The 121896-nt window shown below is 36.1% G+C and overlaps 1 protein-coding gene across 1 annotated transcript; it reads right to left on the bottom strand.

The window, feature by feature from the left end:
* Nucleotides 1-298: 298 nt before the first annotated feature.
* LOC134744084 (chitotriosidase-1) lies at nucleotides 299-69236 on the bottom strand. Its single transcript, XM_063677758.1, has 17 exons — nucleotides 69028-69236; nucleotides 65345-65582; nucleotides 58740-58919; nucleotides 26389-26512; nucleotides 25005-25186; nucleotides 22586-22713; nucleotides 20177-20301; nucleotides 18693-18806; nucleotides 17197-17393; nucleotides 11984-12201; nucleotides 10396-10550; nucleotides 9994-10165; nucleotides 8892-9008; nucleotides 6258-6393; nucleotides 3616-3788; nucleotides 2006-2207; nucleotides 299-825 (listed from the first exon to the last, which is right to left on the bottom strand). Exons 3-17 carry the CDS (start codon nucleotides 58882-58884, stop codon nucleotides 611-613), a joined length of 2403 nt encoding a protein of 800 aa, XP_063533828.1. The 5' UTR covers nucleotides 58885-58919; nucleotides 65345-65582; nucleotides 69028-69236; the 3' UTR covers nucleotides 299-610.
* Nucleotides 69237-121896: the final 52660 nt, after the last annotated feature.

The raw sequence follows: 121896 nt of genomic DNA, 5'->3' as shown, positions 1-121896 counted from the left end.
GAGTAAGATATAATTATTATCCTTAAAAATATAATTTACTAATAGATAGGGTACTTTACGTACAATATTACCAATAATGTTAATTTACAATATATCACACGAATCTCCATTCGATTTTCAATGACAACCGATAAGTAAATCTCTTTTTTAATTGGTGGATGATAGTTCAAGATCATAACAATGTAGAAAAGTAAAAAAATACAAATAATATAGTTTGGCCAACCATGAAGATAATAGAAAGTAGCTACAGGACATTTCGTTTCCTTTTGTAACTATTGTTCCAAAGTTATCAGTGTGCTCGTTTCTTAGCACGGACGGCTGGCCAGGCTATAAATAGGAAATCACCACAATGGGATTAAAATCTTTTTTTTTGTTCACTGCAGAGGGCGCCACTGGCCAAGAAGGTTGCGGATAACAGGCGTTTGTTTGTGTGCAATTTGCGCTTTTGTTTCTGCCACTCGTAAATTTCGGTGGTGGATGGACTTGATAAAAGGGCCCTCTGAAGTTTCTAGCTGTTAACCCCATTATAACCATAACGATCTGCAAGCATTTATAAAATAACGGACTGCAAAATTAACTAAAATTTTGCCAACATAACAGAACAGTTTTTTTATCGCTTAGCAGCCGGCGCTTGGGTGTGGTGGTGGCATCCCTCTACGTTCTCTGGCCAATCGCAGACGTTCTGATCAGGGTTGAACACTAGATTAGACGGGCACGGCATGTGGTGCTTTCTCTCTCCCTCACACATGTAGTAGTGCGTGCAGTCAGCCCTGTCTTTGTGGTAGGAAATGTGGCCGTCTTCTTCTTCACAGATGACTTCGTTGGCTGAAAAAGTAATTTATTTGTAAATAACTTAAAAATATACGTGTAATATGAAGCCCGATTTTGATTTAAAATTTGTTTTGGTTTTGATCAAGTTATGATACGACCTTGACGATCGCTCGCACTGATTGATGCGCGCGAAATGCTCTGGAAGTCGTGTGATTATCTCGCTCGCACTTACGTAAATAAATCAAAACCTTAACAAATTGTTAAATCAAAATCAGCCTCCTGGCCAACCATTTGAGTTTAAAAGAAAAAAAAAAACGTAACGGAAAATAAATAAAACCTGAATTAGGTACTAGTTTACCTAACGATGAAAACCCCGCTTACCTATCGCAGATATATAAATCATTTGATGACATGCCAAATAAATAATTGCATGTCACTACCGGCTGGGTTTAGTAGTTTCGGAAAATATGGCACGTATTAAATTAAGCATAGAATGTGAAATTTGGCAAATATGAACATGTAAGTAAACTTAAAATACGACATATACGTAGGTATTTTAGGTAAGACCTGTTTCTCTGAAATTCACGATCGTGGAATACTAATAAATTTTCGTCAGTAACAGTATATCAAAATTTAATATACGAGTAACAAAAAATATTAGGCTATGAGCTTGCTTATCCAGACTTATTAGAATAAAAAAAAGAATAAAAAAAAAAGTCTGCCTACACTTTGTGAATTTTAGCGATCGAATAAAAGGCCAAGAATGATTAGAAAGGTAACATTCAGGTTTGGAATATCAGATATCAGAACTATCGGAGTTTTCACTAAAATCAGAATTTTTGTCAAGATTTTAACCATTATCGATTTAACAGTAAATTTTAGAGGTCGAATGAAGGCCAAGAATGTTTAGAAAGGTAACATTCAGGTTTGGCATATCAGATATCAGAACTATCAGAGTTTTCACTAAAATCTGAATTTGTCTCAAGATTTTAGACTCCATTATCGATTAAACAGACCCATCGGTTGCTTAAGACCTTGCTGATCAGATCGTCAGACTGAGATGGTATTCAACTATTCACATTAGATGCGGAATAGCACGCCGCTTCATTGTGCGAACGGGATATCGCTTTATATCTTGTATATAGCGCTGTTCGTTCACACCCCTAAGTAGACCACGGATCCGCGTCAGTATTATAACCGCATGTGCAAAAAAGGGTATAAGCAAGATACTCACGATCCTTAGTAGTATATTGTCCGTTCGGGTTCGACGACTCATAAGGCCCGTCATATTCCAGCTTGACCTTGTACCCGGACAGCTCCTGCTTCATTGCGGTGATGAGGGGGTACTTCCCGGTGCCGCAGGAGCCTCGGAAGTCATCCATGTCGATGGACCAGACCATGATGCCGCCGAAACCTTCTTCCTTGAGCCATGCCATCTGAAATTGAAGTGTTGCTGTTAATTCTAGTCATGCGGTATTTGAAGGCAGGGACCGGACAACCCTTTCCGCGATAAAACCCTTTCAATGGGCGACACTTAAACACGGCTAACACATTGAAAGACTTTCCCTTTTGAACTGCAAGCCCATTCATACCCTTACCTTTGACTAACCCTTACCGAAAAGCTAACCAAAAATAAGGCTAGCTCTTAATAAGGGTTACCCTTATCTTTAAGCGCTTTTTATAAAGGTTTCCCTTTGCGTGAAAGAGACAGGATTAGTATATATCTACGGTAGTGTATGTAAAGGAAAGAAAATACGTGCCTAGTCAAAGAACGCCGCCGTCGCCGCCGACGATCGCTCGGATTCGAAGTAATGTGTGCTTTATGAACAAGGTAGACGACTTAAATTAGCACGCTTATATGCTAAAAGGGAAGCCCTTTATAAGGCTAACCCTTATAAGCAATATGCAAGGTGTTGGTGAGCGGATGATAAGGGTTTTGTAAGGGTATTTGGGCTACCGATTACTCAAATGTGGTAGCTTTATATAAGGGTTTTTAAAACCAAAACAAAGGGTTTCGTCTGGCAAAGGGTATGGTGAGTTAAGCCTTATGCAATACCCTTATAAAACCCCGATAAGGGATAGCGGGCCGGTCCCTGTTTGAAGGGTAATATTATATTAAGCGAGGTTTAGACTAGCAAGAACTTGCATGCAATTTTCAATACATTGCGGTATCTGATAAACATTTTGAATGCAGTTTACCTTAGTAGTCAGCAATGTAACGTAAATTGCATGCAAGTTCTTGCTAGTCTAAACCTCGCTTTACACTAAGTATTACTAATATATAATATATGGTCTAAACTCTCGACGTTTGATGTTTACTGGGAAGCTTAATCTTACGTTTGATAAAAATTTTACCATATTATTAAAACATGTCTATCTATAAAAACAAAAAAATACAGAATGGAAAGGTATGGGTGAAGACAAACATTGAAAGTTGGAGAGGAGAAGAGGGGATATGCGACGGGGGTAAAGGTCAGCGATCTTTCGCGGTACGCGAATGGCACCATGTGCTCTTTGTCCCACACGAGGGTCGTGTTGTCCTCGTCTCGTCGCGTCGGTGTCTTACCTTGGTCTTTAGCGATCGTTCGTCAATTCGTCATCGAAGCCAACCCACTGGTTGTCGCGGTCAGCGAAGGGCACCATCTTCTCGTTGTTCTACACGAGGGTGGTGTTAATACGGACGAACTCGCAGACCTTAGACCATTCCCTTTGGTTTCTTACCTTGGTCTTCAGCGATCGTTCATCGTCGAAGCCAACCCACTGGTCGTCGCGGTACGCAAACGGCACCATCTGCTCGTTGTCCCACACGAGGGTCGTGTTGTCCTCGCCTAGTCGGTGTCTTACCTTGGTCTTTAGCGATCGTTCGTCATCGAAGCCAACCCACTGGTCGTCGCGGTACGCAAACGGCACCATCTGTTCGTTGTCCCACACGAGGGTCGTGTTGTCCTCGCGAAGGAACTCGCAGATCTCGTAGTACGACATGAATCCGGCCTCGTTGGTGTAGCGGCCGGCTGAGCCTGGTTGACAACATTTTTTTTTAATTATAAAATCATGATTTACTCATACAAAAGGAAAGGAAAGTGGGTATTTTATCCTAATAATGCTGATTTTAATTGCTGACAACAGTGAGAGACTTAAAAGGGGCGTTGCGCAAATAACTTTGGTCTCGTTTGGCAGGCACACACTACTTTTTACCGCAGCAGCGAGAACACATAGGCCACTAACAAGAATACATTTTAGCCAAGGTTATTCTCAGAAAATGTAATGCAATGGACTGATACGGGCTTTAAGAGAACAGAGTAGTATGTGCGATTACCAAAAACTGCGAAAACTCAATACATTTTTACTATATACCTACCTAGTATCGTCGCACACGTCTTGCCCTTTAAATTATTATTCCTAAATATACAATATGGCACAATTTGCGTAACAAACCACAAAATCGTTTGTCCAATCACCCATATAAAATCGGACCGTACACGTTTCTAACATATTCGAGAACGTGACCGCTGGCCTCAAAACTTACAACAATATTCCTGAAATAAAACTATGAAAACGGATTATATCGCGTATATTGAATTTATAATACATCCCGACGTTTCGAACTCTTTACAGCGTTCGTGGTCAACGGGTGACTGAGGAAAAATTACAAAATGCAAAAATACCCACATACTAAAATAATGAACAATCATAGACTACAAACTTTAAGGCTGGTTGTACATGCAAAATCGGTTCATAAGGCTAGTTATACACTATAATTATTTTTCAAGTAAAGATATATATATATATACGCGATAAAAAACTATGCCGGCTCCAACCCTACACCACGGACCCGAGAAGATTTAATTCCCTCCTAAATTGTAGGAGGGTATCCCAATATGGGACCGGCAACAAACTCGGCGGGACACATCTTTTCAAAACATCAGAATGTCCAGCATCATCCAACACTACGGTCTCACAGTCTATGTCTCGCTTGCTCCTTTATCAGGTGGACTACAGGATCCCAAGCTGGTGGTAGAGAAATTCAATATACGCGATATAATCCGTTTTCATAGTTTTATTTCATGAGTAACTATCGCGGTAACCGAAGACAATATAACAATATTCCTGTTAAACAAATCAATATAGGAATAGTTATTTGTTATACAAGGGTGCAAAGTTGTATTTTACCCGCGAGTGTTTCAACACACGAGAAGTAAAATACATTTGCGCCCGTGTGTAACACAAAACTTTTCACCTCACTATAGCGAGGAAAGTGCAACATCCACAGGCGTTAGATCGTCTTCATCGCTGAAATCACTCATTTCTTTACGATATTATAACAGAAAACTCTGGAAGTTGTGTATTTTTACGCGAGTCGGTGAGAAAAGGTTTTAAGTAAAAGAATTGTTGACAATGTTGACATTTCTGATGTATGAAATGTCAACGATGCGTTTTGAAATTGCATCGACTCAAATTGTTCGTTCAGAATTATATTTAACATCATTATAAAAAAACAAACGTTTCTTATGGAATTTTAAGGTTTATGACTTAAAATCATTAAATAAAGCTAAATTTGGTATTTTTTATTAGATTCTCAAACCATTTATTTAATGATAATTAATATCGAACGAACCATTGTCATGAGCGTTTTACGTTTTGTTATCTGTCAAGCTACTTAAACACGCTCCATCCAAGGTCAAATTACTTTCCCCACTAGAGGATAAAACGCGTTTTTCCCCGCTTGTATTGAAGGATAAACGACAACTTTCCGAGCTAGTGAGGGGAAAAATGATTTGCAGGAGGGCAGGTGACGACGTTATGCTTACAATTTAATTTAGACTTTATTGTGTACAAGCAAGGTGTTTATTTGCAGGTTACATTATTATTTTCAAGCTCAGAGAGAGATTTGTTTATTATAATAATAATAAGTCGTTTGTTTATTCTAGATTCAAAAAGGTCATATAAGAGCGAGGCGGCTTAAAAATATTGTGTTTTGTATCAAAACGTTTAAGTTTACAAAGGGATTTACCTTTCAACAAGTACCTATATTGCACGTACATATTGTATTTTATTACCAACTGACTGCGTAAACGACACATCAAACCTTAATTAAACAGTCAGGACAGGGAAGGGTGAGATTTGATTGATGCCTTAAAGGAACGCGTTTGATTAGGGTGAATATTCCATCTCACCGAACAGGTTTCATGTCCAATTCTTTCTCCATTCAGGTAGCTCGCCTTTGGAATAGTCTCCCTGTTAAAATTGGACAGTGTCCGAATAGATTTACATTTAAAAATCCTTACGTGGGTACTTTGCTAGCAGAATCATGAATTCTTAGTGTTTCTGTTTTGTAAGTTTCATCTGATATCATATGTATTTGTATGTACTTTGGCGGTCAAATGGTTAAAACACAGGTGAAACTCCTAGAGTAAAACACGTCTATAAGCTACGGCTACGGTAACCACATCATTCGGCGGACCACCATCTTAGTATACAAAACTTACCGCCACCAGAAGCAGGCGCGCCGATATCGAACTGCGTCTCGTTGATCAGACTGAAGGAACGCCCGTAGGTCGGCATGCCAATCATCAGCTTCTCCTTGGGTGCCCCCTGCCGCACCCACTCGCGGGCTGAGTAGTCCTGGAAACGAAGGTAAGGTTCCAAGTGAAGAATACTTGTTATATTTCTTACTAGCTTTTGCCTGCGACTTCGTCTGTGCGGACTTAGGGCCAGTTGCACCAACAACAATTAACAGACTGATCAACGTCAAGCAGTAGAGAACTATGAAACTTCCTATACAATAAAAATTTGCGAACGCTAAAACGGTGACAGACGGTTTGGTGCAACCCGACCTTAGTATAGCGCCTGGAAAAATTCTCATGGCAATCATTCAATTTGAGAATATTATGCACACAAATTAACAGGCACTTCATAAATTATCTCAATTCCATCCCGCTTTTCACTTTCTTAAGGGATGACTTTTGAGATAAAAACTATCCTATGTCCTTCTCCGGGACTCAAACTATATCTATGCCAAATTTCATCTAAATCGGTTTAGCGTTTTAAGCGTGAAGAGGTAACACTCAGACAGACAGACAGACTTTCGCATTTATAATATTAGTATGGATTTAATGTATACATGTGTATGTATGTGTGTGTGTTGTATGTATGTGTGTATTTCTTATTTGATGTGTAGTTCTCTTTTGTTTTGTGGCAATAAATGTTTTCTTATTCTTATATACTGTGCACTAACTATGTCTCGTGATCAACAGTAAACGAACGCTATGCGGAACATAATCCCTAGTTCCCTACTAATATTATAAATTCCAAAGTAACTTCTTTGTCTGTCTGTTACCTCTTGACGCTTAAACCGCTGAACCAATTTAGATGAGGTATAGAAATGATTTTGGAGCCCGGGGAAGGAATTAGGATTGTTTTTTCAATCATCATCATCGCCCCATGCAGAAGAAGTCGCGGGTAGAAGCTAGTAATTCATAATTATGTTTTAATCGATGATATACGTATAAAACAGACTTTTGAATTACTTCGCAAGTGAATGCAGGTTTCCTCATGATGTTTTCATTCGCCGAGAAGCAACTTGTCATTATGAAATGATTTTTTGTATTTTGTAAATAATTTTAATAGACATATTAAGATAACATGTTAGAATTTCACTCGCAATGTGTTTCTTTATAAGTTTTATAACATAGCATAGGTATTCCATTCATATCCATTAATAAATCGGTTAAAAGCGATCGTATTATCGATCGAATAGCGATAGATATAAAAGCAATTGTATATCAGACAAGAGGTTGATTGAAAACCATCGAGGTAGGATATTTCTAAATTGTTATGAAAAGGCAGCGTAAAAACCTGCTGAAGTGAACAAGGGTCGGGTCTTAATATTGTGTTATTATTACCCTTTCTTTGATTTTTCGATCATATTTTTCGGAATGCCTAATGAAGCAGTGTCATGGAAAAACGTGGCTCCTTTTACAATCTTAATTTTCCGTGATTAATGATTATCTGCTATGTTAGTTTAGTAAGGTGAATATTTCAGGCTGTTTTCTGGAAAATATTGAATAATATAAAAGACAGAGCCGGCTTAGGAGCAGCATTAGTTGCAAAAGTGATTAAAGCACAAGGTAGGGGTACTTCATCCTCATAGTAGTCAATTACAATAAAGATAATACCTTTTAAATCCGACAAAATCGTAGATTTTCTTACAAATGTATTACCTATCGAATAAATCAGTACCTACAACATACTAAGGTTATTCTATCCAAAACAATATCTTATTCGCATTTAAAGGACTCAATGAACATCAAGCGACCTTAACTAATTATTATAATATTGTATACATATTTACGTTGTATAATATAATATTGTTGGCATTGCTGTAATAAGTTTGTTTGTAGTTAGGGACAGAAAATCACACTACCAATTTGAAGGATTTCAAGGGTTTAAAGATAATGCTAGAATCCCTTGAAGATTATTAAATCAAATATCAAACCTAAAGTCACCCTCCTTTTCTTTGATTTATTGGTACTTACACTACTTACTAAGCAATTTTCAGGTCACAGATCATATTTATTAGGCTGATATTCAGATTTAAGCTCTAGGTTTTGGAATTTCAGGATTTATAGGCCCTGGGTACGATTGACAAAGGGATTCTTCCTTTAACCCTTCTCAAAGCAGAGGTGATTAAGCGACCACACGCGGCATTTTATATGTTCGTCAGATATTAAATGAGTAGAACCGTTGTTATTCAATTGTCATTTTCGAACTGTCAGTCTGGACCTCTGGGTCTGGGTCTGGGTCTGGGTCTGTTAATTTTGAAGGGTATAGTGCAAGTACTTTTTATAAAAGAAACTAACACGTAGAACACATGTAGTAGAAGTTAGTAACAACTGACCCGGCAATATACTTTGGTGTAGAAAAAAAAAAGAAATGGGCAGTTTTGACTTGAACTCTCAATTTTCAGTTGTCCCAAATTATAGCTTCCTACGTCAAACGGTTTCTAATAAAAAAGCCTGTAACCGATTCACAATACAAAACTGACCCCATACGTGATCTATAAACACAGTTTTGTATGGAACACTTTAAATGGTCAATGAATGGTTTTAAATGATACATACCACAGTGAGTTTCTTCTGGTAGCTGGTGGCGCTCTCCAGCGGGAACAGAGGGCTGTTGTGGCCGACCTGCCTCTCCCATTGTCCGTGGAAGTCGTAAGTCATGACGTTGATGAAGTCCTGGAGTAAAAGTTTTCAATTTATTTATATATAATAATGAAACGTTCAATCAATACGCGTAACTATGAGACTAGCAGTATCCAAATTCGAAATACCATGGACTAACTTATACTAGAGCGGTACTGTTATAGTAAATTTTGTAACCCCAGTAAATTCACTGCCATCTGTCGACACACTTTAAAACTAAAAATAAATATTTATAAAAATACGATAAAATGTATTTAAATATGGATAAATGATTTTTTTATTTGCATTAATTACCTATATTTTTACGATTTTGACCCATGTTCTTTCACTGATATGCGTTAAAATTGTTAAATAACAGACGAAACCGTCAACGCCATCTATACGACAGTAGGCCAAAGCTAGTAGCGCCCTCTGAACGAGAATCAAATTTTCTTGATTTTCGAGGCACGTTTTTTCCTTAGACTGTACTGTATCCATCTATTACGGAGTTATATCTATCTTTGGAAATACTCAAATCGGAATTCAAATCAAATATCATATCTAGAATTGTATTAAGGAAACGATGTATAATTTTTAGATAGGCTGACCTAACTAGAACCAATAACCAGAAAAATTGGAAAATCGATTAGGATGAAAAACAATCATCTGGAAAGAACAGCACATACTTAGACTGTTATTTGTTATACCAACTCCTGTCGTAATACAGACATTCGAATTTCAAGGAAAGAACATTAACTATTTAGGATTTGCTTATGAGCTACTTAGAGCTTTAGGAGACTCCAAGTTCAAGATAAAAAGACTTTCGATTACAGTGTATTCATAATCATATTTATTGTGACTATAGGTATACAAAAAAGGTGTTACAGGCACTAAAACCATAGCCTACCATCTTAATATTTGTTACTTAAAGCTAAAAATAATATTCAAATCATATTTGTATTTATGCCTGTTTGGATTTGTGGATGATTAAAGAATAAGGCGGCTTAAACATTTGATGTAGTAAATCGCGATAGCTTACCAAGTATTTCGAGATCTCCGGCACATCGTATCCAGCGGCGATAGCTTCGAACGAGGCGGGTACAGCAGCGGTGAGCAGGAGACGTGGCTGGCCAGAGGTCTTGGCTTCTCCTTCGAAGGCCAAGCGCAGTTCTTTCAGGAGGGAGACGAAGGCAGCACGGTCATCGGCTCCTCTGCGAAGTACGGACTTCAGTATTTTCGAAAAATTTAACATCAAACCTTTTGCTAATTTAAGTAAAAAAAAAAAAACTTAAGTAAGCTAATATAATACGTACTAGTGGTTCTGTGTGAAATAATACGTAATAGTAGTGGATATACTGTTAAGTATATTGACTTAGAGACACAGCTTGATGCCTGTCTCTGGAGACCCAAAGTTTGCCCTTTTATTTTCTACACAACTTACCTGGGGTACTCCCAATCCACGTCAAGACCGTTGAACTGGTAGTCCCTGAGGAATTCGATGGCTTCATACACGAACTGATTCATTCGGAAGACGTTAGAGGTCAGCTCTTTGAAGGGAGTGGAGCCGAAAGCCCAGCCGCCGATGGCGAGCAAGATCTGAAAGCAATACATTGAAGAGAAATTTTAAACCTAAGACGGAAACGTTTCTGGAATTTGTCCGGTTCCATCATTACGATATTTTTCTTTTAAGACAAAGTCGTGCTTTGAATTTGAAATATAGATGACGCAATACGGCTCCGTAATTTGTGCTATAACTTTGGTCGTCAAAAGTTCAAATTTGCCAATCCAGTGACCACAAAACATGACGCCACAGTATCGCCAAATATTTCAACTGTCAAACTAGGTATAGGTACTTACCTACGGTTTTTTTTAATTCCCCTCTTTTCTACTATCAAGAAGTTCAATTATTATTTACAACGACGGGACTTAATCGCGTAAAATAAGTATTAAATTTACCTCCGACGTTTCGAGGACGGCGTTGTCCCCGTGGTCTCGGAGAAGACTGGCTAAAGTTGACATCAACATCTTCTAGGCGCGCGAGTTTTTATCGCGATTAAGTCCCGTCGTTGTAAATAATAATGAGTAAAAATCGTGAAAGTTTAAATAAGAAGTTCAATATTTAACTAACAATAACGAAAATTTCTTTGTTACGAGTCAGATTTAGTTATTGATCTTATTAGAGAGAAAGCAATCGGGACCGAAGGATAATGTGAACAGGTTAATTTAATTACATCAGCAATTTGTATAATAGTAATGAAACCCAAACTAACAAGCGTAATTGGCAGTTAATTCTAAATGAGCATGTATTTGATATTCACACATTGTGTGTGTTAATTTAATGATAAATTAGTTTGTAACATTAAATATTCAGCTCGCTCATACTTCATTCATTTCATTGATATATTATTATAATATTATCATAAACAACATAATTAAACGGTGAAAAATAAAAGTGTAAAACAATATAACTATGTAACAGTATAACTGATAAATTTATTTGGAGCAGTTAATCATAATTATTAAGTAATGAAAATTTTAACACCTTAAATTTTTAACATAGATACTATTTAGGCAATACGGCATCCTTACGTATACGAAACCCTAAACCCAATTAGGTCGATCTTAATTTAACTATTAATGGTTTTGAACTAATTTTGATAAGACCTTGACGATCGTCTTGGAGACGGCACGCATATCATAAACAACTTTCACTTCATTTCGCATACATCAACCAAATTGGTTCTGTATGTCTCATGTTTTACTTAAGTTTAAGCGTTTCTTATATTGTCGTGTCCCGTCCCGCACTATGCTGTCCCGCACACTCCGCTGGCTCCACAGAAAACCAGCGCCGTTGACCACGCTAGTCGTGCCTGCTGCATTGCTGAGTGGAGACCATTTCGGTTTCACATCTCTATTTCTACTGTTTATGTTTTGTTTATCTTTGTCTTGTATTTGCTATATAGGTATGTGTTGTCTGAATAAATGATTTCTATTCTATTCTATTTTATATTCTATAGTAAAGTACTGACCTTCAAGTTAGGATTCTTCTCCCTCAACGCTACGACCTTCTCATACATATCCGCATCTTTTTCATCGCCTTCCGCTAACTTGTGGTCCTTAAGAGTGGCGAACGCAAAGATGACGTGCGTGCAGAGGTTGGGGTCCACGTTTTCGGCAGTGAAGCGGCCGGCGCTGGGGCGCTTGGACGACCAGGAGGTCAGGTAGCAGAGGACTTGGGGTTCACGCTCTGAAAAAATATTGTGTTTATTACTAACACTTCAAATTCCGCTTACACGTCTAAGGGCCACTTACGCCATCCAGGGTTAGCCACTAACTCGGGGTCAACCGGCTAAACCCGGAGTTACCAGTACAATGACGACCGGTCTGGCCTAGTGGGTAGTGACCCTGCCTATGAAGCCGATGGTCCCGGGTTCAAATCCTGGTAAGGGCATTTATTTGTGTAATGAACACAGATATTTGTTCCTGAGTCATGGGTGTTTTCTATACATGGTGGCTAAAAAACAAGTAGATTTCCGTTGCCAGGGAGGTTTTGGGATTATACTGAGCAACGTTTACTATGGGACCAACCACGAAATCACGAAAAAAAATTTGGCTGTTTCATACGTTTTGGCTGGTCCGTTTTTTCCGCGATTTTGTGGTTGGTCCCATAGTAAAAGTTGCTCAGTATAATCCTAAAACCTTCCTGGCAACGGGAATGCACTTATGTTTTAGCCACATGAGTATGTATTTATCTATATACATATGTATATCGTCGCCGTATCCATAGTACAAGCTCTGCTTAGTTTGGGCCTAGGATGATGCACGTGGCCGTGAGGGTCGGTTGCATCACTTGCACCAAACTGTCTGTCACTGACACATTTGCTCTAACTGAACACGTTGGTGTTGTGGTACCTACTGATATTTGTATGGAGTACCTAAATTTCATGAACAAAAGTTCCGAAAACAATGATCCAAGCCAGCTTGTTTTCGATTCTCAAAACGAGATGAAAGATGAAAAATTACATTGAATTGTAAATAGTTATACAATTGCGATAAACATTGATTTGCAAAATGCACAAATTCATATCGAAGCATGAGAATAAACATTAAAACAATTACAATGAATTAACAAAGCGGCAGTTAATAATGAACGAACAAACATTCGCAACTACGTAAACAGTAAACACTTGATTAACTTCCGTATTTATTGATTGAACACAATCAAATTTATAACAATAAACGAGCAAAAATGTATTGCCGGAACTAGCCAAATTATTAAAATGTTTCGTACAAAATAAAACAGTACATTTTCGTATTATTAGATATTGTTTATCCATTTGAAACTAATTTATGTACAACGAAACAATTATTAAGCGTACGAGTAAAAGAGATGTAAATTAAACGTTTAAATAAATCGTAACTACACTGTATAATTATGCTGGTTAAACACACAATTGTGTTGTGTGTGAGTGTGTGTGTGTGTGCTGGTTATTGTGTTGGTTATTATGGTTGTTTGGTGACAGGGCAAAATGGTAGGGCTTTTAAATTTAGTACCTTACATCTTATATTTCTAGGAAAAGTTAGTTCTCTGTGTAATGTTTAATATCCCATTTCGATAAAGTATCCTTTAATTTCGCTGAATATAATTTCGTCATTTATCAATTTGAAAGCTTGAAGGAATCTAATTGTGAGACTTTCCTTATTTAAACTCAAATGGTATTTTTATTAAGCGTCAATCATCCGACGCTAATATCAAAAAATATTTCAAAGCATTTTTTAACATGAAATTAAAAACGAGCGATTTTTGGAATGCAATTTCTGGATTTTAATATGTAGGCACAGTTAGTAAGAATACTCACAAAAAAAAAATAGCCACAACCGAATACAGAACCTCCTCCTTCTATGAAATTGAAGTCGGTTAAAAAGAGGTAATAAGACACCCACTACCAAAGGTACCTACACTGACATTTGTAGGTACATAATAATATGTGGGTGTTGTTTAAGAATAATACATTTCATACATGATACCTACTATTATTGAATAACCTTCATATTTACAAGAAAAACGCCCAAATATCGACGCATTTTGCCTTAACGCCATTATGTATACTTGTAGGTCTCTAATGTTCTCATCATCCTTTTTATGATGGTATTTCTAACTTCAACGCGTCGCACTCCATACAAGGCACAACTTTTGCATAACTTACGTCAAGACTTTGTCACGCCGTAAAAACTCCCAAAGAATACTTTAACTTCCGCAGTATTCCTTAACATTCAAAATATGTTACGTACTTACTTGGAGGAAACTTGGGAGGTACTTGAAAAGATTGTCGCGTCATAACTGAGGGCTCTTAAATCACCGCGTTCCTTAATGTACGTATTTTTGGTAAGCCAAAAGAATTTAGTTTGTGTGAAATATTAAACAAGTTGCCGTGATTTATGATTGCGTCGGAATGTTTTGGCAGTTACTGTGCATTCGTCTGTGGTTTGTAAATCGTGTTTTAAGGTAACGAACTATCTTGGCATAGCAACGGGATGGCCAAACTATTTCTCTACTTGTTCAAATTACGGAGAATTTTGGCGTAGGAAAACAACATAAAAACAATAATGGTAACTTTACAAGTAAATTGCAAATGCATCATATTGTTCATTTGCCCCATCAGCAATTAGTTTGTGTATAAGTTTCGTAATAAGTCAATAAGTACCTACTTATTCACCAATAACAAATTAAATTAAATTACAGAGAAATAGCATTTGCAAATAATCTGGCCGCGGAAAAAGTATATGAGGTTTGTGGCATAGAATTACCACAACAAATGCTTGTTATTACCTGCCTTTACAGAACTCCGTCATCTAACCCAAAAATATTTTTAGATAAACTAGATTTATTGCTTCATGAGTTACAAAATACATATAAGACAAATATGCCTATCGTAATAACTTTCGACTTTAATATAAACACGCGCTATAAAGCGCTACGGTAATAGAATTACAAGAACTCACAAAAAAAATATAATTTGACCTTATACATTAATGTACCTTCTCGCAAGTCCTCATGCATAGACCACTTTCTTATAATGTCCCTAATGCCAAGGCAACAATCCGTCTGATCATGATATGGCACAACTGTTGAGCTTTCCTATTAACATGGCAGTACCGAAGCCCACACCTTTTATATCTATAAGAAAGACTACAGCGTAGACAACAAAATTTAAATACTGTTTGCAGAAGCTTTCTTGGTCAGAGATCTACGAAGAAACCAATTGAAACAAAGCATTTAATAACTTTCACGAATTATTTTGTCTTTTCTACAAGCTTTGTTTACCTAAGATACGAATAATTGTAAATAATATCAATAAAAACAAACAAAACTGGATAGCTAAGGGTTTAAAAGTGAGCTGCAACACCAAACGTCAAATAAGATACAAGTATTATAGGGATAAAAAGGAAGTACATACAACTATGTACACAAAATATTCGAATTTACTAAAACGATGTACAACTCTAAAAAATGCGAACATAAAATTCATTAAAAAAGCTCTAATAAATCTAGAGCATCATGGTAAGTAATAAAGAACCAAAAAATATCTAATAACATTTAGGGTTAAAGATGAAACCTACCACCTATCTCATTAACACCTATGTACCTGGTAATGTTTATCGTAAATAAAAGATCCTTATTCTTAATTATTCACGTTCGCTAATCAACATATAAGTGCGCACACCTATCGAAATAAATCAAGTTTATCTTAAGAAATAAACAATCAAGTATTAAGTAAATGTTAGGAAATAGCAAGTAGGTAGTAGCTTTAATACTAACAGTATTTGAAACTGGTCCAAACTGAGGTAGACTTTAACTTGAGAAACAATGTAAACACATTTCGACTCTCAAGCGTACCTAACCTATATCTGCGTTTATGAGTCTGTCACAGCCAACGATATGGCAACTACATTTCACCGCTGAAAGCAGTCGATACTTCAAAGTTTCAACCACGCGACCCATTCGCGTCTTGGCAGGAGAAACAAAGGGACCAGGAGTGACCCTTGAGGCACTCCCGTGAGAGATTTGTTGCTTTCCGTGCCAAACGCATTGTTATAATGGTTTGTCTGTTGAAATAGGTTTGAAGTATTGTTTTGAAGATTTGTAATTGTGTTGAACTTTGAAAGATGTTAGGCTGAGTAAACTTATTTAAATAGTTCTTAAGTGTTAAGTCATTACATAAGCCGACGTAAAGGAATTTGAAAAGATAGACCTAGGTCTATAATTTATTCCTAGGCTTGCGAATAAAAGATTTATGGAATCGCTTTTAAAGAGCACCGTGAATAGCAATTATGCAAACAGAGTCTTAATTGCAATAGAAATGACAGTGATTTTTAGTCATAAAAGTACCTATTTTCGTATTATATCATTTAAAAAAATCGTACCAATGCAGGGCAAGCACATTAATATGAAAGTGTAATTTACCGTGCCAACTTAACTAGAAGTGGTGGTGAAATATGAAACAAACATCATCTCAAACTCACTGAACATTAATTGTTAAGCAGCCGCAAATGCAAATGTTGCTGTTGACCGCAAATATAACTTTGTGACTCCAAAAGTGTCATTTACCATAACATAACTAGAGCCTCATCAAAAATATTAAAAACTCTTTAGAAAGTCAAATAGGTTAATAAAAAAATCGAAAGTGAACACGAGGAAATTACTAGTTAAATGAAAACAGAGCCAATTGGGTAGTAAAGAGAGAAAGTGATCGTAATAAATTACGACAAGTTATGGTAGGTAGTTCATTTAGATATAAAAAAAATAAACTATGTTCCTCTTTATGAGCAAGATTGGCGCCATGGCGACAATGCTTGAGGCGTAAGAAATTTTGGCTTCGATTCGAAATAGAGTAAAAATTTGACGTAGGTATTAGTAGATTTTAACCGTATTGATTCGTTCGCAGCCAAATAATTGTGCCCAATTAATAGGGTTGGCCGGTCGAAGTATTTTACAGATGGCGTTAGTATAGGTTTACATAAAGAAGAGAATTGTGACAAATTCTTTTTTTTTTTAAATTATATGCCCTCGATGATAACCACGCCCTATAAACCAAATTACATAGAAAAAAACTAGAGACAGAGCCATATGCTCGCGCCATTTATTCAAACTATTGACATATGAGTTGACAGTTGCCCTGAATACGATTCATATCTAACATTTCATAAATACCGTTACTTTCGTGTATCTTCGAAAACTTACTGTTCTTATCGAGCTCAGCATTCTTGTTCTTGAAAATGATGGTCTTAGTAGGTTTCTTGACCCTGCCGAGGACATCTGACAAGCTGATCTTGATTGGTTCTGGTTTCTCGGTGACTTCTAGAACAACTGAGTTTGCTACTGAAGCCCAGTCGACGTCTTTAGCGTCCTTGCCACGAGAGATACCGCGAAGTTCCTCTCTGAAAGAATTTGTAGGTTTAAGTATACTGTATTAACGGTCATATCTTTACTAAAAATGACTATAGAAAAAAATAGGAAATGACTATACCGAAATGAGACAAAACTAGTTTGCAACAATACTTGTATTGTAATCAGATATCTGTAGATTTTAATTTAAAAGTGGTAATGTAGGCTCAAGATACTCCTTAAAACGTAATATATGTAATGGAAGTGACGGGAGACTTATTTGAATTATACCTAATTTATAAACATCAAGACAACTAATAGAGCAATCATAGCTTGACAACAAAAAACACAATCGCCTTAAACCAACAATTGTTGGTAAATTGCATTGATGTAATTTGTAAGTGAAAGTGTCAGGTGCCTGCAGGTACATACTGATGATAAGTAGGTAAGTAGATAAGTAGATAAGTATGATAAGTAGATAAGTAGGTACTTATCATCAGTATGTACCTGCAGGCACCTGACACTTTCACTTACAAATTACATCAATGCAATCGTCAATGCACTGTTTAGGTAAACAGTGTTTGGAATGTGTAACGTATTTTTGCAAACTTCGCCAATTGATTTTGAGCCTTAACCTTAAAGGCCCACCATAAAAAAACTTATATTTACTTGAGCCTTGTTGTATAACAAATTAAGATCCGTGACCGGTCTGGCCTAGTGGGTAGTGACCCTGCCTGTGAAGCCGATGGTACTGGGTTCGAATCCCGGTAAGAGCATTTATTTGTGTGATGAACACAAATATTTGTTCCTGTCATGGGTGTTTTCGATGTATATAAGTATGTATTTATCTATATAAGTATGTTTATATATCGTAACCTAGCAGCCATAGTACAAGGTTTGCTTAGTTCGGGGCCAGGTTGATCTGTGTAAGACGTTCCGTGAAATTTATTTATATTTATAAGATGAATGTCGATTGTTTAAGAAAGCAATGAACCAAAAATAATACTACTTTATTTGGTTTATGAACGGTTGTAATTATATTGAAACGGAGTGTAGATTGTAATGCACATTGGACCTTACGAGGATAGAATACCTAAAAAGTGCGTACTGGCAACCGTATAGTAAAGCAATATTCACTGTCTGATAGTTTCCACACATTATAATATCTCTTTTACTGGATTATAGTAAGACTGAAAGAGATGAAGTCATATATTCTGCACGTTTTAGCTTATATCGACTAAGGCATAGCAAAAGGAGATAATTATGATTTTGACCGGTATTTAGGTATTTGACAGGCCAGTATAATAAAACTGAGTTTCTATGCTTTAGTATTCTTAGTTTTGAGTCTTTACCTCATAGCTCCAATGAGGGGGTATTTCACGTCTCCACCGCACACGTCGCCACTGAAGTCGTCCATGTCTACGGTCCAGATCATAGCGCCTCCGAATCCGTTGTCCTTCACCCATCTGTGGATCAAAATGAGTATATCTGTAGTGTTGTTTTTGTTACCTGTCTGGATTGTTTCACTTGATGGTTTCATCGAAAGATCAGCGCTGGAAGTCCAGCGAGATGTGACCATTTCGTGACACTCCGAGCGATTATTTCCGAAAATATTATAATTATCTAAAAATTATATTGTCTTCGGTTACCGCGATAGTTACTCATGAAATAAAACTATGAAAAAAAGATCTTCTCGAAAAAAAAAAACGAAAAAAAAAAAAAATCCTCGGGTCCGTGGTGTTGGGTTGGAGCCGGCGTAGTTTTTATCGCGTATCTTTACTTGAAAATTATTGTAGTGTATAACTAGCTTTATGAACCGATTTTGCATGTACAACCAGCCTTAAAGTTTGTAGTCTATGATTGCTCATTATTTTAGTATGTGGGTATTTTTGCACTTTGTAATTTTTCCTCAGTCACCCGTTGACCACGAACGCTGTAAAGGGTTCGAAACGTCGGGATGTATTATAAATTCAATATACGCGATATAATCCGTTTTCATAGTTTTATTTCATATCTAAAAATGGTTTATGACGACCCCTATTCATTTTGAAAGACCTATCCAACGACACCGCACACCATAGGGTGGGAGCGAAAAAAAAATTCATCCCCACTTTAGGTGTAGTGTAGGGGAGAAAAAAAAATGTTCGCACTTAAACTATCGTGAGACATATTTCAAAATATTTATCAGGACGGTTTTTACTCACTATTATTTTAGTCGCTTTTTGCGACATGTGTGCTTTTTGTTTTTGTTTGTTTTGTGCTTTTAGCGACTAAAAATAATAGTGAGTAAAAACCGTACTGATAAATAGTTTAAAAAAAAATGTTTTTAGGCTTTTCTTGTACCACTGTCGCATTTACTGATTTACATATCAATCAATATCATTTATTTGCAAGAATACTTAATTTTAGTTACAGGATGTTATTGTAGGATAATGAACAGTATTCTATAGTATCCATGCAAAATTTCAGCGTTCTAGCACTAACGACCACGGAGGAAAGCCTCGGATAAACAGAAAGACAGACAGACGGACATGGCGAAACTATAAGGGTTCCTAGTTGACTACGGAACCCTAAAAAGGGAAGGATCAAAGATAGCTCCTGTAATGATTTTTTTCAAAAGTATAAGCATTATATAGTTCCTTTGGCGAAAAAGCTATATATTAAGTGGTTAGGTGAATGTACCGTCACTAGCTGAGTAGCTAATTTTTAACCGCCTTAAAAAAGGAGGTTAAATAAGACATGGATCACATGAACAGAGGTTGTTTTCAAGTACCCTTCACGTACAGAGGTCCGACTTAATGCCTTAAGTTAAGGCAATACTGATATTGTTACAAACCTCATCTTGTGCCTGATGGATTTCTCATCGTCGAAGCCAACCCACTGATCGCCCAGGATGCAGTAGGGCACCTTCATCTCATCGTCCCAAACGTAGGTGGCGCCGTTTCGTAGCATTTCACAAACCTAATGGGATAGCATCAATTAATGTAAAGTAATATTTCACCGTCATTTAAATTTGTGTAAAATCTAAAATTAACTGAAATTTTGTTATGCGCCTCCCTAAGCGTAAACAAAAAAGGAAGGAATGGAAAGATTCGTACGCTTCTTCTCGTAAGATTCCGTAGCTGAGTTGGCGTAGCGGACCGGTGTTACGAAAGGTCACAAGTTCGAGTCTTGCCTGAAGCGGTAAATTTTTCAATATATATGTCGGAGCGTGACTCCAGAAGGACACATTGCAGCGTTACATATCAGTTTTACACGCCTGTATACAATCGATTAGCAAAGTGTTGCTATGTATTACTTAGTTGATAATGTAATTTATCGAGTTATGTAGAGAGTAACGCCATCTATTGGCATTCTTGTTGAAATAAGATTAGGTACAGGCTTCGGAACGTCAAGTGGTTTAGCTTGCGTGAAGTTAGGTACGAGTTGGCAGTTTTGTTGGTAACTGGTCAAGTAAGTTGGCCTACATTCATTTTGGTGGGAGCGATTACGCTCCGCCGCTCCGCGGCATTCATTCGAGGATTCTCGATCGCACCGTGCTAGATATCGGACGTTAGCCAACCTCGTGCCTAAACTCACTACGTTCCTGAAGGCTTATACCTGAAGGATTATTCTGAAAGCTTATAGATTCCAACGTTCTTTAATTATTTAGTGTTTTATCCCGAGTGTTAATTTGATTTACTATTGTAAAAATTAGAAAATAAGTGTTGTTTTGAAAAGATGTGTCCCGCCGAGTTTGTTGCCGGTCCCATATAGGGTTAAATCTTCTTGGGTCAAGAGGTGTACGGTTGGAACCGGAATAGCTTTGTTTGACGTTCATAATCGCATTGTAATATGCCTACCTACTTGAATAAAGATTTGAACGTTACAAGTGATTTTGTTTTTTCAAATTAAATTGTCTTTCATTGCAAGCGTGACTAGTTATTTTTATTATTTAGTACGAAAGTATAGTAGGCACTAGGTTGATGAGTCCGTAGTATTATTTCATACACTGGTAGCAGTGGTAGCATACTATTTAGCTGTGTAGGCATACATCGATGTACTGCGCCCACTACCGCCACCGCTATAGGCCACCACACGCCCCCATGTCCACGAAATATATATGTTTAAGGTAAAATACAAATTTTTTTGAGTTTGAGTTTTTTCATAAATTTTTATGTTTACGGTGACACGCCTGCAATTCATAATTTCAAATTCTGTGCACAGTTAGCATGGTCCAATTCTATTGTGTTGTAGTATTTATAGTGGTTTTTGCAGAGTAGTTGCCTTTACACTTTTTTTCCACGAATCCTTTATTAGGGATAATCCAGACTGAGGATGGTATCCTCTACTACATAAATTCCTTTATTGTGTTAGACCCAAAACAAATGAGTCCAATTGTTCACTCAAATCTTTCATTCATTCTGGCAATTACCTCGTAAATGGTATCATAGTAATCTGGTTAGATGATAAAGTCATAAAGCTTCAGACTATTTACTTATACCAAACGGTTTCAAAAGACAAAAACTTATCTTTCGCTATGGGAATCACCCGTAAAAAGGAAGTATAATTCGGATAGCGATTGCGGCAGCGAATCTTTTATAATATGAACTTTCCTTGATTAATAAAATTGTTTTGATGTTGTTATCGCATTATTGTAGAGATTAAAAACTTCAATCCGTCACTTGTTTTATTAAGGCTGCTGCAAAAGTAGAGTCAGACCAAACTAAGTCAGCAGCTATTTTCATAGTCCAGACTCCAGACTTTAAGTAAACGTCATAATTTCATAGAAGTTTGACGTTTAAAATAACACTTGCACCATCTGGGCTATCAAAATCGCTGCCAACTTAGCTTGGTCTGACTAGTAACGTTGCGGTTCCAATACAAATGTTACCTTTACGTCAGACTATCAAAAGTACAGACTGTCAAAACTAATTAAAACGCCCGACCGCTTCTTCTTATCACTGCGTTTATTTGAATTTGAAATCGATAATCTGCCGCTTGACACTCTATACTCTTTCATAGAGGTTTTCACTTCACACTTAAATATAATACGCCTGTAAAACACATAACATGACATGTATATTGTTTTTCTTTAAAGTTAACTCGTAGTGGGCGAAGGAGCCCGCTCTACTTAAAAAAAATAGGCGCTAAAAGATCTGTTCAGATCTCACTATATTATTACATTTTCACTTAATAGTCTTAAATATAATACGCTGTAAAACACATAAAATGATACATAATACCCGTTTTTCATTAAAGTTACCTCGTAGTAGGCGAGGAAGCCGCTCTCCTTTGTATACTCGCCCGCCTTGCCGCCGCCGCTCGCAGGGGAATTTACTTTGAAGTTATTCGGATTGGACAGAGTGAACGTCCGGCCGTATGTCGGCATACCTGGAGAAAGACTCGATATTAGTTATATTAAAGATTAATTGTACGAGGATCTAGCTTTTCGGTGAAGAAAGTGGAGGAAATCTGCATACATCCGCGAAGAAATCAAGGGCATGTGAAGTCTCCAAACTGCAATGGGCCAGCGTGGTGACTATAGCCCTTTCGCGCATGAGAGGAAGCAGTGGGAAGTATATAGGCTGAATAAGTATTGAAGGAATAACAGGAATTGCTAGTAGAACTTTTCTAGATATGTCCTCAACATCCACTTTCTAGTCAGTAAAGTACAACTTTCAATTGTCGCCAGGCTCACAGTTTAGAAACAGTCCGCAAAGTTGAAAAGTAAAAAAAAATAACAGTATGCGTTTAATTCGGATAGACGAACCCTTTTTTCATACGGCTACTAAAGGAAACGTGACAAAGGAAGTTATCTACATAAAATAATCATGCTATTTTTTTACTGGAATTATAATTTTTAGACTAGTTTTGGTTTTATCATGTCAAATTACCACACCAATTGGCCAGCCGACGTTTTCACTTATATCTAGCAATAAGAAACTTTAACCAAATAAACATTAGTTAATTTTCTAAACCTGATCACATTAAATAATCCTTAGAATTGCACATACCTTAATTAAGGTATTAGGCCACCTTATAATATGTAAACGTGTGGAATTTGTAATTCTGCTTCATAATGTTAAACTCATAATGTCACGATTTAACCTTCCGAAGACAACATTCGCTGTTAATTTACCCCTTTTGTTCACAAAACACATAAATTGTCAACATTATGATTAAATTCAGAATTTGAGTCAAAGTTGACGAATTAAAACGGTTTTCTTGATTTACACTTTACAGCCCATTCTTATGATTCTTAAGATTTATTGATAGTATAAGATGGCAAAAAAATAAATCTTTCTTCGAATTTCTTTTGGCGATTTACGACTCCGTAGATTATGCGGTAGATTTGACTGTCAAAATTAAGTACTTATTAACGTTTGACAATCCCTTGACCACAAAAGATAATTATGGTACACTTCAGCGTTATCTAGTTCAGCGCGCTGTAGCAGCGGTCAGACTAAGCATCACTTTTTACTTACATCCGATTTATTCTTAAATTTTATATGTCTTCTACAATATTAACTCTCCAAGAAAGGTTTGAACAAGTATATCAAAATGTTGCTACGTACTCAATCAACCTTAGTGAAATCGCCTATATAGTTTCATTTACAACCTTCGAATGTCATTTTTAATTTACGCCCAGGGATGACCTTGTGTCGTAAACTAACCCCGGACCCACGTTTTATTTATTTACCCCTACGTCAGGGGTCGCAATTTATGTTCCGTGACAAATTGAAAATTTGCAGTTAGAATTTTCATTAGGTATCGCGACTTGGGAATAGCGCGTAAACTTTGTTTTTCTTATTTGATATTGTGATTCAGTGTGATTTCATATTTCATACTTTGTAGTCTTTGTACGGTAAACTGATTTGGCATAATAAATAATGTCGAGAGAGAGTGGTGGACCGTACTACAACTACTACAAGGAACTATTTTTGGGCCATAATGACAATTGTAAAGAAACGAAGCTAAATATTTTGTCACTCATTTCCTCAGATTCGTATACAGGTATAAAAGTATAGCATATAAGTCTAGCCAGTGATCCAGTATACCACAAGCTGGTAACTTACCGATGATAAGCAGCGACGGAATATTTATAGGCAAAGCAGACTTCTATACAGTTATTCTGGTTTATTGATGATAATGTTTCTCCTTGGGCGCTCTTAGTTTGGACCACAGTAGTTGTGTAGTCCACAGGTAACTGATACGTTTTGGCACTCTTCATCTCAAAGTCGACCCAAGCCCAACCTTAGATGGCCAAGTGGGCGCGGCGGGTCTTTAAGAGTCCCCGGCAAGCTCGGCCGAATTTCACCTTCTCATACAAACGTAATTCCGCTCTCATTTTAATACTACGTGTTGTGTAAACTTTGCACATACAATGACATGAGGTATATCTAGGTCTAAAATTAGTTTATATAGCTCCAGTTTATAAAACAAACGAAATAGAGCACAAACAAGTTTTGTATGAAAAACTTAAGTACGCTGTATTTTTTTAACTATGGTATCTGAAGCTACATAAACTAATTACAGACATAGATATACCTTATTCTATTGTAAGTACAAAGTTTCAGAGCAATCTAGCTGGTCATTTTAAAATGAGAGCGGAACTACGTTTGTATGGAGAACCGAGGTTGCCGGAGACACTTAATGAAAAACGAATGTCACTGACAACTTACCAATAATAAGCTTCTCCTTAGGCGCTCCCAGCTTGACCCACAGATGAGCAGCATGGTCCACAGACAGCTGTTTTCTCCATTCCGAGTCTGATGATGGTGCGTACAGAGGTGCATTGTGTCCAGTCTCGCGCTCCCATTTGCCGTGGAAATCGTAAGCCATGAGGTTGATGAAGTCGAGGTAACTGTTATAGAAAATAAGTAAAAGTTATGGTATTTTAAATGGGAATAACAGGGTGTCAAATAGATTGAAAATATATTGCACACAAACGCAAAGGTGCGCTGCGTAACTCCTTAAGTTTGGTATGCAAAAAAGCGCTGGCTTATACTTATAAAAATGTCAAGTGAGGTATCAAATTGAATAAACATGAATTTGTATTTGTCAATTCGAGCTTAAATTATTCGATCTGTTTCCGATACGATACTACTGTCAGTGCCAAAAGTGACGCTTTTGGTTGAAGAAATGTTACTGACATTGACAGATCTGTATCATATTGGAAATAGATCGAATAACTAAAACTCGATTTGGCCTGCTGATACAAAGAAAAGTTTCATCCGATAACAATTTAAATGTATTTAAAATTAATCACGAAAAGGCAACCGCCATTAAAATTCTACGCACGTGTCAAGAGCTCCACATTTAAGTGCCTCACCCTAAAGTTTCGCAACCCCATTAAACAAATGCCAATCAGAATAATAGCCCCGTCGAAACGATAACGTGTTCATGTTTGCATCGAGATCGCCTACCCTTTGATAAAAGTTCGACGCGTCCTGAAAAGCCGCCGGGCACCACCATGTCTAACATGACAGTCGACAGATGTGTCAAGTATTTGAATGAAGCTAAACATCAACTTTCATAATACCCAACAAAAACCTAGCACGATCGTATGCTACATGATATAAGGATGATATTCGCACAAAAAGTGGTTACGCGTGTGAATTCGCATGGTAGCTTTTCCGCACATTGTTTTAGAGTATGGGAAATGCGTAAACAATGTATATGGAATATGAATGAGGGAATTTCGCAATACGTCCATGTGACAATGTATTTTTTAGTGTAGTTAAGTTTATTTAGGTCGCCTTGCACTAACCCTGGATTTACTGGAAATTTGAAGCTAATTAGTCCGCGAATTTGGAGTAATTGTTTGTATATGGTGTGCATTAATATTGTATTGTTTTATCAAGGCTGCAGCCTTTAAAAGTGAAGGCATTAGATTTGGCTGTGATTTAGACAAACGGCATTGCAACGAGTATTATGAATTTATTAGGAAATGTTTTTGTTTAAATGTACCTACGTGAAATCTCAAATATTATAGAAAGCGCGGGTTTTTCATCTATGGGTCTCCGGCCTCATACAGTTCTGACAGTTCTGGAGTGAGAGACTTACCTAGCTACAGCAGGGACATCGTATCCTCCCTTGATGTTGTCAGGACCTACTGGGACAGCGGCAGTGAGGAGCAGGCGGGGTTTCTTGACTTCTTGGGCCTCGGCCTCGAAGGCCTCTCGCAGTTCTGAAATAAAGAACATCAGTTAGATTTGGAGCACTTTGGAGTTGTTTGGCATGATTATTTTTGCCGCATAGAATATGAATAGGTATAAATTCTATATTTATATGTGTATAGGGTGGAATTTTTAAATGGAGAATTTTGGAATGGATCTAAGGACAGCTACCTAAACCCGTGCTGTAACGCAAAAAATAGATGGTCTTAGACGACATTCCCTAACTTTTTAATTGATGACGATGGGTATTTACAGATTCTATATATGAGGAAACAGTCAGGGATGAAATCGTCATTTTTTATCAGGATCAAAAGCTTCTTAAAGACCCAACCTAGGTTTGGCCGCTTAATATTACAGTAGTAAGCCACTCAACCCTTAATTAAATTCCTCAAGGGTTCAGTTGGAAACAATCGCTCTTAAGACCAATAGAACAACAGACCATAAGTTTAAGTACCTACATCTTTAAGCCAAGCCCGCCACAATAGCAAACCTCAAACACGGACCTTAGACGTTGTTTGAGACCTTATTCATTAACAGTGTGTTACTGTGTGTAAAGAAAAGCCGAAACTACGGTCCGTAATGCGCCAAGTTGATGTGTTGATAGTTGATAAAATAAAAGCTGTGCTCTGATTGCATTTATGAAACTGGGTTTTCTTGTAAACTCCTTGGTTCTAGCGAACTACCGACTAGCATTTTCCTTCAGTTATTTTAAGTTTTCCACGATTGACTCATACTCGTGGGTCGCAGTGGGGCTTCGTCGGCCACGCGCGCTAGCGTGTACCTACGTGGCCCCAGCTTCGAAGGCCTACCGCGAACACCGAAGATCGGCAATTGCGGGCATCATTCTCTGTCACTCTAATTACGCCTTAATTGGAGTAAAAGATTAAGATGCCCGCAATTTGCGAAATTAAACATTTTCGTCGAATTCGAAAAAACAGACATTTAAAAAACCGGCAAAGTGCGAGTCCGAATCGCGCACGAAGGGTTCCGTACCTACGCAAAAACGGCAAAAAAATCACGTTTGTTGTATGGGATTATAATGTTTTAACGGAAGACCAACGGCGCAGGTTTTATTCGGCTGAGTTGGGTCTGTTGTCTGTACATGTTTGTACGTGTATTGTGATGGTTACGTAGTAGGGCCTCGATAATCCGTACTTCAAAAAAAAACGGCCAAGTGCGAGTTGGACTCGCGCACGAAGGGTTACGTACCATTACGCAAAAAACGGCAAAAAAAAACACTTTTGTTGTATGGGAGCCCCAGTAAAATATTTATTTTATTCTGTTTTTAGTACTTGTTCTTATAGCGGCAACAGAAATACATAATCTGTGAAAGTTTCAACTGTCTAGCTTTCACGGTTCATGAGATACAGCCTGGTGACGGACACAGACAGACAGACAGACAGACAGACGGACAGACAGACAGACGGACAGTGGAGTCTTAGTAATGGGGTCCCGTTTTTACCCCTTGGGTACGGAATACACTTTACTACCCGTGCGAAGCCGCGGGGCGGGCCGCTAGTACATTATAACATTGATACGTTATGATGTGTTTCATTAATAACAATAGTTAATGCGAACATAATTAACCACTACCGGTGTTTACAGGTCTTGAATAAGAATTTGAAAGGAACCTCTCTTCCTATAGCAAGGACGAATGTTAACAAATAGTCTGTTAATCTAGGAGGCCGATTCTAGTTCAAAGATAGAAATAGAAATAAATAAAATTGATATAATTTATTCGTAAGCACAATCACAGAACAGAAAATTATACAAAACAGGAAAATATTGGAAGGAGAAAGTGCCACGAAATGGTCTCAGCTTGATACTGGCGATTTCCAGCGCTGATCTTCCGATGAGACCGTCCGTTGAAACAATCACAGTAAAAAAAAAAAAACCGGCCAAGTGCGAATTGGACTCGCGCACGAAGGGTTCCGTAACATTACGCAAAAAACCGGCCTAGTGCGAGTCAGACTCGCGTTCCAAGGGTTCCGTACTTACATTACACAATTTAAGCAATGTATTTTTTATGTGAAACGTGCGTGAAATGTCTTAAAAAAACCCGTAGGGGTCGGATCAAAAACATTCAAAAGCACTTTTCTAATAGGTTTTCCTGTAATCTATAGGTAAAGATCTATTTTGTGTTTTTTTTTCAAAATTTTAGACCCAGTAGTTTCGGAGATAAAGGGGGGGAACGGTCATTTTTTGCCTATTTTCTTGAATAACTTCTAAATTGTTTATCCTAAAATTATAAAAAATATATAATAATATTTGAGATTCACACAATGAGCTCTTTCATTTGATATGTAACACGATATAGTTTGAAAAACTTTATTTTTTAATTTTCACATTTACCCCCCAAAAGTCGCCCCCATGTTTAAAATTCATTTGTTTACGTTACATGTTCGTCTTTGGGTAACAAACTTACATATGTATACCAAATTTCAACTTAATTAATCCAGTAGTTTCGGAGAAAATAGGCTGTGACACAGACGGACAGACAGACAGACAGACGCACGAGTAATCCTATAAGGGTTCCGTTTTTCCCATTTGAGGTACGGAACCCTAAAAATGGCAAAAGAAATGCAATATGAGAAGGTGAAATTCGGCCGAGCTTGCCCGGACCTTATAAAAATTTAAAACAGAATTCATCTCTAGCAAGTGTTATATGAGGAACTGGCAAATTGACTGATTATACAAATTGTTTGTTTGTGAGACGTTGCTTTAAGGAAGGGTTAGCTCATTTGGCAGTCGATTGTATGGAAAATAACATTCGAGAGGGTCTCGCTTATAATGTAGCAATTCATTTGTACAGTCGGCGTCAAATAGATATTGTTGCCCGCTTTGATCGTCATTATCTATTTGACGTAAACCGTTTAAGTACAGTTCTCAAATTTTTTAAGGTTCCTATAACGACATTGGTTTAATTATAGGTGAAGTCTGTTTTTTTAGTCCGTAGACTAAAATGACGTTTCATGTGTAAGACATGACATTTCTTAGTACCACATGAAATTTCATTTTAGTCTACGGAATAAAAAAACAGAATATAGGTATTTCTAAAATCTTACGTTGCGTGGCTGCGTCTTACGTAAGCGAACAACTCGTGAACGCGAAGCGGCGCGGCGCGGCGGGCCCACGGCGTTCGCGTTCGCAACGAATCGCCCACGTAGGACACTGTGACTTCTATAGGTATCAAAGGATTGATTCACCCCGCGCCGAAGCTTCGCTTCGCTTAACTGTTTAGCTATCACGGTTCATGAGTTACAGCCTGATGACAGACAGTATAAAAATAAAATTATTATGTTTTCTGTATCAGTTTTAACAGCTTAATAAAACTGATAATTGATTTAACCCTAGCAATTTACAGTTGATACTACAAATACTAAATAGTTACATGGTTCAATATACAAAATTAATCTCGAAAAAACAAATATTTAATATACCTAAATTCGCCTTGGTATACTTCGCCTTAAAACATATTAATGTCATATTATATTATGATATGACAATTTACAAAGTAGGTAGCTATGTAGGTACTCTCGATTAAACAGAAACCTTCTTTCAACACAATTTTAACGTTGATTAAACGATAATTTAAAACAGACACACATCAACGATGATTAAATTTCATACTTTGGTACATTTCATAAACACGGTGGCTATATAATAAGTGCATTCCCGTTGCCTCCCGGGCAAATAAAAAATTTGGCTGTTTCATACATTTTGGCTGGTCCATTTTCTATGGGAGGGTAATTTTTTACTCGCGATTTCGTGGTTGGTCTCATAGTAAAAGTTGCTCTAATCCCAAAACCTCCCTGGTAACGGGAATGCACTTATTTTTTTGCATATCCTCGTTTCGCCAATTTGAATAGTCGTGGTGGCGATGTTGTTGCAATTGATGTTATTTGAAATTTTATACTACGTGTTATCTTGAGTTCATAGCTTGAGCGTCATAAAATTTAACTACATGACACACGTGACATCTTCGGATCAAAATTGCATTTTTAACATAGTACGATATTGGATCATATTGAATTGAACGGTAGAATATAGTAAAGGTAACATCTGGATGAGCAAGTTCATACAGTTTATTGCACTATGCTGAGAGATAATAAATATTTTAGTATGACGACCTGACCTGAATTTAGTCGTGAATTTAAATAAGAAATTATTACCTTACATTATATTACAGTAGTTTTTTTATTAATATCAATTAACTTCCTGCTCTAAATACATAGATCATTTGTACCATGATCGAATTACCTTATAATATACTTACATAAGATACCCTTTTTGATTACACTAGTCATTCACTCAAGTTTAATATATCGTATTACCCCACAGAAGAATACTGTATGACATGTCAGAATGAAAGTAGCCACAATAAAATGAACCTAACAAAACCTCTTTATAAGTGAGATGAATACAGTCTAGAACACCATAGGTACCTATACCTAGCCTATTTTATAATTCCAACTTGAATATATAATATATTATGTTAAGTGAAGTAACTATGTTTAGAAACACCATTTGTAAGCGCACTCAAGGTATTTTCCCATTTCAAGTCTTACCCTAATGGAATCTTGCCAATTTGCCGTTTTGATATTCAAAGGAGATTAAGTAGGTATAAATAGGATACAGTTAGCTTAGAAAGTTTCTGTTATTGATACAGAACCAGAATGGCGTATGAAATAAGAGTTTTATATACAGAAATACGGCATTTAGCCACAGATTTAGCATTTAGTTAGGGAGGCAGCGCAAGTGTAGTTTCTTAGAAAGTCGAGCGAATCAAAATAAATGCAAGCACGGGGTTTTCCCGTGATTAAATTATGCTTTACATGCTTGTAGGCATAAGATAATAGAATTAGAAGTAAGTACCAGTATGTAATTGGATATTTAATTTCAATCCGGACAAAATGACAGTGGAAATAGGTTTGTCAAAGCCATAAGACTGAACTTATATCTATCTGTGCCAATGTTAGTAAATATCGATGAAGTTAACGTATGCGCGTATGACATGTTTGGATATGAGTTATGACAAACCAGGATCAAAAGGTTAAGCTCAGAATTAATTCATTCAGAAAAAACTAAGTAACGTAGCAATGAAATGGTTTATTTTGGACTAGACTAACCCTTTTAAAGGGTTCATAAACTGACCTTGAAGGTTGAGAAAAGAAGATTTACATTAAATATGACATTATAGTGATGACACTGATGACAATGCCACACTTTATCAATGGCAAATGCTAATATGCAGTATTTTTATACCACATCGGTGGCAAACAAGCATACGACCCGCCTGATGGCAAGCAGTCACCGTAGCCTATGGACGCCTGCAACTCCAGAGGTGTTACATGCACGTTGCCGACTTTTTAAAACCCTGTCGGTACACTCCTTTTTTGAAGAACGCCATACTGTAGACCCTCGGGAAAACCTCGGAAGGGAGCTCATTCCACAGCCGGAGCGTCCGCGGGAGGAAATTCCTCTTAAACCGCACAGTACGCGACCATTTAGGTTCTAGGGTGTGAGGATGAACACCCTGCCGACAGCGAGCGGTGCGGTGATAGAAAGCGACCGTTGCCATCATGTCAAACAATTCCATAACCTAAGCTTCGTCCGACTCTAATTAATTTCTCTACCAATATTTTTCTGAATGATTTAACCTTTCTGCTCCAGTTATTGCTAACGTCACTAGATGACTAGCTATACGTGTACCGACAGCAAAAACGGTGAGATACTTATGCTGACCCTACACGTATATGTATGTTGGTCATGGCCGGGATAGTATACACCATGGGTTCGAGTAACCTATGAACGCTTTCAATATCAGCGGCCCCAACAGCAGTATCTTGACTCAGGTATAGTAAACAATGATTCACAGAAATAAATTAAGGGACAAATACATGCTTCTCACAGCTACATAGTCTATTCTCGCTTATTCTATTATTAGGCTTTATGTGTGAAAATATATTTATTACAACACGACTGTGGTCTGAATGGTTGGTCGTTTAGCCGTATGTCACGGAGACGTGCTCTATTGATGAGCTTTTTGCACTTTTGACAATAAATACAGTGGACTATCAGTCATTTTGAAATCATGTTCAAGTCAGACTCCACAACATTTCTTTGTTGTTCGTGTAGTTGTGTGTGACGTCACAATTTTTACGAAACGGTTTCATAAAAGCATTTAACTCGCACTATACGCACTTACGATTTTTGAGTGTATTTATACATATACCTATCATAATTATCTTAGTTACCTTTTATCTTATGATTTAAGCTAACGCTGCATGGCATTTACAATAATAAAGTATGAAAATGTCATCATTATTGTCAAATTTCTATGAAAATATGACATTTGTAATGTCACTCCTCTACATTGTTTTGTCAAGTCGGTGCAAAGTTCACTCTAGTGCCAGTTATTATAAGTGAAGTTATTAGAAGTGGAAAAAATGAATAAATTAAGTCCACTTCAGTTAATGCACTGCAATACTAAACATAGTTTCATAATGAAATTGGTTATTTTGCATTTTGCCAGCAAAGTTTGAGCCAAAATCTTAATTTACCTCGTATTAATTGCCTGCGAAATAAATTAAGCTTTCGGCTCCATCTGACGGCAATCCATTCGTTAGCTCTAAAATGGGAACCTAACGAATATCTCAGATATTTGGCAGTATAATTAATTCAGTTTGCAATCAGTGGGAGAGCCTTGTTTGTTGGTCCTCAGTGGCAGCGGAAATCGATTAGACTAATCAAGAGAAGATAAATATAAAGATAAAAGACCGAAGAGCTGGCGGCTTCCTCGCACAACGTATCAGCATTGCGATACAGCGAGGAAATGCCGCCAGCATCCTTGATACAATGCCTAAGGGGCCTATTTTAGATTTAAGCTAGTTATTAATTTCGTTTACGTAGTACCACTGTATATATCTTGTATGTAAATAAAGCGTATTAAACACTTAAAAAAAAGATAAAATACATTTTATTAGTGACAATCACAAACATGTAAGAACATTTACAGGCAAAAATGGAGAGAAACAAAGCATTAGTGCGCACTTCGAGATTGACTCAACTTATAATGCTAGTTATTAAACCAGCGCTGGTCTTCCAAATACAGGAATACATAAAACAGTACAAAAATAAATAACCAAGAAATAAACGAAATAATAGGTAATAAAGAACCACACAAAGGCACACGAAAAAACAAATACAAAACAATATTTAGTTTTCCATGGATGCGATTATACACGGTGTTTCATGACCCACTGAAAACCTAAAAACAGTTTGTTCAGAATCGATGGGAGAATCGATTGCGCTATATTTTAATGGGGGTAATTTTTTTATTATTTTTTATTATTTTAACATGCCCAGTCTACAAGTTTGTAATGCAATATCAATAACTAGAATTTGACACGTTATTTGTCAATGAGCAACACCCTTAACTTGCCATTGGTAAACCTTATCTCGTTGCAGTAAGGGTATGCAAATGGTCAGTTAACAGTGTTTACGATGGTAACTAGCAATTGTTTGATGTCACTAAAACGACGAAGTATCGTGTAGAATTACCAGTCAAATAGAATTGTTAAGAAAACTAAACAACTAATATTTTTTTAAATATTCATCGGATTAAAGAATAAATGCTCAAGATGAGTTTAAAATTAAAAAAAACTGTTGGGGTGTCTCAGTGGCTCAAGTAACACCGTGTATAATATAATATCACCTGTTAGGTGGTACATATATTATATCAATGAGGATATAATAAGATAGAGCGGTACTGTCATAGTAAATTTTGTAACCACTTTAAATTCACTGCCATCTATCGACATACTTTAAAACTAAAAATGAAGATTTATAAAAATACGTTAAAATGTATTTAAACATGGATAAATGGTTTTTTTATTTGCATTAATTATTTTTATATGATTTTGACCCATGGTCTTTCACTGGTATGCGTTAAAATTATAAATAACAAACGAAACAGTCAACGCTCTCTATACGAGAGTAGGCCAAAACTAGTAGCGCCATCTGATAGAGAATCAAATCTTCGTGATTTTCGAGGCACGTTTTTTCTTTAGACTGTATCCATCTATATCCAGTTATATCTATCTTTGGTTTAAAATAAAAAAAAACTGTTAGGGTGTCTCAGGTTTTCAGTGGCTCAAGTAACACCGTGTATAATATAATATCACCTGTTAGGTGGTACATATATTATATTATATGATCGCTGGTAGGCTGTCGTATAGGTTTATGTTTATACTTGAAATCTGGCACGGATTTCTCTTATAAATCAACTTTTACTCGCCTGATATAAAACAACAGTTTTTTTATTTATTAATGTAGGTACTAGTTTTACGTGGCAATACTTATTAAGTATACTCAATTCTTGTAGAAACTAAGTTAGCTCTTTCAAAACCTCGTTTTTTACTACGATTACAAATTATCGCTACGGGGTGCGACTTCTAAATCATAGGTTGTAATTACGCAGTCCGGTGTTTACCAACAGTTTTAGAAGTGTCATAATAAAAATGTTAATTACTGGTTGATTTCAGCCGAAGGAAAACTTCTTGATTCGTCCACGATACGCGAATCCTGTATAATAATTACATCCGCTAATATATTTAAAGGCCTGTATTTACTTACAAAAACTATGTACACGTATATTTTCTACATACTATATTCATATTTACATGTATGAGGACCGCCAAAACATACACTAAAGATGTACGAATATTGTACCCTTATTGACCTTTACAAAAATTCCACAAGCCTTTAAAATAAAAGGGACGTTACAAAATAAGGTTTTAAAAGGAAGTTGCATCCTTTATAATGTAATCATACCCTCGCACCCACGGTCGGGGTCCGGTCCGGGCACAGACTACCTTCTACAAGATCTTGCATTATAAGGCTCACAATGTAGTAAGATAAAGCTAGCCGAAGTGACAATCATCGATAGAAAATGCAAATCGAAACTCAAATAGTGTATTGAAATAGTCACGTGACTTTTCTTAGCAGCATCTGTAATCCCGATACATTTTTATTTTCGTTTGGCGTTTGTTGATGTGCGATTATCATCTTGGTCCCTTGGTGGTAATCTTGTTTAGGCCCCTTCAAAAGCTTTAGTTGTAGTGGACCGAAATAACAAGTGTGATAGAGAGGCAACACATCAAACTTGGTTCGCGGTAGGCCCACAGACTTCTATAAATCTATAGTTTTTCTAGTTTGTCGGTTGTTTTTACCTTAAAATAGGTAATCTACTGTAGTAATTCTAGTGTGGTCGCAGTCTACGAGGAGGACCCCGGGATTTTTCACTGATGCTACACACGCAATGCTACAGTTGCACATACGCGATTTCAAGTCAAAAACCAGTCAGTTTAGTTTGTTAATCTACGATCAAAATGGAGTTCCTATAAAATATGTTTATTATTAAAGTACGTTATAGCAAACAGATGCCCGTCACCCCAGCCAAGCGCGCCGATGAGTTTCGAGCTCATGTCCTTTCAAATGCTTTATCTTGATAGAGGTAATCAATGAGGGTTCGGGTCAGCACGATCCTTAAATAAAAATAGGCTACTCAATGCCTACAAGTGTTGTTTATAGACGATTTAATAATACATTAATCATAACCCCACAACAAAGAGATAGAAGTAATACCTACATTTCAATCCCTTTATTGGTATCAGATTTATTCTGGCTATCAGATCTTTTTTAGTAAACGAAAAATGATTGGACTGAGGTAGGTTATATTTAATTATAATAACTAGCAACCGTTAAAGTAAAGTTCCGATTGTTTCAGCATTCCATCGCAGTGTCGCTAAGACTGTATTACTGCAAGAACTGTCAAATAAAAGCACTCCGCTGTAATGCTATACTGCCCGCCAAACGATTTGGACGCTTATCACTGAGATCGTACCGCCGATTTGATGTATGTACCGCTTCGTATCAAGTATCAAGTCACAGTGGCAATTACATGAGATCTCTACATCTCTAGCGGCTTCCATATGTTGATAAGGTACGAAATAGCACAGAAATCAAATACTTCGTCTGTTCAGTCAGCATGAAATAGATTGACAGCCAAAGTACCCAAATATACACATCTTTCTATGGTAATAAAGTGTAAAATCTTCGCTGGTCTCAGTTTTTGTTCGGGTGTTAAATAAATAGTGAACTGTATAATTAAACTGGTTTACTTTCCAAAAAGATAACAAATACAAAAAGGTAGCAAAGTGAATAGTCGTTGGGAATCGAGATGACAACGGTAAGTTTTTGAAAGCTTCGAATACAACATTTCCATACTTAAATTGAAGCATAGAGATTTAAATTATGAACGAATTTAAACATTTCATTGCATACTTTAATTAAAAAATAAACAATTTGAATGACATTAATTATACGATTATTTTGTTACATGAAATTAAAATTATTTAGAAAATGTATGAAGCGCGTTTTGATTGCAAACATTAAAAACGAAACCTACCGAATGCAGGATCAAAAATGGGTCCATTTTTGAACGATTCGTAACACAAAAGTACGATATATTTGACTTGACACTGATATCACTAGCAATACGTACAGACCGCTGCCCCTGGCGCTCCACAGACGTCTGTCTATTTGAATACAATACCGGAGTGCTCTCCTGATTACATTCGCATACGATCGCTACTATGCGCTAACTAACATGAAGCTCAACATTGTTGTAATCGTAGTTTCGGAAGTTCAATTCAATTTAGAACCAGATACGTTTTGGGTTAGAACATTGACGATAGTAATCTTGTGAGTCAATGCGTTTAGATCCTAGGAGGATATAACCAACGGAGACGCCTTGTCTTTAATTTGCTGTACAAAAAAGTCTGCCAATTTTTGCGGAGGAGGGGAACGTCAAATGTTTACGTAACGTCAAAATAGCCATGTCAGATAAACGTGTCCATACATTGTGTATGACCATTGGCCACCTATTTTCGACAGAGGGGAACGCCTGCTAATGGCTACTCAGTTTGGTTATATCCTTCTAGTTTAGATCGCATTAATTGTAAGTGAGCCTTCATTAACCTCATCCTTCATAAACATTTTAAAGGAAACATTAGGGTTCTGACAAATGTTACCAACTACGCATGTAGACTATATAAAGGAGCCAAATCTCTATGTATGAAAAGTGTCCATCAAAAAACAGTAATTAGGCGGCGCCACCATACACCGAAATACAAAAACAACCTACGTAATTTGGTCGGGTTATTTGTTGCATGAACCATATATCATGTTATACTCATGTCCCAGAGCCTAACTAGCGCCACCGAAGAGATTAGGAACTATTATTTAAAGCAGAAAGCGGTCACTTTTGCAACAATTCTGCCATAAGAGATTGGCATCCTTTCTATACCATCCATACAACTACGTATAAGTACATACCTGTTCGAAAAAAAATCCTCTGTAGTTATTTTGTTAATAAAGTCACTTTAGATACAAGCTTACATCGCCTACTGAACTTTTCTTTCAAGATGCATGTTGGGCTTATAAAGACATTTGTGCCATTTTCAACCAAAAGGGTACTTATTGTCGCTTGTCAGTAAGGCGCTATTTCCATATAGCTTCAATTAGAAATCAACCTTATCGACAAGCGACAATGTGGTACCTTTCGGTTGAAAACGTCACATTTATGGACACCTGAACCGCTCCGATATATCTGATATCGACTGGACTACGACTGATGGCGACTGCTCGACTAAAATACACTACACTTCGTGCAGGAACATGCGATATTTTGTTGATTTGTAAATTCTTAAAGTCTGAGGTTAAAGAGTTCACGACGCACCAATAAAGTCAACTTTTTGACCTTAAGCGAAATGCCAAGGGCAAAATGCATTTCGGATGACACAATACTTCCTTTACTGCAACTTGTGTCTGAGTCATAACAACTTTTTAAAGAGCGGAAAGGAAAAATACTAGGAATGTTGTTGCTGTATTTTGTTTGAAAAGTTGGTTTGGATAGAAAAACAACAGGCTTATTATGGTAAAAAACATTAAAACGATAATATCTAGAGGACAAATTAATTTTTTTTATTGAGTTTGACATTTGTTTCCTGATATTTTATATTTAATGGTATTCAAATTACAATTAGATAATTAGGTAAGTATAGAGAGTTTCCAAAGTGCTTACAGCTATTTTAACATGCCTCCTTACTTATGGCGGTGGCATAAGAGTGCATGTTTAGATATTTTTGATGGCGAATATTAAAAGCGTTAGGCGACATAAATAACGTAGAAAAAAAGGTAGCCATATAATTAAATAAATAGAATATACATTTTTGAAAATTACAAACAGCCCCCATCCCCATCCTCATCTTCCTCGTGTTGTCCCGGCATTTTTGACACGGCTCATGGGAGCCTGGGGTCCGATTGGCAACTAATCCCAAGAATTGGCGTAGGCACTAGTTTTTACGAACGCGACTGCCATCTGACCTTCCAACCCATAGGGAAAACTAGCAGGCCAATGAGGGCTATCGTTTTTTTGCTCACCAGTTGGCGCCTCTGTTGATGGTGGTCCAAAAGACTAAAGAACAGCTGTCAGTCATTGAAGTGACAAGTGACATTTGACATTTCGAACTTTGCGAAGACCACCATCCACACTAGCGCCCCTAGCGGCGAATTCATCAACGATGTTTTCCTTCACCGAAAAGCGACTGGTAAATATCAAATGATATTTCGTGTCCCCATAATAAATAAATTTTTAACCTTAGCTGAAATAGTAACACGTGAAAGTTGCCTCCAAAATCAGGCGAACAAAATTGACAAGTCAATGGGCACAAATGATACCACAGATTGCCATGATGAGGCCAGTGCTGTTCATATCGATATTTTCAAAAAAGTTTGAATTAGAGAATATCGCGGGAATTCACCGCTAGGGGCGCTACTATTGCGCGGTCAGTTCGAATATAACTTTAAGTAATTTTGTTAATTTATTTTACAAATTTTCCTTGGTATTTCGAAAATTGTGCAATTTTATAGTAATAGAGACAAGGATATTGGATAAATATATTGTAATTAAATATATATTTTATTTTAATTGTTAGGAAAACTTACAGCTACAGTAACAAATTAGGTATTTTAGGTAATAACATAGAAACAGTGATTTTGGCTCAAAATACAAATAAGGCCAACCCCGACGTTGAAATATTTAGTACAATCTGATTAATTTCTCATTTTTCATTGTGTGGTGTGGACGTGATTCCTATTGCTTCGATTTAAGAGGCCGGTGTCGATTTTAGTCGCAAAAATGTAAAATTGATAGATTTAGTCGGTGAAATTGTACACCTTTTGTTACCTAATTGAAATTACAAGTACTGGTTTCTATTAGCACGTATTCTTATCTTACCTTTTATCAGATCAATTTTTTGAAAACAGACTCACTAAATTAGTAATGTTGGCTTTTCTGATGGACGCTTAGGTAAACGCGCGTAAAGCACTGATTTTGTCACTCTTATTTGTAAATTTCGTAAAGTTTGGACGGCTAAACTTGGTAATTTTGTATTACACATATCCGGTACTTGACGTTTATCAGACTACATTTTTATTATTATGACTTTGAAGTAGTGTAAATGAAAGTTAGACGAAATCAATTTTCTCCAGAAATTACTTCAAAACAAGTGACAATTTCTCTGAAAATGGACTTAATTTCAACGTAATTTTGGTACTTAAACAATCTACAACATTTGCTGAAACTATTCTTATACATCAATTTGTATAATTTACCACCATAAATTTTTGATGAATTTTTAAAAACTGCCCCTTCTTTTCATATATTATCGGTGACGCACGCTCGTGACCTCATTATTAAAAGGCAAGATGAGAAGACGTGCTAATAGAAACCAATACTTGTTATTTAGATATTACGTAACAAAATGTGTATAATTTCAACGACTAAATCTATCAATTTTTAATTTTTGCTCCAAAATCGACTACGGCCTCTTAAAGACCAGTCCCCAAACTGGACATTCAAGTTAACAATTAGGTCAGAATTTAAATATAGATCAATCCCATCTACCGGGCACATGTACAAAATTAAATCACCAATTTTAGATTCATGATGACAATCGAGCGCTCGAAATTAAACATTTGCCTCCAAACCTGCATACTAACATCGAAATTTGTCAATTTCGCGTCCGCACCTACTGATTTGATCAACCACGTTTCTCGTCACATTCATATAAATCGAAATCGTGACCCCTTTATAATTATCACATGGGTAGTAATTGCAATATCTTACTAATTATATTTATTTGTAAGAATGTATCAATTACACGACAAGTAAATATTATTAAATAACTTATACACTAAAACTAAATCTAAATACTAAATATAAAATTCGATTATAAAATTAGAGTTTTGAATGATTCACGGTTAGTATCACTAGACTTATATTGACCGGGATATATCGTCGAAATATCGGGAGCTCACAAATAATACAAAAGGTAATCACGGTCTATATCCCGGTCAATATAAGTCTACTAAATATAAAATACCTCTCCAAAGCTACCCGCTTCTGGAATGATCTTATCGATATCATTTTATCGACATATACTTTTGACTATTTTTTCTTTGCTATTCCTGGTATCATTTTATCTGTCAATCTCATGTCAATTTAGTTCGCTCAATTTTTGAGGCGAGGGTTTGCAGCTTGAATGATATCACATAAGTTTTATAGATTACTAGCTTCTGCCCGCGCCTTCGCATGCAGAATGATAATGATGATTATTATCTGTGAACTGAGAAAACTCTGGCGACAACTCGCAAACTCTCGGTTCTGGAGTGGCGTCCGCGTACCGGAAGACGAACTTCCGGTAGGCCTCCAACGAGATGGAGCGACGACCTGGTGAAGGTCGCGGGAATTCGGTGGATGCGAGCGGCACAGGATCGGTCGGAGTGGCGAGCCTTGGGGGAGGCCTATGTCCAGCAGTGGACTCCTATCGGCTGACATGATGATGATGATGATGATGATGAGAAAACTCTGTCGCCGATATGTTTTTTGGCTTATAAGATTTTTATTGTACATATGTTAGTTTGTAAGGTATCTATGGGCCTTAAATAGTTGCCTGAAAATAAATGATAATATTTAATTTAATTATGTCTTTCCCATGACCTCAAACAATTTCCATACCAAATTTCATCAAAATCGGTTTAGTGGTTGAAGCGTGAAGAGGCAACAGACAGAGAGAGTTACATTCGTATAATAATAACTATTACGTAGTATTAGGGATATGCCTTTAACTTATACATTTTCCAAAGCTCTAGCAACTCAATCATCACCATTTTAATATATCCTATTACATATCCTTAATTTTTAATGTACCTATGCCACCAAGAATCCATTATCACGTTATTAACCACATAGTGGAAAACCGGGTCACTAAATAAGTGAAATTAAAAAATAATTCATGTTACCATGTTAGCGGCGCAATAAAGGATTTGCGGGGGCGAGGTGGTCTGTTAATAGCTCTCAAACTCTGCGCTAGGGCGGACAGAGGCGGACTTTTAGTAGGAAGTTTGTAAGGGTTCTTTCTATAAGGTCAATGTGGCGAATACCGTCTGTCGGGTAAGACCGTCTACGAGCTCTTTTGTCGCTTCTAACTCATGCGTTTGTACATATACTCCACTTATAAAGAAGGTTGGTAGTAGAGAAGGAGCGAAGCTCTTTCTTTCTGACTGTGTCCGAGCGAAGTAGGCATACAAATACGAGAGTTATTGCCCTATGGCGGTATGCCCACCAAACATGTTATATGGTCTTTACATTACAAAATGTTTAACACTAGAGTCATAAGGAGAAAAAGGCCCATTCGACTGTTCAGCGTTATGTTAACCAATTATACAACCTACTTACTTCAATAAAAGTGGCCAACCTCAAAATGGTTAACTTTAGATTTCGAAAGCATTTATCGTTGGTAGTTGCTCCCGAAGAATTGTAGACTGACGTTTCATTTATAAGAACACTTTATTTAAAATGATTTCTTTGAGGAACAAGGGTATTGGTATCGTAATATAACTTAAGTAATGCCTTCTACATGATGACTGCATTCGACGCAAGGAAGACAAATGGGCATATCCCATATCCTAGGGAAGTAGGCAGAAAAAATCATAGACCTCTACGAAGATGGGAAGACGACTTTAAAGCTATTGCTGGTGCCACTTGGCGGAGGAAACCCCATGATCAGGAACTTTGAAGGAACTTGGGGGAGGCCTATGCTGGAAAGCAAGACAATCTTGACTCCGATGTCTGACAGTTACCGAAGGCAAGAGAGAAATAAGATGTTTCTATTATATTTTGTAAAACTAGTTGATAAGATTGTTAAATAAAGGCTTATTGAACTGAACATGATGACTCTTCTAAAAATCTAGAAAAAAATATGTTTTTAACACTGTATTCGGATTTGTGATACAAATAAATGCCTTAACTTTATCATTACTTTATCATTATCTACTACTACTTACTCATTATCTCTTTTTAATGATGTTTGTAATTAATTTATGTATACATATAATATGGACTACTTGTCTGAAATAAATGATACAATACAATACAATTACCATTACTCGTCAAAATAGCTCATTCTGATATATAAGCAGGGGTTTCCCGAGGGGCTACAGTATGGGGTTCTTCAAAAAAGGAGTGTACAGGTTTTTAAAGGGTCGGCAACGCGCGTGTAATATCTCTGGTGTTGCAGGCGTCTATAGGCTACGGTAACTGCTTACCATCAGGCGGGCCGTATGCTTGATTGCCACCGACGTGGTATAAAAAAAGGGTCGGTTGAACCAAACTGTTTGTCATCGTTAAAGAGTTCGCAAAATTGTATTGCATGGAAAGTTTCATATTAGTAAACCGCCGCGGCGCGGCGGGTGACGTTGATGAGCCTGTCAAGTGCGGATGGTGCAACTGCCACTACTAAGACTGCTTTTTATGGATGGTATAGAAAGGATGCCAATCTCTTATGCCAGAATTGTTGCAAAAGTGACCGCTTTCAGCTTTAAATAATAGTTCCTAATCTCTCCGGTGGCGCTAGTTAGGCTCTGGGACATGAGTATAACATGAACCATATAAGGCAACAAATAACCCGACCAAATTACGTAGGTTGTTTTTGGTAGTATTTCGGTGTATGGTGGCGCCGCTTAATTACTGTTTTTTGATCGACACTTTTCATACATAGAGATTTGGCTCCTTTATATAGTCTCCATGCTGCTTTTGTTAAGGTTATATATAAGTGATTACGCATAAATCTGCCAACAATAAGCGAAAACGAAAACCACATTGTTTCCTTTTTGTAACTCATAAAAGAAAATACAACAAAAAGGTTACCTAAATTAAACTTCAAATAATGTAACAGCTTTGTTTCTCCATCCGGCGTCGCGTCGCAATAAAGAATGCAAGTGGCAATAAACCGCAATAGCTCTTAGACTAGACTCTCGGACTATGCGATATTGCCAATTAAACTGGGAAATATTGCGGCGTTGAAGACTTCGTTTTATTGACTGTGAGAAATGTTGCTGTTTGTGGTGTTAAAGGAGGAATTTTCTTTGTGTTTTCAAGTCGGGACAAATCTTCTTATTGACAAGGGTTGTAGCAAAGGCAGATATAACTCCGTAATAGATGGATACAGTCTAAGGAAAAAACGTGCCTCGAAAATCAAGAAAATTTGATTCTCGTTCAGAGGGCGCTACTAGCTTTGGCCTACTGTCGTATAGATGGCGTTGACGGTTTCGTTTGTTATTTAACAATTTTAACGCATATCAGTGAAAGAACATGGGTCAAAATCATAAAAATAATTAATGCAAATAAAAAAATCATTTTTCCATATTTAAATACATTTTGTCGTATTTTTATAAATCTTCATTTTTAGTTTTAAAGTGTGTCGACAGATGGCAGTGAATTTACTGGGGTTACAAAATTTACTATGACAGTACCGTTCTAGTATAAGTTACTCTATGGTTGTAGTATATTAACCTAAGAGATCCATTTATGGGTGCTTTTCGTTTTCAAGATCTGATTAGGCATTCATGTCTATGATGTGTATGTTTGTGAACAAAGACGAATAACAGATCGTAAGTGCGTATGTTTTGCCTTTTACATACTTGAGCTCTACAATGTGTTATTTTGCCCCCGGAAATTTTGCTATGTGAATAAGTATAATTATAGGTCATACCAAACAACTTTTACTATGGGTCCAACACCGGTTTTTGACCTAGTGGTACAAGTCTCGGGCAGCGCTGATGTAAAAGGGTGTAAGTTCCACTTCCACGTAACACTGCCCTTTTACATCTAAGCTGTGCGAGTCTTGTATCCTTTATCACTAGGTCTCCAGGATTGTAACTAATGCTATTCATGAAATGAGGTAAGCATGTTTGCAGTCGATATACTTATAAAATTCTCTAACTAAACTTTCTAGCTATTAATCTATCGGTCTCCATATTGTGTAGCGTCGAGGACTAGATCTCATTAAGGCGTCAGCGGCAGTTGTTTGCACCACGCACACGGCGTTTAATTACGAGGAAGAGAACACCCAGTACATTCGGTACCTGCGGTAAACAGTACAAAGATTGTGCGTTTGCGGCTCGATACGCGTACAACAATAAATGTACAATACACCCCGACGTTTCGAATTCTTTACGTAGCGTTCGAGGTCAACGGGAGACTGAGGAAAAATATATACTCCCAAGCCCCAGTTATTTTTGTAATTTTGATTTTGGAACCTTGGTTTGGCCATTTTCTATCCTATTGAAATATCTTGTCATCTTGTTTAGGGCCTCTAAATGACAAAAAAAATCACGTGTAGGTAATGTCACGTGAACATTTTCATGCATTTAGCTCTGCACTCGTTTAAAATTTCGTAAAAAAACTGTTAGTGTTGGCACGAAACTATCGATGTTAGGTCACGATAAAGCGCGAATCGTTAAATAGAGATGGGTAGCTCAGGGGATATAGATATAAAGGATATATATCTTTCTCTTTTCATGAATCACTCTTCTTGTCTTTACGAATCCGAATATATCAGTATATCCCAATATATCCGTACACTCGCACCGTCGCACCCGCGGCAAGGATTTACTAAAGTGAATAGATAGATAAGATAAGCGATGTCTATTGTCTCTTTGTCTCGGCCGCGCGTCGACGCCGTCGGTCAACCGAAGTACAATGCAATGATGTGATGAGTCAAATTGAGTTCTATTGCTCAAAGTTTTAAAGCTTAGTTGTTTGGACCTAGCATGATTATTTTCGTTGTTATTATACACTAGCTGCGTTTTGTTCCTACAAAGTTAGAATTGAACTATGCATATGCAAACTAATTTAGGTCATATTTTGGTAAGTTTAAGGATTTACACAAAACGTATTTGCGATTTCCAAAATTTTGCAAATCGTTCGCTTTGCTTTGACCTCGTTCGTTTCGACGGGACTTGAGTGTATTCCTTTAGGTATTTAATAAAATGTAAACAAACCGCAATATGGTATTTTATTACGCAAAAATATTAAAATTCAATAACGTCAATCATTTTTAAATGCAAGGTCAAGGTTATAGATAGCGCAATTCACGACGCGCAGATTTGTCAAACCTAAAGTAATAGCATGAGCATGACAATACGAACCAAAGCAAGCGCCTTCGTGAATGAATCGATCTATATCCATCATGATACAATCATCCAATATACAAAATGAAAGAAACAATCTCGCCACGGTATAATAACTACTCTAGTGTCCTCTCTCTCACTCATAACAGTCATAACATGACGTAAAGTGAGCAAGTGCCGATACAGTTGCGAGCGGGAGCAGTGACGCATACGGATATAAAGATATAAAAGAGTGATATATATCCCAGTGAGAGAAAGATATATATCACTCTTTTCTTTTTACTGACACATTTCGCCCATCTCTATCGTTAAATCTAAGTAAATAATGGAAACAAATTACGTTTTCATGTCTAATATAGCTCACGAAGCTCATCCAGGATTATCTGTCCATCACGGTTTATTACGAAATGGCTGTCAAGCTTTATTAAGGTAAGATATTTTATACTTTGTTTTTTTTTTTTATTCAGTAAGGAGCAACCAATATCTTTTAGCAGTAATTGATCGGTATGAAAAAGCATGAAAGTAATGCGATTTTGGATGGGCTTGCTGAAAGGCGCTTTAATTTATTATTTTTATATGATTTGAATATGACCTAATGTGACTACTTATTAAGATTGTACTCAAAAAGCAAGTTATTTTTTATAATAAACGAACCAGTGGATATATGTTTTTAATTACATATACTTATGTATTCCTATATATAGTTTTTTTATATAGACATTTAAAATAATATCTGGTGTGTAGTCGTTGTTTTATCAACAAATGTTGCCAAAATAATAATCATTTATAAACAAACGCGATTCGAAAAGTATACTCGTAAATGTATCGGGATGAGAGTTGCGACTAAAAGTTACGTGAATATATTCGCAAAATTATTTGAATTTCGATTGGCGTTTCTATTAACATTTGTTACTTAGCTACTAAGCTATGAAACAAAATATCCTATCATATTAATCTCTTGTCTGTGTATAAGGATACTGACCGAATCTTTCTTAATCTTTTTGCATTTTTTTCGACAACGTTTTTTTTACTCTATACAGCACAACCACGATTTTTGACCACCACACACATAATGGAAGGTTAATTATTGAAATTAATCGGATAAAGTCGCCAGGCAACCAGGAATTCGCTATTTGCTATACTTTGGTGAAGTAATGAAACCGCTGAAGAACAAACAGTTTTTAAAAAGTTTATACATAAATTAGCTTGGCCACGCTATATTATTTTAACTTTCATACTTTGTAACGAACTATTGTTTTTACAGGAATACATAAATGAGTTTTTTATGAAAAAATAAGTTAGCGGACTTCAATTAGGTTTTTCTTTTACTAGTCAAAATTGAAATTAAACCTTTATGGACTTTATTAGACTTCCTAACACGTTTCTAACTTAAAAGGAGGATCGCAAACCATTGTATACAACTTTTTTTTCCAAGGTGAGATACAGACAGATTTGTAGTGCTTTCGATTCAATTTTTCTGTCAAAAAATATTTATTATTATAAAATGTACTAGTATAACAAAATGATGTAAAATTAACTGTTAAAAATTCACTTACAATTTTTTTATTTTCTAAATAAATTCTAAAGACATGCCCAAGGCTTTTTAATATAATTTAGCGACACTAGGTCACAAGCATGAGCCACGACAAAGCGTGTCATCCTAGCATGCGCCGACGTGCGCAACGGGCCAGTGATGCGCAACATGATTTATCGATATCGATTAAATCACCAATTACTTTAATGGCCGCCATAAGTTTCAGGGGAAACGGTAACGAGTTTTAGTTTGTCACGATTCCGCTTTGTTTGGTTTATGTTGAGTAAAATCAAGCAAGCAATAAGTATAATCAGCATTAAATATATGATGACAAACCTTTGTTATAGTAATATGTATGTGTTTCGATATATTTGACCAAACGGAATAATGTATTTTATATATAATATACACATGTTTACATAAATATCGTTCTTAAATAAAGATGAAGTTAAACTTTGGTTTACAAGAATAAGGGCCAGTTGCACCAACCACATTTGACAGACTGATCAACGTCACTCAGCAGTGAACTATGAAACTTCCCATACAATAAAATTTAACGAACGTCTTAACGGTGACAGGCGGTTTGGTGCAACTGGCCCAGTTTAGTCACAATAATTATATAGGTTAAAAAACGGTAAATTTTTTGCCTTTTATATGTTAGCATAAACTCATTTTGAGCTATCAAATAAACTTGATTGCTAGATTCAAACAAATAGGACAGTAATACATGATCAAACGAACTTCAAAGTGAAGTTCGATCAGTATTATATGAGTAAGCTTCATTCGAAGATATAAAAACCAGGTAGTCCTTTAACCTACTAGGCAACTCATCGCATGTTTAAAGTGGGTAGCAAAAACTTTAACTCAAACAGGTCTATCCCTACTTTTCCCCCTAGTCTTCATGGGGCGCGCGGCTTGCCGCCATTGCTCATTATTTTTAGAGACTTTACTTTCTAAAGCAAAACTTTCTTTCCGGGTATAGGGGAGGGAGGGTAGTTATATCTTCGAATGAAGCTTACTCATATAATACTGATCGAACTTCACTTTGAAGTTCGTTTGATCATGTATTATATTTCTCAAGCTTCATTCTTCAGATATAAAAACCAGGTAGATGTTAAGAGTTGAAAGTTTTGCTGCATTCTTTCCCATTATCAATATTATCATAGCATATTTATTTCTGAAAACATATTTGTATGAATAATTATCTACCATGTACATATGTGTATGTTATACACAAGTTTACTGTTCCAATTGAGTTATAAGGCATTGTTAAGAAGCACGGGAAAGTTTAGCAATGCAGGTTCAAAAAGGTATACATATATTAGGTATAGCCAGGTTGTATATATATATATATATACTTTTACGTATTAGGATATTTAAACAAAATCTAATTTGTTCTTCATAAAACCTAGTTGACTAAGATTCCATACAATTAGTGGTCAACTTTGCATTAAGTTTAATTCGATTTGAAAAAGTTTAATACGAGTAAACTCATAAGACATATGTCCTTTTGTGAAATGTATTAAAATTCACTGGCAGTGCTTGTCCGCGATACGGAATTTTTGAACGCTTAGAACAGTACACTATTGATGACAAGATTCAGGCTCGTCTAAGTGTAATTATCTACGAAGATAAGAAGTAATTTAGGCTAACGATACAACCCAGCGTTACCTCCAGACAGGGTGGGAACGCTGTGGCTGTGATGTCTTTCCCCGCGTCTTGACGCTTATGACGCGTAGGCCGTGTGATGTCTGTCTCACGCCGACTCATCCTGTTTACGATGATCTCTGAGCAGACGACGACAATGAGAAAATTCAGTTATTAGGCGCGTGCACGCGCAAATCGGCTTACAGCAGCTCCTGATCAACGAATAGTGACCCGGCGTGCAATGGACAAAGACTCACGCGGCCTAGCGCGTTTTCGAGAGCTTCAACTTAACAAAAAAACATGTATTTGCTCGAAACATGTCTAACGTCGTTTATATTTTGATTTTTATCAAATTAAAAAATCCACCACGTTCCTGAAATCTAAAAAATATATGAACGTGCATAAATTATGCTTTCTGTTCAGTTATTAAGCATAAAGCATGTCATATGTGTGGCATCACCAAAGGTATTCTAAACAAAAATAATTTATAAGACTAGCAGTCTACTCAGCTTTCGAAGTAATCTTTCAAATAAGATTGTAATTTACTCAAACTCAAATGTTTATTATTGCGCTCATATTACATATAATGAATGGTCCAAGGTCCATTAATGGTAACAGAATATTTATTTATCATTTAATTATATGTACGTACCTAATGTACATATATTCGAGCTATTAAAATGCATAATAATATCCAGTTAAACCTGAGTAGGTAAAATCAGCGTTTAACAAACATCATTAGGAATTAATTTAGCATATATTTATAAATAGCTGCATGTGACGAGTACCTTTAAATAGAATATATAAATGATATGAACCTTTTATTTTATTTAAATTACTATTATTGACCGCAAGGCGCGATTGACCATATATTCACAAATAATGGTGTAGCGGCTTCTATTCTCGCAACGCGAACGGGACAAGCACAGCAATCAACCACGCAATCAATGAAATGAAATGAATATCAATCCACAGAAATTCAGATATTAAGCATCAAATCTAAAAACGTATGCCCTCCATTCAAGTATTCGCTCTGCAAGGAACGAAAGACTGTGCGACGTAATGTTGTATATTTTTAAAATGTAAACATTAAAGCCGGAATAATAATCAAAATTGCCTTTGCTGTATTGCTACTATGGTTGTATTGTTGAGTTCAGAAAACAAATATTATATTAAGTGGATTCATCTTAATATTTTAATCCATGACTTATGTCATGAATGTGCTATATTAATGACATAGCGGTATTGCAAGTGGTGGGTCCCCACCAACTACAGTTACTAAACTTATAATATCAAGGCACATATATTTTAAACTTGGCAAAAACGTATTGCATGGTAACATCGTATTGATGATAGCTGAAAGAGTATCGCGACCGACACATGAGAGTTGAACCATAGGTGCATTAGTCATTTATTGATTTTTTACGGTTTCTATTAGCTTCTTAATTATGTATTTATATTTTTATGTGCATAATCTGAGGGTGATCAATACAATGCAATACAATCATTTATTAATAAAATTAAAATCCTTTAAAAGATAATCGGAAGGTAATCGTTTTGTAGTTTTGATACAGGTTAATAGGTATTTACCTAGTTACCCATTATTTACGACCATAAAAATAAATATTAAATATCTGTGAGAGATGCGAACAAATATATACGTGTGTATTTAGCCAAATTGTACCGAAACCGCTTTATCATTAACTCAGTTAGATGGTACTCTAATGGTCATTTTGTCAGGCTTCGGCATGAACTTGTATTTATGAAGAAATAAGCGTAAAACGTGTTTGCGTTTGTTTCTTAGCTTTCGTTGTAAGTTTAGTTTTTTGCATGCCAGATGCTGGTGAAATATGTGTTACTTATGTATAATATTGTCTGACCACCTTTTGTACCATATTTCATGCAAAATAAAGTTATTTTCTTTCTTTCTTTCTTTCATATTCAGTACTCACAAATTGTTTCATTGGGTTTATTAGATAGATAATGATGAATAAACCCATTTTCCTGTAATTCAATTCAGTTAGGTGTCTTTGTTACAATTGGATGATTCAAATTATTTAATTATTCAATATCACTTAAAAAAGTAAAATCATATTTTTAAACAGACACAAGGTACTTAGATACTGACATCGCCTATGCCTTTAAGCGATCACGGTATTATAAATATATTTATATTTTTATATATCCCATAACAATATTAGCGTACGTATCCCAATAATTTGTATGGTTATATGCATATATAAACATTCGAAAATCGTCACCAAAATATATGCATTGTGCAGGGTATTACCACTTAGTTTATTCCATTTCATTTGTGGTAAAAGAGATTTTATCCAGCTTAAGTTTAGGAATTTCGATCAGATTCACATCACGTGACGTGATGTAGGTACACCTATTTAGCAATTCCCAATTTTAGAGACAAGTTATACTTATGTGGGTAATATAAAAACAATATAGGTACTATTGTATTGTTTCAATTATAAATTTACGAGGTAGTCTCGTGTTTATTCAAATTCAACCTCTGGGCGGATAAAAGTACCGTACTATGGGTTAGGTGTGAGTAAAATTTATTGTCACATATAATTGGATATTAAAAATCCAAATATATTTTATATGTAAGGATTTATTTTAAAAGGCAATGTAGTCTTGTGCCGAACGTTTCGGCAGCTAGACCGACGTGTCTCTGACACGCACAAATCAAAAATGAACCGCGGAGCGCTGGTGAAAAAATTTAAAAGAAATATTTTTAATTCGAGGGTAGACTTCGAATGTTTTTCAAAATAAAACCCGTAAGGTTTTAGATTACATAGATTACCTATACGTGAATAAAGTATATTTGAACTTGAACTTAAAAGATAATTCTTTATTGCACATAGAAAAACTTGAACTTGGTGTTTTAAAATGTGCGTGGTTTTGATCGAGAACCGCTATAGATTTATTAAATTGTGTTATGCATTGCTATCGTGTTGACTCACGGCCGACCCCAAGCAAGTTCTATCTTCGTGACGACTCTAGGCCGCCCCCCAGGTTTATAGTTACCAGTCGTGGACTCACGGCCCGCGCGGTACTAAGTAAGTGCAAGGTATTTGATCACAAAGTGTAAGTTTTTTACAAAAATAGTTAAAATAGTTACACTTAAGTAAGTATCTGATTTTTCTTCAGGATCTGAAGAATCTATTATCACTCGGCAATTTTGCTTGAGTTTCTTCTGTTGGGCCATCTAAAACCAAATAAAAAGAAAGCCTCCCTCGTCTCTTTAACACAACACAATATGATTATTTAGGGCCCTTTGTTTCGTTGCGCGCTGTCCGATCTAAATTAAACCTTTGGTTGGTTCACGACCAAACCCCGGGCGCAATCGGTGTTCGAAGTACGAACAGACTTTCCATCGTGTTGGTTCACGACCAACCCCCAAGATAATTTTTTCCTTCGTGTTGGTTCACGACCAACCCCCAGGATGATTTATTCCTTCGTGTTGATTCTCGACCAACCCCCAGGATGATTTATTCCTTCGTGTTAGTTCTCGACTAACCTCCAGGATGATGAACAATTTTAATAACAAATATATTGCACAACGAATACGAAACGAATAATCCCACAGCTTACGTGTCGTATTCTCGTATAAATCGTATAACGACTGCACTAACTTTGAAACAAAATTATGATTTTACGTGCGTTCGTTGCCTCGCAAGAATAAAGAATGAGCAATGGCGGCAAGCCGCGCGCCCCATGAAGACTAGGGGGAAAAGTAGGGATAGACCTGTTTGAGTTAAAGTTTTTGCTACCCACTTTAAACATGCGATGAGTTGCCTAGTAGGTTAAAGGACTACCTGGTTTTTATATCTGAAGAATGAAGCTTGAGAAATATAATAAAACTTAAAGCAATAAAACGTCCTTCATCAACGAATGAATTCTAAAATACTTCCAAAGCCACCACAATAAAATCTTAATTACAGCACACATTGCGAAATCCTCCTACCATAATAAAACATTTACATTGAACAAGTATTGCACACCAATAAAATTTTATATCGGTTAATCGATGGCAATTAAAATTACCGATTGGTTACAACACTAAAATGGTAGCGACAGGTGCACTGAAGCACAGGAATATCGATAAAGTTAGGTATATAGATTGCGGTCACTTCCCTAGTGGACGGCAGTGACCTTATGGTAACAAATGTTGTTAGTACGTTCAGGAGCTCTATTCAGATAGTAATTTTAGTGTTCCATACAAAAAATATATTTTACAGAGTACTCATGGGATCATTTCGGTCTTGCAAATCGGTTATATGCTTTTTACTTTTTACTCAGAAACCATAGCAACTACTTACTACCGCTAACACTGTAAATGTGTTAAAATTGCTTATTTATTATTTTAGGGGGAAATTTGGGGGTTGAGAGGAGTACGCTGAATTTGTTTTGCAAACAGGTATCAACAGTATCGATTCTGGTTAAAAAGACACTGCTGACTGTTGACAGATCATATCGACCGTTTGATAACAAGAAATTACTATTTGAATATATCTCCTTATCTTTTGACCGATTTCGGTGAGGTCAACAAGATAATATATTAAATTTTTACTCGCTGTCTGTTTCCTATAGTCATAAAAATAATTATAATATCCTATCGAACCTGTTTCAGTATAAAATTACTCTTTGCATCCGAAATTGGTAAACTGGTTTTAATGAAATGGCTCAGAATTTGGCATTTTGTTAAGATTTGTAATCACGGTCTAGTGACATTTTGACTGTTTTAATTACATTACCGACGGGATTGCAAAACATATGTATTTGTTAACTGACTTGAAACAATAATGATAATGGTATGAGAAAATAAGATATCATAAATAAAACTATGGCGAAAAACAGGCAGCTTTAGTAGACAGTATTTTTATCAACTGTTTACAGACACATACTACAGAATCTAAAAGAAGTTCGAAAGTGTTAAACCTTTCTATGTACTACTATAAAATCGTGAGTTCAATCCTCGATCATGTCGTAAAGATCAGAAAAAAAAACTTAAAAAAAACACAAAAAGGTGATTAAAAAATGTGTGGTGATCAGGATCCCTATCAAACAGACGAAAGGATAACATGAGACATGAGTGCCAAAATCAATGAATAAAGACCTTTATAAGTTTATGACAATTATGACAAACGTACATAAGTAAACTTTTTTTTAACATTTATGGCCTACAAATAAACCTAGTACGAAGGGTATTCAAAAATTTATATAAATAGGTACCTACGACAAAGGTTTTAGTACCAAAGGTTACATCATTACATTGCGCTGTACAAAAAGTTATTCGTTGTTACTGTAAAACTACTACTTATAGAAGATTTCCTTAGCCTCTGACTGCACCTCTAAAAAACTATTGAACAAAACGATTTCAGATACAGCGTCCTAGCGGAGGCGTCTCCAAAAACAAATACCGAGTATCTATTCCACCCACAAGCTGCAAGTTCCTTTAAAAAGCAAAGACTTAAAGACCATTGCTATTACCATCTATTTTAAACAATCGTCGTAGATAAACCAGTAAAAAGAACCTTAGGAATCCGTTATACTGAAGGTCCTCCTTATAATAGTCAACTAGACTAAGCTATAGTAATAACAGATTGTTATTACAACCATGCACAGAGAGTAAGCGAGTCCAAAGCTCAGTTAATCGATCCAATATAAACGCGCTGAAAGACTACGTATAGTTTACAGATCATTCATACATTGGCCGGCCAGAGCGTTTGACTCTGTAAGCGAATGCAGTACGTAGCTTGATGTTCTTGAAGACATAAGCCGTTTTGGGACTAAACCGGCGTTGCACCTGGGATGTCCGATGTCGCCGATATTTAGCCGCGTCGGGAGCAGATATTGCGCTCCCCGATACGGTTAAAGTGAAGTTTAGTGGACAGAGAGGGTTTGAGAGAGGTTTAGCTGTAGGTAATAAAAGAGCTTTGGATTTTTCAACACATTCATTGTCAGCGTGAACTACGCACTACGAGCGTAGCCGATAACATATATTTTCCGCTTTGTAGCGAAAAGAGCCTACGAACTGAGAACCCACCTAGAGGGTCGCTGGTAGTGAATGCGATAATCAGTATGCATATTCTAAGGGTATTGACGCAAGATAAAGCGCCCTACTACTCTTCCTATTGAACTATTTAAGGAAGCAAAAGAAATTAGAGTTGACCACACCTGAGACATGTGTCAGTAAAACAGAGGGCGGATTATTTGATTGTAATGATATACAAATCAACTATCATAACTATCATTAGTACAGTGGTACTAAGCTCTCAGAACTGTGACCAACAAACGTACGGTTATCTGAAGGTACTCTACTGAATGAGGTCACATTAGAATAGAATGGAAAACAAATTATTCAGCTACAACACAAAACGTTGATGATTAATAAAACATGTATAAAAAAGAATTGTTCATTCTGAGTTATAATATATGCACTAAAAAGGCGGACCAGGCTTAGAAAATGCGACACAACAGAAAAATGTACTGCCGAAATAATTTTTAGCTTTTAAGATTTTTATTATTGTATGTATGTCAGTTTGTAAGGTATGTATCTTAGGTATGTGCCTTAGTTGCCTGATAATAAATTATATTTAATTTAATTTATTTCTAGACTACTACTCGTGAACGCTCTTGTCGATTTTCGCTAATAAAATCGTTACAAGACGAATGTAAGATACGAGAAACGATTTTAAAGTGCTGTGTGTTTTGGCTAAGTATTTAAAATAAAAATATTTTTGTTCTAGTGCATTTTAAGGTAAAATCTGTATTTATTATCCAAGGCATGATTTACTTATTTTCTGCAAATTTGGCAATATTTACTCCTAGTTTGGAAATAAATAATGTTTTTAAGTAAGCGCTTTTTTATTTCAGTCTGACTACTGTACTGTCTGACTAGTGACTACTGTACGCTGTCTGGTGTGAGTCAGGGCAGTACTACAGGGCCCACTCTTTTTCTCCTCATGATAAACGACTTGCCCGACACAATCAGTGCTGCTAAGTGTCTTCTTTTCGCCGATGACCTGAAGCTGTTCCTAGGTATTCGTAGTATTAGCGACAGTGCAGCGATGCAAGCTGATATTGATGCTGCTGCCAAGTGGAGTGAGAGAAATCGACTTCCCTTTAACGTGAAAAAGTGTAAGGCGATAACTTTCTCGCGTAAGCGTTCTGATCTCCAAACTGGGTACAGTTAGGCGGGTTCCTCGTTGGAAAAAGTTAGTGAAATCCGAGACCTAGGTTTAATATTAGACAAAAAATTCGACTTCCATTCGCATATCACTCGTATTAGCAAGCAGGCCAGTAAAACCTTAGGATTTGTAAAGAGAATATCCAAGCAGTTTCACGTTGGAGTGGCTAAGATTCTCTTTAACGCATACGTGCGCAGCAAGTTGGAGTATGGTGCGGTTGTCTGGGATCCGTATAAGGCGAAGTATTCCCCAATGCTTGAAAGAATACAACGAAAATTTGCACGCTGGTTGTATAAAAAAGCCTATGGATATTACCCGTACCTCTACCCTTCCATCTTTGTCTCGGGGATGGTTGGGCTAGACACGCTCGAATTAAGGCGGAAGTTGTTGCTCCTGGTGCACTATCTCTCAATCGTTCATCACCAAGTTGTTAGCCCAGAGGTGTTAGAGAGGATAGGGTTGTTAGTGCCTAGGAGGGTACCGCGGGATGTAGACGGGGCGGTCGCACCGCGTCGCCGGCCGTGTGTGTTGCTGCGGCCGGCCGCTCGCACGTGTTACGCGAGGCACGCACCTACCACGCGTGCTTTATCATTGCTCCATTTAATGCTCACTCAGTATGTAGACGCTGACATGTTCGCCGATCGTTTAGCACATTTGTGCAGAACTGCTAGGAAATTTTTGAATTTTTATAATTTTAATTGACTGTCATGACATTTTATTTTGTATGTTGTATATTTTATTGACATTGTTTAATATTATACCCGATTTTTTTTTGTTTCCTAGCGTGTAAGTAAATTTGAAATTAGAATTTGTTTTGACATTTTTATGCGCATGTTTTTATAAGTATTTATGTTGAGGTTAGTTTTAATTAGTTTCCATGTTCATACTCATATCTGTACTCCTAGCATGTAAGTGAATTAGTTTTAAGCTGTAAACTTACATTGTTTCCAATAAATAAATAATAATGTACTGTAATTTTTTATTTGTCTGCTTTGGTTTTAGACTTTGTTGCTGTTGTACGAGTAGATTTGTTTTGATTAAACATAGCAGATTAATGTTTACGTTTAACTCAGAAACCGATTTAGAAGCACCAATCAACTTTAATCACATAATGTATGTAAATATGTTGTTTTTGTTTAGCTCATTTTAGAATAAAATCACGTGTGACGAATTCGATTCTTAATTATTTATTTATTTATTAAGTGTTTTTCTAGCTAAGAAAACCTTTTCGTTAATTATAATCTAGGCTTGTAGTCGGCCGAATATCTAAGAAAAATTGGCTTTGTTTTGTTCCGTAGGTACATTTATTTTTACTTCGGTTTCAGTTCTCATTGCCAACTTTCATTAATTTCTAGTAAATTTAAATAATTATGACGTTATATATTCATAAAAGCGCAACAAGCCTTAATTAGTTTGTCTTCATCTGTCATTTTGACATATATTTGTAAGAAAAGGATAAATTAACTAATTACAATACATACAAAGTTTAATGAATCCTTATTCATATCCAGTAAATCTTTTAGCATATAAGGTATCTACTTATTACCTTTATTGATCTTTGTTCAAGAACAGCATATGACAATATTTTATAACTATTTATAATATATGATATTTACATATGAAAACTGAAGATTGCTGGCAGCTATCAAAGACAGGTACCTAAAAGGTTAAGTTCAGTCAACAGCAGAAACTAGCTAAGTGAATGCGGCCATAAAAACGGTCTGCACATATTTTTTTGTTGCTTAACAAAATTGGTTAGGTAAATAAGGATACTTATGACAACACAGTCCGTTTATCACAGGCGTTTTCTAACCTACCATAAATCATTCTACGGCAGCCTGAAGTTATTCTTATCATCTCAGGTAGGGTATGGTAGAATATAAGGTCTGACGGGCGCGGCGAAAGGCAGACATCTTCTTAAACTATTGGACACCAAAGAACCAGCCATCTGGTGTATGCCTGTCCGTCTACCACAGGCGTCTAACTTAACTTTCAACAGCAGCACGAAGTTTTTCTTGTATTCCACTCCCTTGGGGTACTCCCAGTCTACGTCTAAACCAGTCTAAGGCTAGTGAAACTAACCGTGCTCTTACGTCCAAACCGTCTAAGTTGCGGTTCCTCAGGTAGAGTATAACGAAGTAGAACGTCTGACGGGCGTAGCAGTAGGCAAAAATCTTCTTAAGCTTCTGGTCACTGAAGGACTAGCCACCTGGTGTTTGTCTGTTCGTCTATAACAGGCATTCTCCAACCTACCTTTCAACAGCAGCACGAAGTTCTTCTTATCATCTCCTCCCTTGGGGTACTCCCAGTCCACGTCCAAACCGTCGAAGTTGCGGTCCCTTAGGTAGGGTATGGCGGAGTAGATGAAGGTCTGGCGAGCGTAGCGGGAGGCAGACATCTCCTTGAACTTCTGGGTGCCGAAGGACCAGCCACCTGGAAAAAATAATTGATTTTAATTTGATCCGAATCATCATTATGAGATAATTAAGCATAATCTATTATTGAAGTTTGCACTTAGATCTATATAAATTAAGCTCAAGAGGTTTGTACAATACAGAGACCTCACAGCGCCTGTTGTGACACAATGCATTGTAATATTTATAATAATAAGGAAGTTATGACGAAATTGATGATGACAAATAGCACTATTTATTTTCTGCGCCCTTGCGGTAGGTATGGAATGGTATGGAAAACACAATATTTTTTTAACCTAAAACATTTACTGTGCTTAGTAATTTGTCCAGGTTTTTCAGCAGTCTTTAGGGATAGCTGCAATTTTTTTTTACAATTTAGCCAAAAATTTACCTAATTGTATTTATTTGATAGTGTACCTACTGGACAACTGCATCATCAGCTACATAACCTCCAACGAAAAATGTTTAACGTTCAATCAATATCACGTCAAGAAAAAATAGGGAATTTACGCCATTTTCTGATACAAATGATACTAAAAGGTCAATTTAATTTACATTCACATTGTAACACATTGCGATAACAATCACGTACAAATTATATATACATTTATATTGAACACAAATAAATATTATAGGACAATCCTACACAAATCAAAATAGTCCCACGGTAAGCTCAATAAGGCTTGTGTTGTGGATACATAAATAAATACTTGTTATAATTATGAAGAAAAAATTCTTAACTCAGCAACAAATATTCCTGATAGACACATATTTATTTGTTACGGGGGATTCGAACCCAGGACCTCCAGTCCAATAAAAACAATATGTGCATGACTTTATTGCCCATACATTAAGGTATCGGTTCTCAGCTCAACGAGGGAGAGGAGTGTTAGGGTCGGCAACGCGCGTGTAATATCTCCGGTGTTGCAGGCGTCCATAGGCTACGGTAACTGCTAACCATCAGGCGGGCCGTATGCTTGATTGCCACCGACGTGGTATAAAAAAAAAGGTAGTGTGTACATATTTTTGGCACTTTTCTTTGCCGATATTTAACACCTTGACTATGGGTACTAAGATTAAAAAACCACTTAAAAGATAAACAATTTATACATCGAATACTATTTGAAACCAATACCTTTCAACACGTCCAATAGAATCTTTCTTAACGCCCAAGGTAACCAAACATACCAATCGTTTTCTCCACAAAGCAAACAATTATAAAGTGATGTGAAACAAAAAATATCGATGTCGACACTCGCAACAGATTTCGCAAAGCGAATAATTGGCGGTTACGCCACGGCTCTAGTTAGGGAAACGGGTGTGGTTTTTATCCACATTCCCGTGAAAATAGGTGAAAATGTCGACGATTGTGCCTTGCGTGGGAAAAGCTTGGTGGCTTGGTCGCATAATATGAGATAGTGGTGTATTATGATCTATCGATATCGTTGGTTTCACGAACAACGTACGAATAAAAATTTGCTTAATTATTGTGGGTATTATATTAGTATCAATACTAAGTAGAAATAATAGAGAAACGCAATGTAATCAATATGTTGCATCAGACTACAGTTCGTTTGTGGGCCATTTTATTTGAAGTTGTGCTAGAAGCTGCAAAATTTCATGGACACATTATGAATGGAACTCATAAAGTGGCTATGCATTTTTGCGGCTGGGCATACGCTACACTTTTTTCAATGAGGAATGTTTTTTTTCTACTCATAAACTCACGAGCCCTTTCGATCCTACTAAGAGAAAAAAGTTGTGCCTTATATGCTATGCGGAAGTATTTATTTATATATTAGCCGAAGTAAAGTCCTTTGTATTGCATATAACTTCGTTTATGATGTAATACGCACAAAAAACAACTAAGTAGCAGAAAATATATAAAAAAGTAGCAATAAAATGAAATTATGTACGTTACGTCACAGTTCTTAGATAATGATTTAAAATCATCGGAACTTTAATTGGTTGTTTTTACATTATTATAGTTAATTGGTCAAATCGCACGCAAACGGAAGAAATATTACTTAACAACGGAACTAACGTCCATACGATTTAATTTTTAAATACAATGAATAATAAAATTATCAGTGTTTTCAATTGATTATCATTGATTTAATCAATTGCATGACTACATGCGTGTTTCTCTAGCTCGACTTTGCGGGTTTTTTAAGTTACAGTTACGTTAATACTCCTTTGTAACTTAACCGAACAATCTCTTTGGTGGAACTCATAATCCGATCACTACAATGCATAATAGTTTTTTATTGATATTTTGTATCTCTATATAACCGCGTGCTAACGGTTTAAGTAACATATCTAACTGTTTTACTCGTTACTTAATCAGCAATATGAAAAACTAGCTTCTGCGGCTTCGTCTGCATGGAAGGATAATGATGATGATTGATAAAAATTAATATTATATATGGGCTATATGGCCTTCCCCGGTACTCAAACTATCTCCGTGTCAATTTTCATCTGAATCGGTTCAGCGGTTTAAGTATAAATAGGTTACAGACAGACAGACAGAGTTACTTTCGCATTTTTAATATAGCATTGTATATATTTATAGATTTTACTAGGAGCTTTATCGGCCAAAGCAAAAACAAAGTATTGTCATTAAATTTCAACACATAAATTGTTACTGCAAAAACATAACCTAGAATTTTTACCTTTTAATTTTTATCGACACTTCCAAAAATATCGATAGATGGGTAAATTTTTTTCCAAACTCTTATATTTATTTTTCCAAGAGCGTCGCTGGTTGTCCGTAGCTATTGGCTTACTTAACAGCATTATGCAAAGTTTGAGAATGGGACGGGTTAGCATAGATTACCTAGGAACTAGGTTAGTATATGGATAAAAAAAAACATAATGACAAACTAGGTAGTACGACGTTAAGAATACCTAGTAACTGTCCGCGCGCCAATTCCGTGCATTCGGAGGTCGAGGAAGTGGGAGGGTGTGCGCCGCGCCCGTACGTACAAAATGACACCACTCTGTCATGACGCCCAACATTCCTAACATTCCCCAGCCGTGCACGGAATTCGCGCGCGGACAGTATATAAGCGCACTGGTGATGCACAAATAAAGGCGATTGCGGCGTGACATTGCTGCCGCAAATGTCAAAAATTCAGACGTCAACATTAATTTTGACATTTCCGGCAGCAATGTCGCGGCGCAATACTGCAGCAGTAGGTACCTAACGCTGGTACAGTCTGAATCCAAACAGTACCTTAATAATAAATATAGAATGTATTAGATAGGTAGGTAGGTGAGGTATATTTGTGAAAATTTCAAGCAAAAATGAATATTTACGAACATATTTGTTTTGAATATTCCTTTGAATTCCTATTCTCGAATTCAAATGTGAGAATATGATATGCTAAAAAAGCAAGTCGAAAACAAGGTCGGATTCACCGGATTTGCATATAAAGCGGATCTTTGTATGGAACCCTTAGCACGATCTTCACACACTTGACCAACTGGCGTAACGAGAAACCGCCCCGGGCTAGCATGGTACACAGATATACACGGTGGCTAAAAAATAAGTGCATTCCCGCTGCCAGGGAGGTTTTAAGATTATACTGAGCCACTTTTACTATGGACCAACCCCCAAATCGCAAAAAAAAATTGGCTGTTTCATACATTTTGGCTGATCCATTTTCTATGGGAGGGTAATTTTATTTTTCATTTCGTGGTTGGTCCCATAGTAAAAGTTGCTCAGTATAATCCCATAACCTACTTAGCAACAAGAATGGACTTATTTTTTAGCCACCCCTTATACATTTCTAATACTATATACTGATGCTTAATAGCCCATAAGTTCCAATTTGGTAACGACCAATTGTTTTAAGTAACCCGTAGATAATGCTCTTGACTCATAATGCAACACGCATCTTCTGTAACACACTGTTATTAATGTTGTATGGTTGGTTGTTATCTATAAAATATAATAAAAAATGAAGCCTTCTCCAAGATGTTTAAAATATTCTGGAACAGCGTAGTAATTTGTGTTAATAAATTTATTTATTTGGGGCATCAACAGCAATACAAAAAGTAATACATAGCATAGTGAATGGAAAACATAGCCTATAACAGATTTCCACAAAAGTAAAACCAAAGATAGATATAACTCCGTAATAGATGGATACAGTCTAAGGAAAAAACGTGCCTCGAAAATCACGAAAATTTGATTCTCGATCAGAGGGCGCCACTAGTTTTGGCCTAGTCTCGTATAGAGGACGTTGACGGTTTCGTTTGTTATTTATAATTTTAACGCATATCAATGAAAGAACATGGGTCAAAATCATATAAAAATAATTAATGCAAATAAAAAAATCATTTATCCATATTTAAATACATTTTAACGTATTTTTATAAATCTTCATTTTTAGTTTTAAAGTATGTCGATAGATGGCAGTGAATTTACAGCGGTTACAAAATTTACTATGACAGTACCGCTCTATCTAATTATGTCCTTATTGGTACAACTAACATGCAATAACAGTGGAAACAAAAGATTGCAAAAAAAGAAGGGAGTAAAATAGTAGATTGTTAACCAAGGGACGAAAGGCACTCATTTCTGCCGAGGTATTTTGGCGCTCGAATGCAGTGAGAGCGCCAATAGTCCGAGGCAGAAATGATGCCTTTCACCCGAGTTAAACACTCTACTTTTCATTTCGAATACGAGGAAAGTAAAATGCATGTATTTTTTTTAAAACATGACTAAGTATACATTTTTATAGTATTTCTTGAGGGTACTTTCAATTAACAATTCAGACAAAAGTATCGTTATTTATGGAATGGAGAGTCAAATATCAAAATGAAAAATTTATTACAAATCCATTTAAACTCAAATTTCAATTGCGTATCGTAAAAAAATTAAAAAAGTCGTACTTCGAACGTAAAATGCTCTAGTGCAGACACGTATCATTTTCTGCGCACCTTTTAGAACAACAATGACCCTCTTTCAGAGCATGAGAAATGAAAAAGCATTTTATTCAAAGTAGATATGGCTCGCATAACGTGTGTGTGTGTTTTGTTTAGTTTATAGAATAGAATTAGATGAGTTGAATAGAATTTAGAAACTTTAAGATAAAATAAATATTACACATAAAATAACTTTTTGTTTACAAACAACCCGCTCCCTGCTATTATCATGCAATCTACGCTATTGTTTAAAATTCCAACGAACTGAGCGTGAGCGTGAGAATAGTTTGTAATCCCCAAATTGTTTCAGTACTTTTAACAAATAATACAAATAACATTAAGTAGGATAATAAAATTTTAAGGAATGTGTTTTGCAGAGTATCAACGAGAAGATACGATTGACATGAGTACGTGGAATTTGCATTTGTGTAGTCTATCTAGAGATATATCCGTAACAATGCCGAAATACCTTCTGAAAACTTGCTGGAAATTTTCAGGAGCGGTGGATGCGGCATGCGATATTCGTGGATTTTCGAGAATTCAACATGCAAGCATTTAATCCAACGATGGTTTTAAATAACTGGAATATTTAACAAATAATTATACACACATGATGTGTACAGTATTTACTATCCGACTTCGCGTTATGAAGTGTTGAGATTGAAGGGGATTTTACATACCTACAAATGTGACGTTCTCAATCAAAAGGTACCACGTTGACATTGTTTATTGTTTCATTTCAACTATGGTTACTCATAGAGTACTTCTGAATGTATGAATATCTTTGCCGCTTATTATAAAGACGAAATTTACTTCTTTATACGAATAATAAATAAATAAATAAATAAATAAATATGATTATAGGACATTCTTACACAAATTGACTAAGTCCCACGGTAAGCTCAAGAAGGCTTGTGTTGTGGGTACTCTGACAACGATATATATATAATACTTATACAAATACTTATACATACATACTCGTAGAAACGTCCATGACTCAGGAACAAATATCTGTGCTCCTCATCACACAAATAAATGCCCTTACCGGGATTCGAACCCAGGACCATCGGCTTCGCAGGCAGGGTCACTACCCACTAGGCCAGACCGGACGTCAGACGAATAACTTGTCAGAGCGTCCTTATGGGAAGCGACAATGAGGTACCTTTTTACAAATACAAATACAAATAGTTTATTATCATAAAAGTTGTTTACATGTGTATCGATATATCCGTCAGACTCCAAACTAGGCTGAGCCTGTATCTTGGAAGTCTGCGAGAGCGATTGACAATTATGTCCACGTTATTAATGTTATTATACATATCTTAATACTAAAAGTAATTACTACAATACAAGCTAAAGAATACAGAAACTAAACTAAAATACAGAAACTAAACTAAAGTTTTACTTGGAAACGACACAAATGTATATCGTCGTCACTTACCAACAACACAAGCTTTATTCCTGTAATATTATTTATTTACTAATTAAATAAATAGTTATTCAAAAACTTACCAATAGCCAAAAGAGTTTTTAACTTCGGATTAGCCTTCTTCAGCGCATTGATTCTGTCATACAATCCAGTCTTTCCGTCCTTCGTCTCATCGTTGGACTCGAAGGAGCTGAGCTTGCCCTTCTTGAGCCAGCCGAAGGCGAATATGATGTGGGTGCAGAGGTCCGGTTGGATGTCTTCGGGGGTGAACTTGCCGAGTTTGGTTCGGTATTGGGACCAGTTGGTGTAGTAGCAGACGATCTGGGGGAGAAAAATAATTTTAAAGATAATGTTACTATAACACTTCCGCGTTGCGAACACATAACGTTACACACATATAATGTTACTAAGTGAACAGTTTGATGACTTGGATTATAATAAATTATAGTATTAGTTAAGAGTCACACGAACGCCGCGACCATACAATCAAAGTAACACTCATTTTCAAACGACATGCCAAAATTTCAGCATGTAACTTTGATTTGATTGTTTGGGAGCGGCTTTTTGGCGGCGGGTTCGTGAAACTTACATTGAAATTATATCATTATAGACATTGTCTTCTTGGGGCGTCGCAACATTGGTATATCTAGGCACTTATACCTAAACAAAATAAATAAATACCATTATGCAGCTTTTATATGTCTGCCGTATACCTAAGATGCTTAAATTTTAATTGTAGACGAGATATGAAGATATAGTTCTTCTCAAAATACGCGCGGAATACAATATATACGGCTCACTTTCTTAAAGCCTCCGGCAACGTGACGCTTTGGACTCTTATTATCACGAACAAGAGACGAAACGGTATTTTTTTTACAAGCTTTTTATTAACTTGCAATGTACCTATGTATGTAATATGTATGTAACATGTTTGTAAGAGTCAAATTTTGCAAGTTAAATTTGACCCAGTTTCCGGTTTCCGATGAAGCCGAAAATTTGCATACATACGTAAGTTGGGTGACAATGCAATATTATGGCACCATCGAGCTGATCTGATGATGGAGACAGGAGGTGGTCATAGGAACTTTGTGATAAAACAACGCAACCAAATTGTGTTTGGGGTTTTTAGAATTGTCTCGATGAAAATTAGTTGCCTGTGGAAAGAAAAGTACAGTCAGCGATAAAAGCTTGTACCAAAAATTAAATTTTTGCCATAAACTTATTTTTTGTATCCGCATATGTAAGAGGAAATAAATTTTTCGCCTATATTATTTACGCGTGGTAATTGCTAAATTCAGGGCCGACCGTAGCTCAAAACACCAGGCATTATAGCGTTGTTGACCTATTCCTTATTGATATAAATAAGCACTGGTTGGATAATTTTATTAGACAAGGTTTTTTAATCAAAAGTAGTTTAGCAATAAAACTTATATATAATAATAACAAGTTCATGATTGTAGGTAAGCCAGACCGGTTCTGACTTATTTACCGATTATGTACATTCCGCATACATTAGTTTGATTATAATATCGATTTAAATGACATGCTAATGCATGGTTGATAAAATAAGCACATAAGGATATATTTAATTAGATCATTCGTCAAAATAAATGGTCAGCAGAAATAAATTTTAAATTATAACGAATTGCATCATTTTGTTTGAATTGTCTATAAATATCATGAAATGGATTCAACACATTAGAATGACAGTTTCCACATAACTGACATTTGTACGAGTATAAAAGTAGTTTTATCTAAAGTGTGTGGACATAAGGGGGTTGTCACGACCTGTCATTTACTCAAGTCATATAGGTCCTCGTGGGCACTCAAGTGTACTTTACGAAACACACACGAAACACACACGAAACACATTATAGTGCAGATCAAAAGAATAGTAGTGTAAAAAAATAACTTGCACTATTTCAACCACAATTTAAATACTAAGCTAGTCTCCAAACAATTAACACCAACCTATCAATGTCTACCATTATTCAACACAAGTGAAATTCGGAATGACATTTCCCTCTTAAAGCATTGTTGTTTTACCACTCTCAAAAAACAACAAGTTAGCCAAAAGTACACTTAACGAGTTTAAACATAAAGCTCTTGAAAACTGCAAACGCTTAAACAAAATACACGTTGAAGGCTAACAACTCTACGCTCAAAAAGCTCCATAACACATCCGCGTTGCATTTTGCTAAAACACCAACTTACCGTATCAACTCTCTAAAGCATGTACCACTCTAATTGCTTCAGCTTTAGGTTCATTATCTAGCGGTAAGAAGCTAGTTGATGGCAAAGGTAAGTTGGCATCATGGTCCTTGTAAGGCAATGGTCTTTTCCTGGCAAGTTCGCAGCAAGACCACTTTCCTAAATGCGTTTACCGGAACAGCGTGATTCCGCGTATCCTGTCGTTTTCTAGCTAATAGCCCTCTAATAGATGTTGGAAAAGTATTACAATCTGCGATAACGATTAATAAAATGTGAGCAAAACTACAGCACTTTGTATCTTTGAGAGTTCGTTGGAAATACACGTCTTGAAATAAAACTATGAGAACGGATTATATCGCGTATATTTAATATATAATACATCCCTAACGCCACACACACACACACACATACATCCTGAACGCTGTAAAGGGTTCGAAACGTCGGGATGTATTATAAATTCAATATACGCGATATAATCCTTTTTCATAGTTTTATTTCATAAGTAACTGTCGCGGTAACCGAAGACAATATTAAATACACGTCTTGTTTTGGAGACAAGTTTGAAGTTTATAAGTTCAATCAAAGACGAAACGGGTTTTGCTGTTCTGGTAACTTAACAAGCATTTTTGTTGTAAGTGTTTTATTTATGATAAATTATGAAATCGAAAGAAATGGAACGAGGTGGCATACTTAAAGTGTGGCTTATGCCTAAGCATCCATTATGCCTTACCATCACTAACTGCTTAATAGGTACAATTAGTGATGGTGATCAGAAGCTGATAATGTTATTTAATGAAGACTTAGCTTTCGCATTCGAGATCATAGAATAGAATAGTATAGAATAGAATTTTGGGACCCGGGTATGTCCTTAAACTACGTCCAAAAGAGAGGTATGGGCACTGTGAATGACATCTCGCTTTGTGTGGTAGGGCACAGGACAGCGGATGTCATTCCAGATTTAGAGCAGAGCCCATGTGGGGAGGTACCTCCACCTTACAGAAAACCGCAGCCAAATAACACTAGACCCTACTAATAGTGTTGTGTTCCTGCCGGTGAGTAAGGTTGCCAGAGCTCGAGGGAGAGGAGTGTTAGGGTCGGCAATGCGCATGTAACTCCTCTGGAGTTGCAGGCGTACATAGGCTACGGAGACTGCTTAACATCAGGCGGGCCGTATGCTTGTTTGCCACCGACGTAGTATAAAAAAAAAATTCGTTAGCACACACAAATAGAAAAATTATACAAAACACAGAAACATAAAAACGAAAAAGTGCCACAAAATGGTCTCACCTCAGCATGGCATCATCTGGTCGGAGGACCTATCCTCATTTCATTTGACCACTTTATTTATTATTAAAGTTCACCTTTAGTATATTCATCCTTGTCCTTTTGATCGACGGTAGCGACAGAATTATCTACAGAAGCCGACGACTTACTGCTAGCTACGCTCGGTCGGCCTCGGATCTTAAGCCGGTTTAAACTTGCAGAATATTACTTGCTCGGAGAACCTATTCCTAAAATTTGGCCCAATGTCGCACTCGACTTATAAATAAGTTACCTTGTAGCCATCCTTGTCCTTATGGTCGTCGGTGGCGACAGAATTGTCGATAGCAGCCGACGACTTCCGACTGGCTATACTCGGGCGACCTCGGATCTTAGGCCGGTTCACACTAGCGGATATCACTTGGTCGGAAGACCGAGACACGCTGCTCGATACTGAGGTGCTGGTGCTGACTTTGGTCGGTTTTCGGAGTCTTCGGCGGACGGCTGTAGAAAAAAAGGAATTGTGAGAAATGCGTAGCTTTTTATTTAGTTACTACAAGTCATGGATTGATTACCAAGTGCCTAATAACTCTATGTCACACATAGAGTCACTTGAATCATTTGGTTTATACAAAGTGGCTGCAGTGACTCAATCATTTAGCCATTGAGATAATACTGATAATACCATAGATTGAAAACAATATCAGAGGTTTAAAAGGGTTTTGCCTGAAAACCTGGCTTTCAGTTACAGGATTATTAAATCTCTACCGTTCATCCAATTTGCATTTTTTGCGTCCAATTGCGCCAATTTCAATTTCGACAAAGGAATAAATCCGTCCATAATGGCCGGTACTCAAATAACGATCTATTTACATATTCAACGATTTTATAAAAGTTTCCTACCGAAAGTGTGAATATTTTTTTTTTTTCAAAAATCAGAAAATAATTGAAGAGTAAAAGGAATTGAAGACCGTAGGAGAGCTAAGTGATTGCCACTGATTCGTACTAAACGCTGGAGCTTTATCATGCAAACGGCTAAGGAGTGGAATTTACTCCCTGCAAATCTATTCCCAGTCCACTATAACATGGATCTTTTTAAATCGAGGGTGAATAGACATCTTTTAGGTAAGCATGTTCCATCCTAGACTGCATCGGCACTTACCATCAGGTGAGATTGCGGTAAAATGCCTACCTTTTTCTAAAAAACAAGTGGTCAAGTGTAAAAATATGAGTGCATATATTATAACTTACTCAAAAATATGTCCCATAGTTCTTAATTCGCTGGCATAAGAGCTATGAGACATATTTTTGAGTATGATGTGTGCATCCATTTTACACTTGACTGTACCTAAATCAATTCACAATTTTATTGTTTATAATGATCATTAATCGGCTTCTTCGTCGCATTACGAGGACCAAATCGATGAATCTATTTTTAATTAAAGAACTGTTTTATAACGCGCCATTAAAACACAATCATTTGGTGGCGCATTTCAATCGATTTTTATTCCACCCCAGTAACCATTCCATTCTTCCAACCATTGGCAATTCAATACTTTTGTGCAGTCAGCAAAACTATTAGATTAGCACCCCTGCATACATTGTTATATGGATTTTACATTTTTACTAGGGTTCCGTACCCAAAGGGTAAAAACGGGACCCTATTACTAAGACTCCGCTGTCTGTCTGTCTGTCTATCTGTCCGTCTGTTACCAGGCTGTATCTCATGAACCGTGATAGCTAGACAGTCGAAAGATTCACAGATGATGTTTTCTTTTGCCGCTATAACAACAAATACTAAACACAGAATAAAATAAATATTTAAGGGGGCTCCCATACAAAAAAACTTGATTTTTTTGCCGTTTTTGCGTAATGGTACGGAAGCCTTCGTGCACGAGTCAGACTCGCACTTGGCCGGTTTTTATATAAAATGCTTAAATCTATGTAGGGGTGACACATAATATAATTTAATGTGTATTTTTTTATGTAAAACGTGAGTTACGTAAAAGAAATGTCTTTAAAAACCCGTAGCGGTCGGATCAAATCTAAGTAATGAAGTCCGACTCACGCTTGACTGCAGATTTCTAATAGGTTTTTCTGTCTTCTATAGGTAAAGAACTAATTTGTCTATTTTTTTCAAAACTTTAGTCCCAGTAGTTTCGGAGATAAAGGAGGGGGGGGGGGGGAATGGTCATTGTTTTGCTATTTTCTTAAGTAACTTCTAACCTATTTATTTTAAAATAACAAAAAAAAAAATTTGAGATTCTCAAAATGAGCTCTTTCATTTGATACAACACGTAGTTTGAAAAACTTCATTTTTTAATTTTCTCATTTACCCCCCAAAAGTGCTCCCCCTGTTTAAAATTCATTTGTTTACGTTACATGTCCGTCTTTGGGTCATAAACTTACATATGTATACAAAATTTCAACTGAATTGGTACAGTAGTTTAGGATAAAATAGGCTGTGACAGACGAACAGACAGACAGACTGACGCACGAGTGATCCTAGGGTTCCGTTTTTTTTCCTTATGAGGTAAGGAACCCTAAAAATAAAATAAGACCTGCAAAAGCTCCGACATCAACATTAAGTGCCAGCAAGTGAGCAAGGACAATCGATACTTGGCATGTCTGATGTGATTACATTTACTTACATTTCATTACTACGTGCCTTCAGACAAAGACTACATCACATATGCTAAACTAAGAAGGGACTGAAAATAAAAAAAATACTTTTTCCCTTCTCATGCTCGTAAAGTTCGACTTTGTCGTGCGTAGACGACATAAAATTGCTTATTATGTTCTAAAGCATAAAGTAATATCATCTATCTACCCTTCTACCCTTATTGACTTAACAATAAACTCCAAAATCTGCCATACAAACTGCCAGCCCTGCCGGGGCGCGCCCGAGCGGCGCGCTCCCGACCGGCGTGCCCCGCGCCCCCGACACAACCGAGTACAATTTACTTTAGTCTTGAATAAATACGGTAAAATAACCTAAAATATTGGATATTTTTATATATTTTACTCACACTCGAAGTGAAAAGCAGCGATAAATGTCCATTTTTATCCTCGACTATAATGGTCCTCGCTGCGCTCGAACCAATAAATTGCCTCAGATAAAAATGGATTGCTTTATGCCCTTCTTGTACAATCTACTATAGAATGGATCTTAGGTAAACTGGCCCTTTTACCGAAATTAGTACCTAGATGGCAATAAAAATATACTCCCATTTTTAGAGTTCCGTAGTCACCTAGGGAACTCTTATAGTTTTGCCATGTCCGTCTGTTTCCGTCTGCGGCTTTGTTCTGTGTTCATTAGTGCTAGAAAGCTAAAATTTGACATGGATATATAAATAAAAATCATGCCGAAAAAGTCGTAAAATAAAAACAAGAAATAATTGTTTTTAGTAAAGTCGGGATGATGTTGTTTTCGTCGATGGATAAATCTTGTAGCACTGTTAGTACATAGATATATAACCTTTTGTATTTCATTTTTTTATTTCCAAACTCGCTATACCTATTTGCAATAAACAACGGTAGGTAATGAGCTAATATACTAACTACCCGAATAATAGATGTTTAAAAAAATATTCAAAATCAAGCACAACATTCTCGCGAAAGAGCAATTCCCAGGCACTATTTTCCAATCTGTTCCGAGTAATAAAATTCCCTGCACATTTAGAATTCAAGTGCTCATGAGGGGCGCTTAGTAAATGATAGGTTGCATCTCCCAAACGAAAATCAACCCAAATTTCATTCGTATAAAACACAAATTCACGGTGTAATAGTTTGTAGATGTTTTTGAAAACGCGAATGGGAAAAATTGTTTTAACTTTCATTTATGTTATAAGATACGTTGGAGACTTTGTATGTATTTGATATGTCTCCATTGAGAATAGGCAGTTTATGTTCCATAAAACGCTTTAAGGGATTCTTTATTTTACAGTCGAGCTTAGTGTAAGCATAAGGGGACAACTTCGGGGTTTTTGTCTTTCACTTGGTATTTGGTTATTTTTCTTTAAATACCTCCGTTTATAATTTTTGAAGTTTTATTGATATGCTTCACAGTTTTAGAAAGAAAATCCATTAACTCCTAACAAAATAATACCTTAGCATTTTAGTTTTTAATCTGTGACTGACATGTTGCTGTTCTATTTAGGTATATCTCGGTTTATACTATTTATACATTTTTTTATGTATGTCTTAGTATTTTCTTATATATAGGTATATGTATGATTATTTACTGTAATTGTGTGTATGAAAATAGACTTCATAACGTTTTTGCAACACCTACTCTTTTTGATTAAATGCTTTGTGTCCGCTATCCAAAGGTTGACTGGAACAGATCGATCTTTAGCGATAAGACCGCTTGTTGTCTGCCTCTATCTTTAAGCTGAACCTTTTTACGTGTTTTTTACCGAAATGTGCCAATAAAGAGTATTCTATCTATCTACATTTATTTAGATTGCTAAAGGGAATCGAAAAATACGGGTTAAGGGTATGACCGCATTTATCGAGCTTTCTTATTTCATACTTAAGGCCGTTCCCTGAGCCAGAAGGCGAAAAATCTCCTTATATGATCATATTTTTATGTTGAGATGGTTTGGACACGTGGAAAGAATGAGTGAAAGAAGGCTAACAAGGAAAGTGTATAAGGGAGAGGTAGAAACGGGAGTTGGAAGGGGCAGACCTCGGCGGACTTTCTCTGATCAGATCGGGGAAATCCTGAAGAAAGGCCAGGTCAAGAGCACCCTAAACCGGCGAGCGTGTATGAGAAATGTTATGAAAGTGAAGGAAGCGAAAGAGGTATGTCAGGATCGTAGCAAGTGGAAATCCGTGGTCTCTGCCTACCCCTCCAGGAAATAGGCGTGATTATATGTATGTATGTATTTTTAAGAAACGTTGATATTCGTAGACGTGGAAAAAATATATGTAGTTCTTGATTTTATCTTTAATAACACAGCTTCCGATACACGAATTATGACATTTCCAAAGTAACCTCTAACTCGGACTTTTAATCAAGCTTTACTCGGTTATTTATTATGTGACACTATAAACAAATAAAAAAGAATTAAAAAAATCTTAACTTAAATAGTAATTTGACAGCTTTAGAATTGCGATATTGTAAGGCAACGTTTTTAAAATAAATAAAAATCGACAAAATTCGATCAAAATTGACACTTGACGCGCATTGTCTTTTCCGTTCTTTCTTGCGAAATGTGACAGTGATAGCGGCAAACCGATGGAACGGCCTTAATATTGAATCGATGCTAGTCCGGTCACATCGGCCGAGTAAAACCGGAAAATATGAGGTTTTACCCCAAGATAAGGATAAGGATTATTTTCTCTCTGGATTTTATTCGATACTTTGAAGATAAAAGTGGTGACACACTAAGGAAATTTTATTATTTGCTGTTATAAGCCCAACCTACGAAAATAAGCGACCAGTAGTTAAACTCCTGACGACTAGCTATCAAAATGTGCTAGGTTAATTTTAACTCAGCCAAGTTGTCAAAAGTCAAAACAAAAAGGAGGATATGGGGTACTACGTTTAGGACGCCGGTCGTCAGGAGTCAGGATTTCACAAAAAGTCATTACAATTTTATTCGCAATAAAAGTGCATCACAGTGACGTGCGCTCGCGTCGTTAATCGCACGTCATCGGCAATAAATCCGCGCGCGCGTCAATACGTCACGGAGTCGTCGAGCCACGGCTTGCGTCAGTTTAACGATCTGTATTTTTATGAGTCTTTCTGCTCTGCTTTTTGCTTTGCGATATCATCCAGATAACCTTTTGGCAGTTTTGGCGCACTGCTCAAGGTTTAAAATGTTTGTTGCTTTCTGAACTCCCAATGTCTGTCATAAATGAAATACAGAGTGAGCCCTGCAATAAAACGCAATCTCATACAGACATCACACATTTGAGAATACTGCCCAAAAGTAATCTGGATGAAACTTTGATTTATTTCTTGCCCGTGTCCTCCTTATTTCCTGAACATTTTTAGAATTAGCTTTGCAACGCGAGGAAATATTTTTGTCGAGAAATATTTTATAAATATTAAGCGGACGGAAATTCGAAAATTGTCCAAAATATAAATCAACAATAAAAAAACATATAATTATCGCACCTGCTCACGAAAATAAACAAGAATTGGTTAAAAATGTGACCATAGAGCCAAAACGACAATACCAGTAAAATATCTAGCCGAATATCCCATGTAATTAACAAAAAAAAGGTTAAAAAAATCTTTAATCAAAACAATTGAAAAGCGTAAATCGAATGCGAAGCAGCAAATTGCCAGATTACCCGCCGTATATATGTCACACGTCCAGGGGACAGTCGGACCGGCTTTTTAATGGAGATTAATGTTCTGTCCAATGTTTCCGACTGTACCCTCATCATTGTATTGGTATCGCTTGATAAAGGGGTGTAAACACGACAGTTGCAAGTACAATCGTTGTGGTGGAGGGTTTGCAACATAACACAATGCTTTTTTAGTCATAATTTTATAGGTGTCTCAAATAGGTCAACATTGACAAGATTTTTTTTGTAATTACGCGTTGTCATTAAAAATTTAAACTATTACAATCATGTAACTGAAAAAAAAACGTATTATCTTCAAAGTATTCTCCTTTGGCTTTAATACAAAAACGCAAACGTTTATAAAAATTATCAACTATCTTATAGGTAAGTACTTATTACAGTAAAAATGTTATCAACAATAGGTAATGTAAACGTATTGCTGGGCCACCCTGGTAACTTGACCGATTTTTATCACTTTCTTCTTAGGTAGAATATTTTGTTTCAGCGGGCTGAGCACGGTAACATTTTTATTGCCTGTCACCATGCCTGTCACGTTCTAACAAGTATGTAAGTGCGAAAGTGACAGGCATCACCATGCTGACACCGATACACAAACGTGTTTACGTTTATGATAATATACGACTTATCGCTCAGAGAAACAAGGTATGCAAAAATCACCGAAATAAGAGTAATTGTGTTTTCTTATAATTTAGATTTTTTAGTTTTCATTATTTAGTTATTATAACGACAATAGGAATAATTAAATAATGTGAAGAAAAAAAATCGGCCAAGTGCGAGTCGGACTTGCGCACCGAGGGATCCGTACTTTTTAGTATTTGTTGTTATAGCGGCAACAGAAATACATCATCTGTGAAAATTTCAACTTTCTAGCTGTCACGGTTCATGAGATACAGCCTGGTGACAGACAGACAGACGGACAGATGGACAGACGGACAGCGGAGTCTTAGTAATAGGTTCCCGTTTTTACCCTTTGGGTACGGAACCCTAAAAAACTGTTTTAGTGATACAGTTGATGAGAGCTTACTTGTGGAGTCTGAGGTGGGAGCAATAACGGCGACTATCAGCAAAATGGTGAGCGTCCACCGAAGTAATCTTGGTGGCCACTGTAACAAACAAACAAGCAATGATTAAGTATTCATACCTATTTAATATCTTGCTAAAATAAGTAAAAAAAAAACACTTGAAATTCTTCATATTATGTATAAGAATGATAATTAGGTTGGCAAATGGCAACTGTCAAAGGTTTTTATAGATGGCACCAGTTTAGGTTTTATCTGTCTCTAGTTTTCTTCAATGAGATATGGCTTACGGTAAACAAAAAAAATATTTGACACTATTCGTAGGATTGACAAGTAAAACATGCTGGCGCCATCTGTAAAATACTTTTCCCCTCACTAGCTCGGAAAGCCGTCTATTATCCTTTAAAACAAGCGGGGAAAAACGCATTTTATCCACTAGTGGGGAAAGTAATTTGACCTTAGATGGAGCGTGTTTAAGTAGCTTGACAGATAACAAAACGTAAAACGCTCATAATAATGGTTCGTTCGATATTAATTATCATTAAATAAATGGCTTGAGAATGTAATAAAAAATACCAAATTTAGCTTTATTTAATAATTTTAAGTCATAAACCTTAAAATTCCATAAGAAACGTTAGATTTTTTATAATGATGTTAAATATAATTCTGAACGCACAAGTTGAGTCGATGCAATTTCAAAACGCATCGTTGACATTTCATACGTCAGAACAGAAAATGTCAACAAAATTTTTACTGTTCTTCTCACCGACTCACGTAAAAATCAGAATTTCTAGTGTTTTCTGTTATAATATCGTAAAAAAATTAGTGATTCCAGTGATGAAGATGATCTAACGCCTGTGGATGTTGCACTTTCCTCGCTATAGTGAGGGGAAAAGTTTTGTGTTGCACACGGGTGCAAATGTATTTTACTTCTCGTGTGTTGAAACACTCGCGGGTAAAATACAACTTTGCACCCTTGTATAACAAATAACTATTGAACGGCCCCATTTACAGTGCTCATGTACGAATATATTATAATGTGTGGTAGCCAATAGCCATCTTAAGCCATAGCCATCTTAAGAATGTCCCTCATGTCTTTTGTTTTTGTACTGAACAAATATTAGCAAACCACATAATTATCAAAAAGATCGGAACAAAAATTTCAACAGATAACTTATTTAACAATCTTTAGGTACCCTGTGATGGTCTCCAAATTTTAAACCCTCCAATATCACGAAGTTACTGAAATTTTCTATCTAAAAGCAAAATATAGGTTGGTAAGTTTTGGCAATGTGAAAACATGATCATGTTCAAATGCTCAAGTTCCTCCGAAAATCATAAACCCAAACGGCATTCTATAGAAAAATCACGAATGAACCAACCAATGCATAATTTTATCGCATGTTCTTGTACCAATTTTCCGCGAACCGTTTTTATAATGCCCCGTTCGTGATCTGGAATTTACAAGATTTTTCCGGATTGAGTGAGCTCGAATCTAAGGTTACCAAACGTAAGAATTTTTTGGGACATGTCTTGTTTTCAAGCATTGCTCATTGGGTTCCACAAATTGTAAGTCACAATAGGCTTCGTCAAAGACGGCGGAACGAGCTTGATGCCTTTGACAAAGACTAAATAAAATAAATGAATAAATATTTGTTATAGAACATTATTACACAAATAGACTAAGCCCACAGTATAAGCTCAATAAGACAAGTGGGAAACTTTTCAAGAAACATGGAAGAATAAGAGAAAGGCAATTTGTCCAGCAGTCTGACACTCGAACCACGTAAATGAATTAAGGTATTTTTAATAAAATAAAATAAAAATATCTTTATTTCAGAACGTTCAAAATTCCATACAATATTGTTATAGTAGGCAAGAGCTCCTAAGGCCCACCATACAAAAAAAGCCATTTGAATTTGAAATCAGTAGTGAAGGAAATATGGTTTAATTTTTTTTGTTTTGAAATCGAATGAAATATAAGAAATTCAACTACGTTCCACGTAAAAATGGTTTAAACTACATTGATAGTACAGATGTAGTGCATAATTATTTTCCATCGTATTTTCACGGAAATGTACAAGGTGTCTTGCTATTTCAGTCAGTCTCGGTACAAAAAGTACTGAGGTTGACTGAAGTAGCATGACAAATACGAACGTTTCCGAGAAAATACGATGGAAACCAATCAGTTTTGTCGGGATTCTCCGTGTTTCTAAAATTCTACCTGGTAACCCTACTAGAATCAGATAGAGGGTGATCAATGGCTGGATTTGTTTACGAGGTTTATAAAATTTTATGACGCCTGGGGTTGATTTTGATCGACGATTGATGGCTATAGGGGTTGGTGGTAAGTAGCTGAGTGATCGGTTCCTGAGTAAGTGTTAAGTGAGATCTCTATTGGGGGAAGTTTTTATATGCTATTCTAAAACATCCAGACCGATTCATATTTAGTTTTAAACTGGTTTTGATACGACCTTGAGGATCGTCTTAGTGAGATGCGCGCGAAATAAGATCAAAACCATAACAAATCGTTAAATTAGAATCGACATCCTGATATACATTATGACATGATCATAATTATTAACTAGGAAGTTACTTGAGCGCATTTTCTTTACTGTATATTTTTTTAAGTGAATTTCATTTAAGGTTACTAAAAATGCACTAAGTCGTAAACAGATAAAAATGTATATAACGTGGTATAAGTAAGTATCGTGGTGAAAGTAATCGGGATCACGGAAAATCGGCTATGTCAAGACTCAAACTTGAATTTTTGAAGTAACAGAGTGAACTTAAGGATAACTGAAATAATCGACAGATTTTTTATGAATTAGCTAACATACTTATTTACTTTAATTTCATCAATATCTCCGAACCTTGACCGTACAGCCGAAGGCAAAAATATCGATCCAGACAAATGGCTCAAAAATATGTGAACACGACTTTATTGTCTAAGGTGTAAGAGGGTACACATATTTTTGAAACTTTGGGAATGTATATATATTTATGCCCCTGACTGTACCTTCATCTTTCCACATAACTGTCTAACTTTACTTATATAATTATTATTGCTTCTTATTCAATTTAATAAAAAACTAACTCTTCCGTAAAATATAAACGAAACTGTAACAAGTAACTGTCAATTTTTTTTGTGACACACTTTTATTGCTGACTGTACTTCTTCTCGTTAGCATGTCTATCGAGTACTTCTTGAGACCTTTATAATGAGCCTACACTTGATGTGTTTGTGTTTTTCCATCGAGGAGTTCCTTTGGCTACCTACCGGCTGCATCATCAGAACACCTCTATGTTAGCATATTATTGCATTGCCACCGGAATTACGACAGTGCTCCAAATTTCAACTGAATCAGATACTGGAAAGTGGTTTAAATTTTAGTTACAAGATAGGTAGGTAGGTATATACGCAGTGAAGCTAAATAAAAGTGTGTAATAAAAAGAAAGTTCACTCCAACAAAACAGCGCATTCAGTACAATCTGTTTAACTGTCAGTTTGATTTTCCCTTGTCAATACGAGCGGCAAACATTCTTAAGTAAGGCATAAAAACGAAGTAGGAACTCAGGCATGCGGGCTTCGCTTGCATTGCACTCCATTATATTTTTTTGTGTTACAGAGTAGAACGGTTAGCGCACTTGTAATTAAAAACGCGGTAACAGTTAGACGTTACAGATATCAGTAGAGTGACATTTAAAAGGTAAATAGTACCTATTACGACTTGTAACATTAATCAGGCATGTTTGTAAACAGTAATATTATTTTGTAATTTTTTACTCGCCTTAGTGACATCATTAATTTGGGTTTTGTTATTTATTTGTAAGGAAGATGACTAATTTTGTATTATCAACGAGCTCAAACCAAAAACTCGGTTACTTGAACTCATGAAACTCCTGCTAAAATGATTGCATAAATAAACTGATTTACTGAAGCAGACATATTTGAACGATTAATCCGCATAGACCGCATAGCTCCGGCTACCGACTGTTGGTCGTTGACCATAAAACATTATCTTAGTTAAGCCAACGGCAGAATGGAGGAAATTCATTAATACCAATAATGTATTTATATGTAAACACTCTATTGTACATAAGACAGGTTAAGATACTATAAAACAAAAAAATATACAATATACCAAGGCGAACTTATCCCTATAAGAGATCTTTTCCCATCAATCTTTGAGAAATAATAATAAAACATTAAACTAAGCTTATTTTACGGTTTCACTCCCGTATTTTTAGACACACGCGACATGTTGCAAAATTAGCGCGATTTGTTGTAAAATTAGCTTAATGTTAGTATGTCTCACGATAGTTTAAATTCGATTAAAACACTAAACAATGTAAATTTGTATCTATAGCACCAATTATTATAACAAATGATTATAGTAGTCTTGTCATTTTTGCAAAGGGTATAAACTTTTAACGAAATGGTGTATACCAAGGAAGAAATTACCAAGGCCTTTTTCGTTCATAGTTTAAATAGTAGTGTGACTAATAGCCGATAGAGGCAGAATATGACGCACTTATTGTAATTTGACCATCTTTGTACCATATTCTATGAAATAAACATTTGTATTGTATTGTAATACTTGTAAAAAAACACAAATTAAAATATTTTCATAAGAAAGTAATTAAATTTGTTCTAAAGGTATAAACTTTTTTACATCAATGATGAAATGCTGTTTTTCGAAGTAGTGCTGACGCTGTAATTTGTGCAAGCTGTGTTTTTAATTAGCCGACGCAGGATTCGGCAGTTTATTCGACAAAGTTGAAGTTTTAGTTTGCGTGTTTTTATTTTACTTTTATTTCGACTAATGAAACGCCAATTTATAGTTCCTTACTTATTTGCTGGAAAAATTGGAGCGCATTGAGTTTTGGGCTTCCAACTTTTGTAATTAGGAAAGGAAAGCTGTTCAATTCAAGTATGAAGTAAAATATAGATTAGTTTTTCTTTCTGACGTTATCACCACGCCTAGGCTTTTGTTCGATTATTATAATATGTACTTAAGCTGTGATTTGTAAAAGCCATTGTACAGTCAGCTGCATGTATATTGTATACAGCATATACTTGACACCCCTTCCCCGTTACACATAAACTTATGTTTTAGTTTCAAGCTCAAGATTTCTAAATACTATGTTTTAACATAATTGTAACCTCTTACCTGTGTATGACATAAGGATTCTGAGCAATTTTTTTGCACCGAGATTTGAGCCTACATTTTTTGACCAGCACACACATATGAAAGTTTAACCATAAAAAGATTATAGAAATACGCTCATACAGTACTTATCGACCTACCTCTCAGCATTTATCTAACTTATTGCGAAGATGAAACTTCTTTTAAGAACAAAATAAAAGTCTCAGAAATTAAAATCCTAAAGAACATCTCAAACAATCCGAATTCCAAGTTACTAACAAAGCTGAATAAGGACACTCCTCGGGGCTGTTTTAATTTTAAAACTATAGTCCTCACAATGGTTCCAGTGGCAAAAAAGTTTTAATAAGCGCGGGTTAATGCTGAGAAAAATACTTTATTTCGCGCTCAGTATTAAAATAGAAGTCGTTAAAGCTTGCACTGCGATTATGCAAGATTTTTATCCATTTTATACACGGTGGCTAAAAAATAAGTGCATTTCCGTTGCCAGGGAGCTTTTGGGATTATACTGAGCAACCAACCTGTATCCCCTAGAGCGGCAAAGCAATATATGGTTACCACATGTAATGTACTGTATTTACCTCAGTATATCATACGATGTAATGTATTTCCACCGATTCGCCAACACAAACATCACGCGGTACGTCCGGCTCTGCTCACGGTATAATATCGATTGTCGCTTAGATACCACGTGTTGCTGTGTCAGTGTCTATATTATAAAATTTAGGAAGTGACCATTTGATAATTAAGTATTCTATGACGTTCGATTGTAAGTTAGTATTTAGCGCTAGGCGTAATTACAGAAAGGCAAATTGGATAGCATATAACGAGTACATTGAGGAGCGTTTACCGACGATACTACCGAATGCCACAGATATCCAAATAATGTATAATGACTTTTTAACACTGATAAATGAAGCTGCAGATAAACATATTCCAAAGACTAAAATATGCAAAATCCCCGTGCAACGATTTACGCCTAAACACTACTGGTGCTCCGATTTATCTAGAATAGTTGCACAAAGACGGTTAGCATTGAAAGAGTTTCGTCGCAATCCAACGCCACAAAATTTAGATATATTAGAAAAAATAAATATTGAAAGCAAAAAGAAAATTGGACGGGCAAAGGCTGTAAGTTGGCAAAAGTTTTGTGACAGTCTAGGTGAGTCTACCACAGCGTCAGAAGTTTGGAAGAAAATGCGTTGGGCCAAAGGTGTCCGAGGCAATACCTTTAACGTGTCCTCTGATAAGAAAAATGAATTATTGCGTAGTTTAGCGCCAGACTCAGTGACACCTCGTAAGCCCATTATTAGATCCGAAAATACGCAGTTAGATCAAGAGTTTAGCATTCATGAATTAATGTGTTGTATTAAAAAGAAAGATACTTCACCTGGGGAAGATGACATAACGTATTCAATGTTATTTAATCTACCTATGTGCGGCAAAATGTATTTATTGAAACTATACAATTTGATATTTGCTAATGCTTTTGTACCAAGGCAATGGCGAAGTATACAGGTGGTACCTATTCCTAAACTAGGTAATCGTAGTGATGCTGAAACTAAGCTTCGACCTATATCTTTATTATCCTGTATCTGCAAAATCTTCCACGTTATGTTAACTAAACGATTAGAATGGTATGTTGAGAAAAACAAAATATTTTCAAATTCTGTTACGGGTTTTAGAAGAGGACAGTCTTGTATTGATGCCCTAGTCCGCTTGGTTACGTACATACAAATAGGTTTTACTGAAAAAGTTCCAACCCTCGCCTGTTTTTTAGACATAGATAACGCGTACAATAATGTGTTGATAGAAAAAGTTGTAAGTACGTTAGATGATTTGTCGGTAGGATCTAAAATATGCAATTACTTATGGAAGTTTCTTACCAGAAGGAAGCTTAAAATTAAAAGTGATAATACAAAGGATTGTGAAAGGTGGTGCAGAAAGGGACTAGCTCAAGGTGACCCTATGTCTCCTTTGATATTCAATATTGTTACTCATAAAATAGCTAAGTTTACTGAAAATGTAATGTTGTCTCAATATGCTGATGATTTTGTCATATACAAAAGGTCATGTAACTTGAACGAAAGTATAATGAGCGTACAAGTATCACTCAGTGAAATAGCAATTAAGTTAGGAGAATTAGGGTTAGAAATATCTAATAGTAAAACTAAAGCTTGTTTATTTACCAGAGGACGAAAAATACAGCCCATAAATCTAACTCATGGAAATAACTTAATATGTTTAGTGGACAAAATAAAATACTTAGGTTTCTGGTTGGATAAGGCATTACTATTTAGCAGCCATATAAATGAAATTCATGTAAAGATATCCAAATACCTTAACATATTGAAAGTTCTGTCCGGGCCGACGTGGGGTGTACACCCTTCTCATTTAAGGAGAATTTATATAGCGCTAATTCGCAGTAGGATGGACTATGCATGTTTTCTGTATGACTGTAGTGCCAAATCCCATGTAACGAAATTAGATAAGCTACAGAATCAAGCCTTAAGAGTAATAGGTGGCTTTATAAAAACTACTCCGATTCATGTAATGGAGTCTGAGTTAACTATAGTACCTTTACATATACGTAGATCATATTTGGCTTACAAATATTGTCTTAAATGTTTAACATGGACCAATAATAAAACTGTCGAATTTCTAGAAGTACTTGAATTATCTGCTAGAGGTAGGTACTGGATAAGGAAAAAACTACCACTGCTTGCAACTGTATACTCCGATGTAAAAAATGAACGGATATTTACCTCAAATCCCCTTAAAATGTTCAGTCTGAATACTTGGGTTTCTAATATACAATTCAGAGATGTCATTTTTACCAATTTAGATTTAGTGCAATGTGCAAAGAAATTATACCATCCTAGTGATATAAGAAACAATGTTTTATTGGAAGTAAGTCAAAAATACGGAGATTGGCACAAAATCTATACAGATGCATCAAAAAATGAAACTAGTATAGGAGCCGCATATTTAGACCCACTGTTTAAAACCAAAAGTTGTTACAATATAATTTCAGAAATTTGTATTATGTCGGCGGAGTTATTTGCGATTTCAGAGGCCATATCTTATGCAGTTAGTTTAAAATGCAAAAATATCGTCATTTTTACAGACAGTAAAAGCGCTTTGCAACATGTAGCTCGCTGCGCCTCTGGAAACAGAGGTACAGCGATAGCTTACACTGTGCTTGATAAATTGTACTCTTTACCTACTGATATGTCTTTGAGACTGCAATGGATCCCCGCACACATAGGATTAAGAGGAAATGAGGAGGTTGACATGTTAGCAAAAGAAGCCCGCACAATTGGAGCAGAAGTTTATATTACACCAGACTTTACAGAAAAGTTACATAAATACAATATGAAAGTACGTGGGATATGGAAAGAACACTTTGATGAGCGTTGCAAAGAAAAAGGTATATGGTACAGGACTATGCAATGTGAACCTCCTCATATTCCTTGGTTTATGAGTGCTAGGTTAAGTAGGAAATTAATTAAAATAGGGTTAAGACTTCGTTCAGGACACATTCCTCTAAAGAAGTTCGCTTTTATGATGAAAAAAGAGCCATCCCCGAACTGCGAAGCTTGCAATATTGTAGAGGATGTTCAACATATACTGGTGGAATGTGTACGGAACGAAGGTAAAAGACAATTGTTGATGAAGTCACTAAATATTAATAGGTTAGATGTAGGCGCTTTTCAAAGCATCTTGGCGGCACCAATCTCAGAAGAGGCAAAGGAGATATATTTATTTGTGTATAATTATATTAGTCAGTATACTACTACAGGCCGTAGATGAGTGTAATTTAGATTAAGGTACGATGGGACTGGCGTAATCTTAAGATTAAAAGTCCCTAAATAAATACATGAATAAAAAAAAAAAAAAAAAAAAAATCTACAAGGTAAGTTTATTTTATTTTTACGTTGTCATTAGTCTAAGTACCTTAAAAACAGATGCCATACTTAAACTTGTCATTTAAAAAAGTCAAATGAAAAGTTTAGTAGGTAGAGGTTGTTCACGATAAGTACGGGGTTGTATTTGCATCGGAATACCCTCTCAGTTATTTACTGTATTGCATAAATTTCCAAAGCTAAACTGAGTTTCCAAAGGCTGCATGTTACGAATTATGGAACAGTACACTCCACTGCACTCTATGATCGACAATATTAGTGACCTAGTTTTTTTTAAATATCATTTGTATCACTTGGTATTTCTAGAAAGTTAATTTCATTTTATTTTCTTAAATATTAAAAAAAAAATCTAACAAAATCGAACAGGGGGCCGCGGCAAACCTCGACGGCGTTGGCGAGATGACCTTGACGCCTAGGTGGTAGACGGATCCAGACCGGGATACGTGGAAAGGGAGGAGGTAGGCCTTTGCTCGGCAGTGGGACACTCTAGGCTCATATACATAAATATACCTAAATATAATAGTAAAAATATGTTGGTTGCAAATATACAAGTATACAGTAGTAGGTAGTCAAGTATACAAGACTAAACTATAATATATTATACCATAATTGCTACTAATATTCTTCCTATATTTTCTCTCATAATATTCTAGCTATCCGTATTTGTACTAAAATAGAACTTGATTACTACCGGCTTACTAATTTGAGGAATGAAGGACAAAAAACTGGCCAAATTAGCTCCGGCTTGCCAAATAGATGTGTGAGATGTGTTTGACGCGCCGCCACTGCTAAAAATAGATAACTAAGACTCCACTGTCCGTCTGTCCGTCTGTCTGTCTGTCTGTCTGTCTGTCTGTCTGTCTGTCTTTTTGTCTGTCTGTCTGTCTATCAGTCGGTCTGTCCGTCTGTCTGTCACCAGGCTGTATCTCATGAACCGTGATAACTAGACAGTTGAAATTTTCAGAGATGATATATTTCTGTTGCCGCTATAACAAGAATAAAATAAATATTTAAGTGGGGCCCATACAACAAACATTATGTTTTTGCCGTTTATGCGTAATGGTACGCAACCCTTCGTGCGCGAGTCCGACTCGCACTTGGCCGGTTTTTAATATAAACGAGACTGTGCTAAAAGTTAAACATTCTTTTTTCTCTGAAAATCCAATCTCGCTTAAATAGTCCAACAATACAAATGACCAATTCGCATCTCATTGGACGAGGGTAAATAATGTCCGCTATAAATCGTTTAACAATTTCATTAGGGTATTTTTCCCATCTGTGTTGGATGGCCAGATGTTGGATAGGCATATAGGCAGCCATTTAATACGATATTGAGTTTGCTTTAGTAAAAGTTAGATAGAATAGAGTCGGACCAAGCCAACTTTGCATTGAATTTGCAATGCCAGTGTTTACTTAACTTATTGATAATGCCAGTGAATTTGCAATGTTATCATAAATTTCTATGAAAATAAGACGTTCATAATGACACTCTAGGGAGTGCAACAAAGTGAGGGCTTTTTTTTATTATATTCAAGTCGGTAAAAATTTAGCTTAGGTAATAGACGGACTCTGGATGGCGCCGTACTCTACTGATATAGAAAATAATGACCACGAAGTTAAAATATAATATTAAACGAATCACTACGCCCATAAACTCCATAAGTAAGTCCATATAGTATTATGATACAATTAAAAACATACTTTGAAAATGAAACTATTATAACGCTGTTCCTAGAAATAAATAAAATTGAAAGTTGCCCACGGTGAATTTGAAGGCTTGTCCGCTTGTGACTTTTTCTGTTGTGTCCAGAAAGTGAAAATTAATACCTTAACCAAGTTTCAGTTATTTAAGTTACCTTTTACCAAAAAACTTGTTTGAAGGTTTGGCCGCTTGTGACTTTTTCTATTGTGTCTAGCAAGTGAAAATAAATACTTTAACCAGATTCACTCATATAAGTGTAGTTTTACTTAAAAACTACCGCATAACTACCTCTTTTACCAGCCGTCTGAGTAAACTGCTAAGGCTGTACAATGAGCAGTAAATCGGTCATAACATAGCATACGGCGCGTGCGGCGGCCCAGTGTCCGAGCAAGGCCAAATGAAAGGAAAAGGAGCGAGCGGTACTTGCACAGAGCACCCTAGTACACAGAGACTACAAATTGTAGCAAAGTAATAAATTAAGCGTAGAATAAAAAAGTGGAAAAAATACTGCCTTGGGTGAGACGAACTCACGGCCTCTGCCAACTGAGCAACCAAGACTCATTCATAGCAAAGAAGTTATAATAAGATAGAGCGGTAATGTCATAGTAAATTTTGTAACCGCTTCATAGTCAGCAAATCTTCCTATATGGGTATAGGGGACCCTAGCGACATCTACCGTAATAGCGTTACACTTAAGTACTAAATTGTAGCCAAATAAGGCCAAGTTTAGTGTGTAGCTGGGGTTATAAAATATTGTAGCCTATTAAACTTGGCCTTATTTGTCCAAACGTTCGTATCGCTTCGCTTTTTTTAAATCGCAAAAGAAAGTGAGGCATCTACTCGTATATTTGCTCAAACACATTGGAATAGTGCGTAACAGATTATTTGAATATTTACCTGTTCATTGATAATGCTATCGTTAACTGCTGTGGACTTCCCGTCTGGATTTAAAAAAATAATAAATACGGCCTAAGGTCAATCAGGGCAACTTTACTATACCCATGAATCAACTGAATGTATTCTAGTCTAGAATAATAAATATAAGTATGGGATAAGGCCCACAGGCAAATTCTAGTTTTAGTTATTAGATCTGTTTCCAATATGATACTGTTATGTCAGTGTATAAAACGACATTTCTTAAACCAAAAACGTCACTTTTGAAACTGACAGATCAGTATCATATTGGAAACAGAATCTAATAACTAAAATTAAAATTGGCCTGCTAGTTAGAAGACGAGGGTGCTTTCACTTCATAGAAATAAACAGAATGCCTGATTTTGCCTTATACTTGTATATAATTAATATTAGAAAACAACATATGTATTTTTTATGATAGTCGATATAATAAAAAACCGGCCAAGTGCGAGTTGGACTCGCGCACGAAGGGTTCCGTACCATTACGGAAAAAACAGCAAAAAAAAAAAACACGTTTGTTGTATGGGAGCCCCATTTAAATATTTATATTATTCCGTTTTTAGTATTTGTTGTTATAGCGGCAACAGAAATACATCATCTGTGAAAATTTCAACTGTCTAGCTATCACGGTCCATGAGATACAGCCTGGTGACAGACAGACAGACGGACAGACGGACGGACAGACGGACGGACAGACGGACAGCGGAGTCTTAGTAATAGGGTCCCGTTTATATCCTTTAGGTACGGAACCCTAAAAAGAAATACTATTATCTATTATTACCAATACGTCCGATGTCAGTTACATCGTAAAAATGCCCAAATAAGCAAAGCGCACTAAGCCGGTCCAGTACAGTGGGCGTAATAACAAATTTGCCAACAAAGCGTTGCGTCAGCGTTATATAACGCGTCTCATAATTGACATTAGCCAATGTGTTCCGAGTGTTCCGACGATTGATTGACATTAGGATTATTGATAGCCAATTTATGATTAGGATTGATATTGTTTACCTTTAAAAATAAATGACATTTATCTTTAGGACAATAAGGCAGATTAACAAGAAGAAATATAATTGAATGATTTATCTTCATTAAGGAAAATGTGTTATGTTATTATGTATATTCATTGAGTAAAACTGACATTCGATTGTCAGGTTTTATTTTAAGGGTTAAAGGATTTTTACCCGACACGTCAAACTAAAATAAATGGCTATGATTAGCTGTTTACTATGTATAGTCTGCATCTTCTCAAATGACTTTTTGGTCTAAGACGGTAATCTGTGAAACAAAATCAATTGTTCCTTTTGCGAGCGGTCGCCCATTGTGTATCATTGAGTCTGAGCGCGTGCTACGGCGCGTGCCATTGTCAGAAACAATGTTACACAATGGGCAACCGCTCGCACAATAGGAACAAAGGCTTTTGTTTAACAGATTACCGTCTTAGACGAAAAAGTCATTTGAGAAAATGCAAACTATACATACTATATGAATGTTATTTGTTGGGTGTTTGTATTCTTATTAGATGTGTTGCATTGTATCGAAATTATTCAGCCGACTTTAGGGCCTAGGGTATGGATGGTATAGAAAGGATCGCAATCTCTTATGGCAGAATTGTTGTAAAAGTGACCGCGTTAAGCTTTAAATAATAGTTCCTAATCTCTCCGGTGGCGCTAGTTAGGCTCTGGGACATGACTATAACATGAACCATATAAGGCAACAAATAACCCGACCAAATTACGTAGGTTGTTTTTGGTAGTATTTCGGTGTATGGTGGCGCCGCCTAATTACTGTTTTTTGATGGACACTTTTTATACATAGAGATTTGGCTCCTTTATACAGTCTCCATGGTCTAGGGGCCTAGCCAAGACAATCATCGACAAATGCCGAACGAAAAAAATGTATCGGAATGACAGATGCTACGAAATGTCACATGACTATTTCCATTCCTTATTAAAGTTTCGATTGACGTTTTCTATTAACGATTGTCAACTTGGCTAAGCCCCCTGGGCGCGTAGCCTACGTGCTAATCTACGCTCCGTAGCGTATCGTATAGTCATCTCTCTCTATTACTCTTCCCCACTAGTGCCACAGTGACAGTTGCGTTTCGTTCGCCACCAAGGGCCTGACACTCTTTGATAGAGAAAGATAGTCTTATTCCGGTTCCTATAAGAGGAAAGAGAAAATAGTGCCATGCTTTGTCCTTATCACCGACCGGGTGGTATCATAGGTAGGAGGCGATGGCGAAATACCGAAATTTATAGGAGTGAAAGAGGAAAAATCATATGCTGCCCAAATTTTGTCCACTCAGGCCTTACACTCTAATACGGAGAATGTTCGAAATTAAAGTACGTAGCTGTATTTTTATAAATTTTGTTTGTCGGTTATTATTGTTGTACAACGACGGCCTCTGTCCTGTCCTTCTCTGTAATATAATTGTATAATAAGGTCAGCCTGTCTGAGATTAGCCACAAACGAAACCCTCTTTATGCAGCAGATGAAATTTGTTTTACAAACGGTTACCCAAAGATTTTCGCCTTTTTGCGGGGAAATATCAAAACTCAACATTGTTTTATTATAAGGCTTACGCTACCGGCACTCGTCACGTAATAAATTAAGTGGTGTTTGCGGTAAAATACAAGGAAAACATTTCATTTAAATAAGTTTCTCATAAAAACCCGTTTTGAGCTAGCGGCGAATGCATTTTTCTTTCATCAGTTACCATTAAGGGTCTCCGGCAAACAAATTTCAGAATTTTTTATCTCCATTTTATTTTATTTCTACTAAGATTTGTACTATTTTATGTCGCACTATACCTGTAGTCTCTATTCGTTGAAAAAAATACTATTGTTAATTAAAGTCACGCTGAAAGTGATGGATATAATTATTGAAAATTGTCGTGAAATCAATAATATGGGCAGTTTCATTATGTTATGGCATATGACAGGTAAAACCTCTATGAAATCCACCCTCCTACTAGTAAAAAAACTACTGTCAAGACAATCTTAGCTACGCATATCCGTTTCTAAGATTCATATCGTTGTTTTCCTATTCAAAACAGGTAGGGTAATTAAACTTCGTTAGTCTTATTAGTAAGACTAATAAAACGAAGGAATTTGTGCGAAAATAAGAAATCAACTCATACCGGAACGTAGGAAATATACTTATCAGACTGGAACGTAAAATGGTGATGATCCTAAAACGCCACATCTACATATGAAAAACACACGGACTTATGACGTTTCAAAAACAGATACAACTTTGCTAGAATAGTCGTATCATTATAAGAGTTCGCTATAGAGATATGACTTTTTTAAATATAGCTCAGCGAGCGCGCGTCCATATTTTGTGTGAAAACTGCAAGAGTTCACGATTTGATAGTGGGAAAGTTAACGGTTTTTTGTCGTTACCGTTCGGTACCTTATATATTACCAAATAAGGTTTAAGATTTCGATTTATAATAAGGTAAACAATGAGGCTAGAGTCTAGCCTCATTTAGTCTAGCCGCTAGTCTACTGTTATTTGGTTGGTTTTGTTATTATAGAGCACTTAACTTACATTCCTACATTTTGTAATTGAGAAATTCATACACTACAATGTGTAGTTGTGTACTAATTGACATTGAAAATTGAAAAAGTGATAATACATTAGCTGATACCTATATACCTTTTGTAACATTAACCTTCCTTGATTTTTTAAATATAATTATTTTATTTTTTTAAACTACTAGCATCAGAGGAGGACGAAGTATGGTAATGAGGTTATACTCCATATCCAAATCTAAAAAATACGTTGACTAAGTTTTTTTTATGCGGCTTTTGTGTATCAAACCTAAATGCGAATATTTTGAAGATAGTACATTTTGTTTTAATAAACTAAAAGAAGTATAACTAAGATAAATATTCCTAAAAAATCTTTGTCAAAGTATTTTTGGGCTAGCCCGAATAACTTTGCCGAATTACTTGTAAAAACCTTCTCCGAAGCAACATTGCATTTAATATGGTCAAGCAAACAAACATAAATGAATCCTACTTCACTCAAAATTGTTTTATTACCAAGGCTACTAACAGCATAAAATTAAATCAGCAGATATTACTTAACTAACAAAATAGCTGCATTGCAAACAACTGAACAAGGCTAACTTTGTTTAGGTAATGACAGAAACTCGTACAGACAGTCATTTGTTAACTAAACAAATTATATTTGTTTGTTATACACAACCTACAAGGATGAAAATAAGCTGTAGGTACCTACCCGTGACGTGACGTACGCAAGTTAAGCTATGGTACGCGTTTGCGTTCTCATTTTGTATGGGATTTTGAGTTTCCAAAACGTCTCGCTTGGCGCGCTGTTCAAAATCTCTAACAAGATGAGATTTAACACAAACGCGTCTGTCACGCTATCAAATGAAATTTACACTAAGGGTTTTGTAGTTAAACAAGTTAACCTATTAGTGTAAAAATAATTTATATTGTAATTTAATATTACGGAATAAAAAAATCAAAATCTATCGAAATTAACTTCTCGTCTGTGTATGATCACGGCCGTTCTTGACCGAATTTTTTCTCATTTTTTTCATTTTTTCTAGACCGTTTTCTTCTGCTCTATACAGCACAACCAAGGTTGAACCCAAAGTTTTTGACCACCACACATAATATATGAAAGGTTAACACAACAACTGGTGTTTTTATCTTAGGTCCATTTCGCTCCCTCCTCGAAAATTTAATAATACGTGATAATCGACTTAATAATACGTGAGTGACCAGTTTAAAATAATTTTAACATGTAACATTTCTCAATCCATACTAATATTATAAATGCGAAAGTCTGTCTGTCAGTCTGTCTGTCTGTGTGTTTCCTCTTCACGCTTAAACCGCTGAACCGATTTAGATAAAATTTGGCATAGAGATAGGTTGAGTCCCTGAGAAGGACATAGGATAGTTTTTATCCCGAAAATCCTCCCTTAAGAAAGTAAAAAGCGGGGTGGAATTGAGATAATTAACGATGTGCCTGCTAATTTGTGTGCATAATATGCTCAAATTTAGATTGCTATGAGATTTTCTCCGTGCGCTATTCTTACTCTAGCTGCGGTTAAGTCCAAGCAGACGAAGTCGCGGGCAAAAGCTAGTTATATATACGATCCAAACATATAGTTCCAAATAAAATAACGAAGAAAATAATGATTAGAATCAGGCGTTACTTTGAGGAACACCAAAATATTACAAAAATACGATAATACAAAAAAAAAATTTGCAAAGTAATATTTTGGTATTAATTTACGAAGAAAATATTTTCGCCCAATTTATCAATAATTAGAATAAAAGTTCTCTAAAGAGCACAAAAACAAAATTATTACCCAGTACCGTCATACCGTGTGCTTCCATGAAAAAAGCCAGATTGCCCACATTCAAACGAAAAGTTTCCAACATTCGGACAAAGTTGATTCGTAATTGCTTTCATATCTGCAGAAGCAACAAAATGCATTTCCCTGCGACAAAATATGAAAGGCCGTATTCAGACGGTGTTATGACAGCCGGTGATATTGCTGATTTTGTCACATACCGGCTATCTATATCAAAAATCCACCCATTTTGTCTATGAATGTGTACGTGGGTGTATGTTCGTATTCTTATTACGTACTTGTGCGTCATTCAAAAGTAGCGTAAAAATAGTTTTTTTATTAAATCAAGAATACAAAGGTTATTACCTAAACCTATAAACAACCGCACACGCAGAAGACGCCGGTTCGAATCCGGCTTCGCCACTGGCTTGGCAGCCTGGAAGGCTTGGTCACTTTATATATAATTTCTTTTTTTTAATAGATATCTGTTTCAAGTTATAATTTATACATAGTACTTAGTGTGACTACTTAAAAAAACACAAATCAGTTTTAATACCTAAGGTAATTAGACTAAACTTGTTCCGTAAGTTGAATATGACAATTGCTTTTTCTTAGTCACAAGTGTTACGTTAGTAACAATTTGAAACGACAAAAAAAGCTACACTTAATGAAATTTTCAAATATAATCACTATATCACCCGGACATTTTATGTGAATTACATCACAAGCTGTTCATAACATAACGAATCAATATCATAAAAACTTCCCGAATAGAGTACTCTACTGCCCCGTGTACTCCATATTGCATTAGCCGGGTCTTAATGCACTGCAAAAACAACATTAGGTGGAATGCCAGGGGATATAAATTTCCAATGAGGACCGCCTTTTTTTGTCCGACGTTGCAGCCCGAAATTGTCAAGAGAAGGGATGTGGTAGCCGCAATTTTCCGGTATATCGATAATTAGGAAATAATCAAAATCTATAGAAAATTTATTACTGGGATAATCACCTTAAAACATAAGTATCTAATACTATTTTGGCTAGCTTTATGCGCTTGTCGGATTCAGACTTCAACACGGAGTAGATATAAGATGACACTTCGTAGTAGTTTCAGTGTAAAATCATAGGAAAGACTAATTTTCCTAAGAATCAAACCTAGCTAAATTAATTGACAGATCCGCAGCCGAACCAACCGTGGAGATGAATGATCTAATAAACTAGGCTCCTTTAACGTAAATATAAATAAAAGCAAAATTTCCGACAGTGGATGTAACAACATCTGTTACGCATTAAACATTTCCTAATTAAGTTTCTGCTTACAGATCAAAAAAGAAGTAACAACAATAAACTAAAGGTTTATAACACATGAATGGCCAGTAAAAAAGTTTAGGTACTTTGTGTTTGACCAAAGTTGGCAACTCACATTCCTACATCAGAGTCAGGGTTTATGACATAATAATGATAGCTATTTCTCACGATCTTTTCGTAATAGTGCGTAAGTTATTCAATGGTCAAAATTCGGTGGTTTTGTGAATTTATTTAGTAGCGTAATGACTTCTCATTGTCATATAGCAATTAATAAAACGTGTTCATGTCATGAAGGTCATTTTAGAACCGGTCTCTATTAGGAATTGATATAAAAAACGAATCGGATTAGGAATTGTATATTCTAAAAACCACGTCGTATGGATTATCACAAAATTGCGTTATTGTATTTAAAATAGTCTAGTTTGTCATAGTGGTTTTTAGTGATATAATACTAAAGATATTATTTAATGTCTTATAATTTAAAATGGAGTAAAAATGACGATAAACGGTTTTTTCAAATACGCTGCTACCAAAACGAGACTACACACGCAGTGTGTTTATTAGTTTCTAGTTTAGGTTAAGATTTATGTAATGTTTGAAAGTAGATATTAAGGTTTTCCAAATTGTATTTCTGTTTGTTTAGGTTAATGGTAATGTTGTATTGATTTTGTTTTTATGTATTGATTTTGACATGTGTGTATTTGATAAACAAATTTGGAAACGAGACTACCAAAATATTATGATGCTTGAACTGTATGATTATTACAACAAGGTAGAAAATGAAGTTGAAACCAAAAAATATACATAAAGTCAACGTGGAAAAGACCGCCTATAAGGGAAGATACTCTTCTAAGTTAGTGAAACTTCCTTTCCCACTGTGCCTGAGCGACGTACGTTAACAAGTACGAGAGTTCTTGCCCTATGACGATCTTCCCAGCAATAAATTTTATATCGCCGGTCTTCGCCAGATTGAGCTTAATATCGTATCGACAGTGTCCCCTCCCTACCGGCGACATGCCTGGCCACAGGGCACTGCAGATCTACTGCGGCACCGCCGGTAGATAATTTTGAAATTGGCCTCGACATAAATTATTTATCGGGCTACTAATGGACCTATTTCCTAGGATTAAAGATTTAAAAGATAGAATTCTAATTAGTTGATTAGCTTCTGTTTTGACGTGATTTTAGTGAAGCAGAGCAGACAGCTAGTTGATTTTATGATGATTGCATAAATGATACGTCAAACAATATGAATTTATTAGTTGACACGTACAAAAATAGGTACTCTATTAGGTTTATGTTGGTGCTTATGATTGCCAGAAGTATTTTAATGATCTGATCTGTATTGCTGAAAATCGACCAACAAGTTTAATTATTCAAACAACCTTGTTCATAAAATTTAGCAAATATCTGTTTTCTTTTTTCCCTTTCTAACTACCATAAATGTCAAAATGTCAGATAAGGATAAACGATTATCAGTTGCTGTTAGTCCACATTTGATATTTCAATTTTATTAAAAAAACTTACCTATTATCAATCGTTGCGTCAAAGTCATACACGTATCTAGTTACAAAGTAAAGTTACGAAGTGGGTCAGCTCCGAAAGTCACGATTTGAGCCAAAAAATTCAATACGATTTCTGCATGGGTAATCTTTAACCGTTTCAGTTTTTGTCACGACTGACCAACTGACACTTTCGGTGTATAAAAGACCTTTATTTTTTAAACTAGTAAACCGAAGCGTTTTATGATTTTAACAATGGTTTACAGTGAGTAATTTTTACATTTTTTACAGTTTGTTACCTACTTTTGAAGTATTTGTGTAAGACTTATACCTACAATAGGGTATTTGACTACTAGTCAAATCAATTTCTTTTTTCGAACTGTCAAAACGAAGTTACTACTACTATAGAATTTATATGAAACAACTGGCATGTGACGTCACGATCAAATTGCCTACTCTTTAAAGTTTTATACTGGTTTTGAAATAGAAATTGTGTCTAAAAATAACTGCTGTCTACGTTTCTCTATTAATCTTCTGGTGCTTTTGATACGGTGACGTTTTTGGTTGAAGAAAAGTCACTTATGACACTGATAAATCGGTACATCTTATAAGCTTTGTTCGAATTGGGCCGTAAGGATTTTAACGAACTACGACCACCGTGGATTACCATTTTTAGGGTTCCGTACCCAAATGGTAAAAACGGGACCCTATTACTAAGACTCCGCTGTCCGTCTGTCCGTCTGTCTGTCACCAGGCTGTATCTCATGAACCGTGATAGCTATAGACAGTTCAAAATTTTCACAGATGATGTATTTCTGTTGCCGCTATAACAACAAATACTAAAAAGTACGGAACCCTCGGTGTGCGAGTCCGACTCGCACTTGGCCGGTTTTTATTTATAAGTTTACGAGTATATAGACTAAATGTGTCCGTGGCTCCGCCCGCGTGGGATTCTATCTGTGTCTGCGTGCCCCTAGACTCCCTAGAGGGAAATTTTCCTAAAATAAATTAGGTAGCCTAATGTGCTTCCCCAGGGCAAGCATTCTATTTTAGTTTTTCTATTCTAATCACAGACAGACAGCATTACTTTTGCATTTACAAAGTTAGTATTGATCGTTATACAGTAAGTAGTTTTTAATATAATTAATTACACATTAAGCTAAACTATCGAACTGTCAAAATACTGTCAAAACTGTGTCATTAATGTCATTATGTCCATTACGAAAGTTGCAGGAATGATAAATGGGTAATTTGCGTTGCGATAGACAAATTGGCGGGCCTTGATGTGGTGTCTAGCTTGGTTAAGTTATCTCATTTTGTTGGTTAGTATAATAATTACCATCTCTTGTAATATTGGTTGAGTACCTAATATAATTCTTATCTGCGTAGTATTTTGTAGACATAAGCATAACACCTCCAGGTAACACTTCCAAGCACAACGAGTATTACTATTGAATAAGAAAGAAAACACTCATTTTTTTTGGGGACATTATTTTTTCTTTTTTTAAATCGATAGACCTCGTGATTCTGAGTAGATATAATCCAAAAGTTGATGGTTTTTCAAACAAAAATAATGGTACACTTTTAGTAAATGAAAAATTTTGGAGATTTTCGTTAAAGTTTATTTCTTGCAGTAGCTACGGAGCGAATGGTTGGCATCTTGGCTACGCACCCAGAACATCTGGATAGTACTAAAGAGTCAAGTCACTCGTGTCAGATCCCTGGGAATATAGCATCCTTAGGTACCTAAACGTTGGCGTTTTTTTATTGCTGTAAGTTCATTTGTTGTAAGTTATTCCTACTCAAAATAACGAGAACTATATTCTATATATATTCTACTAGAAGGAAAAAGATTCGTTATAATCCATTAAGTAGGTAATGCTACTTTTCTAAGGACACTTGTACGCGTAACGTAATGGAAAATCGCGATTTTTTCTCAAAGTAGAATAACACCTATGACTAGTAATCGTGATTCCGAGTTTTCATACCTACAATTTCTGGTAATCCTAAGAACACTAGAACTTACCAATGTAAAACGCACTATTTTGAAGTTAAACAAATAATTGGAATTGTTGTTTAGAAATTGACAAGTGGCAAAGCCGGAACTGGGCCGTGACAGATTCCGTCACGCACGGTGGAGGGCGCGGTGGGGTAGAGCGTGAGACAGACACTTTGGGACCAATTCAAACTAATATTTTGATGTCAAGATAATATAAGTATACACGGTGTTACTTGAGCCACTGAAAACCTGAGACACCCCAACAGATTGAACTCATCTTGAGTATTTATTTTTTAATCCGATAAATAAAAAAATAAAATATATTCGTTGTTTAGTTTTCTTAACAATTCTATTCGACTGGTAATTCTACACAAAATGCTGCGTCGTTTTAGTCACGTCAAACAATTGCTAGTTACCATCGTAAACACTGTTAACTGACCATTTGCATACCTTACTGCAACGAGATAAGGTTTACCAATGGCCAGTTAAGGGTGTCGCTCATTGACAAATAACGCATCAAATGCTAGTTATTGATATTGTTGCATTACAAACTTGTAGACCGGGCATGTAAACATAATTAATAATAATAAAAAAAATACTCCCTTTCAAATGTAGCGCAATCGATTCTCCTATCGATTATGAACAAACTGTTTTTAGGTTTTCAGTGGGTCATGAAACACCGTGTGTATACATGTATTTTACAAAATGTTATTAAAAATTAAAACTAAAAACTAACTGAAACAAAAAATATTACCTAGGTATCTTCAATATACACTCTTTGGCTTTGATATACAAACGTAAAGCTTTATTAAAACCATCAACCGTATTTAGGTATACACAATAAAAAATAGACATCATATTTTTGGGACACGTTGTACTTAAGTATCTACTTACATATAAAACAAATGACTGTAACATTCATTTTTCAAGAAAGTAAACTACTCAATGTGCAATCGCAATATCCTGCTAATGTATTTTTGTCCCGTCTGCTTATACATTTCTTCTCCAAGATTTGTTACCGTCTCTTAAGTAAATTCTTAAATAAAAATTTGACGTACCTACGTATTAGATTGCAATCGAAATGTACGATTCGAACCAAACCGGGTCGGAACGCGTCTCACGCAGCGTACTACTGAATCAATTCTTTGATACCTATACAATGTGTGGCCTGTAATAGGAGCAAAAAATTAGACTTTAGACTTCGTATTTTTCATACAAAATAAATATTATCTTCAATGTACGCCATTATCATTGTGATTGACGTTGCCTGTCACACCTTAAACATAACAAAATTCGCAATACATTGCGTCTTGGAAAAAACTTTAAAGTGTATTATAAATCAAAACACGTTATTTTTAAAAGTCGCTAAACAAATGTTGGTCGGTATGAGGAGTACCTACAGCCTACAGTTTAATTTTTTGCTCCTATTACAGGCCACACATTGTAGAAGTGTCCTACGTGGGCGATCTCGTTGCGAACGCGAACGCCGTGGGCCCGCCGCGCCGCTTCGCTTCGCGTTCGCGAGTTGTTCGCTTACGTAAGACGCTGCGTTATTTTTGACCTACTCGGCGACAGCTTCTATAAAGACCACTTTAGACTAGGTACACCAGGCAGCATTACAGCACCAGTATTGCAGAGCGATATTGCTGCCGACTGCATAGCTGTCGCAAATATGTTCGAACATGTTTGTGATTGTCAAGCATAAATGTCGGTTGGACCAAACCGTCTGTCACCGTTAAAGCGTTCCCTAAATTTTATTGTATGGGAAGTTTCATATATCTCTGCTGCGTGACGTTGATCAGTCTTAACTGTGGCTGTTCCTAAGTATGGAATCCTTTTGCTTCTATTAAGCTGTCACCTTTTTGATATTGAGTAGCGATTCCTTTATCTTGGTACTAATTAAGGTACGAAAAATAGAGTAACGATTAGATTTGGATTAGATTAAAACGAACGGAATATTGCCTGTATTTTACGAAGATTAATTGAATCTCGCATTTCGGATGCCGGTAATTGTTTTTCCTTCTATGCTGCACTCTAAAGATTAATTATTCCGCTTTTTTGTTGCTCATTTTGTACAAGAAACGTTTATTCAGGAATTTGTAAGATTATTCTTATGGAAAACACCGAACTACCAAGACCAAGACCGAGAGGCATGGCGTGATCTGGTGTCGGAGGCCAGGGCTTACTTTGGTTCGTTTCGTCACCGTAGTAAGTAAGTAGAAAGTACTCTTATGGAAAACATTCATTTTGTTTTAAACCCTTCTAAGGCAAAGTGAAAAGTAATAATTTATAAATAAATATAAGTATATTATTATGTATAGAATAATTTTACATAGATCCTAGCCCCACAGTAAGCTCAACAAGGTTTGTATTGTGTTTTGTGTACTAAACGGCGATATACGTAATATATAAATAAATAGAAAACATCTATAACTCAGGAAGAAATATTTGTGATAAACACAAATAAATGCGCTTACCAGGATTCGAACCCTGCTTCGTACTAATTACCGACTGGGCTAGGAGGCCGTCGAAAGTATTCGGTATGTTCTAAGATAAAGATAGTTTAAAGATAAAGATAGTTTAAAGATAAAGATTGTTTATTATTCAAGTAGGCATATTACAATGTAATGTTATATTAAACCGGCGAGCGTGTATGAGGAGGAATGTTATGAAAGTGAAGGAAGCGAAAGAGGTATGTCAGGATCGTAACAAGTGGAAATCCGTGGTCTCTGCCTACCCCTCCGGGGAAATAGGCGTGATTATATGTATGTATGTATGTGTATATTACAGTACGCTTATGAACGTCAAATAAAGCTACGCCGGCTCTAACCCTACACCTCTGCCTCGAGAAGATTTAAATGCGTTCGTGTTGTTTGTTCTGCCTTCTGCAGTAACAGTGGTATACCACTCTATTTTCGAACGAGCTTGCTCCGTAACTTGGCTATAACCGCGAATGTCGAAAATCAGTTTCGTCTCTTTGTTTTCTATCGCTCGAATGTGCAAGAGTGACAGAGAGAAAACGTAGATTTCAGATGTTTACACCTGTTTCAAGCAGTAACTGAGATGCGGTATAGAATTCTAGAAAAATTACGTGTTATGCGAATAAATTAATTAATAGTTATTTACGATATAAGTGCGAAAAATAGAAAATATACGAGTGGCGAATTTTAAAATTAAAAATTTAAAAAACTAATACAATATGATTCACATGATTCGCGTCACCTGTCAAACATGGGTTGTGTAGGGTCTAGGTTTTGTCTGATCATTAATTTGTTACCTACATTATTGAGAGGTAGGGGAAAAGTATCGGTTTCCCCTAACGCAGCATCTTACGTAAGCGAACAACTCTCGAACGCGATGCGAAGCGGCACGGTGCGGCGTGGCGGGCCCACGGCGTTCGCGTTCGCAACGAGACCGCCCACGTAGGACACTTCTATAGGTATCAAAGGATTGATTCGCCCCGCGCCGCATCGCTTCGCGTTCGCGTGTAGTTCGCCTACGTAATACGCTGCGTAAGGATTAATTAAGTGAAAGAAAATCATTATCCTGTAACATGTATTCGGGTAATTCCGAACGTCGGAAACCGATGGAGAATTCCGAAAAGGGATTCTTATTATGATGAAAATTTGGGTGGTTTTCATCTCATTTTCGGAATTATCCGATATACGAAATTACCCGATAACAATGCTTTGTTCCACATGTTTTCTTTCTTCTTCTTTCTTCTTTCTTCTTCTTAGGTTCGGTTATTCGTATAAAAATACGAATTCCCTATTTTTTTCCCATCGTATCTGCCCCAATCGGAGCTCACGATTCCTTCCCTAATATATTTACCAATCGACTTAAGATTCGTATGGATTTTAATCTCAGGTGGCCTAGTCAAGATGCCAATCATGGGCGCCGTAACGAATGAAAAGCCAATGTCTCCCTGTCACACTTATATGTCAGCTTATTATCCGTCGAGTCGCTTGCCTATCGGTGTTCTATCGGATACATTTCGGGGAGTGCGCACAGGAACTGCACGACCTGATCCCACCTTCCCCTTTCCATCATCGGACATCCAGGCGCGGGGAGCGTATGCACCCGTTCGTGGTCCACATTCCATTCGTTCGGACGAAACGTTTTGCCTCCTCCTTTTTGGTACGGACGGCTAAGGAATGGAATGCGCTCCCGCCATCTGTATTCCCTGATCAATATGACCTCGGTCTCTTTAAAACAAGAGTGAATAGGCTGTTACTGAACCGGTGAGCTCCATCTTAGGCCCTGTCTTCACTTTCCATCAGGTGTGACTAGGGCCAATCGCCGATCAGTTTATAATAAAAAAAAAAAAAAGAGTAGAAAGACATTACCGTTTCGTTCGCTACGCTACGGCGCAAACTGATTTGAGTGACGGGTCGGGTTTCATTTGTTATTTATTTACAAAGTACTAATGGAATTTTGTCGCCTTTAGATGTTGAAGTTTCGAGAGTTTAATGGGCAAAATATAAGTTTAGATAATACAGGCTACAACAGACTGAATTATTAAAAAGTTTACGAGGAGGACGAGGTCACCGCATATAATATAAGTATAATTTAAGTATGTGTATAATTTAAGTATGTGTATAATTATCTTTAAAAATCTGACCGTACAATTTTTTTTTTGTTAAAAACTACTATTATTAGGTAATTTCAATTTTTTTTACACTAGATTATTTTCGCAAAATTAGAAAAGAAAGTGTCCCAAATTTACCATATATCATTACTTATTAAAAACAACAAATCCTTGACGGTAAATGAAAAATAAGTGAAAAATGTATATTGTATGGAATTTTGACCTTTGATTTTTATTCTCCTATTAGGTTAGAAAGAGATCAAAAGAGCCATTATCATTAGAAGTAACATAAATATTTTCAAAGTAAAAAAAGTTGTGAACAACTTTTAAGCAAAATGCCCCATCAATATACAATGAAGTCAAAACCGCTTATTTTTTGTATTTTAAAGGGTAATTTAGGGAGTTGAAACTCATGAAAGGGTATTTAAATTTTAAGCTGTTTTCAAAAAAATGTTAATTCAGTACACTCGGCAGTAAGCAATATCAAATATCAAACCAGCGCTGAAACCACGCAGTAAAGGCGGGGCTTCCAGCACATTAGCTGAGACTGTCCTATTGCCACGTAGATATGTAATCTGAACTTATTTATACATAAATTGTCTAGTTTAAGTATAGCATAAGTGTGTAAAAATAATTGTAGAAAAACCCTTGTTGTGGCAATAAATTATTTATCTATCTATCTAAATAACAGAAGGTCGACATTGTAATTTCATCATCTCAATGCCTACAACCGTGTTGACTCTAGAAGTACCTGACATGACACCGAGCGACAAAGGTCGGTTTGTGACAAAGATTTACTCACGTAGACTCCACATAACCCTAGTATGTGTGTAGCGGTTTAAAATCGTAGGTTCAAACATGAGCAAAAGAAATCTCGAAAAATATGACTTTAGTCATCTACTACGTTTGTGACGTCACTTCTCGAATGACAAGAGGCATGATCAACCAGTTGCGAGTGGCTGGCTAGCGATGGGCATAAAAGTGCCCGACCAAATTAATTTGGGTCATTCTTCTTTGCTACAGCACCGAGTTAATCGTCGACTAAGGAATATTGAAAGTTAAGTAAATACTGTTGATAATAATTATAATTAGTGTAATAATTATGTACTTAGTTTATTTGATTAGATGAATTAATTAATTAGTATTTAATTCAATAATCTATTATAAATTAATAGTGATTGTATTTATTAGTTGTTAATGATGATGTGAATAAATTAGATTATGTACTTTAATAAAACAGTTTTAATTTAAATTACATTTGTTCATTATTTTAATTATCATACTTATAACCTAAATAGCATCCAGTTATTGTTTTAGCAGTTTAAAATATAATATATAACTTGATCACAAGTTATGCCTAATTTATACACTAAACTTGGTGCTATTAAACAGTAATGAGAATTGAAGATAATATTCAGTATTAATTCTGATTTTAATATTTAAATTATTAATTTACATAAAAGTAAGGTTTGCCCTTATTTATTTAGACATCTATTTTAACTTAGTTGTCTCACAAGCTTAAAGAGTATAGGCGATTAGATAAAATAGTTGTAATTTTTTTGCCAGTTGTTTGTTACTTTTTTAATTATATTTTACCAATATTAATGAACTTTTCTATCACTATTTGTTAGAATACGAGAAAATTTGGTATTCTTTGGGTTAAGTTTGCTAGCCGCAATATGCAGGACAGTTGCATCTGACGCCATTTTATGCTGATACATGATACTTATACATATGATACATAGATAGATAGATTGTTTATGCGAGCACTGCTTATTTTAAATAAAGTTCATTTAATCTTTTTAAGCTTATTTTTAATCAAGCTTCAAGACTTTAGACAAGCGATCGCTTTTTCATATGTACCGTAAAATCACCCAACTTAAGTTCAAAAGCTTCCAACTAACGTCCAAAATTAACTCAAATATCTTCGTTCAGGTTATGACTTTTATTTGGATGTCTACTAAAAAAAATATTTTTTATAAATAAATAGAAAAAAAGTACAGACAAAATCAAAATAAATATTAGTTTTGATACTTAACCCAGATAAGCCTACAGATTAAAAATCTTACTCCTGGATTTTTAGAAATGTAGTATCAATTTGGCACTACAAGAAAACAGAAAAATAAATCGGTGTTATAATACCTGGTAGGTGAATGTGGGTTCATTACGTACCTATTGAACTTGTGGACTATATTTGGGTGATTTTGCCTATTTTCGGTACTTTATTAGTTCGAGAGTGCAGCGTTGCAAGCGCGAGTGGTCTTATATATAATTTACCGTCTATTTGGTAAGTGATCTGTCGTCTGCAACCTCGGTTCCAACTATACCATCTTACAAAAAGCCCTATGTCTCGTGGATTTCATATATAGATGGCGCTTTTTGTTTTAACTCTGAGTATGTGTAAACATGCTACAAGTGATATTTACTCTGATACTATGCCTTTTGGTGAATTCTGATACGAAATCCGTACAGTTAAGATATGTAGGGATTGTTATAATGGTTCAATACAGTTTATAACGAATAATTCCACTTTAGATTATTTCATATTAAAATAAGAACGATTGTTTAAAACATTAAATATTAAAATGTTCAGTGTTGTATCATTAAATATTTCCTGTATAATATGTAGTTATATTAAATTATACCCTTCGTTAGTGTTTTAAAATTAGCCACTCGTTGCGAATTTCCTATTTTTCGCACTTGTATCGCACAACGTTTTTTAGTACATATGGCCCTTTAAAGTTTCGACGTAGTCACGTAATGTGCTTGTTATAGCACCTGGTGTCATAATGTAGCACCAGATGTACTGTAAAGATATATAATAATTATGTATGTGCTTGTACTGTGCAGTAATAAGCAAAGAAAGACCAAGGTCTGCACTAAGACTAGTTGGAAACTTCGCAATTTATTAAAAAAGAATGTTTATACTACATGGCAAACAAGCGTACCGCCCTATTACCAGATACCTTGCAAACTAGTCTGAAACTTGACATTTTCTTAAGGAAAACAGAATATTCCTAAACAAAACAAGTTATAAATGCTTGAACATTTACTCTCGGGAGTCTCGGGTGCTTTAAAGCCAAAACCCCCGGTCCCTCAAGCAATATAAAACCACATCAACGTCATAGAAGAAAAATGTCGAAAGTCTATGGAACCCGCAGGTATTGTTAGTATGTTTTACATTTTTAATATCCACATCAGCATTGTAGAAGAAAAATGACGTAAGTCTCTATAGACACTATGAATTGTTAGTGCATTATACTTTTAAAATGCACATTTCTCGCCGGCAACAGTCTTGGAAAATTTATGTCCCGGACGTGGATGAAAAACAAAGTCACGGAAAGGTATATAAGAGTAAGTGAGTTGGATGGTTGCTTACTGCGTTATAGGAAAGGCATTGTAGTTTAACGTGGTCTACACATTGGATGTGCTGCACGTGCACGCCGCTACGGTGTGGTTGTGGTATAAGTCTCCGGCAAGCTCGGCCGAATTTCACCTTCCCATACAAGTTTCGTTCTCATTTTAGAACTACGTGTTGGATTCTAATGAAACTTTGTACATACATTGACATGAGGTATATCTAGGTCTGTAATTAGTTTATATAGCTTTAGTATATAAAACAAATGAAATAGAGCAAAAACAAGTTTTGTATGAAAACTTAAATTCGCTGTATTTTTGTAACTATTGTATCTGAAGTTCTCTATAAACTAATTATAGACCTAGATATACCTTATCCTATTGTAAGTACAAAGTAGCAGATCAATATAGCTAGTCGTTTTAAAATGAGAGCGTATCTACGTTTGTATGGAGAATCGAGCTTGCCGGGGACTTTTAATTTCATGAAACGAGCGGTGGCCGGTGGCCTTTGCCCAGCAGTTGAACAATAAATAAATAAAGTGACAAAATCGAAACATTGAAAAACGCATTAAAGAGTTCATTTCAAAAGTATGGCAAGATTGGCAAGTAAGTCTTACAATTTTATCAATCATGAAATTCGACCTATTTCTCATTTGCATACCAAACTTTAAAAATGAGAGCGTAATTCTACGTTGGTATGGAGAACCGAGCTTGCCGGGGACTCTTAAAAAGCTGATATACTTACGTGCACAACGCGCAGCGCTGTGTCGCTCCCACATCGTAGTGGGGCGTGCGGATCCGTATCAGTATGATAATAGCGTAAGATACTAACAGGCCAATTCAAACGTGCACCTGACATCATAACAAAATTGAATTAATATTGGAATCATATCAGTTACGCTGCGTCTCGCAGCGTACTACGCAGGCGAACAAAACGCGAACGCGAAGCGGCGCGGAGCGGGGTGAATCAATCCTTGTTTTCGCCTACGTAAGACGCAGCGTATAAGCGAAGCACTCGCGAACGCGAAGCGAAGCGGCCTGGCGCGGCGGGCCCACGGCGTTCGCGTTCGCAACGAGATCGCCCACGCAGGACACTTCTATAGGTACCAAAGGATTGATCACCCCGCGCCGCATCGCTTCGCTTCACGTTCGCGTGTTGTTCGCCTACGTAGTACGCTGCGTTAGCTGTCATTCGCGCGGGCGTCACGCTTGCAATAATATAATACAATTACGGACCAGTCCAAGAAAAATGAACGCGCACATGACAGCTGCTAACTGATACGATATGATTCCAATATGATTCAAATTTCGGTTTGAACCATATTGGAATCATAATCAAAATCCTTAAATGAACATTCGAATTTGCATGTAATTCTTCTTTCCACTGAGGCAGAGATGAATGGGAATTGTTTCCCGCTGTTGTAATGCAATCGCAATTGGAATGCATCCTTAACTCTTTAGGCCAATGCTATCTATGAGATAACTCTTTTACTTTTAAACTGCATAACTTTTCCACTAACTGTACGTATTATTTCCATCGCATGCACAAACCGTTGCATAATCCCGATCAACCTGTCTGCAACTGCGAACTTTTACTTTCGATACAGGAAATGTAACCGGTTTGATTGGGCTAATTGTTTTATAGCTGCGGTAAAAATAATGATTTGGGAATTACAAGAGATGGGCCGAATATTCGGTAATTATTTGATATTCGGTAACTTTTATAATTTTCGTATTCGGCCGAATTATTCACTTACTTACTCCTCGGGCGCAGCGACCCCAAGTGTGTCCTGACCTCCAACACGCCACTGATCTCGGTCCTGTGCAGTTTCTCGCTAGTCTTGAACTTGGAGCACGCGCAGATCAGCGTCCACCACATCCGGCCAAATTCGGAATTATTCGGCAACTTTTACAACGTTCGTATTCGGCCGAATTATTCCGCGAATATTGTTTTGTTGTCTTATAGCAACACTGTAAAATGTAAGCTTCTCCAGAACGTTTCAAGTTCTCTTACATCAGGTTACGTTTTCCTGTTATCATTAAAATACTTAATGAGACATGTTTTTACCATATAATTTTATTATTATTAGGAGAGTGCTGAAAATCTGTTTATTTCCCTCGCCTTTTGACCTGTTTTTTTTCTAGGGAATAGCGTAGGAAGCGATTCATCTTGATTTTTAGTATGATATGGTTTCAACCTTTTTCATGACGCGATACGTGCGCGATTGGCCTTGGCGTGAGAAAACTTCGTCGCTATCTCATCGGTGTAAATAAAATGTTCAAAACCCCAGCCCTTAGCTGTTTGTAAACTTTTTTTTAACTTAGGCACAGATTAAAAACACTTCTTTATATACAGGCTGATTTTTCAATTGTGCATCAACATCATATTTTCTGACATAGTTTTGAAGCACAATTTAAATACGCACTCGTTATGACAATTAGTTATTTTCTTAGTTAGATCTCAATTAAAAAAGTAATTCGATCCCTTGTTAGATAACTTGTATGGACACCCAACCCAAAACGACCGTGGGACCTGTTATCGATAGCAATTGACAAAATCTCAAATCTAGCTAGGCAGGTAGTAACTTTCTAAGACTTTGAATAATTATATTCTTTAATTTAATGAAACGAGCGGGGGCCTTTGCCCAGCAAATGAACAAAAAATTAAAAGAAAAAACATGACAAAATCGGAACATTCAAAAACGCATTAAAGAGTCCATTTCATAAGTATGGCAAGTAAGTCTAAAATTTTATGAATCACGAAATCCGACCTATTTCTCATTTGCATACCAAACTTAGTAATACCATTTTATATCTATTGAGTACTAAAAGGGGTATAAAACTAGACAATCCCCGGAGCCCCGTAAATTTTACTATAAACTGGTAGAAGATGCTGCCAAATGGTCCGAGTCTAGTGAAACTTTAATATGTTATATATGAGATGTGACAACTAAAGTTTGGATAAGTTTAAATGTAAAATATGACTAGGTATAAGGACAAATAGTGACTTTAATTTTATATATTTGACCTATTTGTTTCATGTATTATTATGACAGCATAACTTAGGCTTATGGAACACGGGGAAAAATCTTCAATTGACAATCATGCGACTTGACTTTTCGGGTGACATTACAGTTAACACAACTCGCGAAATAAGCACCATTGACGAAACAGTTGAGCTTGCAACACCGAACTGTCAAATCGAGTGTTTGACCGATAACTTGGTCAAATAGTAATGCAACTGATTTAATGTTATCGTGATACACTGTGCAATCAGTTCTACTAGCTTGTAAAGGTGCCCACTGATTACCAGTCCGCCGGACGATATCAGCCTGTCAGTTAGAGTCAAGGGTTGCCCAAGTGTTTCTTGTAAAGTCCAGCTATCGCTTTACAAGGGCTAATAAAATCACCGTACACTGTCTTGTACTAACCGTACAATTTTAGTCGTATTTAAAGCCCCTAAGGCCTTGATACTCGCGAAATAGTCCCACTGGACTGACTGGACTGAAGACTGAAGCCATAATTTCAAAAGAATGAAGGTGTTTTAAATTAGGGATTTAATTTTTTCTTCCAATAGAATTACACTTTGGCACCTTACTCATTTATGTAATTATCTAATATGTAAGGAAAACAATATAAACATATATTTGACGTTGACTAAATATAGTTAGATCAAGAAAAGTCTGCAACGAGTGCAACAATATTGATAGCATACGCAGTGCATGTGTTATTTTATACGCCATAATTCCATAGAAGTTTGACGTTTAAAATAACACTTGCAATGCGTGTTCTATCAAAATCGTAGCAGACTTATCTTGGTCGAACTCTACGATAATAATTATACGTCTGTAAATAAAAACGCTCTGTTCATATAATTTAAAACAATTGAAATACGACTAAAGCACCAGTCATAGCCGCCGTTCGAATTTTAAAACTTTCAAACACCGGACAATTTATTAAATTACGCTAGCTTTTCAAGTTTCAACTTTGTTGCATTGGTAATAACAGTGATTGAGACGGAATTGGTAAGTTGGTGAATATGGTTTCCGCTAGAACACGAAGGTTGATAAATTGACCAGTATCATTATCTTCACGCTTAAGGGCGGCGAGCAAGGACATTTGGCATTCCTTAGGTTGTTATCATTGCATTGCAACAACCAATATAAGGGTGACCTCGAGATGCATACAAATTATATGTAAGAATAGATCATTCGTATACCGGGTGATATAAGCGAGTCTGTATATGCGAATCAAGCCATAGTTTCTCATGATGTTATTTGGGTTAAGTTGTATTGACATATCACATGCGCTTTATTGGAGCGCGAATGCCTACAGTCTTGTTTAATTTAATAAGACCAAATTGGTTTGTTGTAAGACATTTTGTTTAAATATTTAAGATAAAATTGTGAATACCGACATGTGTTCGTAATTGACATTGGATTGCTGTACATACTTACTAGGTTTAGCATTGAGGTTTCCTAACTTTTTTCGCCTCGAAAATAAATAAATAAAAAACATTCTGTATACACCGCTGAAGCGCTACAGATGGAAAACATAACTGAAAGTATAAAAAGTATAAATAATGGAGATACAGTAAAGTTCTGCTAGTCAGGACTTTTTTATTGGAAATTTTAATAATATCCTATATAGATTTTTAAATATTAATACTTTTTGAGATATTGGCGAAAAAATAAATATCTTCTTTTTACCGCCTTTTTTGTCTATAACTTTAGAATTTTTTTTGTGTGCGAATCCAATGAGGTATCACACGTATTTTTAGGAGTATTGTCTCTAATTTCACCGTCTTGAATTTGTCGAGTAGACTATTATATCTTGTGTATTATATATTTTTATCTAATAAAGATAGCACAAGATAATATATATCCGAGTGAGTTTGATTAATTTTTTTTTTTTTTTTTTTTAGGCAACAAACAGTCATATACAAAAATGATGTAATAATAAGCAATGTGTTAATAGACCTTGAGTGCCCTACCTTAATTAAATAATTTCTAATCTAAAGTAGCTAGTGTAGGAGCAGTAAGCGGAAAACAAAGTTATCATTAATTAACAAACTTATCAGTAACTTGAAGTGTATCTATATTCATTCATCCATGTATATGTATGCACGGACAGGTTGCTTACTCGTACATACAACCACACGGGGTACACAAAGAAAGTTATAAATTATTTGTGCATAAGTTACCTATTACAATGTTAAATTATAGAAGTTGTTACAAAAGTTTAATTATACCTACTTAAATAAACAGTTTGTTATTGTTTACAATTTCGATTTGAAATTTTACAAGGCTACCTTGACGTTAACAGCGACAACAAATGTCGGCCCCGATGAACATGAACAGATTTTAATGTAAACATAAAGGCAACCTTAAGATAAATAATTTAATCAGTGAGTGAATGAATGAATAGGCAACGAATGACGTACTGTGAGTGAATGTTAATTTGGCCATTCGTCTTCATTACCATTCCATAATTAATTCTTACTGGAATAATGTATTAGCAGCAGTTTATTAGTATTGTCATAGAGTAACTTATACTAGAGCGGTACTGTCATAGTAAATTTTGTAACCCCAGTAAATTCACTGCCATCTGTTGTCATTTAAATATAGATAAATGATTTTTTTTATTTGCATTAATTATTTTTATGATTTTGACCCATATTCTTTCACTGATATGCGTTAAAATTGTTAAATAACAAACGAAACCGTCAACGCCATCTATACGACTGTAGGCCAAAACTAGTAGCGCCCTCTGAACGAGAATCAAATTTTCTTGATTTTCGAGGCATCTTTGGTATTGTATTGCATATTGTTGTGGTTTTAGTTATTTGCCTAATCTGTAACAAAATTTTATCAGGAAGAAATTGAATTTGTTTTATAATTATGAATGGCTATTGTATATGTAGGTTACTAGTTACTTAGGTGTATTTGTGTAGGTAATATTGTGAATAATGTTGTTAATGTCCCAATTTTAAAACAGTTGCTGTTTTCTTAAATATTTTTCCCACTGCACCCACGTTCGAAAATTTCTGTTTCGCCCTTTGGTTGACCGGTTAATCTCTTAATATGTGTCGTTTCCATCCAAAAAGTCCCACTTTGTCGCTTGCCATAAGGACGCTTTGGAAGGTTATTTAAAGCGACAAAGTGGAACCCTTGACTAGACTTCGACACGCATATTGTTTTTTTTACATTGGGACAAATGTAGTTAGAGTATTCGTTGAATCGACCATTGCATTCAAAGCCCCTTAGGCAGAAACACCTAGAAATATCGAAAGGAAATGGCCTCAATGGAGACGCCACTTCGACTTTGCCGTTCATCTGTAGCCGTCAAAAAAATCATCTCCATAAATTGAAAAGGAGTTGACCATTCCCTGGGGTTAGTTGTAAGGATACAGAAGAAAACAGTGAAGCCATTTTGCACAAAAACTGAAATTTGTAAGCATGATGCTTCTTTGCTATATAATATATTATAGATTCCCAATTCATTCAATTTATTTAACAACATATTATTACAGTACAATCTCATCAGGTTAATTACTATTGTGTTTTATTGTTGTGTTGTATAAAAATGTACTTTGATGATTATAATTAACCTGATGAATTTGTACTGTGCAAATTTACTTTTGTATCAGTATATTTAAAAAAAAAACTCATCAAGTAACAATGGTGATTGGTGCTTTCGTTAAAACTAGTGCCTACGCCAATTAGTTGCTAAGCGGACCCTAGGCTCCCATGAGCCATGGCAAAAAGCCAGGATAACGCAAGGAAGATGATGACGGAACAATAGTGTTCCGGACATATGGGAGGCGTGCGAAAAAGCCAAAGCCAACACGTAGATGCCCTTTTGCAAGCGGATGCTGCCCTTGCCCATGTCATGGGGCAGATACGTATAGCCATACAAAGTGTATGAAGAATGGTAGCGAAATGGAAATTAAAATTTTGGTACAAATTTTTGCTCCTTTAATGATGAGTCGTGACGAGCGTCTTGATCCCCATTCATTAGGACGTGCCGAAGTAACTTGCATTTAAAGCGTTAATTTAAAAAGTACTCATGCTGTTTTTGTTATAATAGGTTCAATGACCAGGTTCTATTCCCATTGCTTACTCAAACTTAGGCGAGTCGTATTCTCACTAAAACTAGTGATGTCCTACAATAAAAAAGAGCAATAATATTAACATTTAAACTAATGTACATTTTATTTCACATGTAAAGGTGCCGTTTGATTCAGACTACACTAGCATTAGTGCAGCAGTATTGCAGCGCGACATTACTTCCGTATGCATTGCTGTCGCAAATGTGAAAAAAATTGGGCAGCAACATCGATTTCGACATTTGCCGCAGTAGGTAATGCACTCCGCAGTGAGATGAACTTTTATTCCAAATGTAATGTCAATTAGTTACAAACGGTGTATAAATCAAATGCCGTAATGGCGGTCGTAACATACGGTTCATGTGTGAAAATAAAGCAGTTTATGTAACTGTATATAATTAAGCATTAAATGACTCGTGTGATGTTTTTATGACATGAGCTGAAAGCGAGTTTAAATATAATCCCTCGTATTCTAATGCCTTTCATTACGTAGCAGTCACAAACTTGTATAACATCATATAATTATTCTATGCTTAGGTAAATACAGTCAAACAGAGGATAATTCATTCGAGAAGAGGTAGCGGGTAAGCAATAGCGTGACGGACGTAAGCGTTTGCGTTGTCTCATTTTGTATGGGATTTTAAACAGCGCGCCAAGCGGGACGATTTGGAAACTGAAAATCCCATACAAAATGACGCTTAACGCAAACGCGTACATCACGTCACGCTATCTAATGAAATTTATACTAGGGGTACTGGAAAGCGCTCTTATACTGGTCCGCCTGAGCAAGCAACTAGCTGTCCTTGTCTAGATTTTGGAATCCTACTTATGCCGTGCACGTAAAAACTTATTTTTAAGGATAGCTCCTTTGTGCCGGTCTTTGACAGCTAGGGTTCGTACGCTTGAAATTATAGTTCTTGTACTTTTTAGTAAAATGAACCTTGAGAACGGGTTGCACAGTCGAAATTCCAATGAGCGATGTATGTTTTTGAAAATGGAACAATCATAAATATCTTAACTGATGAAATGTAAACCTTTTTTTGACACAATAGAGTAAGTGAGTATTGAGTAATAGATGCGTATTGAGTATTTAACTCGTAATTTTGCTAGTGTCAAATAGTAGTTTATGTGACCGATACATAATGAAAGGCATTAACACGAGTGAGTTTATGAAACGAGATGAAAGCGAGTTTCATAAATACAAATACGAGTTTGCAGGCAATTTTGAACCCCTCACAGGCTTAACTAGCATTTCTGCTATTAACTGTACATTGTCATGAAAATGTTAATTTTAAAACCCCTTTGTTAATTATTGGCTGATGTCGCCGAGAAATATAAGGACAAAGAAAATGTCCATTCTTATAATAAAGATTAAAGAACACAAACTAAATTATACACTAAATTTAACACCCCAAAACATCAGTTCCTTTCTTCTTAATTATTTTTTAAGTAACTAATTATCAAGTTTTGAAGTAATTAGGTACCTTACAAAATTACAAATGAGAAGTTCGCGTAACGCTGGCAAAGTAATTTTCACGTACATTTTGTTAACAAGAGAGGTAAGTGGTCAGGGTTTGGTTACTGTGTAGCTGGCGAGGCAAAATCGCAGAAAAACCAGGGTTACTGTAATGTTCCTTTAAAAACTTTCTGCCAATATTATTTTTTTTCAACATGGTTTTGTTGTTGACTGTACAGTGAGGTGCTAAATTGCACAGGAAATGAGTTTCATTCATTTAGTGGCCATGCAATTTTGCAGCTACGACACAGCGGCAATAGTAGATTGTGTTACAAGGGAGCAAAATGACATATTTACGGCGAGGGCGTACATTGAATCCTAAACGAAGCGAAGGATTCTATAATAGAATCCCGAGAGTAACGAGGGATTCTAAAGTAGAATCCTGAGCGTAGTGAGGGATTAAAGTGTGTTACGCCCAATATGAAAATAATTTTGCTACCATGTGACCCCCTTTTTTATACTACGTCGGTGGCAAACAAGCATACAGCCTGCCTGATGTTAAGCAGTCTCCGTAGCCTATGTACGCCTGCAACTCCAGAGGAGTTACATGCGCGTTGCCGACCCTAACACTCCGCACCCTCGTTGAGCTCCGTTGATAGTTTGAGTCCAGGGAAAGGACCTAGGATAGTTTTTATATCGAAAATCATCCCTAAAGAGAGTGAAAAGGGGGGTGGAATTGAGAGAGTTAATCAATTGCCTGATAATTGATGTAAGCAATTAAGCTTATGCTCAAATTGAATGATTGCTATTACACTTTATCCAGGCGCTTTACTTACTCTAGCTGCTGTAACTGATTCCACACAGACGAAGTCGCGGGCAAAAGCTAGTAAAATTATAACAGGGCCGTATACTTTAATTATTCTTCTAGTGAAGTCGTTCGAATATACCTTCAGAGTCGATTCTCCCGAGCTCGATAAACGATTGTAATAGCGATAGGATGGTAGAAAATACTTAATTAAGTAATTAAGGAGTATTTGAGTTGTTAGTGATTAAAGGAAGCTTTCAGTACAGCCTGTGTTAATTTGAGGGCATCAGCACTGATTTAAACTTTCACGATTTTTACTCATTCACAACACAACGACGTGACTTAAATATCGCAAGTTGAGAAATCGATTATCGTGAGTGTTGTGTGTCGATCCGGTGACCTCCCTAGTGCGCAAAACGTTCAAGTTAATAAACAAGACCAAGTTCGGGTAGTTCGAAAAACTCCCGCGCCCAGAAGATGTTGACAACTTTAACCAGTCTTGGAAACGTCGGAGGTAAATTTAAAATCTTAATTTTACGCGATTAAGTCCCGTCGTTGTAAAGAATAATGACGTAAATATCAGGGCCTACTGCGAACCACGTTCGAGGTGTTGCCTCTCTGTCGCACTTGTAAATTTGTACGTAAGTGTGACAGGGAGGCAAAAACCTGACATGAAAAATCACTGCTTTTGTACCTCTCGCGTCGAATGATTTTCCCTATGACGGTTGTTTATTTTTATAGGGAGTAGCTGTCACTTAAAATGCTTGTAGCTATTTATTGGAAGTTTAGCACGTTAAATTATTTAGAAATGTAACATTTATAAGTAAACGAGATACTGTAATATCGTGCGTAAAGTAATGTACTAATACCTAATTAGGTAATTTAGATAATTAAGTGTACTTAATAAATATTATTATATATCGATACAAATATTTGCACAACCCTCATTAGATCGCCAATGGTATACCATCCAATCACACAAAATACATCTTTATTTCTACTTTATTAAAGGTGTTATACATGCATTTTTTTTTTGCACAAGCCGGCAAAATGGTCCAGGTAGTTTAGATTCAAATTTGAACTCTGTTTTTTAGAATTAAGGATCAATATGTCTGTGGAAGGTTGAAGGTAAGTAATAGTTGATGTGTCAATCGCAGACATATATCTAATAAGGTTTACTTTCCAGGTAAACACACCTACTTATTACAGCTGACTTTAGCCCTCGTGTAACTTCCTGACCTTTTACCTACATAGTGGGTTCCTATTAAGTTTTGACCAGTTTGACCAAAACACCAAATTTTGGCACCTAGTCGTTAAGAATCTAGGCTTGAGTGATATTTGAATTGACATCGCAGTAACATTACTATTCCAACGTTACTGATGCAGTGTTGACGTGTGCGATGTCACTGTCAATCTTCTTGCAGCAGGCGTGGCTCACGCCGTGATTTCGTTCCGTCGCTATAAGTACATGCGGCCCACACCAATTTTGTTGTCTAGCCAGAGTAGTTGCCTCGCGCCGCTACGGAACGGACGCCTGCTCGCGCTTGCGCCACCTTGCGGTCATCTCTGTCGTTATAGACGCGTTTTGATAGAGTGTCTTCTGTACTTAATACTATTATTTATTATGTGATGAAAGGAGCAACAAATTGAATGTTGTAATCGCGACAGTAATGCGGCAACGACATCAACGCAATGTATCAAGAAGTTGCACAGTGGCATCGCCTGTAACCTTTGGTCGCTCGGCGATCTACTTGTAGCAAGGGCCTGACACTCTTTGACAGAGAAAGATAGTCTTATTGCGATTCCTATAAGAGGAAAGAGTAAATAGTGCCATGCTTTGTCCTTATCACCGACCGGGTGGCATCATAGGTAGGAGGCGATGGCGAAATACCGAAATTTATAGTAAAAGAGAAAAAATCCTATGCTGCCCAAATTTTATATGAATATTCTTTCTCTTACCCCCGGTCGCTCGGTGGTGCGTCTGTAACTACTTGTATATACTATGTCTATGACTTGTAGTGATATGCCGTCGTAATATTTCTAAAATTGGGAAATTTACACATTGAAACATTTTGGGATCTTCTCATATTTTTGTATGGGAATCGAATTTTTCCATTTCCACAATGAAAGTATCCTTTGTTTCCTGTAAAATATTCCTGAAATTTCCATATCTGTGGTGACCTCGCCTGCATCAACGCTGTAACCTTTGATCGCGCGACGATGTGACATATACTCACATATATGTCTATGGTCATTGGGCAACCAGTGTGGCTATGGTAGCAACGTCCGACTGTCGCAACGTCTTTATAAATTGTATGGAGCGCCTGGCGTAAGCGGTTATGGGTGTTTATGTGTTTAAGTATGGCACGATTGATGACTGGTTCGTTTGATGGTATAGTGAAAATAGGGATGTTGACATGAATCGCGAATATAAAAAATGTTATGTTTTTACCATAGCAGGGAATATTAGAAGGCTGAAAATCGTATTTTGTAAGTGTAAATATGCGTAATAAATTAATTAAAAAAATTAAAAGTATTTAAAATAATGCCCAGCATCACGTGACTGCAAACGCAAATCGGAGCGCATGACGTCACGGCGTGAGAAACACGCACAGACAAGCTGTCAAACCTGGTGGTCCTCTGACACTGACAGCAGTTTGTTTATCACATCGTTACGTCATCGAGATCACTTGACACCTTGGAGCGTTTTTGCGCGAAATTTAAACACTAACTAATTAGTCTATTTTTTATCAAAAATTAATGTTTTTTTTTTTTGCAATAATTACGTGTATCTATAAAATAAAAACAGTTAAAATACGTATGTTGACTGTAGTATAGGCTATATTCACAAACAAACATATTTAATAACATAATAATCAAATCCAAAAATAATATTTGAAATAAATTATTTGATAGAGTCAGACTAAGTTGACAGCGATTTTGATAGCCCAGATGGTGCAAGTGTAAGTAAACGTCATAATTTCATAGAATTTTGACGTTTAAAATAACACTTGCACCGTCTATCAAAATCGCTGCCAACTTAGCTTCGTCTGACTCTACCGTGTACGGAATAAAACCACAAAATAAATAATAGTACTACCGTACAGAAAGAAAACTTCCTAAAAAACCGAAGTTCAGGGTCGAATCATGCTATCCCTTTTTAATATATGGCACTATCCCTTTCGGCTACTTAGGGTTGTCAAAATTAAAATCATTATCTTATCTGTGGTCTTGCACGCAAAGGGACGTCAAGTTGTGCCAACCTTAATAATTGCTCGGAGCAATGCTGAGCCGAACGGAGCCGAGTTTGCCCGAAGCGAGGAGTGCACCCCTGATAAAACACAGTGACTGTTCTTGACATAATTTATTTTATCATTAGATTTGACATTTTATTCCACTTTTTCATATATTAAGTATAAATTTCATATCTGGCAATCGAATTGACATCTGATAATTAACTTTTAGTCAATATACATACAGATTGGCCGAAAAAGAAACCCGCAACTCTATGAACATTAAAAATACTCCTAAATTATGTTATGTAATTAATCGTTTCAAGTTTTACAAGAACCGTGTGCCTGTTTATGTGTGAAGCATGTTAAATTGAAATTAATAACTAATTAAGTGAAATCTGCATAAGTAATAAAATATTTAGCATTATAGTCTGCGCGGAGAGAAGAGTCGTGGAATGTATGGGAGCCCATACATTTCACGACTTCTCTTTCACAGACTATATCATATTTATTACTTTTACTTGCCAATCACGTAACGTTTCAATTCGGATGTCGTAATCAACATACACTATGAATATTAATAAAGTAAGAAAAAAATTACTGGTCTCTTGTATAGCTATTTTTGTCCACTTTATATAATGTCGGGACATATGTATGTTTGTTGGATAAACTTTATTAGTATATCATAAATTACAGCATTGTGTTTTAGATTCAAGGCTGCTTTGAATTGGCACGTTTTTTAATTTGTTTTACCTAATATACAAAATTATGAAAAAAATTATTATAGTATAGATCTCATACCGTTGTGAAGATTAAACTGCGGGGCATTATTATGTTTATTAATTTTACATTAATTACTTACTTACTTACTGCTGTGGCGCAACGACCCGAAGTGGATCTTGGCCTCCGACACCAAAGACCGCCATGCTGCTCTGTCCAAAGCCGTTTCTGTCCAGTCGATGGCGTCGCCGGCGGCATCGGCAGTCACATTCATTATTTAGCCATTGAAATTACGAATCTAATAGATAGAGTTTTACTGGAAGAGATCCCTTATAGGCAAAAGTTCGCCTTTGTGCTTTTTATATATTTTGCTTCATTGTATTTTAACCTGTCTTATGTACGATAAAGTGTCTATATACATACATAATTGATAATTGTATGTACAAAAAATCACGATTGCCAATAATTAATTACTCACCGCCGAATCTTATTAGGTAATGACATTTTTTTAACGTACCTGAAAAAAAAACCAATATAATATAAACAATAATATGCAAACATCTTTCACTCAAACAAAACCTTACAAAAATAATCCCTAACTAATCCCTTGTCGCACAAACTTCACTACTATTTTTTTAAGTAATGACGATGTTCAAGTGACAAGTTCTTAAACGGCCATTATTATACTAGACAGCTTTTCATAAAAGGTTTACCTTAATCTCCTCAATGTCCCCTACACAAAGTCTTTTCAAAGATTATGAAAAGTGAAAGCAACGTATAAACAGAAAAGCATTCATTCTTTTCTGGTTCACGAAAACACCTGTGGTTTTACACTTGGAAAGTAAAAGATAATGAAAATACTCTTCATAATGAAGGTTTAAGAAACTGAAAGCGTTTTTGGAGATAGGCATCATTAACTTTAGCTGTTATTGTTCTGTTTAGAAATTAAGGACAATATTTTCGACTCCATACTCCAAAGTTAGATAAATACTAGATTGTTTACAGAAAAGTCAATGGAGACATAACTAATTTATGGAAATTATGACATAGTTTTCCGTCGCAAGTGTTTTCCTCATACATTTTTACTTTTCACTGCAAAATCTACCAAAAATTGCTCTGAGCTAGGGGGTAGGTAATGTTTATTTAATGAAAACTGAATAAGAAGAAATCTTCATTCATTGTATAAGAAATTGGAAGTTACTTGATCGTTAGCGAGACCAGTATATCTCCAATTAATAATTCGTTTTAATTTAATACCTTGCCAGCGAACTCATTTAAGATTATTGCCTAATATTCGTGTATTAACTAATAGTAAATATCAATAATTAACATATTTAAATCAGCAATGACTGAAACAAAACAATTAGCAATTGTAACACAACAATTAATTCAAAATTAAGTCTGCATTTCATTGAACAGTTATGAAATCTAGCATTATTGCACACGTGCGGTTAATCAGTTTTAGGCTGCCAGTGTAATGTGACCCCGCAAACCTCTTTTTCTATGTGGTACATCTTAGTATTTATCCCTTATGAATCCTCATCTACTGCTTTAAATAAAAAGTGACCATGGCCTCCAGTGCCCAGGACTGGAATCGTACCAGCGACCTCCGCAGATGCCTAGACTACTCTGCTACCTGGGCCACGGCAGCATGGGTCGCATTTTCTTATATGTAATCTCTTGGCTTATACGGCACTCGCTGGTAATGCAATATTTAAAAAATATCGTATCGTATGTAAACATTACTCACGCGTCTTGAAATCTGTTCCGAGTTCTTCTACAAAACTCAACTCAAACCTTGATACAAATGAAGTATCGACATAATTTTAAATAGTCTAAAAAGTTAAGTCGAATGCTCCAAAGACTGTACGAGCAATAAGTCAGCTTAGAGAGCTGCTCTTATTCTGGTTAAGACTTGCGACTTACATGCTCAACCATAAGTAATTGCACTGCATTGCCAAATACCTAATGTATGCAAACTTCTGTAAAAGGCCTTCACTACAAATTAGACAGTCCATTTCGAAGTGCTGCTGTCGAATTAACAAAAGATAACTACATAGTAAATTAATGAAGGTTTATGCAACTAGAATACTAAAGGTCATTCAACTATAGATAGTCATAGGTAATCATTTGTAATAAACTCGCGACTTATTATATTAAGGTGCAATTGGTTCAGCTAGCAGTTTTTGAGGAAACGTAGCGTTCTTTAGGGTTCCGTACCCAAAGGGTAAAAACGGGACCCTATTACTAAGACTCCGCTGTCCGTCAGTCCGTCTGTCTGTCTGTCTGTCCGTTGGTCACCAGGCTGTATCTCATGAACCGGGATAGCTAGACTGTTGAAATTTTTACAGATGATGTATCTGTTGCCGCTATAACAACAAATACCCATACAACAAACGTGATTTTATTGCCGTTCTTTGCGTAATGGTACGGGAACCCGTCGTGCGCGAGTCCGACTCGCACTTGGCCGGTTTTTTAGATCATAATAGCAATCTTAAGACCTTTCTCTAGTAATTTCATCGATTCGAAACCTGATTAAACAACTTTCCCTCGCTAGAAATTAAAATCACTAACATAATAGGTCTAAAACGCACCATTTTTTTTTTTACTATTTGTGAACAAAAGCTATTAACATGAAAATTGCTTCTAAAAATCAATAACTTGTTTTTGTTAAAAATAATAACAATGATATCCACGAT

This window comes from Cydia strobilella, chromosome 9 (genome assembly GCF_947568885.1).
Source record: "Cydia strobilella chromosome 9, ilCydStro3.1, whole genome shotgun sequence".
Classification (NCBI taxonomy): domain Eukaryota; kingdom Metazoa; phylum Arthropoda; class Insecta; order Lepidoptera; family Tortricidae; genus Cydia; species Cydia strobilella.
Note: the sequence above shows the minus strand (reverse complement) of the source record. Positions and strands in the feature narration are given on the sequence as shown.

Coding starts and splice junctions, on each gene's coding strand:
- LOC134744084 (XM_063677758.1), bottom strand. CDS start 58,884: ATGTCTGCCTCCCGCTACGCTCGCCAGACCTTCATCTACTCCGCCATA. Junction 10,551..11,983: donor AGAAGAATCCTAACTTGAAG/GTCAGTACTTTA, acceptor TATTGCTTTCAG/ATCTTGCTCGCCATCGGCGG. Junction 826..2,005: donor ACAATATACTACTAAGGATC/GTGAGTATCTTG, acceptor TTACTTTTTCAG/CCAACGAAGTCATCTGTGAA.